Source organism: Furipterus horrens, unplaced genomic scaffold (assembly GCF_987537825.1).
Source record: "Furipterus horrens unplaced genomic scaffold, mFurHor1.1.pri manual_scaffold_1, whole genome shotgun sequence".
NCBI lineage: Eukaryota > Metazoa > Chordata > Mammalia > Chiroptera > Furipteridae > Furipterus > Furipterus horrens.
The window spans coordinates 42164441-42308619 of NW_028327171.1; the positions used below are offsets into that span (position 1 = coordinate 42164441).

Genomic DNA, 144179 nt, shown 5'->3' on the forward strand with positions numbered 1-144179 from the left:
TATTTCTTGTCAATTCCTTCTAGCCTGCAAAGTTTCTTTTGAGAAATCAGCTGACAGTCTTATGGGAACTCCCCTGTAGATAACTACCTTCTTTTCTCTGGCTGCTTTTAAGATTCCCACTTTGTCTTTATCCTTTGGCATTTTCATTATGAATTATGATATGTCTTGGAGTGGGCCTCTTTGCATCCATCTTGTTTGGGGCTCTCTGTGCTTCCTGGACTTGCATGTCTATTTCCTTCACCAAATTATGGAAGCTTTCTTTCACTATTTTTTCAAATAAGTTTTCAAATTCTTGCTCTTTCTCTTCTCTTTCTGGCACCCCTATGACATGAATGTTGGACTTCTTGAAGTTATCCCAGAGGCTACTTATACTATCCTCATTTTCTTGGATTCTTTTTACTTCTTGTTCTGATTTTGTTTTGTTTTGTTTTGTTTTTTGCTTCCTTATGTTCCAAATCATTGATTTGAATCTCGATGTGATCCACTCTACTGTTGTTTCCCTGTAAATTGTTCATTATTAGTGTATCCTTCATTTCTGACTGGATCTTTTTTTATGCCACTAAGGTCCTCACTAAGTTCCTTGAGCATCCTTATAATTAGTGTTTTAAACTCTGCACCTGACAGATTACTTACCTCCATTTTGTATAGCTCTTTTACTGCAGTTTTTATCTGTTCTTTCATTTGGGCCATGTTACTTGGGCTCCTCATTTTGGCAGCCTCCCTGTGTTTGTTTCTATGTATCAGGAGGAGTGGCTTTGACTCCTTGTCTTGGTAGTGTGGCCTAATGTACTAGGTGTCTTGTAGGGTCCAGTAGCATAGCCTCCCCTATCACCCAAGCTGGAAACTCAAGGTGTGCCCTTCATGTGGACTGAGTACAGCCTCCTCTTGTAGTTGAGCTTTATTTGCTGATGGCAGATCAATGGGAGGGATTTTCCCAGGCCAGTCAGCTGCAAGGATTGGCTGTGATCACTTACCATTAACCTCCACCCTCTGAGGAGGATCAACTGTGCAGGGGGTGCTGGTGCTCCAATGTGGTCTGTAGCTGTCCAATGGGTGCACTGGCCCTGGGGTTTCCTGGGTGGTACAGGCCAAAGTCAGCCTTAAGCTGTGTTTTTCCCAGGACCACCCCGCCTGAGCTATAAAACAGTCTGAGATGACTACTACTTATGCTGGGCTTGGAGCCAAGCTGTGAACTTAGGCTGGCTGTTGCTCCTGTTGGGTCTGGGGCTCACTGAGACCAGCTGTTGCTTGTTTTAGAGGATTTTGGAAATTGTGCAGCAAGATCCAAGACTAGCCCTTCATATGGAAAAGCAGCTTGGGCGGGTCCATTAGTTGGGTGGGGCAGAGTCTCTGGGGGTCTCCAAGGCAGGTCAAACAGTGTTAGCCAGGTTAATGGAGTCTCAGTATGGCACCAGCTTGCCAGCTCAATGGCTCTGTGGAGGGGGGGTTTAGAAAAGGTACAATGGCCTCTGCTTGCCTTGATGCCGGACACTTCAGATTCTCCCTGTATACCACTGATGCCTTTCAAGCTGCCACACCAGTGCTGGAGACCAGAAGGAGTGAGTCTCAGTAGGTGAGTCCATGTCCAGGTTCTTTAAGAGAAACTGCTTGGGGCTCCAACAGTTTCTTCCTCCAACTCAATATCCACTGGACTTTGTAGCCAGAAATTGTAGGGAGTTAGCTTCCAGGCACTGGAACCCTAGGTTGGGGGCCTGGTGTGGGACTGGGGGACTCCTCGCTCCCAAGATATCCCTCTCGAATTTCCTCCCACCACACATGGGTGAGGAACCAGCCCATGCCATGTCTACATGCCTCCTACTAGTCTGGATAGATATGGTTTCTTTAATTCTGTAGTTGTGAGACTTCTGATGTTGTCAATTTCAGATTCTGAGTGATGGTTGTTCTATATTTTAGTTGTAATTTTGATGCGGTTGTGTGAAGAGGTGAGCCATGTCTGCCTACACTGCCATCTTGACCAGAAGTAGGTCTGTTTCTATTAATGGATTTTTCACCTAACCATGGATCACATTTTTGTGCTTCTTTGCATGTCTAGTAATTTCTGAAGGATATTACACAGTAAGTTTTATTATTGAGTGAATTTTATGTGTTTCATTAAAAGGAGATAAGATTTGTTCTGGTAGGCAATTAATTTACTTGGAGAGTACCTTGATCAGTTTGAACCTTTTCAACTTCGTTAAGGTGAGCCTACAATGGACTTCACTCAAGAGCCAGTTGTAGCCTTCCTTTTTAGAACTAAAATTATAGGTAGAGACTTTTGGGGAGTATCCTTTGAATTCAATCAGTGTCAATAGGCCTTTACAACCTCGTTGGTCATAATGTAAATGTTTCCCAACCCTGTAAAAGTCTGATGGTTGTTCAGCATACAACTTCCCTATAATTGGTCTTTATCTGGCCTTGTAGAGACTCATCCTACACATGTACAGCTTAGTAGTCAGCCAAATACCCAAAGGGCCATATATGCAAATTAGAGTTTTTTTTCCTGCTTAGCCCCTATTTGGTCCTCTGCTCCATAAATTCCAGTTGCTTAATCCCCACTGAACTCTCATATGTGTCTTCTTGCCTACTGAGGCAGCCATGCTCTGGGTTCCACCTCTGTGCACCATTGCCCAGTCAAAAAACTAAGCAATTGTAAGACATATCTGGCTTAACTCCCTTCTTTCAGACACTGCAGCCCTGCATTGCCTATTGTAAAATGTCTGAATATATTTGTTTCATATATTTTGTCCAGTTTTTTGGTTGGAGCTGGGACATTATTATGGAAGGGTTAGTCTAGCACCAGTTAATCAGTCATAGCTGCAAAAGTCAAGGCTTTCGATTTTCTCCATTTCTACTATTATTGGCAACCCATAAAATAATGAGTATCCTTCTAATGTGCCCAACTGAGAAGTTCACCATTTAATCTTTTGGACCAGAAAAAAATTAATAATTCATAAATCACAGTGTCATAGCTTATCCCCAATTTCCATAGATATATAGGATAAACTGTAGAGTCACATTACTATAATATAAATATGCAATGTAGAGAGATAGGGATAAAGACTGATCCACAAAATAATACAGGAGAACTTATTGGAGATAGGAAGAAGATGGGATCTAAAAATGACTTCTTGGAGAACAAAAGAAAAGCAACTTCCTGGAGAACAAAGAAGGGATTAACTTCTCATCTTTTCTAATAAAATTTAAGAGTTTCAGACTTTAATAATATAGGAGCCCACAGTCAAAGACAAGATAAAGAGCTAGGGTTTGCAAACTGAATGGCCTTTAAAAAATTAAAACATAACGCACCACAAGAGGGCAAAAGAGAGGCTCAAGTGAGGAAGAGGTAATAGAATTTTCATAATTGCCTCCAAGACTGTAGATGGGATGTGGTGAAGCTAGCCTTAGAAAAAAAGTATGTCACATGCCCCAGGTGAACATGGATCTTTCATGGAACTTAGGAGAAACTAAAATGAGCACTTATGATGGTTTCAGGAAAACTTAAAGGGTGTACAACCTAAATGGACAAGCATGTCAAAAAGTCTCATATATGAGTTCTGAGACAAAGTAAGGCATCAATGTTTGAAAAACATATATATAGGTAAATAGTAAATACTGAGATTGCCCAGAACATTTCAGCAGCAATATGCTATCAATCCCCTTAGTATTTCTTATATAAAACATATTATTGTTTTATATTCTTAATATAATCTACCATAAGAACAGTTACAATTGAACCCTGTCCATGAACACTTGGATAAGGGATTATGTCAATTCAAAATATTCCATAAAACAAATTTCCAAGTAAATGATATAAACATTTCATTGATTCAGTTCTATGCCACTAATTCTAATAGTCCAATGGGGACTCTTTTGTTCAGAAAATGAGTTATTCTTAATTTGGCCAGAAAGAAGAGACAATGGCAGAGGCTTGAAATTTTTTAATTATACAGAGATAATCAATGAGGAGGTATTTGTTATTGTGAAATTACATTATTCTATTGTGAATTTTATTCTTCTCTGAATTTTTAAATTTTAATAAGGGTACTAGTTCTTTTATCTATGGAACTGTTAAAAGCTATAAAAACAATCCACTTTTCTTTCATATCTAAATCTATAGGTATAAAATTAAGAAACATTCATCATGATAAAAACAAAGCATCAGAGAAACAAGATGGCGGAGGAGTAAGTGGAAGCTACACTAACTTCCTCCTAGAACTAGTCTGGATTTACAATGTAATTTTGGAGAAATCATCTGGAATAACGAACCGAACACCAGCTGGAGAGAAGTCTTATAACCACGGAGAGACAGAAAAGGCCGCTACATCACAACGTGACCGGTAGGGAGTGCGGAGACGTGGAAGGGCTGGCTGGGCTCCCACGGGTGGCAGCTGAAGGGGCTGAGAAACAGCTCAGCAGCCGGGGATTCCCCCTGAGAAGGGCAGGGTCTAAACCCCCAGCTGGGCTTCCCAGCCTACAGCGACAGAGTGGAAAGTAAAATAGTATCAGCTGTGAAAAGCGAAAAGCCACAGGCTTTCTTGCTAGCCGGAGAGAAACAGCAGGAGAAAAAGAGCTCTTAAGTGGATCACATACGAAAATATTTTGGCCACCACTTACCCTGGGCTCAAGCAGAGGGAAGGCGGAGAGGACTGGGGACACTTGGGGAGAGTTTGGCGCGGTGGCTTTGGGGGGAGAACTGGGGGAGCGGCTGACTGGGTCCCAGTGCTGACTCATCCCCAGTACTGTGGGTAGACCATTCCCCTCCAAGTGGCGTCAGCCTGAGGGGAAGCAAAAGCCCTGCCTACAGGAATTAAGCTGCCACACCCACAGTCCTTAAGCCTGACAGCTAATCACAGATTGAATAGAGTAACAATCAAAGAAGACAGACAACAGCAGTAGATCCCTGGAAGTCTCCAACAGGCTGCCTAGGGCCAGACTGGTACATGATCTGACGCCACCAGAGGCAGATCCAGGAAGTGCAGATCATTCCAAGAAGCACCAACAAACAATAGGAGTCAAAAAAATGGGGAGACAGAGAAACAACCTCCCATCAAAAGGAAAGGTAGAATCCCCAGAAAGAGTGCTAAATGAAATAGAGGGGAGCGAACTATCAGATATGGAATTCAAAACATGGATTATGGAGAAGCTGAATGAGCTCAGCGGAAACTTCAAAGAACTCCAGAAAAACTACAAGGAACTCACAGAAAATTACGTGAGCATGAAAAAGGACATAGAAGCTATCAATAAGAGCCAGGAGGAAATGAAAAATACGATCTCTGAATTGAAGAACACAGTAGAAGGAATTAAAAGCAGGCTAGAGGAAGCAGAAGATCGGATCAGCGAGCTGGAGGACAACCTACACAAAAACTCCCAGACAATGCAACAAAATGAAAAAAGACTGAACAAGACTGAAGAGGTTCTAAGACAGCTGCAGGACAACATGAAACGTAATAATATCCGTATCATAGGAATTCCAGAAGGAGAAGAAGAAGAGCAAGGGATAGAAAACCTCTTTGAAAAACTAATGACAGAAAACTTTCCTAACATGATGAGAGAAAGAGTCACGCAAGTCCAGGAAGCACAGAGGGTCCCAATGAAGATGAACCCCAACAGGCCCACTTCAAGACACATCATAATTAAAATGCCAACATTCAAAGACAAAGAGAGAATCCTAAAAGCAGCAAGAGAGAAACAACTAATAACATACAAGGGAGCTCCAATAAGGCTATCATCAGATTTCTCAGCAGAAACACTACAAGCCAGAAGGGAATGGCAAAAAATATTCCAAGCAATGAAAAACAAAGGCCTACAACCAAGAATACTCTACCCAGCAAGGCTTTCATTCAAAATGGAAGGTGAAATAAGGAGTTTCCAAGACAAAAGAAGGCTAAAAGAATACATCTCCACCAAACCAGCATTGCAAGAGATGCTAAAGGGTCTGCTTTAAGAAGATGAAGAAACAGAGAGACAGAGAGGAACACGAGTACAAAGGGGGAAAATGACAATGAATAAGTACTGAAAGAAAGAAGGAACTTCTACCATTTGCAACAACATGATTGGAACTAGAGAGAATTATGCTTAGCGAAATAAGCCAGGCAACAAAAGAAAATTACCTTATGCTGTCACCTGTTACAGGAAACTAATGAACAACACAAACAAATGAGCAAAATTGAACCAGAGGTATGTAAACAAGGAATAAACTAACAGTAACAAAGGGGGAGATGGGAGGGAGAGAAGGGGTAAGAAGGGGAAGGGTCTAGTCAAAGAACATGTATGAATGACCCATGGACATGGACAACTGGGTGGGGACTGACTGTGGGGGGGGGGCAGGGTGCAGGGAAGCAAGAGGGGGAAAAAAAAGTGAGACAACTGTAGTGGAAAAACAAACAAACAGAAAATTTTTTAGTGGGGGGGGAATAAAAATATAAAGAATAGAAAAGCAAGTTCAGTGAATATTAGAAGGACAAGGATTTTCCTTCCGATAAGACAGTCCTACAGATTTAGAGACTTGTATGTGGGTTATGTTACATAAATTAACATGTGTTTTCTGTTTTCAAAGGGCATAAGCCTACAATCTCATTACCTGAGTGATTATCTGTATGCATAGGCCTCACTTAATCCTGTCTGCATTGCTGCCTCCTGAGACTCAATGGTTTGGCTGAACTAAGTGGCTGGGTTGGTGAAGAACGGGGTGGTCTGTGGGCTTCACTTTAAAACTGGTTTCTCTTTTCTATCCTAATGGCTTGGACAGAAAAAGCCCAGAGGCCTGAGATGGGGGAAACCTAAAATATTTCCCTCAGTCCAAAATAAGTATAATGGGCAAAAGGGTTTTGGACAGGTGAGATGTACCTGGCACACCTTCCTCCAAAGAAGCCCTTCTTTTCCCTAATGTGGGACATTGAAAAATTAATACCTGTCTTTTGTCATCTAGTGGTTACGGATTAAATGATGTCCTTTAACCCTGTTGCCCCCAGAATACAACAAGGATGCCAGCCTGTCAAACCAAGCATGCCGTTGTCCAGAGACAGCCAACCAACCTGGAGTCTGCACGATCCTTCCCCTTGTGGGAAGGCCACCCTCCCCTCCACATCCCCACTCTTATTAGGGACTTCTTGACCCACGGGTAGGTAGGACGACGACCATGTCCAGCTTGAAGCAGCTAGAGGAGCTCGAGACCTTCATCCATTGTCCTTTATAAGATTGTAAAGGGTCTTAAGTCTGAGAGGGAGGAATTGTTATTTTTTATTGTTAAAATATTTAACTAATTAATTAATTAATTTTAAAAAAAGAAGAAGAATATATGAAAGGGTGAGGCGGGAGAGCTTGTATGTACGACCCATGGGCATGGACTTGGAGAGGGGATTGTTGGGGAAGGGGGGTGCTGGGCGGAGGGGAGCAAAGGGGGAAAAAAATTGGAACTATTGTAACAATATAATCAATAAAATATACTTAAAAAAAAAAAAAAAAAAAAAAAAAAAAAAAAACAAAGCATCAACAATAAACATTCATGTTATCTTTTTTCAGTTAGGTTGTTCATATGGCTTGTTCATCACTGAGCTCCCAGCATCTACAGGTGCTTGGCACAAATAGATATTCAATAAACAGGTGAATGAGTTAATTATAATTCTCATATTCATGCTAGTCACCATCACGCCAATGAAAATAAACACAATAAATTCTGGATCATCAGACAATAAAAGGTCTAATGGTCACAGAAAAATAGCAACAAAAAACAAAAAAAAATCTTTGTTGATTGTGTTTAGCTTTGTTTATTATTATTGGAGAAGGAGTTGAAAGATGGCCACAGAAATGAACATGAAATGGTTAACTGGAAAGCCCTAGGCTGCTAGGGTTTTGGAGTAATGTTTTGTAGCTCAAAAAGGGACATTATCTGGAGTCAATGACTCATGCAAAATGGGAGATAATTTTTTCCTCAGCGTTCAACATGGAATTTGTTTTGCAGAAATCACAATGGTAGATAAATCTCCTTAAGCTCTACTTCTTGGAGCTAGCAATGTAAAAGTATTACAAGTTTAGAAATTCCATTGATAACTGAAATTAAAGCAATTTCAAACCAAAAGACAATGAAACATCTACAATTCACATTACAACTCTGATATAAGTAAGAAGTAATGATTCAACTCAGAAAGACACTAGGCGTGGTCAAATGTGGAACCCAGTAGATTGAATGATGTAGAATTTCTCAAAAGTCCCAGTTCCTTCAGCTGTTCTTCATATAACATTGTTTCCAGTGGCTTTTCCATCATGGGTTGTACTGCTCCAAATAAACTTCATGGTCTTAAAATGTGGCATAAAAATACAACATGATGTGATGGTTAATTTCATGTGTCAACTGGCTGGGCCATGGTGCCCAGATATGTAGTCAAACATTATTCTGGATGTTTTCTTAAGAGTGGATTATGAGTAAAGCAGAATGCCCTCCACAACTGGGTGGGCCTCATTCAATCAGCTTAAGGCCTGAATAGAACAATACACCAATGTCCCTGGAGCAAGAAGTTCTGTTCCTTTGGAGAATCCTGATTAATATAACAATATGCAGATATTTGTTCTAGATGCACAGAACACCACAGACACTGCACCAGACAAAATGAAATCAACACTTAACAAAAGATAAAAAAAGAAAAATGTAAACAAAGGAGAAAAAAAATGAGAGAAAATTAATTTGCCTTTTTAGCTGTCAAATAATTTAACTCACATTTGAGCTCAAAAGGGAAAAAATGCCTTAAAATTATAAAAAAGAAAATCATCCCATCTGCTGGAATACTCAGTTACCATGCTCCCTGCACTTTTCCAGAAAGCACTTTTATTCCAAGTTGAATCAACAACATGGACTACTTTTTTTAGAACACCACCTTCTGTCTGTTGCAGTAATTTCCAAATGACATGTTTTGTTTGCCATAACAACCTCCCAAGCCAAAACATGGTCCCAATGCCCAGAAATGAAATTTATTTCCAGGTTCCCTTCCAGGTAACCTGGTTAATTAACCCTTGCTCTCCATAAATGACATATATGACATATTATGTGTCATCCCTTACTCTTAATAAGTATGATATCTACATGTGAATATTTGTACATTGTCATTTATCCACTCAAACATATTTATGTAGTACCTGATGTGTTTCAGGTACTGAACTAGTTATTGAGTACAGAGTCATGAGCAAGATAGATATGGCCTTTACTTCATGGATCGTATATTTTAGTGGGGAACACAGGTAATCAATAAGAAGTAAATTATGATAACTGTTATAATGGAAATAAATGAAGTGCTGTGAGACAGAAGAGGTCACTGTTAACCTAGGACCTGAAGATAAAAAGGAAATAAAAAGTGAGGAAAGAGATTATCAGAAAAGAGCAAGTATAAATGCTCAGAACTGGGGAAAACTTGAAATATTTAGAAAATATAAGAAAATCTATGTAGTTGAATCCCAATGATTGATGAATAGGGTTGAAAATGAGGTAGGATACATAGAGACAAGATCATAAAAAGTTTATAGTGAATTTGTTAGGAAGGATCAAAGCATAATACAAAAGAATTACCATCTGTGGAAATGACTACAAGCAGAGGGGTGTGTGTGTGTGTGTGTGTGTGTGTGTGTCTGTGTGTGTGTGTGTGTCTGTGTGTGGCTAGCAAGTTTGAGAAATACACAATTCCAAAGTGAATACAGTATAGACATAGAGCAGAATGATTGGAAATCATTACATCAAGCTGAAACAAAATCTATGACATTGAAACCTGTCTGAGGAAGTAATCTGTTAACAAGTCTCAGATATTCCTTAAAGGTACCTCTCCAGCAATCTATTAGTATGTGCACAGGCAGGAGTGGAGGATTAATAGATTGGGTTCTCTATATCTTCCTATCACTGCTTCAACAAAAATAGTTCTGTTCTTATGTTTTATATATTGAGCTTCCATTTTGAAAGATTTTTTAAAATGTTTGAAAACTGCTTCAAAAACAGCAGTTATCTGTATACTTATAAATGTATATGACATATATGGAAAATATGAGGTCTATCCAGAAGGTATCCAGCCATGTAATATGAAAAATAGAGACATTTATCAAAGAAGATACAAGATACAAGAAACACTGTACATAGGACAATGACACCTCAGTGCCCTTCAAAGTAGACACCATGGGAACTCACACAGTCCTCCCAATTGTCATCAGCTGCCCCATAGTATTTTCCTGAATCTCACCACAGTCTGAAATCTCTTCCCTTTCTAAGGTGATTTTAGTTTGGGGAAAAGCCAGAAGTCACAGGGCACCAAATCTGGGCTACAGAGGGCACTGAGTCACCTGGGGGATTTGACATTTCACTGCAAAACTACACAAGACATGATGCATGAGTAGGCATGTTGTCGTGATGAAGCTGCCTGTCTCCAGATGCCCACAGCTGTTGCCTTCTACAGCATCAAAATAGTTTTGGCAGAGGAATATTCAAACTTCATGCAAAATTTGATGTAGATTCATTTCTCTACTCACTCAGTCATTTTGAATGCGATGACCACATGGTACACATGCTCACTCAACAACATCTACTGCCCCCACTGACTAGTACAGTGAAGTTGTCATTGTTCACACATGTGCATTCCAGTCCACTCTCCTTGGCTGCTAGGTGACATAGATGTTGTGAAAACCATTCTTGTTATATTAACAATGGTTGGAGTTTTTCCAGACTGACCTTCATGTATATATAAAATCCTAAAATGACTCTTGTTTCACTAAGAGTAAAAGTCAAGTTCCAATAGCCTACAAACCCTGTACTTTTGTGCTTACTCTGTTCCTGCCAGTCTTCCTTGCTGTTCCTCAATACATCAAGTACCTTTCTGCCTTAGGACCTTTGTACTTACCTTTCCCTCTGCATGGAACACTTTTCTCCCAAATAGGCTGAATTATTAATTTCTTCATCTCCTTCAAGATTTTGCTCAAAAGTCATCTTCTCAATGAGACCTGCTCTTGAGCATTCTATTTTAAAAGTACTATATCCAACCTTCTATACTTCCAATTCCCCATACCAGGACTTACCTTTTTCTATATGATTTATCACCTTCCAATATGCTACATCATTTACTTATTATGTTTATTGCTCATGTCTGTCTCTGTCCACCAGAATGTAAGATCCCTGAAAGCATTTTTATACTATGTATTTTTTTACTATGTTACCCCTAACATCTGAAACAGTGTGAACTGTCAACAAATATTTGCTGAGTACATTCATTCATTAAACCAACTACATCTGGAAATTAGACAAGTCTATTACTACCATTAATCAAATGTCATACCTAAAGTGAGTTAAATCTTTACCCAAGTATGCTGGATCTTCCAATGGAGAAGACCAATATACTAAACCAATAATACATTTCTAGTCTCTGAAATTCTCCTTTGGTTAATAAAAAAGTTACTGTTTAATAATTAAAAGATAACCAATCACTCTTCTTCAAAGAAATGTCCAAATTGCATTAAAAATGAGTATCAAACCAATCCAGAATACAGTGTTAAGAAATACTATTTAGCATCAGTTAAACTGTTCATTTTTCTTCATTATAATCCTGACATGTTCCCTCACAATAGTATTCTGAGACATTGCCTCAAAACGGGAATCTAAGAAGCATGTATGTTTACATCTTTCTAAGCAGTCATGGCAAAGTACTTGAAATAAGCATATTGACCTAATCCATGTCAGCAACACGCATATCTTTAAACTGTATTTTTCAAGAAACATAATGGATTTGTTCCAAAATATCCCCATTCCATTTTCAAGTCCTTTATGTAAACACAGAAAAATATGGGGAAAATGGCTGGCTGAGAACATCACTGCAGATGGCCAGAGCGTTTGCACAGTCAAGTATTACACATCTCTGGGAGTGTCAGGTACACTGTAGATCATATATGGATTATGATATAAATGCACCAACAACTCCACCTATGCTCTACCCTGAGGTTTTGCAGTGTTCACCTCTGGGTCTGTTCAGCATTAATTGGGCTCAATTGAAACTGAAATCAGTGATCTTTCCTCCTGGAAAAAAGTAATTCAAAATTACTGAACTAATCAAACCTAAACAATGAAATATGAACTGATTTACATTAAAAGAATATCCTCAAAACATTTCACAAGTAACTTTTAAAAATGGAGGTGTTAGAGACACAACTATCTTAAAATGACTTTATAGGATAGGCTATAATTCCTTATCTTGAATCCTTGTTTAATTGGCAATAGGTTTTCTGGTAAACAGTAGAAAATTTGATACCCACATGATCTTATAGCACCCTCAAGTGGATAAATATTAAATTGACAATGTTTTTCTCTTGAGGTTTTGGTCTATGATATGAAAAATAAAGAGAGACAGTGGTAGAATCCCTTAAAACAAAGACTATTGAGTGAAGATATACCAACCCTTATCAGAAGAGCTCATAGTTTAAGTTATTTCTTTAATAATGAGGATGAATTTTTGGCTGATCTAGTCATACCTTCCACTTAGTATTCTTCATTCTTCCTTGAGTCGACTCAAGGTAACTTTGAACAGAAAACTAACTACCTTATATGGTAGCAAATGTGTAATCTAAACCTCTTGCACCATGTGCTTATGAATGAAATTAAGAGTACCCATTTTAGGATAAAGATTCAAGGATATCTTTATATGTTAACATAATAATATTTTTTAAATAAGTTCCATATATATATATATATTTACAAACTACATCCTTAAAGAGCATAGTTTCAGCTGACCCTCTAAACCATATGGCATGGTAGAAAGAGTACTAGATAGATAGTAGTATTATGTGTCTTCTAGAGTTAGTTTTTGAGCAAATTATTAACCTCCCCATATCTGTTTCTTCATTTTTTAAATAGAAGGTGCACAGACAATAGTTGGTGGTTTCTTCTTCTTTTTTTAATATGCTTTATTGATTATGCTGTTATAGTTGTCCCAATTTCTTTTCCCTTTTTTCCCCTCCACCCAGTGATATCCCTCCCTCCAGTTGTCCCCCCTAGTCCATGCCCATTGGTTGTGCATATAGTTCTTCTCAACATCTTCCTGTCTACTCCACTCCCTTCTACTATGCTTCTTAACTCCTGTACCATCTCCCTCCCTTTCCCTCTTTTCCCCTCCCCGCTGACCTCCCCCCAATATGTTCCCCATACCTATAATTCTTTTCACACTCTCGTTGCCTACTTAGTTTGCCTTTGTTTTGGTTCCCTAGCTTCTGTTGTTGGTTGTTGTGATATAGTTTTCATTTTAGTGTTCATAGTATTGATCCTCTTTCTCCTAAACAAGTCCCTTTAACATCTCATATAACAGTGGTTTGGATCTGATGAACTCCTTCAGTTTTACTTTGTCCTGGAAGCACTTTCTCTGCCCTTCTATTCTGAAGGACAGTTTAGCTGGATAGAGTAATTGTGGTTGTAGGGTTTTGTTTTTCATTCCTTTGAATATTTCTTGCCAGTCCCTTCTTGCCTGCAGAGTTTCTTTTGAGAAATCAGCTGACAGTATTATTGGGATGCCTTTGTATATAATTCTCTTCTTCTCTTGCTCCTTTTAAGATTCTCTCTTTATCCTTAATTTTTTACATTTTGATTATAATGTGTCTTGGTGTGGTTCTCCCTGGGTCCAGTTGTTTTGGAACTCTCTGTGCTTCCTGGACATGTAAGTCTATTTCCTTCCCCAAGTTAGGGAAGTTCTGCTTCATTATTTTTTCACATAATTTTTCCATTTCTAGTTATTCTTCTTCACCTTCTGGCAACCCTGTGATTTGGATGTTGGCCCACTTATAGCTGTCCGATAAGTTTCTGAGCTTCTCCTCATTTTCCTCACTTCTCATTTCCTGTTTCTGCACTCGTTGACTGTTCCATTCCTACATTCCGATTTGTGGTTTGATCCCTGGTTTTCCTGCCCTCACCACTAGTTTCGTATGTGTTTTTGTTCATTTCAGCAGGACTAGCCTTCATTCCTTTCCTGTCTTGTTTCAGATCTGCTGTTAGTTCTGTAAGCGCTTTTATAAGCAAAGCTCTGAACTGTGCCTCAGAAAGATTTTCTATCTGCTGCTTCATTAGATTAGAAATTTGCTGTCTGGTCAGCTGCGTCACTGGGAATTCTATCATGATCTGTGCCTTCCTGAATAGTTTTGTGTTTATCTTTGCTTCCTGGACAGGGCTGTCACATCTCTTACGCTATGGTGGGGGAGCCCTGTGCACTCATCACAACTGGGTATTTTCTGTGGGGGTGGGGGTCCAAGATGAATTCCTGCCGTTCAATCTCCACTGAGAGACCGGGAGCCTCCTCCTCCATCCCCACCCCCACTGGGCCTCACAGTCCAAGGCAATGGAGGTCTGCCTTCACCGGCTTTGGAATTGCAAGCGGACGGGTCTGGTCTGCAGCCAGAGGTGCTCCTCAGGCACTTCTCACCTCCCCTTAAATACGGGCGTCTGTGCTTACTGCTGTCCTACTGCCGTCACTGCTGCTGTTGCGGACATCACAGCTTGACCTCTCCTTCCCGGCTTCGCCCCTCCTACCTGTCCGGATGAGCACCACTTCTTTATAACTTCATACGTTGGACTTCCATTTATTTTCTGGAACTTCTGGTTATTGCTGGTTTTGGGGTAGCTGTATTCCTTCTTAGTTGTGGAGGGAGACGGGGTGTGTCAGTGGAGGCCTCTATCTTGGCCAGAAGTCTCCTGTGTGTGTTTGCTTCCGTGTCCCAGGGAGAGCTGTCGCTCCTACTACATTGTAAGGGGCAGAGCCTTAGGGATTCGTCAGTAACAGGTGACCTGTTTCACCACGTTTTGGCGCTGTATGCGGGGGAGGGGTCTGAGAAGGAACAATGCCACTTGCCTAGCACTCACCCCTCTTTCAGGCACTTCTCCCACTTCTGCACCGGACTGGCGCCCCTCTAGCTGCTGCCCTGGCCATCGTTCCCAGAGTGGGTGGGTCTGCGGAGGTTCCAGGTCCATAGGGGCCCCTCAAACAAGCAAACTCTGCTGAGACCGGCAGTTTCTGCTTCTGTCTCAACCCCCACTGGTTTGCACTGTCAAAAGCAATGAGGCTTGATTTTCCCCAGAACTGGGACAGTGAGCTGCACGGTCTGGTGAGGGGCTGGGAACATTCCCCGGGTGTCCCTCCTGACTTTTAAAAACGTGTGACTGCACTTCCTGCCGGCCTACTGCTGTTGCCACTGCTGCCACCACCACACCATGTCCTCTCCGCCTGGGTTCTGCCCCTCCTACCTGTCTGGATGAGTATTTCTTCCTTATATCCTTGCTTGCTGGACTTCCATGCACTTTGATTTTCTGGAATTCTGGTTGTTTCTAGTTTTGAGGTAGTTGTATTCCTTCTTAGTTGTGGAGGGAGATGCAGCATGTCTGTCTATGCCTCCATCTTGGCTGGAAGTCTCAATAGTTGGTGGCTTCTTAATGTACTAGTTAGGATGTTTCTGGTTCCAAACCATAAATTTCCTGAAGCTGGCTTAAGCAACAGAAGGGGATTTTTTTTTTCAAGAAAAGAGAGGGGTTAAAAATGCTGAAAAATTAAAGGGAGGAGTATTAATATATCCCTAGGGTCTTATCAGTTCTATTTACCCTCTCCTGATACATACTTCCCACCCTTTACCCCAGATAAGGAGGATGAGGAGGTGATGCTTTGTTGAAATTGTTTACATCAGGGTCAAGAACCAGGAAGAACCTGTCTACAAGTATTTCTTATATAGCCATAGACTATTCGTGTAAGTCCTTCCCAAATGATAATGTATAAGTTTCTGAGATCCAAATAGACTTTATCTTTTGTATATGATGTCATTGGCAGCTGTACATTTTTACTTTGGGAAACTTGGGGGATCCAAGAAAAGATACTTTGAGACATTTTCTGTCCCTGATTTATGTGACTACCTTGCTTCAGCTAAGCTTTTGTGTTCTTTACTAAATAAATCAGGCATTTACTCTGTGTGTGTGTGTGTGTGTGTACTCTCACAAAGGAGACAGAAGGGTCTCTTCCCACCAATCTGAAACCTACCTGAAATGACATGCTTACATAACTGATACATCCATAACTAAAATACTCCTGTCTACCTCCCTTTCACACTTCAGAATGCCTCTCACTTTTCATATCTCTACTTCTTTAATTATATTGCTCCATTTTCCTGAAATGCCTCCTCCTCTCCTCTCTTATCCCCATCAACTTCCACTATACCTCATCTCTCTTTTAAAAAACAAACAAACAAAAAAAGGAATCTTAGCAGAAACTTAGTAGGTGACAATAGTCTTACCACTGTGCCATATGTGTTTCTTTTTATGTCTGCTTCACTATTGGACTTGTGCCATTCATCTTTATATGTCCAGGTCCTAGAAAGTATTTTTTTAAAGATGTACATGTGGACTTCCAGCCAAGATGGAGGCCAGGAGAGACACACTGCATTTCCCTCCACAACTAAGAAGGAATACAACTACCTCAAAACTAGAGACAACTAGAAGTTCCAGAAACTCAAGCTGCATGGAAATCCAACAAACAAAGATATAAAGAAGAAATACTCATCCAGACACGTAGGAGGGGCTGAGCTGAGACAGAGAGGATGCAGTGTGGTGGTGGCAACAGCAGCGGCAGTGGCAAGTCAGCAGAAAACGCAGTCACACGTTTTAAAAAGTCAGGAGGGACACCTGGGGAGCGCTCCCAGCACCAGACCAGACCACACAGCTCATGGTCCTAGTGCTGGAGAAAAAAAAACCTCATTGCTTCTGACGGTGCAAACCGGTGGGGGTTGGGGTGGAAGAAGAAACTGCTGGCCACTCGGTAGAGTCCACTTGTTTAAAGGGCCCCCACAGTCCTAGAATGTCCGCAGACCCACCCACGCTGGGAACGACAGCCAGGACAACAGCTAGAGAGGCACCAGTCCCATATGGATGTGGGAGAAGTGCCTAGAAAAGGGCGAGTGCTGAGCAAGCGGCATTGTTCCCTCTCAGACCCCTCCCCAACATACAGTGCCATGACATGGTGAAACGTGTCACCCTGTACTGATAAATACCTAAGGCTTCACCCCTTAAACATGACAGGTGCAACAGCTCTACCTAAGACACAGAGGCAAACAAACACAGGAGCCTGTCAAGATGAGGAAACAGAGAAGTATGACCCATAAGGGGGAGCAGATCAAGGTTCTAGTAGGAGAACTAAGCAACAAGGAGACAGCCAACCTAACAGATGTGGAGTTTAAAACACTGGTGATAAAGATGCTCATAGGCTTGACAGATATGCTTAAGTATGGCAAACGCATAAGGGAAGAAGTGAAGGCTATGCTAAGTGAAATGCAGAAAAATCCACATAAAATCAATGGTGAAGAGAAGGAAACCAGGGTTTAAATCAGTGATTTGGAACATAAAGAAGAAAAAAATAGTCAACCAGTACAGAATGAGAAAACAAAAATTGAAAAAAATGAGGAGAGGCTTAGGAACTTCTGGGACAACTTTAAACATACCACCATCCGAATCATAGGGGTGCCAGGAGAAGAGGAAGAGCAAGAAATTGAAAGCTTAAATGAAAAAATAACGAAGGAAAATTTTCAAATTTGGTGAAGGAATAGACATATAAGGCCAGGAAGCACAGGGGGTCTTAAACAAGGTAGACTGAAGGAGGAACACACCAAGACACATCCTAATTAAAAAGCCAAAGGTTCAAGATAAAGAGAGAATCTTAAAAACAGCAAGAGAAAAGCAGAGAGTTACCTACAAAGGGGTTCCTAGAAGACTGTCAGCTGATTTCTCAAAAGAAACCTTGCAGGCAAGAAGGGACCGGCAAGAAGTATTCAATGTGATAAAAAGCAAGGACCTACAACCAAAATTACTCTATCCAGCAAAGCTATCATTTAGAACGGAGGGGCAGGTAAAGTGCTTCCCAGATAAGGTAAAGCTAAAAGAGTTCATCATCACCAAGCCATTATTATATGAAATGTCAAATGAACTTACTTAAGAAAAAGGTCAAAACTATGGACATTAAAATGACAATAAACTCACAACTATCAACAACTGAATCTAAAAAATAAAAACAAAATCCAACTAAGCAAATCAGAATAGGAGCAGAATCATAGTTTTGGGGATGATTTGGAGAGTTACCAGCTGGGAGGGGGAAGAGGGAGAAATGGGGAAATGATGCAGGGACTAAGAAGCATAATCAGTTGGTACAAAATGGACAGGGAAGTTAAGAATAATATAGGAAAGGGTGAAGCCAAAGAACTTGTATGCACGACCCATGGACATGAACTAAGGGGGGTAGGATTGCCGGAGGGAAGGGTGGGCACTGGGCAGAGGGGAGCAAAGGGAAAAAAATTAGGATTATTGTAGCAACATAATCAATAAAATATACTTTTAAAAATGTACATGTGTTTATTTAGAAATCAAATTTAACATCACAATAAAAATAGTCTCAGGATCCAGACTCCAAGATCTGACTTCTTAAACACTCTGCTCTCTCTTTCCTGCCATAGATTCACTTATTATTAATGCTGCTTAATCTAGAAAACTTATTTAGAAGAGACTGTTTAAAGGTCAAACCAGTAAACAAAAAAATTACAGCAAGAAGGGAAAAAAAGTGTTTTCTTCCTATCTTCACTCTGAGAAGCCCCATATGTAGGACTGGTTTCTCCAAGATGAGAAGCAAAACTAATCCCCTCACTTTCTCTCCTCACTCCCTGTGGTCCTCCCACAAATATCTAGTACTCTGTCCCCTTCAAAGCCAAAGGGTATCTTTCTCAGCAGAAAATGAACTCAAATATACCTGTAAGTGTAAAGGCTTAATCCCCTCACATGGGAGTGGTATTTAGAAAGTAAAGAACAAGGTTGCCTCTGATACTTAACTACTGTGACTACTTTTATTTAAGAACAGCACTAACCACAGATTTTTTTTTTAAAGCTTGAGACTTTATTACACCCACTTGAAGTTATTTTTCCTGTCACTACTATGTCTTCTTCTTCGGCAGCCGTCCGTCTCGAGAGACGATGGTGTAGCTTCTTAAGAGTCTATCTGCACCGCCGAGAATGGTTGTGCAGTCCGACTCGGTAGTGACACGGTATCTGTCTCCTCCCGTGTTGAATCGACATCTTGCGATGACGCTGGAGTGTCTTCTCCAGTGGAGCTGAAGCTACAGAGCCTGGGCAGGGTGATATGGAGGGTCTGCTGTTGCCCATGCAGCAGACCCCCCCTCTCTTCGCAGCTGAAGGGTCCAAGGGAAAGACGGAGTCAATACAGCTTGGCTTCAGGTGCGCCGCAGGAGTTGCCGGTGTTGACTACAACGTCAAACCGCCTTAGGGACTCCGGCTCCGGATTTTCTGTCGGGGTTTACTCCCTTAGCCTTTCCCCTGAAGAGGTATGCCGCAAGGCAGCGGAGGTTTTTTGGAATCAGAGTTTTCCTTCTCTGTCACTACTATGTATACAGCAAACATTCAACAAATGTCACTCTTGATGAATGCTTACCTCTAAAAGCAGCTTCTTTCTCCTACGTTCAAGGCCATATCATAGCAATTTTAGATGGTCAAGATATGGGGCATGGTTGAATGTTACTCTGGTGTTGGAATTAGGAAAAAGTGTAGACATATCCCATAGTGGAAGGCATGTACCACTCAAGAATGGCCTCACAAGGTAGCATTCTCAGGGCAGGTAAATGCTTCTGTCTGCCATCTGGTTCTCAGACACAGCTTCTCAGTTCCTCCAGAGATAATTAGATATCCTTAGTAACAAGTCAACTCTAACCAAAATTACATATCTTGTTTACCAGAATGAGTATCCAGTTTCTTCTTAGTAATTGACTTTCCTTTTTAATGGCAGCACCTTCTTACCTAATAACAGACATTCTCTGTAGTTATAGTGTAACACAAATCAGTCTATACCATTGATTAAACTTTCCTGATGAGCTCATAGCAGCTTGATACTTATTATCTTTTAAACTTGAATTCTTCTTTGTTGCATTTTCTCAAGTCTCAGTAATGTTTACCTATCTATTTGCCTGAATTTTTCACAAAACAGTGTGGCAGCATACACTATATTCTGGGTTGGGTCTTCTATCCAGGTGCTGAAACACTGAAAGGTAAATTGATATCCCCAAAGACCTGTAGCTGGAGATGGAGCAGAATAAGTGCTACCATTTGTTTTTGTTCAAGCGGACTATACTAAACTACACATAGTTAAGTGGTACAGATTTTAATACATTGAAATAAAACACATTTATATTGAAATAAAACTTATTCTTAAAATTAAAGTTAGTCCTTCTAGATCATAAATACACTCTCCAGCAACCCTGCCTGTGAGGAGTCTGTTAAGGCCAAGTTGGAATCCGCCCTCTACCTTTTACCAGCAAGAGAACGTTGATCAATTTATGTACTGAGATTCTCTGGGCCTGTTTCCTCAGGCTCTTAAATGGGAGTATATGAGATAACAGTGGTTAAGTTTTCCAGTAAAGCCGTCAGTAACAGGGAAAAAAGCCTAAGTAACAATTACCTTTGAAAAATGACTTTACTTACCCATATGTACAGTATATTGGCTGTAGGTGTGCACTACACCATACGGTAAACCTCATGGGCACTGAATTTGGAGAACCCACTTGGACAAAAGAAAAAAGAAACAAAGAAAGCATACGTCTAGGCATTGAAACCATTCTAGTTTTGAGTTAATGGTAAAGTAACTAACAGTGAACGGGGTTATGGATGGAGAACACAATTACAATGCTTAACAAATGTTTTTGCCCTGCCTTTCTTCTGCCCTTGAGCCTACCAAACACTCGTTTTGGTGTGGTGATGCCTGAGACTTAGGCAGTGATTTATCCAGTTAGTACTTTGAGGGAAGAACCTTGGTGGCTCGTTTGGAGTTCTCACCCGTTTGGGGCACTGGTACCCAAGCTGTATCGACTCCGTCTTTCCCTTGGACCCTTCAGCTGCGAAGAGAGGGGGGGGTCTGCTGCATGGGCAACAGCAGACCTTCCATATTACCCTGCCCAGGCTCTGTAGCTTCAGCGTCATCGCACGGGAGGAGACAGATACCATGTCACTCCCGAGTCGGACTGCACAGCCATTCTCGGCGGTGCAGATGGACTCTTAAGAAGCTACACCATCGTCTCTCGAGACGGACGGCTGCCGACGACTTACATGCTTCTCCCTAAATTAAAACATGAATTATTATTTATCCTAGATTAAAGCTCGAGCCATTGCCATGGAATAATACCAAGGAAATTTTAAAAAGTAACCTTCTCACACACACCGCTCCCTCGGAGCCGTAGACAGCCACTAACTGAGGAAAGGCTTGGTTTCATCCTTCAGGCTTCCGTAGTCTCGCTCAATTTCGCGAGACCGAGGCTTGGGCGCCTCCAGAATACTTCCGGGAGGCAACTCTTAAGTTCTTGGTGATGTGTGCTTCCGGCGGCTTCCGGGCCCCTTGCTCAGCCTCCAGGACCACGGGGCTAAAGTAGTGGACACTGATCCGGGAGTCAGGGAACCGGGGGGCTTGGACCCCGCCGGTAGTTGAGCCCTGCAATTTATAACCATGGACCGGGACCTTCTGCGGCAGTCACTGAATTACCACGGGCCGTCACTGCTGTCCCTGCTCCGTAGCGAACAGCAGGACAATCTACACTTTCGGAATCTCCTGGGGTCGGCGGCTGAGTCTGCCCGGGGCCCGCTGCAGCAGCAGTTACAGGGCAGGTAATGGAACGGCGGTGTCCCTGCGAGACGGGAGAGGGGACCCAGCTCGGGGCTCCACTACCGCAGAGGGAGCGGAGCCATGGCCTGGAGCACGTGAGCACTGACGCTTGTGCTGAGGGCTGGAGGCAGGAGGGTCTGCGCGTCTTTTTGAGGGCAATGCAGGATGAACTTTTTCTCTAATAATTGCTTAGAAAAGGCGCCGATTCTTTAGCTAAAACTCCCTTGGGCATTCGTATCTGGGGCCGCAGGCGTCACTTATTAACAACTACAGGCTGGGGAGTGACGGAATCCCCGATTAAAACTTTCTCGGAGGGTGTACGGGCTGGAACTTAGGATGGACCCCGTTGGACCATGAAAACAGAAGCTTGGACGTACTAAAAGGTTTTGCAAGTAAACCAGTTTTCGTAAATTTTATTATTGTTGTTGTTTTTTTTTTTAAAGAAAAGAGAAGAGAGTCGACAACGTCGAAATACAAAAATTCATTTCCAAAAAAGCGGATCTGCTTTTTGCACTTTCCTGGAAATCAGATGCACCTGCCATATCTGAAGTTAATGAAGACAGTGAAGGTGAGTTGAGTCTTAAAATCTTTTCATTGCGGTTAGTTTAAAAGTAATTAAGATAAAGCAGAACACAAAACTAGGGTTAGTAATTTTGTTAATTATTTTTTTCAGATTCTTATGCAGTCATGCCTCCTTTAGAGCAATTTATGGAAATACCTAGTATGGATCGGAGAGAGCTGTTTTTCCGAGATATAGAGCGTGGAGATATAGTGATTGGAAGAATTAGTTCCATTCGGGAATTTGGATTTTTCATGGTGTTGATTTGTTTAGGCAGTGGTATCATGAGAGATATATCTCACTTAGAAATCACAGTAAGTTACTCACTTTTCAGTTATTTGATTGCTTGTATTTTTGCTAGTCATTTCAATGCATGAGTTAGGTCTTTGCATTGAGTTGTGCTTAAGTGTACTCTACTGACAGTTTTGAGAATTAAATATTTTAATTGAAAAAATAGGGTATCTTTTTCTTTTTAAAAAATTATTAGAAGTGATAGAGTTACTCCTCCATTTCTGGTTTGTTTTTTTTTGGTCCCCTTGGTTGGCAGGAGTGAGGTCCTTTTTCAAATTATAAGAGATATCAGTTGGTATGGTGAGATTGATTGGTATTTGGGGCTTATTTTTTCTAGCTGAATGTATTCTTAATTATTGAGTAATTGGCATTAGATACTTGCATACGGATAATTTAGAAATAAATTTCTGGCCTACTTATATATTTACAGTGATTGAATGTTATTTGTACATTATAAAATACTTTGCCAGAGTTGACTAGTCTTGAATTTGAAATGATGTGTCACTTGAAAAGGTTTGATATTTGCTGTCTATCAAGGTAGATGAAAAGGAAAAAAACAGAAGGTGTCACAGACTGGTTAATAGACATAAAATTTGGATAATTCACATTTCATTGGAATTCTCTTACTTGACATTTTTGTTTCATTTTTACAAGTGCAAAATATCTTTTTTCCTATCATCCATACTTATATTTGGTTCCTAAAACTAATTGCAAGTTTCATGAGATTTTAGTTTTTTAACTAAATCTAAAAACCTTGTTTAATTGTGTTTGGGCACAGAAATTACTTATAATTGACATCCTTACTTAAATTTAGACTTAAGGGTGCTAGTTGATTTTTTAAGTTTATGTCAACTGTTAGCTGTTTATGCTGAACAACTAGGATAAAAGAAGACTCTTATCACCAAAGAATGGAATGTCTGTTCTAAAATACTTCTCCTTGCAGGCTCTTTGTCCATTAAGAGATGTACCTTCTCACAGTAACCATGGGGATCCTTTATCATATTATCAGACTGGTGATATCATTCGAGGTGATCGATTTCATCATATTAATAAAAAAACAACAGTTGTCAGATTTCTTGTTTTAATTTTGAAAATACAGTTTAATAAGAATAGTGTTTGAAACAAGGATGGGGGGTTACATTTTCTTGTTAATCAGTTTAGTTTTCTTATTTTTTTTAAGCTGGAATCAAGGATATTGACAGATATCATGAAAAGCTTGCAGTATCTCTCTATAACTCATCTCTTCCACCGCACCTATCTGGTATTAAATTAGGTGTGATTAGTTCTGAAGAGCTTCCTTTGTATTACAGGTAATTGCAAAAACAATTTCTTGACTAAAATATAGCAAATTTGCCCTAGCTGGTGGGGTTCAATGAATTGAGTATCAGCCTGTGAACCGAAGGGTCACTTGTTCGATTCCCAGTCAGGGCACATGCCTGTGTTACAGTCCAGGTCCCCAGTTCTGGGTGTGAGAGGCAACCACACATTCGTGTCCTTTCCCCTCTTTCTAAAAATAAATAAATAAAATCTTTTTTTTTAAAAACAGCAAATTTTGTCCAACTTCTAACAGCGAAGTAAATTTTAATTTCTATTTCAAAGTATGCTTACTGTATTTTTATAGCCTTTAAATTTCTTCAAACTTGATAAAAGGAACCAAGGCATGATATTGCCACACCTTCATGTATAAAAATAATATAAGTATTTAAACCTCATGTGATAATGTTATTTTCTTTAACAGAAATAGGACATGCTAATTATGGTAATCATTTTTATATTTTTATTGTATGTGTGTTTTTTGTTTGTTTGTTTTTAAGGAGAAGTGTTGAACTAAATAGCAATTCTTTGGAATCCTACGACAATATCATGCAAAGTTCCTTGGGATTTGTTAATCCAGGAGTAGTTGAATTCCTTCTAGGAAAACTAGGAATAGATGAATCTAATCCACCATCTTTAATGAGAGGCCTACAGAGGTATAGTAAATCAGTGTTATTTATTAAGTGGTTAGGTGAATGGTGCTGAGCTCAAAAGCTGCATAACTGAGGGACATATTTGACTATACTAAGCCTAGAGGTGGCAATATGACAAAGGTTGGATGAACTAGATGATCCTGTCTTCTGAAATTAAATTATGTCTCTTATCAGTGATTAGATGTGTATTATGTGAACAGAGAAAGATACAGAAAATTTATAGGAATTTTATGTATATGCTAAAGAAAAATAATGTTTAAAAATAATAGTTATTCCTAAGAGTTCAAAAAAATTTGTGAGTGTAAATGGTATACAAATTTCTTGAGTTTCACTTTTTCCTTGTTGAGATTTTGTTATCTGTCAAGCAGAGTGGACTGTAGTTACAAAAAAAAGGATTTATAAAGTTTGACTTTTACTTTCTTTAATAGCAAAAGTTTCTCTGAAGATGATTTTGCTTCTGCATTAAGACAGAAACAGTCTGCATCTTGGGCTTTAAAATGGTATGAAGATTTTGTCTTTAACAATTGCATTATCTAACCTAAAAAGTTAAGATAAGGCAAGAATTCTTATGTCATCAGGACCAAATTTGTTTATGAATGAATTAAAGTGAGTTTTTGACATTAGCTTTCTTATAGGTATAAATGCTGTTATTTTGTAAATTTAACAGACTTCAGTTTTAGCCAACATTAAAATTTTTTTCAAAATAATTAGTATATTGATATCTGGATTTCATAAAATTTGTTGCAAAACTATCCAAAGGCAGAATACTTCTTAGGTATATGGAGAGGATAGAAGACTAAATATTAGCCAAATTTGATTTGCTTTAAGATTTTATCCATGCTAACATTCTGTTTGGATATTCTGAGAAATGTTTGTGATGTTTTACAAATATTTTTTTAGTGTGAAGATTGGAGTTGATTATTTTAAGGTTGGGCGCCACGTGGATGCTATGAATGAATACAATAAGGCTCTGGAAATAGACAAACAAAATGTGGAAGCTTTGGTAGCCCGTGGAGCATTGTAAGTAAATCATTGGTTTTAAGGAATATTTACAAGGTGAATGTGTACAAGATTTATGAATAGCCCACAGATAAGTTCCTCTTAATTGTTTCATATCTCTAGATACGCAACAAAAGGAAGTCTGAACAAAGCAATAGAAGATTTTGAGCTTGCATTGGAAAACTGTCCAACTCACAGGAATGCAAGAAAATATCTCTGCCAGACACTTGTCGAAAGAGGAGGGCAGTAAGTGTCAGATTTTGTTCGATATTAGAGATCTGATGTTCAACCAGCTACTGGTACTATAAAGTCTTGAACTTAAGAAAACAGCATCTTTAACTCACTTAATTCAGAACAATCTTAATTTCAATTTTGGTTGAAAATATTTTTTAAATTTTCTACTTATTTTTTGCTTATTACTAAGGTTTTTTCTAATTGGAGATATTTTAGTGACTTTTGAGTTTGTTGTTCTGAATATCTGTTCTCATTACATAGAAATGTAAATATAAAGGTACAATAAATTAGGTAAATATCCTTTTCCAGGACACACACCAGAAGTTTTAATAGAGAGGAATTTAATTTCTAATTCATTTCATCATTTTAGTGGAAGAATGCCAGAAATATAAATTGAGAACTCCTGTTTTTAATTATAAGATATCACTGTTACATTCAGTTTATTGCTCTACTCTGTCCAGAAGAATCCACAAACACATATTAAATGAAAGAGAAAATTATTAAGAACAAATAGAACAAACCCGATAACTTGTTATACTCCTGAGATACTGGCATAATACTTTGCATAGTAATTGTATCATAAATATTTAATGAGTTAATCGACTAGTATAATATATAAAATATTTTGAAGAAATATAATACTTACAATTTGCTAGCAGCCTGATTAAAAACCAGTTTATAACTAATAGCATCTTTTTACTATCCATTTTTTAAAATAGAATTATCTCTTTTTCATGAATTTGCCTGATCATTCCAGTTTGTATGATCATACTAGAATTCTAATTAATAAGACTTTGCAGTATTTGGCTTTAACTCATATGAACTTCTGCTTGGATTTAAGTGATTGCAGCAGCTTTTTGCTTTCTCACTAGGTAGATAGCTAGTACCTACTTAGATGTGGTTTGTTACCCATTGTTTTGTTACCCATGTATTGGTGTCTTTTTACTAAGTGGATAACCACCACTTATTCAGTTGCCCAAGCCATAAATGTTGTTGTCTTTGACAAGTCCCTTACTCCCCACCCCATCTGACTAAAAGTTATCCTATTGAAGCCATTGGGATTTTCTTAATTTGTTTTACAGTAATTACTTTTTCCTACTTTGTAAAAACTGAAAATATTTTATAAAATTCTTTCCCTGCTCTATATCGAAATTTTCTAATTCTGATTTTTCATAGCATGGACTTTTCAGCATCATCTGATAATGATCTTATCTGCAGACTAGTTGTGATATACATGCATGTGTTGGTATTTCCAACTTTAACAGTAAATATTCTGAGAAAATAGTTCTGTGCTAAAAGCTCAAGATCGTACTATATTTATTTACAGAAGATATCAGTTGGTGTGTTTTCAGATGCATTATACTAAAATGCCAATGCTAGACCTGCAGTATGGCTTTAGTTACCCGTAATGGATTCCTATTTGATTTTCTTATTTTAGAGTTTATTTTGTTTTTCAAATTGAGGTATAATTGACATATAACAGTATATTACTGTCAGGTGTACAACATAATGGTTTAATATACTATGTATGTATTGCAAAATGATCACCACAAGTCTGATTAACATCCCTCACCACACACAGTTACAAATTATTTTTTTTAATTGTGGTGAGAACTACTAAGATTACTCTTAGCAGCTTTTAAATACACAATACAGTATTATTAATTATAGTCCATGCTGTACATTACATTCCCAAAACTTATTTATTCTTAAAACTGAAAGTTTGTGCTTTTCGAACACTTACCCATTTCATTCATGCCCTACACCTGCCTCTGGCAACTACCTGTTTGTTCCCTATACCGTGAGTTTGGTTTGGCTTGGTTCTGATTTATGTGGTTTCACATGGTCTCTTTAATAAAGAAATAGTAGTAAAAAGCTTATGGTGTAGGCATTTTTCAATTTGGAAAATAATTTGCTGAACACAGTTTTTTCCTTTTAAGTTTTCTCATATAAATCTCTGACCTATATGCATGTTTGAGCACTTTTTTGTTTTTACCAAAAAAAAAAGCTAAATCTTCCTTTCAAATTTAGGTTAGAAGAAGAAGAAAAGTTTCTAAATGCTGAAAGTTATTATAAGAAAGCTTTGGATTTGGATGACACTTTTAAAGATGCAGAGGATGCTTTACAGAAGCTTCACAAATATATGCAGGTGATTCTTTATTTCCTCTTACAAATTTAGTGATACTTGAAATTAATGCCAAAACTTAACTTTCTCTTGTGGAAAACTATTCTAGAAAACTTAAGGCATTGTGAAAAGTTTCTTTTTAGATACAGCTTTTCCTAATTGGTTTTCACGTTGCTTCACAATGCCTCTTTTATTTGTTAGTACTCAAAAGTAAAAATAGCCTTAGGAGAAAATTCTGATTACATGAATTTGGTATGTGAGCTTTCCTGGTGGTTGCAAAATTCAGTGATGTTACTGTAATTGGGCTAATTCTAAAAATCTTTTTGAGAGATATTTTAAACTGTCTTTTCCTGTAATACTGATGATGATGTTTTCTCATGCATTTTCTTCTGAATTGGACCATTGCTGCTGTGTCTGTGACATCTGGTGCTGCTCATCCCCACCCTCACACTGGAAAATGATACCTTATGTAATCATGCATCCAACTGGGCTGTGCTATTTTTTAAATGGTTTGTATTTGAACATGCTGATTTCCCCCTCAATTCACCTTAATGGAATTTATTTGAATTTTATTTTATAAAATCTGTGTCCTGTTCACATTTTAATGTTTTAAAATAATTTTTATTTTTTTCCCCTTTCTTGCACTCTGGGTTATGGGTACCAATGCAATGGCTTCCCCTTTTTTTCATGGAATACCTACTGCAATATGGTCCTCAAAACTGTTCTGGTTATTCCAATGATTAATGCCAAACATCTATATGATTAATTTTTATATGTTAAAAATACTTGTTTAATGCTGAATATATGGTGATCTGGGCATACCACATTTGGTTTCTGGTGGGGGGGTGTTGAAAACTGGGTTTTCTGTATTCTGCTGTTTTTAACGTGTGGTTTTTTCCGATATCTGGGTTCTAAAAGAAATCTTTGGAATTAAGAGAAAAACAAGCTGAAAAGGAAGAAAAGCAGAAAACAAAGAAAATAGAAACAAGTGCAGAAAAGTTGCGTAAGCTTTTAAAAGAGGAGAAAAGGTAAACTATAATATTTAGTATTTTTTAACTTAAAGCAACTACTGAGTTGAACCACGGTGCCATATGGAGGTAAAGTAAGTAAAAATATAGAAGTATTTCAAATCATAACTAGTTTTTCTTGGCAATTATAAGAACCATAAACTTCTTTTTTTATGAGAGATTAAGGAAAGCAGAATTCTAAAGCTGGAAATCTGGGGCTAAAAACAATTAACCTTAAATTTAAAATACATGATGTTATTTTAATTATCTGTGTTTTAGGGAGAAAGGTTTTAGAAATAGAGCAGTGGGTCTCAACTGAGGGCAGTTTTTTCCCCCGGGGACACTTCTGGTTGTCATGCTGGTAGAGTGCTACCGGCATCTAGTGGACAGAGGTCAGGGGTGCTGCTAGACATCCTACAGTGATTTTGTAGGACCTCTGCAACCCTACACTCCCAACAAAATATCAGTAGTGCTGAGGTGGAAAAACAACCTTCACTCTGGAGTAGCCAGATAGAAAATTCTAATTCTCTCTTATGTGTGTAAGTGAATTTATTTTTAAGGTAATGCTAGAAATGTCATTGTGTCTTATAGAAATGGATTTGCTAAGAGCCTCAACTGTTTTTTCCTAAAAGTAGTGCTTGATGGTAAAATTGGATCTTACAGTAACTAAAATTATTATAATTGCTTATCTAAGCCACAACTTTTATGAAATTTTTAAGGGGAACAAAATAGAACTAAAATATATATGAATAATTAGGAAACATTCGTGTGCTTCACATCTGATGAATTAACTACTTTTTTAGGCTAAAGAAGAAAAGAAGGAAATCAACTTCTTCTTCAAGTGTTTCTTCTGGTGATGAATCAGTTTCTTCCTCATCATCTTCATCCTCTCCTGGTCACAAACGGCATAAGAAACATAAGAGGAGCCGTTCAGAGTCTTCTCGAAGTTCCAAAAGGCATTCAGCTAAGGCATCCTCAAATCAGATAGATCAGACTAGGAAAGATGAGTACTTCCCAGTTCCAGCCAATACTTCAGCATCTTTTCTTAACCAAAGACAAGAAATGGAAAAACTACTGGAAAAGCAAGATAGGGTACCATATCAAAAGAAACAGATAAAAGAGAAAGATAGTTGCCCCCTCTCTTCATCGTCAGTTGATGTTCCGGATGATTTTGGAGGTAGGTCTGAAGATCCAAGAGATTTTTATAATACCTATAAAACTCAGGCAGGTAGTAGCAAAACAGAAAAGCCATATAAGTCTGAAAGACATTTTTCCAGTAGAAGAGATTCCTCAGATTCCTTCTCTAAGAATCCAGAAGACAAGTTAAAATTTTATGGTTATAGAAAATTTGAAAAAGATACAGAGGGAAGAAAAGAGCACTATAGAAAGTTGGAGCCAGGTTCTGTGAGGTATTCCACTTCACCGGCAAGCTCAGACCACTCTTCAAAGTCAGTTGAAAAATACAAAAAATATGCTTATTCTGGATCACGTGATTTCAGTAGACATGAGCAAAGATACCAATTAAGTAAAAATAGAGAATATGAAAGAGAGGGTAATTATGAGGAGGATATTAAAACAGAGGGTTCAAAAAAAGATGAACTAAATAGCAAAGAGCATTCAGAAAGCGGAGTTAAAAAAAATTTACCTCAAAATTTACTCAATATATTTAATCAGATAGCTGCATTTGAGAAAGAAAAAGGAAATAAGCAAAAAAATTAACAGGTCAAGGGAGTCAGTACAGGCTATTAATGAAAGTTTTGGGTCTTTTAGTCATAACAGTCCAGTGCAGAACTCTGTGCTTCTGAAGACATTTTATTTGTAGAGATTGAAAGCAAATGATTTTTAGGTATTCTCTTTTATTTGTTTTAGTTGTAGGTCCTCTTTTACAGCTTGATTTGTAGGCTTTCATATATGTTTATGTACAGTATTTCTTGATGATTTCAACTTCATTTAAAGAATTCTCAAAGTTTTGTTTATTCATTGTATTATGGTATATGAGACTTCCTTAGGTCTACCTTATCCTGCTGTTTGAGAGAAAATTAAATTTGTGCACTGAACTCTTGGGTTGTTTTCATCAAAAATTATTTCATCCTCTTTTCTCTTAAAAGCCCTCAGCTTTGAAAGATACATTTAAGTGTTCTTTAAGTACCATTTTATATTATTTAAATATTAAATCTTTATATAACTTTTGTTTTAAAATGGTACGCAGATTATCTGTCTTATCTAATTGGCCTCTAAAGCCAGATTCAATTAAAACAGACTTGTGTACCAGCTTAACAAATACCTTAGGAATAAAGCCATGAAAATTGAATAGAGGTCCATTTTCCTTTCTTTCTTCCTCTCCCCCCCCTCCCCCTTCTCTTTCTTTCTGTTCCTTACTTTATTGCTTAGCAGTATTGCCCTAATTGGCAAGACTTCAGAGACTATTCCAGATAAGAATGGATCAGAATAGAAAAGAATCCTTTAGCAAAAAACAATAGTGGCAAGAGAAATACAATATAAATTGATTTTTTTCTAGCAAGAAAGAAAACTAGGATATCCTAGTATTGCACAAGTCCAGTTTGGAGCACACTGGCCATGTTTTTAAATAGAGCTGGCCTGAAATTTTGCTTTTCTTCCTGACACCTCCTCTCCCCTGATGCTCTCCTTGTGATGCATCTTTTCTCAGAGTCTGAATAAATGACTAAGCCAACAGAGCCTGGATTTACTCAGAATAAATTCACAGCAGCTAGAGCTGAGGAAGGGACTTGGGTTGAAGAAGGGACTTGGGCTGTGAGACTCCTCTCCAGATTATTGAAAACACTATAGTTATTAGTTGGGAGATAGAGGTCATAGGTGTTGTGTTTATAGTGGACTTTAGAATTTTTCCAATTTAAGGTTCTAGGCGCTGTGAATGATAATGAGCCTTTAAAGACTACAATTCATGTCCAGTTCATGATGACAATGGATGGATGGGTTGGGGGATAGGTGAGTATCTACAAAAGTCCAAGAGCATGAGTGAGGAGTACACTTTCAGTCCTTGTTCTGTCTCACCATTCTTGCCAACCGTAAAATATCAAAACTTTTAAGTATAGCTGGGTATATGTTATTTGTGACCTTCAGACTTCAGTGATGGGAGCCAGATGATTTAGTTAAAACTCTTGCAATGCAACGGAAAGAAATTGGTCAAAAACAATAGGTAGTATCAGGAGAATTAGTCACTTGGACATTAGTCTTTGTACCAAGAAGCTCATTTTTTTTAAAAAAATCATTTTTTTTCCATTACTGTTTAGTCCCCTTATACCCATACCCCCGCACACACAAACAGTCACCACACTGTTGTCCATATCCATGAGTCCTTTTCCCTTTTTGCTACATCCCTCCAGCCCATAACCTCCCCCACCCCACTTTTAGCTGTTATCCTACTCTACGAATCAGTCTGTTGTGCTTGTTAGGTCAGTTTGCTCATTAGATTCCATATATGAGTGAAATCTTATGGTGCTTGTCTTTCTCTCACTGGCTTAATTTCACTTACCATATGTCTTCCAGGTCTATCCATATGTTGCATCTGGTAAAATTTTCTTTTTTACGGCTGAGTAGTATTCCACTGTAAATGCCCCATAGTTGTTTTATCCACTTATCTACTGATGGACACTTGGGCTGCTTCCATACTTTGGTGATTGTAAATAACACCGCAGTGAACATAGGGGTGCTTATGTTCTTCTGAATTAGTGTTTTGGGTTCCTTCAGTATATTCCCAGAAGTGGGATCACTGGGTCAAAAGGCAGATCCATTTTAAATTTTTTGAGGTATCTGCATGCTGCTTTCCACAGTGGCTGCACCAGTCTACATTCCCACCAACAGTGCAAAAGGGTTCCCCTTTCTCCACATCCTCACCAGCACTTGTTTATTGATTTACTGATGATAGCCATTCTGACAGGGGTGAGGTGATATCTCAATGTGGTTTTAATTTGCACTTATCTGATGATTAGTGACATTGAGCATCTTTTCACATATCTGTTGTCCATCTATACATCCTCTTTGGAGAAGTGTCTCCTCGGGTCCTTAGCGCATTTTCTAAATATGGTTGTTTGGATTTTTGGTGTTGAGTTGTCTCAGTTCTATGTAAATTTTGGATATTAACCCCTTTTCAGATGTATCGGTGAATATGTTCTCCCATTCTGTGGGTTGTCTTTATTTTGTTGAGGATTTCCTTTGCTGTGCAAAAACTTTTTAGTTTGATGTAGTCCCACTTGTTTATTGTTTATTTTGTTTCCCTTGTCTGGGGAGATATATCAGATAAAATTGCTATGAGTAATGTCCAAGATTTTGCTGCCTATATGTTTTTCTACAATTTTTATGGTTTTGGGTTTAACATTTAAGTCTTGATCCATTTTGAATTTATTTTTGTGTGTGGTGTAAGAAGCTGGTCTAGCTTCATTTTTCTGCACATATCTGTCCAACTTTCTCAACACTATTTATTGAATGAACTATCTTTAGCCCATTGTATGTGCTTGCTTCCTCTGTTGAATATTAATTGACTATAACCAGAAAGAAACTGGTCAGAAACAATAGGTAGTATCAGGGGGAATTAGTCATTCGGACATTATTCTTTGCACTAAGAGACTCATCTTGAAAGAGTCCCCCGTTTCTATGTATTAGAGCTCCAGTGTCACTATATAGGGTTACATACTAGTGTGTTTTAAAGAGTGAAATTCTCTTGACATAACCCTTGACCTTTAGGAATTCCTAGTACAACCTCAGAATTTTACATACATCATTTTTATTTAATAAAATTTATTTGAGCATCACTGTCAACCAGCACTGTAATTTCCCAAACCATCTTTGTGGCTTAATGTTACATTCAGGTACCAACAGCATTGGGATAGTACCTTATACCACAGCCTGCGTGAATTTCCGTTTTACCCAGAGCTTCTTTCCTGGGACGTAGTTAACTTAAGCAGAGTACACATGCCACCTCAGCAAAAAAAATATTTGGGAAATACTTGTCAAGAATACCTAGTGAAAGCTTCAGTGTTTTCCTTAATATCATTATGTCTACAGTTTATATGTGCCCAGGCTATGTCCTGGTTTCCATGGCAAATGACTTTCTGGCAAAACAGGTGGATGTTAAGACAGCTCCAGATTCAGTTCTAATGGAGTTGATCCCTTGTCTCATTAGTTAGCATTATTATCCTGAAGTTAAAACTGTTACTTTATTTAACAGTTAAATGTAGACTTCTGTGTTGGCCAGAGAGCCTAATCATTCCACAAATACTGTGCTAGGCTTTGGGTGGTAACTCAGTAATTGGTAGAATTTATTGTGCAGTTCCTATGTATCAGGCCATGAACATTTTGTATATATTATCTGATTATTTCAGTGAATGTTTGATGTAGGTAACTGTTATGTCCCTATATTATAAATGAAAAAAGCATAACTTTCCCAGGGTCACAGAGCTAGTAAGATACAATTCCTGCCTCCAATAGTAGATATTATTTCAAGTTCCAAGTAATTTACAAAGAAATATAGGGCAGAGAATAAGAACTTCCAAAGTAACTAGAGATTATTTGATTTTTAAATCTCACAAAACCAAATCCTATGCATTAGAACAATATTTCAGCAAAAATCTTGTTATCTGGCTCTTTTACTTATCTTATTCATTGGACTTGGATATGCCATTGCTGGCTATTTCTAAAAGTAGTAATATTTTCAAATAATAACCAAACATTTAATACCACTACTACCTTTCAAAAGGGGCTGCAAATGACAGTTCTACACAATGACAATTATCATATTTTTTCCAAGGTTTGAAGGAGACAATACTCATTTAAGCATTTAGATTCTAATACATTTATTTGAAAATTAGTTTAATAACATGGTACTCATACTCCACAGTATTCAAAGCATTCACACTGTTGGGGACATGTTATAATGAAGTATTAACTAGAATAACTAATTCTATATCTGGTGGTCTGCCTCTTCTACATTTATAGAATTCCTATTGCAAATCAAATCATACCTAGTTTTCTTTATATTAAATCAAGAAAATTTGAAAATACATTCTTATTTATTCTTGGTGGTTTGTATCTTGAGAGCAAAATCTTTTATGTGTTTGATTCCTAAAAACTTAAGCTGTATTTTTATTGTATCTCTTTCCTATCAGTTGTTTTCTTGGTGGAGAAGTGAGGGGTAATACTATTTTTTGGTTAAAAAATTTTTTTAATTATATCAAAGAAGAAACAGACTTCTCCGCCAAAAGTCTAGGAAGTATATTTCTTTGAATAAAGGAAACTTAAAATCAGGATCTTCTAGGGTAAATAAGAATTTTAGTAGTGTTATAAACTCTTTATGAATCTTTAAAAATTTCTTTCTGAAAGATTCTAAGTGAATGGAGTTGCATGGCTGGCCTGAAATAATGAAGAAGTGAACTACTTTTCTAATATAACATGAAAATAACAATGAAAAACATCCATTTGCCCCTACACTTGTATGAAGAATACCTAGTGATAGCTTCAATGTCTTCCTTAATATCATTATGTCTACAGTTTATTTGTGCCCAGGCTACGTCCTGGTTTCCATGGCAGGCTTGTTAAAATCAGCTATTACTGCTTTCCTTCCATGTGAAGAAGATGGTAGGAAAAAGGATAAGAAAATTAAACATTTCTTTGGCTTGACTTTTTCTTTAACTACCAGTTTTTACATTTTCCACTGGATAAAACTCTGGTCATTTCATTTTCCAACATTATGTCATCAGGACTCTTATCATTATACAGCACCCAAAAGCATAGACTAGAATTTACTACTTTAAAAGTGAAATTGTTGTGTTTGTGTTTACAATTTGTTCAAAGGAAAGATTAAAATGTTTACTCGCTACTCTTGTTGCTTTTACCATTACTAGAGCTACTACTAGCCCTAGTTGGCCTCAAAGTGCTGCCAGGTGGTGAAGAGGAATCTGGGAAGGTTAGCTCTAATACTTTAATTGAAGTCTGAGAAGCAGAGGTACTTGTACTTCTAGATGACCTAGAAAAAAAAAACAATTATTATAAATTTAATTCAAAAATGTATTTTTAATAGAGACCGCCCCTCATTAATTGTGAAAGATACCATAATTCCACAAGTAATTAAAGAAAGCAAAAAGTACCTAATATTAAGAGTGCTAATAATAAATTTTTAAAGCATGACCATTAATATGAACAAATCAGTTTTTTTTTAAGGGAAAAGAGGATAATGTTTTAAACCAGTAGAAAAATAGTTCAACAAATGCGTCTATAAGGAAAATGTTTTCAACTGTAGGTAATTTAGAGATGGAATCATTAAGCATTCAAGGTTTGCAAAATTCATTAAACATAAAAGGTAACAAAAAGAGGGGCATGGGAGTCTGGGTATTGGCAAAGTAATTAAAATGATAGATTATATGAGAAGAAAGTGATTGCTGATGTTGAGAATCTTTTCATGTCTGTTAACCACCTGTGTCCTTGTAGAAGTGTCTGTTCAGGTCCTTGGCCCATTTTTTAATTGGATTTTTAAATTTTATTTTTGGTGTTGGCTTCTATAAATTTTGGATACCAACCCTTTATCAGATGTATCATTGGCAAATATGTTCTCCCATTCAGTGGGTTGTCTTTTCATTTTGTTGATAGTTTCCTTTGCTGCGCAAAAACTTTTTATAAAGTTTGATATAGTCCCATTTGTTTATTTTTCCTGTGTTCCCTTTACCCAAGAAGATACATCAGAAAAAATATTGCTATGAGAAATGTCTGAGATTTTATTGCCATTGTTTTCTTCTAGGATTTTTATGGTTTCAAGTCTAACATTTAAGTCTTTAAATCTATTTTGTGTTTATTCTTGTGTGTGGTGTAAGAAGGTGGTTTATTTTCATTTTTCTGCACGTATCTGTCCAATTTTCCCAATGCCATTTGTTGGATAAACTATCTTTAGCCCATCGTATGTTTTTGTCTCCTCTGTCAAATATTAATTGACTATAAAGGTATAGGTTTATTTCTGGGCTCTATTCTATTTCATTGATCTATATGTCTGTTTTTATGCCAGTACCATGCTGTTTTGATTACTATGGTCTTATAGTATAGTTTGATATTAGGTAGTGCGTTGGACCTGGAAAACATTATGCTAAGTGAAATAAGCCAGTCAGAAAAAGACAAGTACTATATATTTTCACTCATACATGGAATTGAGTGAACAAACTGATCTACCAAGCAAAATAGAGACAGATTCATAGGTAAGAGAGCAGACTGACAGCTCTGGGAGGGGGAAGCTGAGGGGTGGAGAGATTGAGCAAAAAAGAAGAAACAGACTTCATGAACATGGACAACAGTGTGATGATTGCACGGGGGGCGGATAGGGGGTGAGTGGAGGTGGAAGAGGGTATAGGGGGGTAAATGGTGGTGGAAAAAAACAGAAGAAGAAAGTGAGAGACCTGTTTAGAGGGAAGAATGGTGGGGTCATTTGAAAATCAATACTAGCTATACAGTTCTGAAATGCTAAGTTTCAAAAATGTATGTTTTATGACCATATAGGGTTGTTCAAGTGCCCACCCACGATGTTTATGTAGAAATGGTTCTTTTTATTTAAAACCTATCTTTCAGGACATCCTTTGATCTTTGTAAATCCATATACGGACTAATGAAAAGTAACTGGCCATTGAGTGTAGGAGATAAGGGCCTTTTATTTTGTCACCAAAGCACAGAGTGTTTATTGAACATCCCTGATGATAAAATTCTGGATTAACACTAAACTGCAAAAGTAAAGAATAATTTCCTTTTCAATTCATTAAAGTGGCATAAATAAAGTCAAATCCCAACTGTTTATCTGTCTCTACATCTAAGTTGCCCTTTTATGGTTAAAAATTTCCCCCCTGCCCTCCACGCAGGGTTGAACATGCTAGACGTAACCTCCAAAATGTCACCCTGCTTTATCCCACTGAGCATTCTGTTCCATAGTGGAAGTGGTGGCACCAGACACAGGTTGGAAAGAAAGCTGCTCTGCTGGCTGTGTCTGCATCTGTGACACTGACAACCAGGTAGGTAAGGATGTAGAGAGGACCCGCAGGTCCAGCCACTGTGGCAATGTAGAAGTGGCTGGGCTGGCTCACTGCGGGTAGAGTTGAGGGGATGGTACTTCAACCTTCTGCTTACCTTGCTGATAATAGTGAACTCTGTGAAGAAGATCTAGAACTCTGACGACTGCCTTTTGTACCAGCTGTAGGTAGTTCTAAACCATTCTGGAAGAATATTCAATAGCAATCATTAGTACCACTGCATTTTAGAAGGAGAATATTTTTAATTAGATTTCACTTTGATGAATGCCATGAATTATTTTCATGAAGTGTTTAAGAAATATTTATATTTAACTAGAAGATACAGTTACTACCTGTCGAAAGTATGTTTGAAGGATAATACGGATCTCAGCATTTTCTGTGACGTCAACCAACATTTCGTCAATGATCTTGTGAAACTGTTTCAATTCACGAAGGTTGATGTCTTCTTCTGCTAGTGTTTCGTCTTTTGTGTCTTTCATAAGACGGATTTCCTTGGTGAGTTTTGCACACTGTTGGTCAACAGTAGTTAGTTATTATATAAACCTATTTTCCAGAACTTACTATTCTTTAATGGATGAAGGAGGATTTGGGCTTACCATTTGGAACTTCAAAAAATGTAAATATGGCAGGTCAGTTTTTTTACAATATCAATACCTGTTTAGTTACTCTCTCTAATTTTGGCTTCTGATCCTCAATTTCTTTACTTAGTTGAAGTGAATAAGCCTGCTTCTCTGATAGTTTTTCTTTGACATTATTTGTTAAATGTTCTATAACGTCTAAAGTATTTTCCATGCTCTGCAGAGAATAAAGTATTAAAATATCAGAATCAAAATAAGTTTTTAATTTTTATAACACCATTTGTCAAGTATTCATTTAATGTTAACTCATTTATTTGTGCATATACTATACATTCTATTGGTATATAATATGTATGATGGTTTTGTGGATTAAGTGTTGCATATAATTCCACTGGAAAGTATTTTTATGGTACTTGGAAAAATTAACTCAAAAACTATTGAACACATGCAGTTTTCAGAAATTCACAATTCATCTGTTCAACTTTATTAGCAAAAAATCTAGTTTATGTAGAGCCTGCTTACCAAGCATCTTGTTTTCTCTTTCAGTGATATGCTTTAGTAACTGCTTTGTACTAGGTTATTTTTATCTTTCAATTTCTTTTTGTTTTATGGAGCAATCTTTAAGGTGATTTTTAAAGAATTAAATGAAAAGAACATTAAGTAAAAGAGGAATAGATTGTAATTAACTAGGAATGATTCATCAACTAATTAACAAGTGATGATCAGGAGGCCATCTTCTGCTTACCACTGGGATTTTATCCGTTTAATGCTTTAATCACTTATTTTTCCCTCATTTAAATGAGACATCTCTTACTATCTACTTTTCTAAAGAATTGTCTTTGTACAAAATAAGAAAGTAGACATAATAATAATAATGACAGTTGACTTCTACTAAGGGCTTATTATTAAAGCTTGTAAAACTTACCTTGATATCTTCCTGTAGTTCTCTGATTTGTCTTTGTTTGTATCTGTATTTTTCATCAGCAGCTCTTTTCTGTTCTTCTAGTTGAATTTTTAGTTCATACTCATCACCTAGAATTTATGGAATTTTTAGTTTAAATTTTTACTATACTGTGTAAAAATGATCAAAGTCTTACATATATTAATTAAAGTTCCTACACTTTTCTAATGAAAGGTTAAATTCCTTCTGTCTTTTTACTGAAAAACATTTTGGGAATATGTAGTAACCACTCTTGTTTAGTCAACACAAAACAACTAATGTGCTGCTCTTTTCTGCATATTGGAAATTAATCCCCTAGAGAAGTGATACGCTGTACCATTAGAATTAATAGTGGAAATAACACCTGAGCACTTACTTTAAGGGGGTGGGGAGGAAGTTTCTGACCTAGGCAAACATAACTATACAACTCCCATTGCATGTATTCATTTAAAAATGTTAACTCCTACGTACTAGAGGGAGTCACTTGTTTAAAAGATTGTTTGTAATTGTTGTTGCAACTTTTCAGCACTTGCAAGGTGTTTTCTAGAGCACAGATTTCTTTTTCAGCTTTGTTGATCTTAGCATCCAAACTGTCCCCTTCCCTTTGAAGTTCTTCTTTTTCTTGAGCAGCCTATAGAATACAGAATAAAATGATTAAATAAAAGTATTTCTCATGGAGGAGTATGTCTGTTTTCAGGGCAGGAAATTGTTAACTCACAAAAATACCCATTTGCCTTGAGATTCACATAAAGCACCATTTCTTTCTTTCACTTGATTTCCAGTAGAAGAGCAAATCCTCCAGTCCTTCAAATACAGCACATAGGATCAAAACTCTGAAGGTTAGCATGGCACTTATGCAAGAATGACATACAAATTTGTGAAGTGTTCCATATTTTTAAAAGTGAAAATACTGCATGAGTCAACTTAAATGGAGTACCTCGAGCAGTCCAATTCATGGAGACAGAATGCTGACTGCCAGGGTTTGGGGCAGGGGGACATGAGTTATTGTTAAATGGGTAAAGTTTCCATTTTAGGTGAAAACAGTCCTGGGGATGGGTGGTGATGTTACATCACAACAATATGAATATATTTAATACCATTGAACATACACTTAACATTGTTAAAAAGGCAAATTTTAGGTATATTTTATCACATTTTTGTTTCAAGGTAAAGATAATTGTGATTAATTGCTAGAAAAAAAATGAAGTTTTATAAGTGAGTTTAGTTATAAAGAAACAAAGTCTCATTTTTACACATCTGGCCCATGTGAAGTGTTAGACATAAAACGTGTAAGTGCCGCACAACGAAAAATGTAACTGGTAAGCTCTGAACCCTGGAGAAGGTGAAGTGTAGGACAGCCTTGGTTCATTTAACATACTGGCATTTATTCAGCACCTTCACTGTGAACAATTCTCTTTCCTCATAAAACTTGCCTGTTTTCCTGAGAAGTGGATTAGTATTACCAATCATAACAGCAATAATGATGATAGCATTTATTGGGGGCTCATTTTGCTCCAGGCACTGTCTTAAGAGCTTTTTTTTTTTTCTCACTCTTAGAAACCAAAGTAACTATTAACCATCCTCATTTTGCAAGGGAAAACTAAGGGTACAAGTAGTTAAATAATTTACTCAAGGTCACCTGCCTAGTCAGTGACAGAATCAAGATATGGACAAAGACTTAACACTAGGGCTTTTAGGTAACTCATAACAGCCCTTGGTAGAGAAACTTAACTGGAACTGTAACATCTGCCTTCTTCCCAATGCTCCACAAATTAGAGCCTGCCTCACCCCTTGGAAACCTTCAAACCCTAAGAAGCAAGTCCTGTTACTATTGGGCAGAACCCTGAGGTACTAAAGGCTGATGAGTTATAAAAGGGTAGGATTTTCTGAGGAAAAGTGGCAGGTTGTCACAGTTAGTGTATGTGTTAGGAGCAGCCTCAAGAACTACAGTAAGAAACTTGGAAGATTATGTAATATAAGTCAAAAGGGAGGGAGTGTCCAGAAGGGCCTGTTTCTTAACGGTGAAAACTGAGATCTGCTACTCCTATGCATGTATGAAACAAGAAGAACGAGATAAAAGTCACAATTTCCATTCCTCCTTTGTGGTGGTTTGAATAATTTCCTAAACTTCTCCATAAAGGAAATCACACCTGTTCAGGGTATTTTCACATAAAAATATGAATACATTCAGGAAGGGAATCAAGTGCAATTCCTAATCACTCCTAAATTTTCCATTAGGGATTCCTAGGTAAAGATAATCATGAGATAGCAGACAACTCTGAAACATCAGAAAGAACAGAGCAGATTCACCTGTTTAGTTTGTCTCCTACCTAATAGGAAGGCAAAGAACAGCCTCTCTTCCTCTCTCAATAGCTGCCACTCCAGGACTGCAATGGGAAATTGGAGTACAAGATTTCAGAAGTGGTGTAACTCCAGGTGATGATAAGGTCTAGCGGGTGTGGCCATGAGTGGTGGCTACAGTGAAGTAACAGCATTGAGCCTGAAGTGTTGAATGGATTGTCACATGTATGCTAAAGACACCCAGAGTAGTAGTAGGTCTCAGGGTAAAAGAGATTATGAATCTTGAATAAATGAGAGAAAATGACAGGACACAAAAAAAGGCCAAAATAAAAGTGTCAAAGAGTAGTCCAGACCTCTCTTTGACCTCACAGACTGGAGGTGTATAAAACTAATAGCACTTTAGTATTTCCATTAGCAACTAATGTTTTGTAGCCCTAATTAAGTGCAGTAGCTACCAAAGTGCTATAAAATTTGAAATTCCATGGTAAAACCGCCATTTCGGTTGTTAATGAAGAAAGGATACTTAATTCTATCACAACTGTAAATCGATTAAGATACCTTTATTACATAGTAGGCCTGTGTCTTCTCTTCTCCTTCAGGGGGCAGCATAACAACAGTAAGAATTTCATATCTATTCTTCAGCTTATCGATTTTACTTAGCCGCTCGTGAAACTCAGCACTAATATGGAAAGAAAGAAAAACACTGGAAAACAAATACTTTTTTAAAAGGAGTGTAGTGTTCTTATAGAAGACATTTGTGCTTGTATCACTACTGTACTAAGTATGTTCTCACTTTTCAGTTTTATAATTCAGTGTGAAGGGCCTCAGATTTCACCCTATTTTAAGGTAACAAGTTATCCTACCACAGTTTCATGGGTGCTGGTGGAAGACACAAGATTTCCTGGTCAGAGGAAAAGAGCTTCCTGTTTACGTTGGTTCCCCTTGCTCCCAAATCACCACGCAGGGGAGGAGGGGCTCAAAGGAATGCCGAATACACAGTAGGTGTATATCACAACTGAGCAACCTCAAGCTTAGGTAATTAAATATTTTATAATAGGAAATAAGCAAACATACCTAACCTTTGCTCCAGAGGGAGATACTCAGTACCTCTGGATTCTGAAGCTGTTCACTATGAAAACATCTTTTAAATGATAATCTAATGCAAATCAAAACCAGAATGATATATCACCTCAAACCACTATCAAACAAGAAATAAAGTATTGGCAAGGGTGTGAAGAAAATGAAACCCCTAAAGCACTGCTGGTGGGACTGTAAATTGGTGCGACCATTATGGAAAACAAAAGATTAAAAACAGAGCTACCATGTGATCCAGCAATTCCACCTCTGGGTATACACCCGAAAGAATTGAAAGAGTGTCTTGAAGAGATATCTACATAGCAGTGTTCATAGCAGGTGGAAGCCACCCAAATATCCATAGACAGATGAACGGATAAACAAAATGTGATATATACATACAATGAAATATTATTCAGCCTTAGAAAGTAAATTTTGTCACATGTAACATGAATGAACCTTGAGGACATTAGGCTAAGTAAAATAAGCCAGTCACAAAAAGACAAATACTGTATAGTTCCACTTTCATCAGGTATCTAAAATAGTCAAATTCATACAGACAGAGTGGTGATTACTAAGGGCTGCAGGGAGGAGAAAATGGGGAGTTAGTGTTTAATGGGTAGAGTTTCAGTTTTACAAGATGATAAAATTCTGGAGATCTGTTGGACAACAATGTGAATATGCTTAACATTACTGAACTGTATGCTAAAATATAGTTAAGATGGTAAATTTTATGTTATGTGTTTAAAATAAATTTTTTAAATAGTCTAGAACAGGACAGTTAATGTCTCTCCTTGCAAGGCATGCAGAAACATGAGAAACCCATGGTTTATATTCTTAAATCTGCTGATTAAATTCTTTCCTTTTCTTTAGTAAATTTATATTTTATGAACTATTTTAACTTATCCTGTAACAATATTAATAACGCCAACATACACATGGCAACAAGGAGGGCGATGCATTTGCCTGCTACAACCACATGAAAGTGAGCCATCCTACCATGGTGAAAGGAAATCTTCAACCTATCAGTTTTCCCACTACTAAGGAAAGTTGAAGATAAAACGTATCAGCATCAGAAGTTACAGTTTTGCATCCAAAAATATCCATTAAACAAGAACAGGCTGCCATGAAAAGGATTAATGAAGGAACAAATTTGCAAATAATTTTCTCTTTTCAATTTCCCTCATTTATTTTTAATTACAGTTGACATAAAATATTGTATTAGTTTTGGGTGTGCAACAGTGATTAGATATTTATATAACTACTGAAGAAAAAGATGAAATTAGAGATGGAGAAAGAGAAAGAGAGGCAGGGAACAAGGTAGAGACAGAATAGGGGGTAGGGAGAGAGGAAATGAAAATATCTTAAAAAGTTGAATAAAAAGAATAGAAAATTTAAAATGAGAGAAAAGTTAAGGAATCTAGACATGAAGGCTGATCTAAGACCAACATCCACTAAAGAGCAACAAATAGTTGAATAGAATAGGATGTGAGAAAAAAAATTAAAGAAGTAATAAAAAGTATTTCCCTGGCCCGAAGAAAGACTTCAATGAAGTAATTGTAAGAGCTCACAAAGAGTTTCAAACAAGAAAAATAGAGAAAGATAGAACACCCAGATACATAAGAAAAATTTTAAAACCCCAAAGTAAAAAGTTGTCCCATGCTTCCAGAAAGAAAACAAAAACCATGTTCCCTACAAAATAAAATAAATAAGCCTGAAATCAGATCTCTTATAAACAACACTATAGAAGAATATGAAACAATGCTTTCAAAGTTCAATTAATTCAAATAAGGAGTAGAATAAATATGTCTTAAACAGGCAAGGACACAATTTTCAGAAAAAGATCAATAATGGAAAACAAATTCAGAACATACTCCAGAGAACTTGAATGGAAGTGCAAGAAAATAGGATGACAAAGAATATACAAAAGAATACTAAAGCAAGAAACAAAGTAAAACATTAAGCTAGATTGAAATTACTGCTGGCAATTGGTGGAACAGTTCAAAGCAAGCTCTAAAAAAGCAGTTCTTTTAAAAGTAGGGACATAACATTAAGAACAATACATAACAACCTGAAATGATAATCAGTGATTTCAACAATACATGAAAGATAGAGATAGAAAAGGCAGTAGTAAAAAATGCTAAAAGTCTTAATGTGTTTTAGGAAGGGAAAATAATACAATCAAATTAATTTTCAGTATTCATAGAAAAATAGGAAAATTAAAGTTTCCTTTGAATTTAAGAATAACCAACAAAATAAGTAAAATTAGAATATGTATCCTCTAAACAATGAAAGAGGAAAAAAGAGAAAAAGAAAATTTAGTGAAATCAATGAAAATAACAGAAAGACAAAAAGAAATACAGTAGTCCCTCTCTATATCGCGGTTCACTTATTGTGGCTTCACTGTATCGCGGGATTTTAAAAAATATTATATTTAATTATTTGTCACGAATTTTTCGTTTTATCGTGGGATTTTGCAGTACTGCATATGTTGTTTAAGTTACATAGGTTTAAGAGTGTAGAATATGTTTAAGAACATAAGTAGTGTTTATAAAAGTGTGGAAAAGGTTAATAAGGAAGTGGGAAAGGTTAATAAGGGACTGGGAATGGTTTATAAGTGTGTGGGAAGGGTTTATAAAGCCTTAAAATATATATAAATACTAAAACAAATGTAAGGTTCCTACTTCACGGATTTTCACCTATCGCGGGGGGGTCTAGAATGTAATACACGTGATAAGTGAGGGAATACTGTATCTACCAATATGATCCATATATTCCACTTCTAGATATTTACCCAAGAGAAAAGAAAGCATATGTTTATACAAGAACACAAATGTTCATAGCAGCTTTATCTATAATAGCCAAGAACTGGAAACAATTCAAATGTTTAACACAGGTGAATGTACAAATAAATTGGGGTAGATGCACAGAGTGGAATATTATTACTGTACTTGACAATAAAGAGCCAGGTGTCTGCCTGCCTCTTGCTTTTGTACAGCCCATGAGCCAAGAATGGTTTTTATCTTTTTAAAAGCAAAATGGTTGAAAAAATATATATAGTTTATGAAAAATGAAAATTCTATGAAGTTCAAATTCCAGTATCCATAAAGTTTTATTGGAACACAGCCATCCATGCTCATTTATTTGCATATAATCTATGCCTGCTTTTACTCTACAATGACAGAATTAAGTTGCAACAGAGATCATACGGCCTAAACCTATAATATTTAATATCTGGCCCTTAAAGAAAATTATGTGGAATGCAGATAAAATAATAAAGGGAATTGTTTTAGCCTTCAAATCTGAAAATTAATTAGTTAAGCATCTATCTCAAGAAGTTAGAAAAAGGAGATCAAAATAATCCCATAAAAAGAGAAGAAACAACAATAAAAACGATAATTAAAAAATAGAAGGAAAAATAAATGTGAGAGCAACAATTGATAAAGTAGAAAATGAATTCAAAATAGAAAACATCGGCAAGATTTGATTTTTTTTCAAAGAGCAATAAAATTCATTATTTGCAAGACTTATTCCATCCAAAAAAGATATAACTCAAATTAGGGCTGAAATGTAGCTATGAAACAAATAAAATATCATGAACAACTTTATGGCAATAACTTTGAAAATTAAATGAAATGGAAAATTTTTCCTAGGGAAATATATAATTTACCAAAACCAGTTCAAGAAGAAGTATAAAATCTCCAAGAACAAATAAAATGAACCAAGAGTTGAAAATCCTCCTTAAAAAGCTCCAGCCCTCCACGAGTTTTATCAGTGAGGTCTCTGAAAAATTTCTACTCTTTTACAAACTTATTCAGAGTACAGAAAAATAAGAAATAAACAAAAATCATTTTATAGAAGTAGACATAACTTTAGTAACCTGATAACTTGCAAGGGCTGTAGAAAAAGGAGAATTATAAGCATAGATGAAAAATTGTATTAAAATAGTACCCTCCCCAAACTAGATGTATACACAATAAATATGTGACAAACAAGCTGCGTTTATTTCAGAAACATAAGGTTGTTTAACTTTGAAAAATCAATCAATATATTTAATTATATTAACAGATTGAAGGAGCTATATATCAATGAATGCAGAAGCAGCATATAATAAAATTCAACATCGACTTCAAATTAAACAAATTAAAACAATCTCTGGATAAAGAATAAAAATGGGTGGGAATACCCTTAATATTATAAAGAGCAGCTCAAAAAAGTTTCCCACAGTCAACTTCATATTTAATGATAAAGCAACAAAAACTTTCCCTTTGCTTTCAGGCACAAGACAAGGATACCTGGAATCACCACTACTATTCAGCAGTGAACTGGAAGAAAAGTTATAAGATTGAAAAGGAAGACAAAAAACTGTTATCTGCAAATGATTGAGTAAAATATATAGAAAATGCAATCTAGATCAATTAGTAGAATTAACAAGATTTTAAGCAAAGTTGCTGGATACTTAATATATAGAAATCAACTGGATTTTTATATACAAATAAACCAGAAATGAAATATTTTAAAAAGAGATAACGCTGAAAGTAACATTAAAAAATTAGCATGTAGCCAGGAATAATCTTAAAAGATATGCAAGATCTCTAGGGAAAATTTGCTTTAATAAACAGTTATTAGGTACCCATAAGGGAAAACATGTTAATGAACCCTTACACAATCCATACAAAAAAATCAACTACAAGGGAATTAATGATCTTCATCTAAAAGGGAGAATCTAAAGAATGAGAAGGTAGCCAAAAGAGAGAATAAAAAGCATAGATTTATGGCTAAAATACATCCCATATATTATATTAAAAGGCTTTCAAATGAATAAGAAAAAGAGGGACATCCAAGCTGGTAGAGGGAGGAGTCAGTTCTTCTGACATCATCCTTACGTTTCCAAAATTCATTAGCAGTATAGAAAATTCTAATTATTACCTGATGTTTTGCCGTTCTTGATCAACATATCTTATCTGTGATGCAAGCATTGTTTTGTGAACCTTAATTTCTTCAGTTCGTTCTTCCATAACTGTTTGTAACTGCTGTTTCCTTTTTTCTAGAGAAAGAACTTCTTCTGCTTTACTGTGAAGCATTTCACGAGTACGTTTAACTTCAAGTTTTAAAAGATTGTCTTCTATCATCAAATCCTGTCAACATAACAATATTGTCAAATATTGAAATAATTATTTTAAAAGCTAACAAAAATATTCTTATTATTGTTACAAAGGTCATACATGAAAATATACATTTTTCTAATTTGACCATTAAATATATTAACCATGGTTAAATTTAGATTGTTGAGCCATGACTCTGGATTTTCTTTTTTCCTTTTCCTTTCTTTCTTTTTCATTTATTTAAAAAACAAAAAACAATTTGTGGTTATTCCAAGTCATTTATTATAATTCAATCTTAAATTCAAGTTTTGCTTTAAGAAAAAGGGAATAAATTTTTTTAATTGAAACTTAAAATATCCTAAAAATATATAAATCCCTATAAGTGAGCATTTTTATATCCTAAACTAAATCTCACAAAATAATGTGCACATAAACTTTTATTTTAAAACAGTTCTATCATGAGCAGAGTACTGGTAAAGAGTACACAGATAATTTTCAGAATAGAAAGCCCAGAAACAAACACTCCAAAATATAAGATTTTACTTTTTCAAAGATACAGTTTTTTAGTTGGAGAAAAGATTATATCCCTACATTTCATATGCACCAAAAATAAATTCTAGATTAATGAAAAAACTTAATGCAAGAGATAAAACCAATGTAGGTACTAGTAAGAATAAACACTTGTTTGATGTTTACTGTGACAAAGAAATTTCTAAGCAGGGAAAAGCACTTAAATGTTTGATGTTTAAAAAAGTTTTTATTGTCAACTATTTCAAAAATTCAAGAGGAGAGAAGACTTCCAAGCTCATTTTATGAAGCCAGCATTATCCTAATTCCAAAACCAGGTAAAGACACTACAAAAAATGAAAATTGTAGGCCAATATCCCTGATGAACATAGATGCTAAAATCCTCAACAAAATATTAGCAAACTAAATAGAGCAATGATCAAAAAAATCATACACCATGATCAAGTGAGATTTATTCTAGGAATACAAGGTTGGTACAACATTCAAATATCAATAAATGTTATTCACCACAAAAACAAAATGAAGGATAAAATCCACAGGATCATATCAATAGTGCAGAAAAGTAGTTGATAAAATCCAGCACCCAATTATGATAAAAACTCAGCAAAGTGGGAACAGAGGGAACATACCTAAATAGAATAAGGCCATATATGACAAACCCATTGCCAGCATCATAATCAATGGGCAAAAACTACAAGTGTTCCCCTTAAGACTGGGAACAAGACAGGGATGTCCACTTTCACCTCTCTTATTCAGCATAGTACTGGAAGTCCTAGCCATAGCAATCAGACAAGAAGAAGAGATAAAAGGCATCCAGATTGGAGAGAAAGAAGTAAAACTGCAAATGAGATGATATTGTACATAAAGAACCTAAAGATTCCACCAAGAAACTACTAGAGCTGAAAAATGAATTCAGTAAAGTAGCAAGATTCAAAATTAATATCCAGAAATCAGTTGCATTTTTATATGAAAATAATTAACTAAAAGAAAAGGAAATTAACAAATCCCGTTCACAATAGCTTCAAAAAGATTAAATGCCTAGGAATAAACCTAACCAAGAATATAAAAGACCTATACTTGGAAAATTATAAGACACTGAAGAAAGAAATTGAAGAAAATACAAATAAGTGGGAGCACATACCATGTTCATGGATAGGAAGAATTAACATCATTAAAATGTCAATGCTGCCCAAAGCAATCTATAGTCAACAAAGTTCCTATCAAGATACCAATGATGTATTTCACAGAACTAGAAAAAATATTTTTAAAAATTATATGGAACCACAAAAGGGCCCACATAGCAATAGCAATCCTGAGAAAGAAGAACAAAGTTGGAGGAATCACGTTACCTAATATCAAACTATATTATAAGACCATGGTAATCAAAACATCATGGTCCTGGCAAAAAGCAAACAAATAGATCAATGGAACAGAATAGAGAGCCCAGGAATAAACACCTTTATATTCAATTAATATTTGACAGAGGAAGCAAGCACATACAATGGGCTAAGGATAGTTTATTCAATAAATAGTGTTGGGAAAGTTGGACAAATAGGTGCCGAAAAATGAAATTAGACCACTTTCTTATGCCGCACACACAAAAAAATTCAAAGTGGATCAAAGACTTAAATGTTAGGCCCAAAAACCATGAAAATCCTAGAAGAAAATATAGGCAATAAAATCTCAGACATAGTCTGTAACAATATTTTTTATGATTACCTCCTCTCAAAGGAAACAAAAATAAATAAATAAATAAATGGGACTACACCAAACTAAAAAGTTTTTGCAGAGCAAAGGAAATCATCAACAAAATAAAAAGGCAACCCACTGAATGGGAGGACATATTTATCAATACATCTTATAAGAGGTTAGTATCCAAAATTTACAAAATACTTACAAAACTCAATATCCAAAAAAAAAAAAAAAAAAAAATTCCACATAAAAAATGGGCAAAGGACCCAAATAGACACCTCCAAAGAGGACATATTGATGGCCAATAGTCATATGAAAAGATGCTCAACATCACTAATCATCAGAGAAATGCAAATTAAAACCACAATGAGATATCACTTCACATTGAAATGAAAAATGAATTTTTACATACTAAAAAACAATAAAAATTTAAAGACAAATGGAAAATATTGGCACTACTTATGATAGAGTTAGTGTTTTTATATATGAAGATCTTCTGCAAAGCAATTTAAAAATATAAACCTCCTAATGGAAATATGGGCCAAGAACATAAACAAGGAACCCAAAAAATAATTATGGAGCATGATATAATTTAAAAGTTTTAAACATTTTTATTTAAACATAAATATTTTAAATTTTATGTAATGTTTAAACATATGTTTCAAAATGTCACCAAATTTTACAGGGCAGACTAAAAACAATGAGATACTCTGTTGGACCATAAAACTGGCAACAATCTTATAAACTATAAGGTCTAGCTTTGGGGGTGGTGAGTGAAATAGAATGCTTACCCAATGCTACTACAAGTATCAATTTAACCCTCTAGAAGTCAATTTTCCTTAAAAATAGTTTTAAGACACTGTAAATATTCATTCTTTATGAATTTTAATTATATAGCTACAGATTTATCCTAAGAAATTAATTGAACAACTGTACAATGATATATGTGCATAGAAAAGGATAATACTATTAGAATAGTCAAACATTGGAAACAAAGCACAAATCAAAAAAACAGGAGATGGCTAAATAAATTACAGTAACTTCATGCAATGGACTGTAGGAAGTCTCCAAATATATACTTAAGAATATTTAATGTTTGGAAACATGTACAATATATTAATCAATTTTAAATAAATATATATATATATATATTATATATACATATATATGTATATATCCCCCTGGCTGGTTTGGCTCAGTGGATTGAGCGTCGGCCTGCGAGCTAAGTGTCGCTGGTTCGATCTTCCAGTCAGGGCACATCAGAGAAGGAAAACTGACTCCAAAAAAACCTCCGCTGCCTTGCGGCATACCTCTTCAGGGGAAAGGCTAAGGGAGTAAACCCCGACAGAAAATCTGGAGCCGGAGTCCCTAAGGCGGTTTGACATTGTAGTCAACACCGGCAACTCCTGCGGCGCACCTGAAGCCAAGCTGTATTGACTCCGTCTTTCCCTTGGACCCTTCAGCTGCGAAGAGAGGGGGGTCTGCTGCATGGGCAACAGCAGACCCTCCATATCACCCTGCCCAGGCTCTGTAGCTTCAGCTTCACTGGAGAGGACACTCCAGCGTCATCACAAGATGTCGATTCAACATGGGAGGAGACAGATACCGTGTCACTCCCGAGTTGGACTGCACAGCCATTCTCGGCGGTGCAGATAGACTCTTAAGAAGCTACACCATCGTCTCTCGAGACGGACGGCTGCCGCCGCTGACGATATGTATATATATAGCCAATTTTTTAATACTGGAAAGAAATAATATACTTTTATACTGTTTTTCTTGTGTACAGTGACTACAGTAACTTATTTTGTTCTTTATAATTTGCTGTATTTTTAAATTTTTCTATACTTAGCATGAAAACATGTGGTCTTAAATAGTATATACAATATGATTTTATTGCACCTGTTTAAAAGCTTTAACTTTATTGAGTACTTTCTCTGATCTGTCATTGAAAAGGTTTAGTTCATTTATTTTATTCGTGAGGAACTGTTTTTCATCACAATTTTTACTGTTTGACTTCTTGATAAAGTAAAGATCATTCTGTAAAAAGGAAAAAAGGTACATAAATATAATTTTAAATAACAATATTAAACACATACTATTAAACATCTTACATTAAATTACATGCTCCATTAAATGTAATAATCAGATTTTTAAAAATCTTATTCTTCATGTGCTAATATCTCTAATATAATATACATAGATATTCATATACTTTTTTTCATTTTTATCATCTATTTATGTTTTGGGTTTACTTTAAGTATGTGTGGTTACTGTTCAAAGTGAATTCTTAGTTGATCACCATTTATGGGAAGAAATGGGAGAAGGGAGCCCAAACTTTGGTTCAATACATGGTTCACCTTCTAGAGTTCATTATTTGATTCAACCCAAGTCCCAGAAGGTAAAAACATTAACTGTATGAAAAAGAATATGGTCTTGGTTAACATCACAAGCTCTGAAATCAGATGATAGCAATAGCTACTTCCTTAGGTTGTTGTGAGGATCAAAGAAGTTACTGGTAAGAAGTATGCACAACAGCATTTGATATATAGAAAACTCATGTATTATTTATGATTATTATTAAATCGCATATTGCTAGAGAAAAAAAAAAGCCAGGTAAAAATCTAACTCCATAGGATGCATAAATGGGTAATACATACATAGATACCAGTTTTCTAGCTTTATATCAGTTTGTATCACTCCTCCCACCCTGAACCCAGAACAAGGTGTATGCTCTTAGCCCCTCTGGGTACCTAAAGTAAAAACTTTCTAGTTCCAAGTTTCAGATCCCACCTCCCCTCCCTCTCCCTGTCCCATTGTCTGTATGTTTCTGAGGTTTAAACACCTAAGGCTGCAGCAACACAGTAAGAAGAGGAATTATTTTGTGTAAATATGTGATTTTATAAAACTATCTTTAAGAACAAAAATTCAATTTAAGGTGAATTTCACCTGGAATAAATTAAATTCTGTTATGCAAAATAATAGATGGAGTAGCATGGGAGAGGGAATGCAGAATGATTTTACAACCTGATGCTACTATTGGAAGCAACCTTCATTGGAAGGGTACTTTTAGAATCTTCAAAAATTCACTTGCATTTCTATTAATTTACCTCTCTATCAAAACCAGAGTTAGAATAGGTATAAGTACTAAGCAACTAAATAATGGACAGAGCCCCAGGATAAAGAGGGAACAGAAGAACACTACACAGCTCACCTTCTTAGGTTTCTTTGGCATTAGTATTCTCATACTCTATATAATTAAAAAATACCATTTACTGAGTACCTGTTAAAAGCCACTATGTTAAGATATAAACTGTCCTCTAATTTTCCCAAATTCCCTAAAATAATATTAATATTTTCCCATTTAATAGATGAATAAACTAGGGCTCAGAAAAGTTAGGAGTCGTATAACCTTGACATTCAAAAGTAATTCTTTGATTCCAAAACATGTGTTCTTTTCTACTAAACCAAGGAAACAGTTAAAATATATTTCACCAGATACTCCAAACCAAAGTTTTGTCATCATAAAATAAAATTTGTTTTAATGTAAAAATGTTAATAGCTCCCTTTCTCCTTTGTTAGCTCTAACGGAATTCAGGGCAATTCTCCTTAGAGTCACTAGAGGACACTCATCACTAGGCCTTCCCAGCTGTTTTAAAAACGAAACCATTTGGAGTCCTCACCCATTCAGGCCCAGGCTCTCACTCCTTCACTCTTCCTCTCCAATTAAACTTTAACGTAGGTATTATATTAGATAGGTTCTCCTAACATAGGTTTTATATTACCATAAATATATTAATAAACCTAAAGATTAAGAATATTTTCACCGTATTGACAAAATTGAGTTATTTGAAATATGTAAATAAGTAAATATTTGAATAACAATTGATGACCCATAAAAAGAGCACCTTCTTTTAGAGGTTATTTCATGCATAAAAGGTAATCAAGTTATCATGGCAGATACATAATAGAAAACTGGAATTTATCAATGTTTTAAATCACTAAGAGTATTTTGAAGTCACTGGAACCAGGGATCAAATCCTAGCTCCCCATGTGTTGTACTAACTATGTAACTGTGAACAAGTTACTTAATCTGTAAAACAAGTAATATCTTCCTCACAAAATATTTATGAGGATTGAATTAAATTAAATACAAAAGGCATGTGATATATAGAGCATATAGTAAATGCAGAATCAATGTATAGTTACATTTTCATAGTCAGGATAGACATATGCATATCAGTTCATATATTTGTTATATATGTGAGTAACTTGGCAACCATCTATCCAAAGTAAAGTCTTAGGAACATGTTCTCCTACAATAGAATGACTAATAACTACCATATCTTAAGCATAAGAAGTATTTTGGATAAGTTACATTAAGCTTCTTGATCTGTGTTTCCAAAAGGCCAAATGTAGATTTTTTCTCTTCCAACATCTTTTTAAGTTCAACAATTTTTGTTTCGAGAGCTTGTTTTTCTTCTGAATTAATTTCTCCCTTTAACCGTGACATTCGGCGTTCCACTTGTTGAATGTGAAAATCCTGTTAGTTTTTAAAAATAAGTTAGTAAAGAGAAACAAATAGTGCAAACCATTTCTATATATATAAAGACACAGTAAAGACTTTCTTATGAGTTGACCTCAGTGTCACAATTTACTAAAGTCACTTTAAACCAGTGGTTCTCAACCTTTCTAATGCCGCGACCCTTTAATACAGTTCATCATGTTGTGATCCCCAACCATAAAATTATTTTCATTGCTACTTCATAACTGCAGTTTTCCTACTGATATGAATCATAATGTAAATATCTGATATGCAGGATGTATTTTCATTGTTACAAACTGAACATAATTAAAGCATAGTGATTAATCATAAAAACAATATGTAATTATCTATGTGTTTTCTGATGGTCTTAGGTGACCCCTGTGAAAGGGTCATTCAACCCCCAAAGGGGTCACGACCCACAGGTTGAGAACCGCTGCTTTAAACCTTCAATAATTTAGGATAAAAATCCTTCTTACACTAGAAGGAGAAACAGCAACTTATTCTTCAAACAACCAGCGTACATAACAGTGACATACAAGTAATTTCAAAATATAACAGTCATATAGGGAACTATTTATCATACTACCATGATGGAGCCTGAGTAAATTCATTGGATATACATAGACATGAAGTTTTGAAGGTACATTTTAGAGGAATGCAAAAAATTATATAGTCATAAATTGTTAGCCAAAAAAGGCTCAAAACTTCTAATGAATTATTTTTAAAATTATGTTTTAGCATCTGCAATTTTGAGAAACTAAAATTATATTAGATGGGAAGATTAAGATGTAGAGAGGGAGGACATTAAGAAATTAATTAGATAGATCATATAAATAGAAGAATAAGAAAAAATTTTAAAAATACTTTCAACTTATTAGTCTAGGGATGGGGGTGGGAAAGCCTAAGTCTGCATGACTAAAAATCAACACACAGTTTTTCTAGGCTTCAGACATCGAACTTGTTTTGTTTTATTCTGCGTTCTGCATTCAGTTGGCCCAGGTTCCTTTAAGACATGATTCTTCCTCGCTAGAGTTGTCTATCCTCTTACCTATTTATTTCAAATCAAGAAAAAAATAGCATTTAAGGCTTCGTCACCCTACTATTGACCTAACATGGTATCCCATCTTCAATATCTGTCTATCCCTCCAAAAGTGCTTAGAAATCTTTGTTTTCTCAGAACACTGCAGTATCTTGCATCACAACTGTAACAAATCAATATGGAAGATAGTCATAAGAGTAACATCTACCTGACTGTACATAATTTCTTGCTGCTTCAAGGTTTCAAAATCCAGTTTATGTAACTGATGGTTGAGGTGCTTTAGAGAGGAACGGGTTCCTTCAATTTCTGATACAACAGCTCTTTCTTTCATTGTCTCAGTCTGTAATTCCTGAACTTTCTTAAATAGCACATCTTTCACTATGTTCAATTGAACTTCCACTTCCTGATGATAGGAATAATAGTGATTAATGAAATTATAATACCTTAAAATATTTTATTTTATAAACAATATAATTTAGGGGCTCATAATGAACCTTCAGCATTTTAGCCCTAAAGATATAAAGGCCTTCCCACAATTTCAGTAAATCCCCAATTTTTCTTATAGTCATTCTAGTAAACCAGAATAGTAGTTCTCTATTAGATCTGCCATCTAATTTCTGTCCCACCCTGGATATAGAACTTTGCCAGTCCACTGGTTTCCTTAGAAAGTAAAATATCTGGAGACACACAGCATGTAAGTTCACAAAGTTTACCAAGTCTTGAGGGTCTTAGAGAATAGAAATCACATCATCCAATCTCTGCCTTCTTTGGGTCACTATCCAGTGGTGAGCAGGTAAATGTTTAACCACCAGCTTTCCAGTGGATGAGAGATAAGTGGGAAGAGGCTGATTTTCATGGTGTAAATGTAACGGAACCCCTGGGCTTCTCCGATTGAAACAGAACCCACGAGCTGTTTAGTTAGGGGCTCGATTGCCCGCTGCCAGAATTATAACTCTCAATACCAGAGTTTGGTGAAAAGAAAAAGAATTGTTTATTTGCACATAGTTCTGGCTCCCCCTCCCAGACCTGGCCAGTCAGGAAAGTCAGAAACACCGTTTCCCTACTTTCTAGGCACAGTTCAGCTTTACCAGTAGCTGCCAGTCATTCAGTTCTGATGGGGGAGGTTCTTTCTGTGCTGTGGTGCCCTTCAGATCTCAATGCAGAACCGCCTGGATTCTCAGCCTCCTTGTAAACTGCCTTCTTCCTGCAAACCGCGTGGATTTCCTCTCCTTCTCAAAACCGCATGGCCCAAGCCTCTTCTTAAAGCAGCCTGAGGCCTCCCTTAAAGCAGCCTGGAGACCTCCTCCTCCAAGCCACCTGGAGGGAGCACTTCTTAAAGCAGCCTAGAGGCCTCCCTCAAAGCAGCCTGGAGAGACCCGCTCCTCCTCCTGCATGGAGGGAGCACGCCAGCTAAAATGTCCGCAGTTGCTTATATATCCCTGACTGCGTCCTCTGACGCAGTGGGTGTTGCAAACAGTTCTGACCATTCACAGAATCCTATGCAGGCTCTGTAGGCTCCTTTCGTACCATCCCACAGTCCAAGACCCCTCCCATCTTCCAGAGCCTTGGAAGTTTCAAAACAGATCTTTGTGCAACGAAGTTTCCAGCAACTAGCCCCAGGCATGCAAGGCATCCTGAAAGCTGCTTCCTTTTCCCTATCTCCCAGCCATAAACTCTGGGGTTTGTTTTTGGACTCCCCTGTTTCTGTAACATAAATACTCCCACTATAGCCAACTTCAAGCTACTAAAAATGATTCCACTAAATGCAGAGTTAGGAAGAGAAACACAGTAGTAGACCATTTATGAGTATTTTCATTTTACAACATAATCTTAAATAACAGTGAAAGAATAAATAATAGTAAAATAATTTGGAAGTAGTGAGTGCTAAGTATTTATTGCTTTTGTTTTTAATATAATTTATTTAATTGCAAGACTATATAGTAATTTAATTTTTAATAGTAGCTATGCTTAGCAGCTAATTCGCAAAATTCTGGAAAATTTAACTATCATTTCTTGTGAGCTGGTAGGGCTGGCCCTGAAACACTACTGGCACTACCTCTTGCCCACACATGCTTCCAGCTGGCCTCCCTCCACATGCAATCCACATTCCTACTGCTCCTTTATAGGAGGCAGATCTGTCTTGTCCTCAAGGCTTCACAACAAATGTATTCTAGACTTCAAATAGAACTATGACAAGATCTATTGAAAGTTGTCATTTTAAATAATTTCCCTCTGTGCTCTTATACCCAGATTAGCATATTTTCCTTTGGCAACCAATGAACCTCAATATAAAACAATAGATGTCTGTGATTAACACAGTTAAAATGTTCACAACTCAAGAAATGTAATCTGATATAATCATATAAAATGCTTCATTATTTATATAATAGACTGTAGGGGATGGTGAAAGCTGGAGTTACAAAAGGAAGACCAACTTGGTTTGCAGGGATCAGGTATTTGTAAGGTCTTGCATGATTGTCTACATTTGCTGATGGGTCAGGTATTTGCAAGGTCTTGCTTGACTGAATACGTCTGCAACATGTAGCATTTTGATAATGAAAGCTGGAGCCATGGGGGCTGGAAACAAAGCAGGAGCAGGAAACAGCCTGGCTAGTAGATTAGAGCAGGAGCTGCTTGCAAGATATCTGAGAACACTCCGCCTACAGCTTGCTCAGCAGTTTCTCATCGGTTTCGTTTCTTAGAAGTTTCTCTTGTTAGTTTTACTTCCTGACTGCTGAAGTCAGTAGCTGATGTATTATAAATAAACTTGGTGGACTCAGGCCGGTGTTATTGTCTCTCCATCCAAGGGCAATGGACCACCTGACCCCAGCTTTGCGTTAATCTTCTGTCTGTGTTTTTCTTTTTTTCTTTTTAAAGTATATTATATTACGTTGTTACAATGTCGCGATTTTTTCCCCCTTTGCTCCCCTCTCCTCAGTAACCCCTTCCTTCCAGCAATCCCACCCCCCTTAGTTCATGTCCATGGGTTGTGCATATAAGTTCTTTGGCTTCCTATATTATTCATAACTTCTCCTTGTCTATTTTGAACCAACTAATTATGCTTCTTAATCCCTGCACTGTTTTCCCATTTCTCCTCTTCCCACTCCCAGCTGATAACCCTCCAAATGATCCCCATACCTATGATTCTGTTCCTATTCTGGTTTGCCTAGTTGGATTTTGTTCTTATTTTTTAGATTCAGTTGTTGATAGTTGTGAGTTTGTTGTCATTTTAGTGTTCATAATTTTGATCTTCTGTTATTTAAGGAAGTCCCTTTGACAATTCATATAATAATAGTTTGGTGATGATGAGTTCCTTAAGCTTTACCTTGTCTGGGAAGCACTTTATCTGCCCTTCCATTCTAAATGACAGCTTTGCTGGATAGAGTAATCTTGATTGTAAGTCCTTGCTTTTCATCACCTTGAATACTTCTTGCTAGTATCTTCTTGTCTGCAAAGTTTCTTTTGAGAAATCAGCTGAAAGTCTTATAGGCACCCCTTTGTTGGTAGCTCTCTGCTTTTCTCTTGCTGCTTTTAAGATTCTCTCTTTATCTTTCGCCTTTCACATTTTAATTATGATGTATCTTGGTGTGGTCCTGTTTGGGTCTAGCTTGTTTGAGACTCTCTGTGCTTCCTGGACTTGTATGTCTATTTCCTTCACCAAATTTGGGGAGTTTTCCTTCATTATTTTTTCACATAAGTTTTCAATTTCTTGCTCTTCCTCTTCTCCTTCTGGCTCCCCTATGGTTTGGATGTTGGCACATTTAAAGTTGTCCCAGAGGTTCCTAAGCCTCTCCTCATTTTTTTTCAATTCTTGTTTCCTCATTCTGTACTGGTTGATTGTTCTTTTCTTCCTTATATTCCAAATCATTGATTTTAACCCCAGTTTCCTTCCCTTTGCCACTGGTTTTGTGTGGATTTCCCTTCGTTTCATTTAGCATAGCTTTCACTTCTTTTCTTATGCATTTGCCATATTTAAGTCTGTGAGAATCTTTATCACCAGAGTTTTGAATTCTGCATCTGTTAGGTTGGCTATCTCCTCACAGCTTAGTTCTTCCACTGGAACCTTGATCCGTTCCCCCTTTTGAGCTGTACTTCTCTGTCTCCTCATCTTGACAGGCTTCTGTGTTTGTTTGCCTCTGTGTCTTAGGTAGAGCTGTCACTGCTGTTATGTTGTAAGGGGCAGAGCCTTAGGTATTCGTCAGTACAGGGCGACCTGTTTCACCACACTGTGGGGCTGCATGTGGGGGAGGGGTCTGAGAAGGAACAATGCCACTTGCTCAGCAGTTGCCCCTTTTCCAGGCAACTTCTCCCACTGTCAAATGGGACTGGCGCCTCTCTAACTGTTGCCCTGGCTGTTCCCAGAGTGGGTGGGTCTGCAGATGTTCTCAGACCGTGGGGTCCCTTTAAACAAGCAGACTCTGCTGAGAGACCAGCAGTTTCTTCCTCCGCCCCAACCCCCTCTGGTTTGCACAGTGAAAAGCAATGAGGCTTGATATTCCCCAGCGCTGGGATCATGAGCTGTGTGGACTGGTCAGGAGCTGAGAGCGCTCCCCAGGTGTCTCTATTGACTTTTTAAAACATGTGACTGCACTTTCCGCCAGCCTGCTGCTGCTGCTGCTGCTGCCACCGCTACCACATTGCATCCTCTCTGCCCAGGCTCTGCCCCTCCTACCTGTCTGGATGGGTATTTCTTCTTTATATCTTTGATTGCTGGACTTCTATGCAGCTCGATTTTCTGGAACTTCTGGTTGTCTCTAGTTTTGGGGTAGTTGTATTCCTTCTTAGATGTGGAGAGAGACGCAGGATGTCTGTCTACACCTCCATCTTGGCCGGAAGTCATCTGTGTTTTTCTTTTAATTTCCATATCGCTCCCATCTCAGGTACCTTAGGTTTCAATATTGAGCTACGCAGGTCATGGCCATAGACAATTTTCATTGGGTTTAATATCTCCTCAAAGATTGCCTAGCAGAGTTTTCAAGTCAGTTCTTAGTGCTAAATAACACAGTACATCTGAAAAACATATAGGGTTGGGATTTTTCCAAACAAACAAAATCCAACAGTTACAAAAATCAAGTTTATGAACACAACCCTGCTAGAGCACATTTAATACACAAGCTGCAATCTTATTGTTCAAGTTCAGTTATTTCTTCAAAAATTTTATTAGTTTTTATTCTGTCCCCAAAGTCTATTCCATATGAACTTCACAGTTTTTACAGATTTCTCGTAAGTTCTAAAACTGTCCCATCTCATGTGCTACAGAAAATTGTGCTCCTAGGGGAAAAAGTTATTTTTTAAAAAAGTTGGACTCAGACACCACCCAAATCAAGACTGCAGCATGACTTCATTAGCCAGGAATTTTAAACATACAGCAACAGGCTGAGGAAGCCAATTTTATCCATATAGAAGTGAAACCATCCTTGAAATAACCCTCAGCAAGTGGGGGGTTTTGCCGCCATCTTCAGCTGCCCCTCCACTCCCCCCACATACCCCCGCCCCCCAAAAACAAGTTAAAAGCAAGAAGTAGTGCCTACAGTGTCAGGTCACACAAGTCACTTTGAAATTTTCAAAGAAGAAATGATGACCTAATCTTTTCCAGTTTCTCAACATTGGCTTTAATGCTACCAACATGCCAAAGAGACTAAGGTAGAAGAGGGGATGCCAGTAGAATTAGGAAAGTGACCCTGATTACTGATAAATAATGCCAGACTATAAGAGATTAAAAAATAGTGGTAACAGATGATGAAGAAATACAGGTAATGAATAGACCACTGGGGGGGATTTGATCACAAATAAAAAAAGATGATAATTATACAGAAAATCAGTTGTAAAACAAGGGCACCTTTTCAAGGTATATTTGCAATATAAGAACATGAATATATGGATAACAAGCAGGTACATGGACACATAGGCATTAGGAAGGCGTGGAATCTAAGGTGCAGGGGCTACCTTCAAAAGAAGACATCAAAATTAAATGCCAAAAGTGGAGTAAATGGGGAATTAGGAGCTTAAGAGAGCGGATCACCGAAAGGACCAGCAATGCCAATTACAAATGTGACCACACCAAGAAGCAGAGCCTCTTAAAAGACCTTCTACTCCTCTGATTTTGAGTCTAAGTCACTATTGCTAAATTTGCTGTGATTTTTTTTAATTGAAACTAAATTTTACCTTTACACTCTTGTCCTCCTCCTTGAGCATATCTTCCAAATTGGTAGCTTTCTCTTCTGCTGACATAGATTTCTCAGTAATTGCCTTTAATTTTTTTTTGGCAATCTCATTATAATTTTTAATTTTGTGTAACCTAGAGCGGGTTTATAAGGAAAAAACAGAAAACATGTCTAAAATTATTTAATGAAAACAAATAAGAAATAGTTTATCTAATGATTTTGTCATATAACTTGAAGGTTTCTTTTGCCATTAACCTTTTTATTACCAATACATATTTAATAAGCCATAAAAGTACTGCTTCTGAGACTCTGTGATGAAAAACCTGGGAAATGTTTTAATTTAGTAATTTAGTAACTATAATTTTAAAGTTATTTAACAAAAAGTTTTATTTTCCTAGAAGTAGTTAAAAACTATAAACATATTTAAATATCTTTTTCTTACCTTGTTGTTTCTTCATGAATATCCTTCTTTATTTTGGAAATATTTTTCCTCAGAGCTTCTAAGTCACTGGAACTTCTACTCACAGTGGCTTTTAAAGAATCCAGCTATTTATTAGTAATTAGACAGAAATTATATATTTACTCTCTATAAATTAATTTAATTTCCAAAAATTTTATTTGGAACACTTTATTTTCTAACTTTCATTATTCCCATAAACACAATAACCATACTGCTATAATACATATTAACAGTTTTTCTTTTTGATGTACTTTAAAGTTTTAGATGAGTTGTTAAATACTGGAAAATTATAGAAACCCACATTATGTATTTAAAAGACATATAGCAAAACTTCACAACATTGGATTTGACAATGATTGCTTGGAGGTGACACCAAAGGCACAGGGAACTATAAAAAAAGAGACAAACTAGACTTCATTAAAATTGAACTCTTTTGTGAATCAAAAGATAATATCAACACAGTAAAAAGACAACACAGAGACTGGGAGAAAAAATTAAAAATTACAATGTGATAAAGAATTAATATCCAGAATGTATGGACATCTCCTAAAATTCAATAACAACAACAACAACAAAAAGATTCAAGACTGGGCAAAGGGCCTGATTAGGCATTTCTCCAAAGAAGATGTACAAATAACCAATAAGCACATGAAAAGATGCCAGTATCATTAACCATTAGGAAAATGCAAATTAAAACTACAATAAAATTCCACTTCACACCCATTAGGATGGCTACTATAAAAAAAGAAAGAAAGAAAGAAAGAAAGAAAGAAAGAAAGAAAGAAAGGGAAGAGAAGGAGAGAGAGAAAGGAAGACAAAAAAAGAGAATCAAATAAAAGAAAAAAGTGCCAGACAAGAAAAATAACAAGTATTGGCGAGGATGTGGAGAAATTAACTCTGTTGGTACAGCCACTGTGGAAAACAGTATGGCAGTTCTTCAGAAAATTAAAAATAGAATTTACCACATGATCCATCAATTCTGAGGTAACTGTACATCCATGTTCACAGCAGCATTATTCACAATAGCTAAAACATGGAAGCAACTCAAATGTCCACAGATAAATAGATAAGCAAAATGTGGTGTATACATACAATGGAATAGTATCCAGCCTTAAAAAGGAAGGACATTTTGACATATTGTACAATGTGGATGAATCTTGAGGATATTATACTAAGTGAAATAAGTGAAACAAGCCAGTCACAAAATACTGTATGACTCCTACTTAGAGTAGTCAAACCATCGAGACAAAGTGGAATGGGACTTTTTTAGCAGGGGCTGGTAGGAGGGAGGAATGTGGAGTTACTTGTTCAATGGGTACAGAGTTTCAGTTTTATAAGAAAAAAGAGTTATGGAGATGGATAGTGGTGATGGTAGCACCTTAATAATGTATTTAATACCAGTGAACTTAAAATGATTAAGATGGTAATTTGTATGTTATGTATATGTTACGACAATTAAAAAATTGGAGAAAAGAAATGAATGTGTTACAACATGAATAAAACTTGAAAAAAAAATCTGTAAGAAATGAATCCAAACACAAAAGGCCCTATATTAAATAATTTTATTTATATGAAATATCCAAAATAGGCAAATCCACAGAGACAAAAGGTAGAGTAGTAGTTGTCAGGGGCTGGATGGAGGGGGGAAAAGAGAGTGATTGCTAATAGGTGTGGGGTTCACTTTAGAGAGACAAAAATATTTTAAAGTTAGATAGTGGTGATGTTTTCACAATTCTGTGAATACACTAAAACCCATTGAATTGTACACTTTAAAGAGGTGAATTATGATATGTGGATTATATCTCAATAAACAAATTATGAACTAATGAACGATTGAAGAAATCCCTGCATTCTTTTCTGCAATTGGTTTAAACTTTAAAATGTTTGAAAATGAGTTATTAGCATTGACATTTAACTTAGTCAAGAAATTCGTTTATTTTACTTTTTGAAGGATCTTCTGTAATTGTTCCCTTTGGGCTGAAGAAAAATCTTTCCTTCTTTATCAGAAATAAAAAGCAGAACAACTTATATAATAAAATGCTCTACAATATTCCAGTTTCCCATCTAAACAATGTTAACTTCAGGTAATATGGCCTTAAGACATAAATTTCACACAGATCTCTTTATTGCTAACTAAGGGCATTGCAACTTCTCCCTATGAAATAATCCAATTACCACATATGCCACAAAAGAAAAGAACAAAACAAAAGTTTTCTTCTCTCTTAATCTGTTTCAAGGTATTTATTTGACCACTACATTGTCCTACCACCGGACTGAAACTTATTCCTTAACAAGATGAGAAACTGAACTTAAATAGGTAGTTCCACTTAGAATTTTATACTTAAAACCACAATACACTCTCAATGGAGAGACATTTCAAGTTATAACTAATGTCAATATTCACCTTCACATTTTCCCATTTGTCAGTTATCTTATAAATGGGAAAATTTCCAATCTAGTCCCTTCAGGAGCCTTTTGCCTTGGATCACTAACAAAACTTGTGACAGGCAAGATGGGTGCTGTACAACTCCAGGGGGGGGCCTTCACACCACCTGTGCTGTGGATGGCACCCCTCTGATGCCTTCACCGGTCAGGCCCAATCAGAGTACCTTAAAATTTCCACAACATGACGGGATGAAATAAAAAGAACTAAAAGGCAGTTCCTTAATCAAAGGAAAGGCTTTGTACTTATTTTTAGTTGACATATCAGTCTTTTTAGTTGACATACCTCATCCTTCAGTTGATTTCTATTAGCTTCATGATGCTGATATTCCATTTTACATTTTAAAACTTTACGATCAGCAACAGAAATTTTTTTCTCATACTCTGTGTTATTTCCAATCTCACTTTCCAAAAATTTGACCTTTTCCTTAACCAAATTTTCTTTTTCTCTTATTTCCTGCTTTATCCTTGCTAATGCCTAGGATTTAAAACAAAATGTTAAATATATGTTTAATATGATGAACAAAACAAAAACTAAAATGATTTTAGTTTTATTTTTCTATTATCATATTTAATATTTATTTTATCCAAACTTCTTAAGAGAATGTTTTTTAAGAGAGACTATATTTATATGAATTAAAACAAAATAGAAATATACTACACATCAAGAACAGTAAGCTCGCATTTTTAAAGGTCCCTATATTTTATTTTATCTACTAGGTACTTTACTAAAGAGTTGAGGAAAATATCAACCTTTTATAAGTGAAATATAACAGTTGAATAAATGAGTATCTTCTCCATTTGGCTCCAACTTCTATCTTTCCAGCCTCACCCCTTTCATTTGTACACCCACCCTTTCTAAATAGGGCCCCATTCTATCTCGGCTCTCCCACCCCAGCACTTGAACCACATTGGAGTTTTTGTGCATCTCCATTTACCTTTTAGACCTGACCTAAATTAAGCCTCTTACAGGATGGCTTTTAATGATTCCTCTTAGGTAGACTTTATTGTTTGTTTCCACTGTCATGTTAAAGAGGGTCAACTTTTGAGCAATGTGGAACAAAGATGATTTTATATGTGGGGAATAAGAAGATCATATGAAATATGTTGGATGAATTGGAAGGAGAAGAAAAATTTATCTTAAAATGCATTTCTTCTAAGTTTCCCAGAATGCGGTCCAACCAAACAACTAATCCCAGGAGATGGGGTTGGGGGAAGTATGTGATCTGAAATCAGTAAGTTTTAGAAATGCTGCATATAATATTGTACATATTAAATGGATATACATCTGAGATGCACTGCATTTAAAAATTTTTTAATTGTTTTATCTAATCTCCCTGTATGCTCTCTATAACAACTAACATTCTATAACTGTAGCATTCTATATGTCTGCTGTGTTCATTCAACCAAACAACAGGTCAAAAGTTCTTAGGTTTATATATGTATATGTCAAATGATCATTCTAGAATTTCCTGCCTTATATTGATTTTTCTACTAATTAATCAGATACTTTAATACTTGCATCAGTGTTCACATTATTTAACAATGCTAACTATTCACAGTTAAGCTTTCATATAGGTAATGCTTATAAGTAATATCCCAAAATTTTTACCTGGGATAAAAGCATAATAGAAAAATATTTCTAAATAATGTAAAAGTTCCGTTTAAGAAGCCAATTTCAGGATCCTAAGGTCAGACTCCTGCCAAGAAGACACTGAGAAGGCAGGGACTGTTCGGGAGGAAAAGGAACAAATGATCCAATCTCAGATTTAATCCTCCAGTGCTGTGAACTGGTCTCACTGGCTCACAACCGACTTGCCCATCTCTTCTCTATGCTGTGTTCAGTGGAATCATGTTGGTATGGAAGCAGTTTCACCACTGAAATCGGAAATGCTACAGAATGGGAGCCAGTTGTTAAACACTTAGAAGCATACATCCACCTATGGAGCCACTTCCTGGCACCCTCCCTATTCTCCTATCATAGAGACAGCCAGGAGATATCAACCTGTAAGTGAGGAGCCACTGTGATTATGACAAGTTGTGTATTCTGCCAAATCAGCAGGCGGCGTCAATTCAGCTGTGGAGTTATAGGAGAATTCAACGGTGGATCTGCAATCTTACATTGGACACATTTTATATACACAGAGGAAGAAGTCAGGACTCGATGTTTGAAAGCAGTAAGAAGTCAAAGAAGAGAAACCAACATCAGCATTAAGAATTAAAAGGAACTCTTAGTCGAGATTGGTTCTCCCTTGTCTCTCTTAGGGAGGCATATGCCATTTTGTTGATAAAATGTTGGTCACTTAAAGAAATTTTAAATAAAAGAATAACATACTTGCAGATAACAATTAAACTGCACCCAGATATCAAAATTCCTAACTCAGTGATCTAAGCTGCTTGCCAAATGCCTTTCCATGGACTAGAGTCAGAACGTTAATATGTCTTCTCATCTGTCCATCATTCTCAATCCCTTCTCCTTCCCAACTTTCCCTAATTTCCCCATTTTTACTCACCACTATGTTACCTCTTAACAAATTCCAAAAAAAAAAAGTTCTAAATTACCTTGGAAAGTAGCAAAAGATAAATCTAGCTTGGTATTTAATCTGAGCTTCTACCCCATTATTGGTGCCCTCAGCTTCGAAAATGAAACTTGGTTGTGGTCCCAGTTTCTTTCCTGACTCTCCCTCCTATGGCATGGCCCTCCATCAATCTCATTTCCCTGCACCTAACTGTGTGCACCAGTAGCACACACGTTAAATTCAAGGTACCTTAAACAACTGTGTAAGTAGGGCATTTGTTTTACTGCAATAACATAATCCACTAGCTTTCTCTTGTTCTACATTTTAGAGATGGCACAATTTAGTCTTTGTCATTATAATATCATAAATAATATATAAAATTATATTTCTAACTGGTTATAGAGTCAGTTTTGAGAAACAGTTAACAACACTACTAAATGTCCTACAAAAGTGACTCTCAAATAACAATGTGATTTACATTTGATATGAGTTAGTTAAATACAAAAGAGATAAATACAGCTAAACATTGCAAGGACAAAGTAATTACTTTACCAAGGCACAGTTATCAATGTCTTGATCTCTCTTCTGCATCTGTTCTATTGTGTATTCCCACTGTTTAATGAGTTCTTGTCTTTCATTATGAATCTTACGAAAATCTTGCGCTGCTTTATCCAATTCTAACTGTCAAATAGAGAGCAAATAACATTTCTGCGAATATAAGTTCTTTTGCAAACATCGTTCTGAAAATTAAGAAATAAAAATCTTCACTAAACCAACCTGTGCACTTCGAGTTTCTGTAAGTTCATTGTCAAGTACCTTTTTCCTCTGATTACCTTCCAAAGTCAGTCTTTCTAATTGCAGAGTCAGTGCCTATGAGTTACATGCAAAAATAGTCATTATTATCATTTGATTAATGTAAAAGCTGTTAGCATATCTCACACTGAGTATTATAAATATATATTTATTTGATATCTAAAACACCCACAAAATATATATACTTTATCTTTTAACCTCACGGTGCTGTAATAAAAAATGAACTGTTTTTTAAAAGACTTATAACGCATTTTAAAGTAAGTTAGAAAAAAGGTTAAACAATTTTCTATTTAAAATAATGCATTTGGTATTAAGTCTATTAGAAAATAGCATGTTTCCAGACTTCTGGCCAAGATGGAAGCCTACACAGGCAAGCTGCATCTCCCTTCACAATGAAGAAGGAATACAACTACCTCAAAACTAGAGACAACCAGAAGTTCCAGAAAACTGAGCTGCATGGAAGTCCAACAAACAAAGGTATAAAGAAGAAATACTCATCCAGAGGTAGGAGAAGCGGAGCAGAGGTGGAGAGGATGTGGTGTGGTGGTGGCAGTAGCAGCGGCAGTGGCCACCTGGCAGAAAGCACAGTCACACGTTTTAAAAAGTAGGGAGGGACACCTGGGGAGTGCTCCCAGCACCAGACCAGACCACACAGGCACGGACCCAGCACCAGGGAAAATAAAGTCTCATTGCTTCTGACTGTGCAGACCAGTGGGGGGTGGGGCAGAGGAAGAAACTGCCAATGTCTCAGTAGAGTCTGCTTGTTTAAAGGGCCCCCACTGTCCTAGAATGTCCGCAGACCCACCAACTCTGGGAATGACAGCCAGGGCAACAGCTAGAGAAGCGCCACTTCCATACGGGAAGTGGGAGAAGTGCCTAGAAAAGGGGCGAGTGCTGAGCAAGCAGCATTGTTCCTTCTCAGACTCCTCCCCAACATACAGCACCACAACGTGGTGAAACAAGTTGTCCATTACTGACAAATACCTAAGGCTCTGCCCCTTACAACGTAACAGGAGCAACAGCTCTACCTAAGACACAGAGGCAAAAAAACACAGAAGCCTGACAAGATGAGGAGAAGTATGGCCCAAAAGAGGGAACACATCAAGGTTCCAGTGGGAGAACTACGCAATGATGAGATTGGCAACCTAACAGACGCAAAGTTCAAAATGCTGGTTATAAAGATGCTCACAGGATTGACAGATATGATTAAGTATGGCAAATGCATAAGGGAAGAAGTGAAGGCTATGCTAAATGAAATGAAGAAAAATCCACACAAAACCAATGGTGAGGAGAAGGAAACCGGAATTTGAATCTACGATTTGGAACATAAGGAAGAAAAAAACAGTCAACCACTACAGAATGAAGAAATAAGAATTGAAAAAAACGGGAGAGGCTCATGAACCTCTGGGACAACCTTAAACGTGCCAACATTCAAATCATAGGGGTGCCAGAAGGGGAAGAGGAAGAGCAAGAAATTGAAAGCTTATGTGAAGGAATAATGAAGGAAAACTTCCATTTGGTGAAGGAAATAGACATACAAGTCCAGGAAGCAAAGAGAGTACCAAACAATCTAGGCCCCAAAAGGACCACACAAAGACACATCATCATTAAAATGTCAAAGGTTCAAGTTAAAAGGAGAATCTTAAAAGCAGCAAGAGAAAAGCAGAGAGTTACCTACAAAGGGTTTCCTCTAAGACTATCAGTGGATTTCTCAAAAGAAACTTTGCAGGCAAAAAGGACTATTAAATGTGATGGAAAGCAAGAACCTACAATGAAAATTACTCTATCCAGCAAAGCTGTCACTTAGAATGGAAGGGCAGATAAAATGCTTCCCAGAAAAGGCAAAGCTAAAGAAGTTCATCATCACCAAGTCATTATTATATGAAATGTTAATGGGATTTATTTAAGAAAAAGAATATCAAATCTATGAACACTAAAATGACAACAAACTCACAACTATCAACAACTGAATCTAAAAAATAAAAACATAATCCAATTAAGCAAACCAGAATAAGAACAGAATCATAGGTATGGGGACCATTTGGAGGGTTATTAACTAGGAGGGGAAATGGGAAGAAATGGGGAAATGGTGCAGGGACTGAGAAGCATAATTGGTAGGTACAAAATAGACAGGGGGGAGTTAAGAGTAATATAGGAAAGGGTGAAGCCAAAGAACTTATATGCATGACCCATAGACATGAACTAAGGGGGGTGGGATTGCTGGAGGAAAAGGGGGTACTGGGAGGAGGGGTTATAGGGAAAATAATTGGAACTACTGTAACAACATAATCAATAAAATATACTTTTAAAAAAAGAAAGAAAATAGCATGTTTCAAAATACTAAAGTGTTACCAGATTTCATTACAAGTAGATTTTCTATAATGATTATAAGAACATATTAAATAATTAATAGCACTAAAGTCTCTCAAATTAGCAAAAACTATATGTAATAGTCAAATTATGAATTAGACAAACAAGTTAAAATACTTATACATAGTTCAAGTGTAAAACTTTCTGAAATGTTTTAGAGAACCCTTCTCAGTCAGGATTCTTAACCTGGAGTCTAAGCATCCCTAAATGGTCAAAGGGCTTCAGAGAATCTAAAAAACTTTCAGCAAAATTTTGTAAGTATTTGAATATAATCATTTTTCTAGATCGAGAGAGGATACTTGGCTTTATTCGATTCTAAAAGGGAACTATGACCTAAAAAAAAGTTTAAGAACTTCTGCTTTAAAATTCTAAGTCCAACTTAGATAAAAAGATTGACACAATACAGATTCAGAGAAAACTTGACATTACAATTTCTAATTTCTCACCCTAATTTTATTATCATCTTGTTGTGCATACTTCTGAAGAGTAAGGGCATCGCTGTCTTTGTGAGCTGATTCTTCTAACCAGGCCTCCAATGCTTGCTGGTCCCAGTTCATTTGACATTTCAAACCATCCAATTTTTGAGTAAATTTAAATATGCCATTCTAGTATCCAAAGAGAGGGCATGGGGAAGATTATAAAACATTATTTACTATAAGAACTAAAATAAAACATAATACTACATATTATACAGAACATATAAAAAAGAACAAAAGAAGTCCTGTCCCTGTACCTGATCTCCGGATGAATATAGCATATTTAATCACATAACTATCATACTTGTATTTTAATTCTTTAGTTGTAAAATAGAGAAATTATTATACAAGTTGAGAACAGTAGTTGAGCTAAAGTTTGTTTGAAAAGGTTTTAGGATAGTTCCCCCAAAGCAATCACATTTTCATTCCACCATAGCCACCCCAAGTGAATGTGCAGTCTTAGTAAAAATAATGCACTTGATATGCTAACTAAAGCCTAACACAAATCCCCTTCTGCTCCATTTCCAATTGCTGCCTCTAAGAGCCCTCTTATACAGAAATTATGGAAGCACTTTTAATGGAAATAAATACAGCATTTCAGAAAATAAAAATATTTCTGTACATGTATTCATTTTACAAATCTAGATTCATAAAAGAAAATTGATGAATATACAAACAAACACAAATTAATCAAATATGTATGTGTGCTCTCTCTCTCTCTCCCTTCCTCTCTCCCTAAAGTCAATAAGCATATCCTCAGCTAAGGATTTTAAAAATTATGTGTATGTATTTATACTTATACATATATGCGTGTGCATTTCCATATTCATATGCATATGTAAAGAGATTAATCAAATTTGGAAAGTGCCCAAATCAAGTAACTAAAAACTAAGGAAAAGAAAAAAATAGGTACAGTAGTTTAATATTAGTCACAAGCTGATACGTTAATACGAAAGGTAAAAATTTTTAATAAAGAATGAAATTCAAAATTAAGTGATTTTTTAAATGTTGCTTTAAAAAATGTATCACTTTTAAATAAATTATGCCTAGTATTGTATAACAGGCAACCAACATGGTAGTTTGCACATAGTAAGGCTCAGTGAGTACTTGGTGAACGAATACTGGAAAAACAAATGTAACGTTCTATCATTATTTCATTCAAATCACAGCTCCATGGGCCTTTTATTGCCCAAGAAAACAATATAAGTAAATGTCAGAAAACTAATGGATGCCTTTATCATACAGAAAAATAAAAATCAATGTTTCGTGAAGGAAGAAGAAACAATGGTACGAATTTTTAAGTAAAATTACAACACATACTTCCTTATCACTTTTCTTTTCCTGGATTGAAGCCATCTCATTTTCCAGTCGTTGGATTTCATTCTTCACTCGACTCAGTTCTCTTTCAGCAATGATCTTAAAATGTTCTTCACTTTCAATCTCATGTTCCCTTGCTTTGCAAAGAGACTGCAGAAAAATATACAAGATAGAAAGATTGTTTAAATTTTAATATTAAAAATATGTATTTATGATAATCCATTAAACAAAAACATAACAAAGTTACCACAAAATGCTTAAATTAAGTATTATTAATTCCACTTCTTGAAAACATATACCATATTAGACTCTGTGATTCAGTGTAGTCACTGTTGCTAATTAGTTTTAAGAAAGTTAGTTCCTAGAATGTGCAAAGAGAAAATATTGTTGTCAGCAGTTTCCAGATATCATGCTAGTCTAGGGAAATTGCAGAAAATCAAGGTTTATATTGTCTCTATCCTCATAAATTGAGATTTGGCTATAATAGAATATACCTACAAAAAGTCTCTCTCAAATCCCCAACCCAATGGTTTAATAACTTGAGGAAAAGATGTCGTTCCTAATAATTTATTAATTAATTATATCAGGATTCAAAAATCTTGAGTATTGTTTTTAAAGTACATTAAATTTTTAACTCCTAATAATATATGTTAAAGCATGAAATAGCTACTCATCTATAGTAATTACAAATTGGTATTAAAGTGACTTTGTTCATTTTTAAGAATTATATAATTTTTCAAAAAAGATGCACATAATAGTTTGAAATGGAAGTTAGTAAACTCTCCAATGTTGATGTGCTGAGCTGACTAATTTTCTGAGCATCTTTAGGGAATGAGGTTTTACACATGAGTAGATTGTCCATAAAAGAGATACTTTAATTAATCACCCTAAGTTTTAAGTTATTTGTATTAATTTTTCTAAAATGCATTATACTTTTCCCAGATATCCTAAATAGTCTCCTAAATATAATTTAACTTCTCTTTTATCTCAGGATTGTCATTATAAATTTCAATTCTTAAACTATGCTAAAAGACTGTTATCCAAAGGGTTACGGAAGTATGTGAACTATTTGCTTCCACTCAAAATGGTCCCAGTGGATTGATTGTACTGCATAATTAAAAGTAGATAGAAACTCTTTTATATGTTATATTAGGTCTGCTTCTGCTGAAAGTCATCATTTCTCACTGCATTACTATACCCGTCCTCATATAATCTTCTGCTTAACATTATATTAAGCTGGTTGAATGATGATTTCTCCTTTCAAATGAATTAATTATTCCTTGAATTTGGTGGCAGTAGTGAGTTCCTCAGACTTTTTTCTTCCTGTTTTCAAAATCAAAATTATGTTTACAATAGCTTAGTTATGCTAAGTTTTTCTATTATACCTGTAAAATGCCATGGGAGATATCCCATGACTACACATAAGATAATTAACATGAATTTCAACATTATATACCTGTGTAAATGAGAACTCTTGCTTAACATTTTTGAAGTGAGAAGACATAGCATTAATTCGCTCTTCATAATCATGTAGCTGGTCTTGCAACCTTGACTTTTCATCTTGCAGCTTTGACAACTGTAAATAACAAATATAATGATTAGCCAAAGTATATTAAATTTTTACCATATTAAAGGATGTAAAATCAAAAGAAAATTAAATTTTCATTTACTTTGCTTTTTAAAATATCCATTTGAATTTCAAAAATCTATTGCCCTCTCAGTTATAAAATAGTTGTGATTTAGAGATTACTGTGGGAAAATTAACACCATGTTAAAACAGAATAGAAATCTCAAGATTTACAACATTAGCAGAATCCATAGCTAAAAAGCATTTTAAAGAGAAAAAAATGAGATTCTGTTCCATAATTAAATGACAAGATCTCTAAATCAAACAAGAGCATAGTACAATGCCTAACAAGAAAAATAGATCATAAGCCATAAATTTGAAAAGCAGTTGGACAGTAGGCATAATAGCTCCTCCCTAAACAGCTATTCAAAACCAGCAGATTTAAAGCTAAGCTCAACAGAACAGAATTAACTCCTATGTGCTTAGAAACTGTTTCTTAAAGTATTTTGTGTCTTTGAATTATAATCCTGAGTAGAAACAAAACAATATAAATGCAAAGCAAATAAATATACAAAAAATCTTTTAAAAAATACAAGATAAATTCTCAGGACTATTAGAATATGTCATCCCTCAAAGCCATATAAAAGCTCAACAAAACAAAAATATGCTTCCTTATAGTCTTGAGCTGTGTTTCCCAAAGTTGGGACTACAAACCAGGAAATGCACAACACAACTCACTGAAGTGCATTAAAAAAATATTTGAATTTTAAAAAAAGAAAGAAAAAATACTAACATACTCATTTGTTATGCCCTATGTTTTATTAAACTTACTAAGTAATACTAAATATGTATTTCTATTTTGTATTTCATTTAAATTTTTAACTCCCACTTTTGTTTACTTTGTTGTCCTTTTCTTTTTAATCTATTAAAAGGAGTTCTTAGTTTCTCATTTTTCATCTTACTGATTGTTATGGGCTGAATGTGTCACCCCCAAATTCCTATGTTGAAGCCCAAATCGTCAATGTGATGGTATCAGGAGGGCGGTGGCTTTTGGGAGGTAAGTAAATTTAAATTAGGTCATGAGGGTAGGTCATTCATGATGAGATTAGTGTTCTTGTAATAAGAGAAACCAGAGCGGCTTTCTCTGCCATGTGAAAACACAGCAAGAAGGCAGCCATCTACAAACCAGGAAGCCTGCTCTCACCAGGACCCAATCCTGCTGACACCCTGACCTTGACTTCTACACTTCAGAACTGTGAGAAATAAATGTCTGTTTTTTAAATCACGCAGTCTACAAAATTTTGTTAAGCAACCCAGTCCAACTACAACACTGATTCAAAATGAAGTCATTTAAGGCTATGTTTTCTCTGAGTTTTGCTGTTTCCCACGGATGTGGGTATGAAGCAGTCTCCTTTTATAGTTTCTAACTGGTGACTTTCCCTTTTCAATTTTTCTTTGACATAAGAGTGATCCGGGAATATATTTCTGAGAAACTTGCCTAAGTATTTCAAGATGGATTTCTAGCTCAGACTGCCAAACAAAATACCATAGACTCATGGCTTAAACAAAAAGAAATTTATTTCTCACAGTTCTGGAAGCTGGAAAGTCTAGGATCAAGATGCCTGTCAATTTGGCTCTGATGAAATCTCTTTCTGATTTGCAGCCTGCCACATTCTCTCTCTATCCTCACACCCAGGAGAGAGTTCCAGTCTCTCTTTCTCTTTGTATAAGGACACTACTCCTATCATGGGGACCCCACCCTCATGATCTTATCTAAATCTAATTAACTTCCCAAAGGCCCCACCTGCAAATACCATCACACTGAGGTTTAGGACTTCAACATATGAATGGTTGGTTGGGGTGAGGGGTGTCAGAAACACAATGTTTCTAACAGCAGAGGATAATTTTTGAAATTAACACAAATCCTATTGGTTTATAATCAGAGGATGTGACCTATACAATTTCTATCACTAATTTTTAAACCATTTTTTAAATGGTTTAACCACTTTGTAAAATACATTAAGTAGGGCATTAAGTGCATTCACATTATTATACAACCAACACCACCATCCATCTCCAGAAATTTTCATCTTCCCAAAGTGAAACTCTGTACCATTAAACACTAACTCTCCATTCCCCATTCCCCCTGGAAATCACCATTCTATTTTGTGTCTCTATGAATTTGACTACTCTGTGTCTCATATAAGTGGAATGATACACTAGCTGTCCTTTTGTGTCCAGTTTATTTTACTTAGCATAGTGTCTTTAAGGTTTATCATTTATTTTTTTAAATATTTATTTATGGGTTTTTTTTCTATTACAGTTGTCCCACTTTTTCCCCTATTGCTCTACCCCACCCCACCCACCCCTTCTCCCACAGTCCCTCTCCACTCCATTACCCCACTGTCCATGGGTCATTTATACTAATTCCTTGACTAAACCCTTCCCCTTCTCTCCACCCTTCTCCCTACCCCTTTCCCCCATGGTCACTTTCAGTCTGATCCTTGTTTATTTGCTTCTGGTTCTGTTTTGCTCATTTGTTTGTGCTGTTCATTAGTGTCCTGTGTGAGGTAATATCATATGGTATTTGTCTTTCACTGCCTGGCTTATTTCACTAAGCATAATACTCTCCAGTTCCATCCATGTTTTCACAAATGATAGGAGTTTCTTCTTTCTTTCTGCTACATAGTATTCCATTGTGTAAATGTACCAGTATTTTAATCCACTCATCTACAGATGGGCACTGAGGCTGTTTCCAGCACTTGGCTATTGTGAATAGTGCTGCTATGAACATAGGGGTGCATAGGTTCTTTTGAAATGGTGTTTCAGGATTCTTCGGGTATAATCCTAGCAATGAAATTGCTGGATAAAAAGGCAGCTCCATTTTTAGTTCTTCGAGTATATCATTCATTTCTAATGCATTAAAGTTTTCATTTTGGTCTAGCACATGATCTACTTTTATATATGTTTTATGGACACATTTTCCAATGTGTATATTCTCTTTTTAAAGGATATATACTTTCTCTGTTTTTATTATCAATCATTTCTAATGCATTAAAGTTTTCATTTTGGTCTAGCACATGATCTACCTTTGTAATTGTTTTATGGACACATTTTTTAATGTGTATATTCTCTTTTTAAAGGATATATACTTTCTCTGTTTTTACTTTTATTGAAATTTTTATATCTTTTATATCCTATTTTTGTCAATTAGAATTATCCAATTATGAGGCAGTCAATATTGAAGTATCTTACTATAACTGTATTTTTGTCAAGTCTACTTGTGTTTATATATTTACCTGTTGTGTTGTTTGGTGCATACAGTTTTATGGCTTTTATTTTCTTCATCAATGACAACTTCTATCATTGTATAATGAACCCCCCAAAAGCATCTTTTTTTAGTGAAAGCATAATGTTAACTCCCCACAACTGATCATTCTTTCCCCATAGATTTCTATTGCCTCTTTCTTACATATAAAGATACATGTAAAGACCATCAGATATTGGTTGAAAACTTAAATTATCTGAGGGACATCAAGATAACCAAAAAGATCCCAGAGGAAATAGATAACTCAAGACACAAAAGAAAAGAACTAAACGCACACAAACACACATAACCACAGAGACTGGAAATGACATTGTACTCCTAAAACAAGATCATGTGCTACAATAAAGCAACAAGAAAATAATCTGGAAATTAAAGATATGCTTGATATAGTTGCCAAAATAAAAATTGCATTGTAAAGATGAAACAAAACTTTAAACACTTAGAGGTTAAAAAAGTAACCTTCAAAAAAAAATCATTCTAATATTAGATTACGTACTGCTGGAAAATAATAGGGCAATACTTTCCAAATTCTTGAAAAAATATTTTTAATCTACAATCTTCTACCCAGTCAAATAACCATTAAATGTTAGAGGAAATAAAAAAAAATTTAAATTAGATTGTTTACTTCCCTTACACCCTTCTTAGGGAGACCAAGAAAGTGTTCCATCAAAAAAAGAGAATAATCCAAGAAAGAAGAAGATATGTGATCCAGGAAATAAAGTGACAGCTCAGCAAGGGGGAAATAAAGAGAATTCAAAAATTGACAGTTGGGAAATAGGCCTGTGGGAAAATTGTCCATATTGGAAAATATAGGACTCCAAAAGGAAGGAGCAGGGGAGAAAGCATCTTGAAGATCTGATATAAACTTAAAGCAGGCCATGCAAGGAATCAAGCTGGGAACTGAGGGTGCAAGGAATTAAAAGCACTGTACAATGGCTAGAACACGACCATTCAAAAGATGAGTCAAAATGAAATAGTCAAGAAAAGATAAACTGAGTAAAATTGATTAACATGAAGGACAAAATTAAGTCTATAAAACTAAGACTAAGTACTTGCAGTAAATTAAGAGCATTCAAAGAATGAAAATAAAATAGCCCTTGATAATAAAAATTAATAAAACCACTATTTTAATGGGATGAAATAATGTGGAAAAAAATATAAGAGATAAGTGAGCTAATGTCTTCAATTATAAGATGAAAGAGCTAGGACTTCTGGCCAAGATGGAGGCCTAGACTGACATGCTCCATCTCCCTCCACAACTAAGAAGGAATACAACTACTGCAAAACCAGAAATAATCAGAAGTTCCAGAAAACAAAACTACATGGAAGTCCAACATATGAAGTTATAAACAAGTGGTACTTGTCTGGACGGGTAGGAGGGGCGAAGTCAGGGCGGAGAGATCAAGCTGCGTTGCCAGCAGCAGCTGCAGTGACGAGTAGCGAGACTGCAATAAGCACAGGCACCCGTATTTAAGGGGAGGCGAGAAGTGCCAGGGGAACACCCATGGCTGCAGTCCAGACCCGTCAGCTCGTGATTCCAACGCCAGGGAAGGCAGACCCCCATTGCCTCAGATCCCCAATGCCTGGGGACGGAGGAGGAGGCTCCCAGTCTCAGGGGAGAGTGAACAGTAGGAGTTCATCTTGGACTCCCGCCCCCACAAAAAGCACCACAGTGTGGTGAGAAGGGTCGCCCAGTAGTGACAAGTGCATGGGGCTCCACCCCGTATAGCATAGGAGGTGTGACAGCCCTGCCCAAGAAGGAAAGGTAAACAAAACTGTCAGGATGGCAGGGATAATAATAGAGATACCAATCACACAGCTAACTAGAAAGCATATACACGAATTAATGGACAAACAGATCGATAATCTTTCTAAGGCTCAGTTCAGAGCTATAGGTATAAGACAGCTTACAGAAATAACAGCAGGACTTAAGACAGGGAAGGAATAAAGGCTGGTCCTGCTGAAATGAATGAAAACAAATACAAAACAAGTGGTGAGGGAAGGAAAACCAGGGATCAAATCAACAAATCGGAACAGAGGGAAGGAACAAACAGTCAACCAGTGCAGAAAGAGGAAACAAAAAGTGAGGAAAATGAGGAGAAGCTCAGAAACCTCTGGGAAAACTATGAGAGAGTGAATATCCAAATTATAGGGTTGCCAGAAGGTGAAGAAGAACTAGAAATGGAAAAATTATGTGAAAAAATAAAGAAGCAGAACTTCCCTAACTTGGGGAAGGAAATACTCACAGGTCCAGGAAGCACAGAGAGTTCCAAAATACTGGACCAAGGGAGAACCACACCAAGACACATTATAATCAAAATGTCACAAATTAAGGATAAAAAGAGAACCTTAAAAGCAGCAAGAGAGAAGAAGAGAATTATATATAAAGGAGTCCCAATAAGACTATCAGCTGATTTCTCAAAGGTGACTCTCCAGTCAAGAAGGGACTGGCAAGAAATATTCAAAGTAATGAAAAGCAAAAACCTACAGCCACGATTACTCTAACCAGCGAAGCTGTCATTCAGAATAGAAGGGCAGAGACAACTGAGTGGGGATTAAATGTTGGAGAAGGAGGGGACAGGATGCAGGGAAGCAAGAGGGGGAAAAAAAGTGAGACAACTGTAATGGAAAAACAAACAAAAAAATTCTTAGTGGGGGAAAAATGAAAATATGAAGAATGGAAATGCCAGTTCAGTGAATATTAGAAGGACAAGGATTTTCCTTCACACTGTATATTTTTCTCCCTATCTGATCCGTCCAGAGTTTGGCATTCTAAGGAAGTAATGACATAAGTTTATTTGCATAAAACTAATAAGACATCCCTAATAAGAGTAGGGGTGTGGAGGGGAGGATGGCCCGGGGACAGCCAACTGACCTGGAGTCTGCACAATCCTTCCCCCTGTGGGAAGGCCATCCTCCCCTCCACACCCCTACTCTTATTAGGGATGTCTGGACCCAAGGGTAGGTAGGACGATGACCATGTCCAGCTTGAAGCAGCTAGAGGAGCTTGAGACCTTTGCCCATTGTCCTTTATAAGATTATAAAGGGTCTTAATATCTGAGAGGGAGGGATTGTTATTTTTTATTGTTAAAATAATTAATTAATCATTTATTTATTTTAAAAAGAAGAAGAAGAATATATGAAAGGGTGAAGCGGGAGAGCTTGTATGTATGAACCATGGGCACGGACTTGGGGGGGATTTCTGGGCGAGGGGGGTACTGGGTGGAAGGGAGTAAAGGGGAAAAAAATGGAACTATTGTAACAATATAATCAATAAAATATACTTTAAAAAAAAAAAGAATAGAAGGGAAGAGGAAGTGCTTCCAGGACAAAGTAAAACTGAAGGAGTTCATTAGATCCAAACCACTGTAATATGAGATGTTAAAGGGACCTGTTTAGAAGAAGGAGGATCAAAACCATGAACATTAAAATGAAAACTGTATCACAACAACCAACAACAGAAGCTAGGGAATCGAAACAAAGGCAAACTAAGTAGGCAAGGAGAGTGGAAAAAGAATTATAGGTATGGGGAACATATTGGGGGAAGGTCAGCGGAGAGGGGGAAGTGGGGAAAGGGAGGGAGATGATGCAGGAATTAAAAAGCATAGTAGGAAGGAGTGGAGTAAACAGAAAGATGTTGAAAAGAATTATATGCACAACCAATGGGCATGGACTAAGGGGGGTGGGGGCAACTGTAAGGAGGGGGGTCACTGGGTGAAGGGGAGAAGAGGGAAAAGAAACTGGGACAACTGTAACAGCATAATCGATAAAACATTAAAAAAAGATGAAAGGGCAAGGAGTCAACTCATACTGTCTACAATTGGGACAAAAAAAATTTAAACAATAATTTAACCATTTTGTTTTTTTCTTGTGTAGGTTTTCTTAATGTTAAAGGAATATTTTAGCAATCACGATCTCTTGTAACTAATACCTGAAATTCAACAATTCCTTTTTTTCTTCTCTTCAATGTAAATAAAATTAAATTTAAATTTTTATATTAAAAATAGCATATACAGTCCTGGCAGGCATCGCTTAGTTTGTTGGAGCATCATCTCGTAAACCAGATGGTCATGGTTTTGATTCTGAGTCAGGGCACATGCCTAGGTTGTGGGTTTGGTCCCAGACTGGCGGCACACAAGAGACAACCCATCAATGTTTCTCTCCCTCTTTTTCCCTCCCTTCCCCTCTCTCTAAAAATCGATAAGCATATCCTTGGGTGAAGATAAGAGAAATAATGCATATATAGTAGGATTCCATTATCTTAATATTCCTGTTTGTCTTTCAATTTATGTATTGTAGACCATAATGTCTGGAATATTTGTTTATGCCATGATAGTCACTTCTATGGTCAACAGTAGATACTTTGGGGAGGCAGTATTTTATACTTTTTATTTTATACTCTTCTCTCTGAATATCTTAACTTTATACAGGGGTTGCTTTTTCAATATCAGAGTATTCAGGTAAAGCAATTATGGCCCCCTCATGCTTCTTCTTTCTTATAGCTCTATAATATTTTTTAAATAGCTAATACAAGTAATATGTATATAATATCCTGAGACAAATATTATATTACTAACACCAAAACTAACATTTGAATGGAACTTAAACCTGTTAATACATAACAAACCTATAAGATATTTATTTTACTTATCTTCAGTTTACAGAAAAAGAAAATGGTTCAGTGCTGGTAAGTACGATATAACCCAGGGCTGGATACTTCTTAAAATGCTTCAGTACTTAGTGCTAGATGTCTTACATTCCCTAATGTTGCCCTTTATTGAAAACAAAAACTGCAGCCATCTAAATTAAGCGTGAATACATAGGTGGTCAGAATATTTTGAAAAAACAATGAATGATTTTTATTTTCAGTTTTTATTCTATATTTTCCATTACCATTTATCCCCTCTAAACCCTCTTTCACCTTCACCCACCAGTCTCCTCCCTCATCCCTGCAATCACCACATCATTTTCATTTTTCAGAGAGAAAACCTTCTCTTCCATTCTCTAAGTAGTGTAAACATCATCTGTTCTTCTTTGATCCTCTTCCACACAGCACGTTGTCGTGGGATGGAACTTGAGACTGGCTGCTAAAGGCTTTTTCAAGTCTCCTGAGCTGGGTGCAATTTTATTTTGAACAATCACTACGCACTGGTTACAAGATGATGTAAAATATTCCCTGCAACTAAAATATTTTACATCATTTTGTTACAATTTAATCCTCCATTTGAAAAGGTGCACAGTTCACATTCTTACTGGAACGTCCCTCTTAAAAACAATTTTTTCGAGTCACTTTCAACTTGAAACATCATAGGCAGAACTCAAAGAAAAATGTGAAGCAGAAGAGTTTTGTTTATACACACCCGCAAAATAAATTTTGCTATGCAAACCATAGAAGCCCCATAGCAAAACGCGCTTATTTCTGAGGAAGGAGAAAGTGGGCGCGAGAACCAGACTTTCCTCTTCTGCCCAAGAGTCTGGAAATGAGTACAAGAAGGGGGAAAGGACGAAGGAGTAGAAAGATTCGGATTTTATAGTCCTGAATATCAATTACAATCACTTTAATATATTTTTAATACTTAGCAAGTACCAAAAAGGGCGGGCAGATGAGAGAAAAAAGAGATGGTGCGGAGGAGCGTTAGACAGAGAAGAGATGGCATTAGGGAAGGAAAGGAGAGAGATAAAAGGGTTGGGGTGTTTTTGCCAACCAGAAAACACTCCCTAACTACCCCCACCCCAAAAAAAGACCCCTTTCTTCCCTTAACCTTCACCTGATCCTCACCTGATCTTCCAGTATCTTGTTCTCCTTGTTCGCCACTGGGATGGCGAATCCATCCTCCCACTGCAGCTCTGCCAGAAATTCTCTACTCATGACAGCAAACGGTACAGGTGCAGAGAAAAAAGATCCGCCTTTTCTTAAGGCCCATGAACAGCACCTGAAACAACCCGCGACGACCACAAAGCTTCGTTGAGGTTGCCTTCGTATCCCTAGCAACTGCTCCGCGCCCTTAGTTACCAAACAGGAAGCGCTCAGACCCGGAAGCAAAATTTCCGGTTGAGTATTCACTCGCAGGTACCCAGAAACCCTTTTCTTCTTAAGCACCAGGGAAGCGCAGCAACTTAGTCCTCCAGGGGTTCGCTAGGGTTGCCAGGCGCCAGCATAACTTTCCTTCAAAGTGCGGCTACGGGTAGTCCCCCCGGTGCAGTCGCCCAGAGGCCACATGGTACGAGAATGGCGTTGAGCAATGCGACTGCCGGATCGCCGGTGGAAAATGGGGGGCTACCGAAAATAATAACCTGGGCTTTCCTTGCAAGTGGTGTTTGTTGAGTTTCATCCATACACGAAATCTCATAGGCTGAAGTAGACTTGTATTTTGAAGCAGAATTCTATTCTTCTGTTTTAATCTCATGGTCTGACCCACAATGCTCACCTGCTCCACTGAACTGTCCTAGCTGAATGCAGAGATGGCAAACTTGTAGCGCAGAATTTGGTGGTCCCTCCTGAGCCACTCTACACTTTAGTTTTTCTTTAGATTTTCGTTTATTAGCATTTACTAATCTTTAATTTAACATAAATATCTGTATTTCTTCCAAATCTTGAAAAAGGCTAGGAAACACTGAACCCACATTATCGGTTGAAGAGGCGCCCCCTTTAGATTGCAAGCGGGATTTAAATTAACCGGCTGGGTTGGCACTCAGGCATTTGAGTTTATAGCTTCTATTTGTGTAACACCTCAGAATTGGAAGGACAAAACAGTCAATTAATCTAATCCTTTCATTTTTCTAAAAAAATAAACTGAGCCTTCCTGAGGGGAAACCATTAAAGTAGATGTTCTTGGCTGGAATACCCTTTACCACCGAATCCTAAGCATAAATTAATTTTGCTTGTTCAATAACTATCTGTAGGGTTTTATGTTCCCTTTTGAATTTTATGTTACTTGTACCAGCTTCATCTATATCTTTCGGTGAAGTGTTTAATGTAAATCACAAATACGACATTTCACCCCTAATAACTTGAGCATGCATCACTATTGTTTAATGTTTTCTAACATAAGTATAATATTATTATCACATCTAGCAAAATTACTAACAATATCAAAATTCTTCAATATCATCTAATAACCATTGTATATTCATATTTCCTCAATAATCCTTAGAATATCTTTTTACCATTAATTTGTTCCTGTACTTTTGAACTCCTCTTGTAGTAGCTTTGTCTCTGTGCTTACATGTTTTCCATATTTTAATCTTATGGACTTAGAAATGTCTTTAAAGACTAGAATTAGCAAGGCATTTTATTCCCCACTTCTACAATACCTGCATTCCCGAAGTGGTGGGAGAGAAAGACTCAGCTTTTAGAGGGAATTTTGACCTGTGTGGAATAATGGAATTTTAGAGCCTCAATAACCTAATAGAAAATTATCTTTTATTTTATAACAGTTTAGTCATTTCTCCTAATGAAATGTTAGTATCCAGTTCCTAATGTGAGTACCGAGGAAGCTGGCTTGGCCTGTGCTGATCTCAGTGTCAGCTGTAGCTGCCAAATGCATGACTGCAGCTGTCTCTGCTGGATACTCCCCCTTAGGCCCCAAGGACATAAAAAGTCAGGCAGTCAAAGTGCCACAGAGAGCCCTATCTCCCATATCGCAAAGATTTTATTTCCTGAATTCCAGGATGGCAGTTATCCAATGTTGAATTTTAGACATTCTTCCAAATTCTATATTTCTTTCTTAAAACAATATTCCTTCTTCTCCACTTTATCACCACAGAATTCACCAATCCCCCACTTATAATTGTACAACTTCTAGCTCAGAATTCTATTTGAGTGCATTAATATCTAGATTTGGAACCAAAACCCAAAGTTTTACAACTTTGTCGCTGACCATGAAATATTTAGTTTAATCTCAAAATGCTCAGGTAGATGTTAGCCTTCTACTAGCTTAGTCTCAAGTAAATAACTTTATCCAAATCAGGTTTTTCAGACTAAAACATAATTTTTTTTGTTCTGAAAAAAAATGTAATTTTTAATTGAAAAATACATATATGTATAAAGAAAAAAGAAAAGGTAGCCTTCACTTCCATGCCAATCTCATTCCCATGAGGCTGCCACTGTTTTGTGTTTATCGTGCCAGAATTTTTCAAACGAAGCTATAACTACATACATATATTAATTTTTTCCTACAGACTGGAATCATATTACAAATATTCTTTTGCCAATTTATTTTTGACTTATCAATAGTGACCATGTTTCCATGTCAGTGTATTAGATCTTTGGTCTTTGAATAGCAGCTTAAAATCCAGTATTATTAACTTTTTAAATAATGCTGCAAAGAACATCTTTTTCGTACTTTATTTCATCATTTCTAGTGTATACTTATCTTCACATTTTAATATCTCTAAAATTGGGACTCATCTTTCAACCTGTGATGTCCTTATTTGATGAATAAGATATAATCTTGCACAGTTATGTATCCATTTCTGCTGAACATATTCTTAATGGAAAACAGGTCTAAGCAATTTTATACGTACCACTAAATTATCTTTCAAGACATCTTTACCAATAGGGTATTACAGTGTCTTTGCATATTCTGGAAATTATGAAGTATTAAATATTTTACAATACAAAAAGAAAATATGCTATCTCATTATTATTTATTAACAATTTTATAATTATGGGTCAGGCATAGCATCATATTTATTCTGCTAAGAATTCCTTTATTATATCCTTTGTCCATTTTTTTCCCATTAGGTTGTCATTTGACAATTGCAGTGCTTTATATGTTATAGATAGTATTCCCTCTGTGTATATATATATGAATATTTTTCTCTCAATCTTTTTTTGGTTTAACTTGGTTTTCAGTACATCATGCCATTCATACCTGGGAAACTGCTCTTGTCATTAGGATGCTTCATATTTCAATGGATACGTTCATCATCAATCAATTCACCCAATCTATGGGCTACTTTCAGTTCAGCTATTCCTTCCTTATTAAAACATGGTCTTCTCTTAGCGTTTATAACTCTTTCTCTGTCAGTTTCCCATTAACCTTCTCCATCTCCTTTGCCACTTTATCTTGTTCTGGTTGGTGTCCTAATACTGCTGTTCCTCAAGACCCAAAGCTGGTCCCTCTACTTTTCTTTTTACACTCGCTTCCTAGGTTATTGTATCCATTTTCATTGCTTTAAATCCCATAACTGTTATTTTTTAAATGACTTCTATTAATATTTCTCTAATCTAGATGCCTTTTCTGCACACCAACCTTGTATCCAACTTCCTACCTCACATTTTTGACAATTCCATTGAGATATCTTCCAGGTCTCTCTTCCATGGGCACTCTATCTCAGCTTTAAGGATAGTGACTGCTCCTTATATCTGCTATTTATACATTCTTTAGTTTTCTTTACTTCTTAACAGGCAACCCCTTGCCCAGTCCTCAGTTACAGTTAACAATTATTTTTATTACACTTTCCCTTTTAAATTACTATGTGGTTTCTTTATCCTGATTTGACCCAGTCTGATACAAGTGTATACTTTTAGATGTCACACTGTTTTTCACTCAGCTTAATGCTTTTGATATTCATTCATACTGTGGTATGTATCAATGGTTTATTTATTTTTTATTGCTGACTAGTATTCCCTTACAAAGATATAACACACTTTGTTTACCTCTTCCCTTAATGCTGAACACCTGGGGTGTTTTAGGTTTGCGGAAATATGAATAAAGCTCACAGAGAGGACAATGCCACTGCCTGGCTTCTGGAGGTTTGCCTGGCACTCGCCCCTTTTCCAGTCACTTCACTGGCTGTATGTGACTGAGGCCCTTCCAGCTGTTGCCCTGGTGGTGAATGCCAGAGTGGGTGGGTTTGCCTATCTTTTAAGTCCATGTGGGCCCATTAAACAGACTCTCCTGAGAAATTGGCAGTTTCTTCCACCACCCCAACCCCTACTGGTTTCTACAGCCAAAAGTTATGGGGTTTTGTCTTCCCAATGCTGGCACCCTGGGCTGTGTAGCCTGGCCTGGGGCTGGGATTGCTCACTCCCAAGGTATCCCTCACTCCCAAGGTATCCCTCCCAATTTTTAACCCCACATGTGAATGTGGGACCACTCATTCTGCCTCCACTGCTGCCTCTCTATGCCACACCTTATCTCCTTGCCTCTCCACCCAACTCCGTGTCTCTGCCTGTCCTACTTTTCTGAATGACTGTGGTTTCTTTAAATCCTTGGTTGTCAGATGTCCATACAGTTCAATTTTTTGGAAGTTCTGGCTGTTATCTGCTTTAAGGTTAGTTGTAATTCTTGTAGTTGTGCAAGGAGGTGAAGCGTGTCTATCTACGCCTCCATCTTGACCAGGAGTCCCAGTACCATAGATTTTGTTTTAGTCTTCCCTTCTGACATTGAGAAATTTTGATTCCACCATGAATCATTCATTTATTTATTTGTTCAACCTCAATATACATTTAAAGTAGCTTCAAAATTTTAACATGTACTCTTGGTACAAGCCCTGTAAAAGGACTTATGTTTTTATTTCTTTTAGATAAATACCAAGGAGTACAACTGCTTATAATAAAGTGTGTGTGTGTTTAGTTATATAAAAACATATCAGACCTTCCTCAAAAACGTTATACAATTCTAAGGCTATCTTTTAAAAAAATGTTCTTAAAATTAGATTTCATTCAGGTTAAAACTCTTCGGTTGATTCTCAATTTAGTTAGAATTAAATCCAAACTCCTTAACCTGGTCCACAAAGTCCTATGTGGTCTGATTCCTGTCCATTTTTCCAAACTTATCTCTTTCCATCTTTCTCCTCATTCACTGCTTCAGCCACCTTGTCTTAAAAACTGTTTTGTCAGGGCCTCAGGAAACCAAGGAGTCTTTCAGCCTTGGGGTCTTCATATATGCTGATCTCTCTACCTGGACCATTTTCCTTTCATATAGCTAGTTCTAGGTTATTCATCAGAGCTCCATATTCTTTAGTTTATATAGAACATCCCTGGAAAGCTTTTTCTTGCCCATTTAATCTAAAATAAAATTTCCCTATTATTCTCTTTTTAAAAATTTTTAAGTGTATTTTATTAATTGTGTTATTACAGTAGTCCCAATATTTTTTCCCTTTGCTCTCCCCTGCCCAGTACCCCCATTCCCTCCAGCAATCCCACCCCTTTAGTTCATGTCCATGGGTCATGCATATAAGTGCTCTGGCTTCACTCTTTCCTATATTACTCTTAACTTCCCCCTGTCTATTTTGTAACAACCAATTATGCTTCCTAATCCCTGCACTATTTCCACATTTCTCCCCTTTTTCCCTCACAGCTGATAACCCTCCAAATGATCCCCATACCTATGATTCTGTTCCTATTCTCATTTGCTTAGTTGGATTTTGTTTTCATTTTTTAGATTTAGTTGTTGATAGTTGTGAGTTTGTTGTCATTTTAATGTTAATAATTTTGATCTTCTTTTTCTTAAGTAAGTCCCTTTGACATTTTATATAATAATGGCTTGGTGATGATGAACTCCTTTAGCTTTGCCTTGTCTGGGAAGCACTTTATCTTGCTGGGCCTAGTAGACACGCCCCCTGGGGTGAAGGTAGAAGACAGGTAACAAAGAACATGTGAGGAGCTTGCTCGGCATGGTAGACATGAACCACGGGTGAAAGGAGAAGACAGGTAACAAAGAACATGTGAGAAGCTTGCTTGGCCTGGTAGACACACCCCCCAGTGTGAAGGCAGAAGACAGGTAACAAAGAACAGGTGAGCAGCTTGCTTGGCCTGGCAGTCGGGCCGCTGGAGTGAAGGGAAAGGACAGTTAACAAAGAGTATTCTGTTAGAACACAGGGTGAGGGAGTATTTTTTAAATAGAGACTGAGTCCATATTGTGTTAGAACACAGGCTTAGTGAGTATTCTGTTAGAACACATACTGAGTGAGTTTTCTTGAAACCTACACTGAGTACATATTCTGTTAGAACACTGGCTGAGAGAGTATTCTGTTAGAACACAGGCTGAGTGAGTATTCTGTTAGAACACAGGCTGAGTGAGTATTCTGTTAGAACACAGGCTGAGTAAGTATTCTGTTAGAACACATACTGAGTGAGTTTTCTTTAAACCTACACTGAGTACATATTCTGTTAGAACACCGGCTGAGAGAGTATTCTGTTAGAACACAGGCTGAGTGAGTATTCTGTTAGAACACAGGCTGAGTGAGTATTGTGTTAGAACACAGGCTGAGTGAATATTCTTGAAACCTAGACTGAGTCCATATTCTGTTAGAACACAGGCTGAGTGAGTATCCTTTAAAATAATCTGAGTCCATATTCTGTTAGAACACTGGCTGAGTGAGTATTCTGTTAGAACACAGGGTGAGTGAGAGTATTTTTAAAATATAGACTAAGTCCATATTCTGTAAGAAGACAGACTGAGTGGGTATCCTTTAAACATAGACTGAGTCCATATTCTTTTAGAACACAGGCTGAGTGAGTGATAGCTTGTCTGGATAGAGTAATCTTGATTTAAGTCCTTGCTTTTCATCACCTTGAATACTTCTTGCCAGCCCCTTCTCACCTGCAAAGTTTCTTTTGAAAAATCAGCTGATAGTCTTATAGGCACCCCTTTGTAGGTAACTCTCTGCCTTTCTCTTGCTGTTTTTAAGATTCTCTCTTTATATTGAACCTTTGGCATTTTAATTATGATGTGTCTTGGTGTGGTCCTTTTTGGGTCTAGTTTGTTTGAGACATGTATGTATGTCTATTTCCTTCACCAAATTTGGGGAGTTTTCCTTTATTATTTTTTTACATAAGCTTTCAATTTCTTGCTCTTCCTCTTCTCATTCTGGCTCCGTTATGGTTTGGATGTTGGCATATTTAAAGTTGTCCCAGAGGTTCCTAAGCCTCTCCTCATTTTTTTCAATTCTTGTTTCCTCATTCTGTACTGGCTGACTGTTTTTTTCTTCCTTATGTTCCAAATCATTGATTTGAATCTCAATTTCCTTCCCTTCATCATTGGTTTTGTGTGGGTTTTCCTTTGTTTCATTTAGCATAGCCTTCACTTCTTCCCTTATGCGTTTGCCATACTTAAGCATATCTGTCAAGCCTGTGAACATCTTTATCACCAGTGTTTTGAATTCTGCATTTGTTAGGTTGGCTATCTCCTCACTTGTTAGGTTGGCTATCTCCTCGTCGCTTAGTTCTCCCACTAGAACCTTGATCTGTTTCCCCTTTTGGCCATAATTTTCTTTGTCCTCAACTTGACAGGTGCCTGTGTTTGTTTGCTTCTGTGTCTTAGGTAGAGCTGTCGCACCTGTTATGTTGTAAGGGGAGGAGCCTTAGGTATTTGTCAGTAGAGGGCAACCCGTTTCTCCACATTGTGGCACTGTATATGGCAGAGGGGTCTGAGAGGGAACAATGCTGCCTGCTCATTGCTTGACCCTTTTCCAGGCACTTCTCCCACTTCCATTTGGAAGTGGCGCTTCTCTAGCTGTTGCTCTGGCTGTCTTTTCCAGAGTGGGTGTGTCTGTGGACATTCTAGGTCTGTGTGAGCCCTTTAAACAAGTGGGCTCTGCTGAGAGACTGGCAGTTTTTGCCTTCGCTCCAACCCCCACTAGTTTGCACAGTCAAAAGCAATGAGGCTTTATTGTCCCTGGCTGGGACCATGAGCTGTGTGGTCTGATCTGTGGCTGGGAACGCTCCCCTGGTGTCCCTCCCAACTTTTTAAAACATGTGACTGCACTTCCCACCAGCCTGCTGCTGCTGCCACTGCCACCATCACCACACCCGGTCCGCTCCGCCCTGAATCCGCCCCTCCTACCTGTCTGGATGAATATTCTTCTTTATATCTTTGTTTGTTGGACTTTCATGCAGCTTGATTTTCTGGAACTTCTGGTTGTCTCTAGTTTTGAGGTAGTTGTATTCCTTCTTAGCTGTGGAGGGAGACACAGCATTTCTGTCCATGTCTCCATCTTGGTCGGAAGTCCTATGCCTCCATCTTGACTGCAACTCCCTGTTATTCTCTTTCGTAGCAAATTCTTCACATTTAGTAGTCACATTCAGAGAATTTGTCACAATTAGTACTTACATCTTTATTTGCTTGTTCACTTATTTATTTCCTATCTTTCCCACTAGCCTACAATATGCATGAGAGTAGAAATCATATGCATTTTGTTCACCCTACATTCAGAAACTCGAACAATAGCTTTACATGATGATGTTCAATAAAAATCTCCTGAGGTAATAAATATATAAATAAAAAGGAGGATTTTAAGGTTTTAGGTAGTTAACTCTGCAAGTCTTTTCCTTGATAAGTTTTGGCTTGAAATGATTCTCCATATTTTTCTAGTACAGTATTCCCTCACTTATCGCAGGTATTATATGCTAGACACCCCCCTCCCCGCGATAGGTGAAAATCCACAAAGTAGAAACCTTACATTTATTTTAGTATTTATATATATTTTAAGGCTTTATAAACCCTTCCCACATACTTATACACTGTTTCCAGTCCCTTATTAACCTTTCCCACTCCCTTATTAACCTTTTCTACACTTTTATAAACACTACTTATGTTCTTAAACATATTTCTCCACTCTTAAACCTACGTAACTTTAACAACATATGTATACAGTACCTCAAAATCCCTCAATATAGCAAAAACATCCGCGGTAAATAATTAAATATAATATTTTTTAAAAATCTTGCGGTACAGTGAGACCATGATATAGAGAGGGACTACTGTACTTTTATAACTATATATTCTACATTAAAATTTTAATTCACATGAGTTTTACATTTGTGTATGAAAGTAGGTCATAGTTCTTTTTTCAAAACAAATAGTAATTTCCAAGCACCATTTATTAAGTAGTATATCTTGTTACTTTGATTTGAAATGTGTCCTTTTTGTATCCTAAATTTTTATATATACAACATATATTTCTGAATATCTGGTATTTCATTTAGTACCATACTATTTTGAGCAGCATAGCTTCTTAGTATGGTAGGGCCAAACATACCATGTGTCATGACCATCGTAACTATTCTTTTCTGTTCTGAAACATTTCCTTGGAATCAAGTTGTCCAGTTCAAAAAAATCCCCAAAACTCTAAGGATTTTTATTGAATTTTCTTGAATATGCATAATAACTTAAGAAGAACTAGAATTTTCATTGTATTGTCTTCCTATCCAGAAATATAGTAAATGTCTTGATTCTCAGATTTTATTTTATGCAATTTATTCTTAAAACAGTTACATATGACTAGATTCAGAGCATCTATATAGCCTCAGAATTAGAAGAAACTTCCAAGATTTCCCCTGGCTATAACAGGCACTTCAGCAGCATGCAATGTTTTTACATTCCTACTGCTTAAGTGCTTACTTCTTTCTAAGAAAATACATTTTAATATGAAATAGATGATGATTTGGATAATGTTATAAGAATTTCATTGAAAGATGGTCAAAGGAGGCTCACAGCTGTCTTGTTCCACAATGCCCCTACCTATATACAAAATATGTTTTTAGTGGTGAATATCTTGATGAGTATCTATAACATTTTGCAAACTCGGACATTTCATAAAGCTGTATCAGATAGTTTGGCTGCTCTGTTGGGGTCTGCTATTGAAGAAATGGATATGCCTTTAAAAAAGAACATTTTCCTCACAACCAATATTGTGCAATATTTCTGAAATCACTGTTTCTTTTCTTCAGTGTTTTTATCTTTGGTGCTGAAACATAGTAACCCCTTGATTAGTACTTGCTGGATTAGTAAATGGATAATGCATACGGATTTATTTCTCCTGATAACAGGGGGACATTACAAATTTAAATAAAACATTTTTATTGCAGAAAAACAGTAGAAAACAGACCTCTCTAATCATCGACTCTCTAATATCACTTTCTGGGAAATACACATTCAAAAAATTTATTTGCTCATGTTAACAACTACCTTGTAAAAAAACTGAGTTTGGTGCAATAAAATGTGTGTGTGTGTGTGTGTGTGTGTGTGTGTGTGTGTGTGTGTAAAATCAGTTGCTGTAGATGGCTACATTTAAATAACAGCTAACAATTTTCTGTGACTTTCCCAGATGCAAGGACAAAGGGGAGAAGAAGACCCCTTTTATCAAAGTATTCTTATCTATCAGTAGAACAATCCTCAAAATAAAAAGAAGTGGTTAAACCAATACTATAAGAAGTTTTGACTCATAGTTTTGTGCTTTTGCAAATGGAATGCAGTTTACAGATTTTATTCAGTGACTCTAATCCAGTAGGTGGTGCTACATGTCTGTATATGTAAAATACCACAAATGCCTTTTTTTCCTTTAAAAAAATCTTTTCTTTCTTTTTTAGCAAGAACTCTCATCAAGGTCTACTATTGTAATGAGGCTCATTCTTCCTGCCATCTGAGCCAAATCTCTGGGTGCAGCATTAAAAACGTGCGTAAGGAGAAAACCCCCCAGAAATAACTGTGGACCAAATACCAACCTAACAATCTATTCACAGTTTTTTCTTTCCTCAGCTCATGCTCATCTAAAATGATAAAATCTATGGTGTCACACAGAACTCTGTATCAGTCCATTAAAAACATCCAGATGCAAAAATCATAGTCCCTCTTGTTCTTCTAAACACTGCAGGTTGTTATTATTGGGAAGCAACCTTTAACAATAACGATAACTAACAATAGAAGTTTAAATTAATTTGTAATAGATAGGTCAACCTGTAAATCAACCAGTTAAGAAGATAACATAGGCTAAAAATCTTAGGCATGTGAAGTTTCATAAACAAAGTTAGCTGTTGAGTCATTGACTAAGATTCCCATGCAAATTAATATTTCTTTGTGAATCTGAAAGCTTTAGAAAAGTAGGGACTCTAGCTATCAGTACAAATAATCCATATCACCCAGATACCTATGAACAGTTAATTTATGTTACTTACTTATTATAAACACAAATAAATTTGACATATAATGAGAATCAGAAGTTATCAACTTTTTGTCTCCTTTACCTTGCAGATTTGTAATGTTATTAACTCACAGATTCAAAATGCTTTGAAAGTGCCATTGAATTATAAATCAAAGATAAGAAGACATCAACTACTAATAAATAATCAGAACATTTTTATTATTGTTCTAGTTCATTGTATTAAATTTTGATTTAGTTAACTGATGCAATTTCATAAAGTCCATTCACATTCTTTGAAAATTCTTTCACTCTTTTATTGTATCAGAAGAAAAGTGAGAGCTGTAGTCACTAATTTTAGATGAGTTCTATACATAATATAGGTGTTAATAATCTTCTGACCAAAGGCTTAATGAAATCGTTTTATTCAGTGAATAATATCACTTTAAGGACTAGATTCTAATACAAATGCAGCAAAGTAGGAAGTAAGAAATAACCTTCAGATGACTATTTTGTCATTTATGTTTTTCTTCATTCATATCTTCATTAACTCTTTCACCAGTTCTTAAACAAATTCAAAAAGGCAGAATTGAATTGGTTATTCCTAAACAGGTTACGCATCATGGAAAAGCCATGATCTTAATCCAGGAATGATATCTTTATGAAAAAGACAAAAAAAATACAATTCAAAGGTCAGTTATAATATAGGCAAGGTAAGAAAGTATAAATCAATTTATTTATCTGTTGTGAGCAAAGTCAGGGTGGGGTGTCAGTAAGCCTCCTTCATGTAACTAGCTCACCTGGAGGTGATGAGCCACAAGGAATACAACTTCTTAAGGAAGCAATTTTTAAATTTTTTTCTGAGATATAATAATTGATATATGTAGAGTTCTTCATTCATAAAAGAAACATTGCATTTGACCTAAGCCCTTAAGTTACAAAATTTGAGAAATGATTATTTTTTTCCCTCAACGAGTTTACTGTCAAGTGGAGAAACTGCCCAATGAACCTGTCCCTTAACTGGTAACTTCCTCCAAAATCGATCTCTAATATCATCTCCATGTGTCAGCCAAAATGGTTTTTCTAACCCTCAAATCTCAACACATCATCCCTCCCCATAAAAACCTCTCTTTGGCTCTTGGGGGAATCTCTGACATGGCTTATAAAGTCCTCATGAATCAGAACTGCTTCCTCCCTGGTCTCAACTCTCACTGTTCTTCACCTTGAATGGATTTCTTTTTTAAAGTTCTCTCTCACTTCAAGCCTTAGTACATCTCTGTTCCCTCTTCCTGGGCACTTCTTCCGTATTCACGCACCCTTCCTTGACCTATATGTGCTACCCTTAACATCGTATTTTCACTATTATAGCACTTACACTTTTTACTTCCTCAAGTTCCCTATTACACTGTAAGCAACATAAGTCTGCGAGTGTCTAGCTTATTTAACACATGCTCCCAGCACTGAGCACACAGTAAACACTTATTCATTCATTCATTCATTCCTTTTTTGTCATTGAGCACCTGATATGTGACATGCTCACAGTAGTAAGTGATAGGAACGTGCATCAGAGAATAAAATAGACTACGATGCTGCCTTAGAGAACTTTTGTTAAATTAACTAAAGTGGGCAGTGCACAGAACTCATCAGGAAAAGCCTGCCTGTCCCCAGGTGGGAGGGAATGAGGACCTGAGGAGTCATCCCATTAAAATAGGGTCTCAACTGAAACTTCAAAGATGAGGGTACAAAAAATCCTGGTAAAAAGTGCACTACAGGAAGAGAAAATAACAATATAAAGTAATAATGTGGAAAATCTTAAGCTTGGGAGGTGAAAGGAAGTAAGGAATTACAAGTAGTTCAATACTGATGAATGGGGAATGGGGTGACTTTGTAGGGTAGCATTTGCTTGGGAGAGTAACAGGAGATAAAGGAAGGAAAGTTGAAAGGTACCAGGTCACAAAGATATTTTCTTCTACATGATAAGGATACATTGAATAATTTTAAATGGGGAAGATGAGTAGAAAAGAGATTAACAATTAGGATCTGAAATAGGGGAAGAGAAAAGAGGCAGAAGCTAAGACTTTGCGATTGTTTAGAAGTGGGACCAACAAAGACTATAGTCTTCTCCTTCTGTGGGAAATACTGGGGACCAGAGTGAGCTTGGGATGAGAAAAGCTAGCTCAAAATAAAGTTTTCAAGACCTCTTTAAGATTATCTTGTCAAAGTTTGTGTTTTTGCCTAACTTTTGAAACTACCTATTTCCCCATGTGCTTGACAATCCCACTCTTTTAAGTCATCAGAGTATGCAGTAACACCCACGAGTACCCAGATGTTTAGGTCTGTCATCAGAGCATCCTTATTCTCTAAGGTCCTTGGTAAACACAGAAAGACAGAGAAAGCAAACAGGCAAAAAGTATATATTTTGTCTTACTTTGCCCTAACAGTTAGAAATATTGGTAATGGCTCTTCAGTATTGTTTTTAAAATAATACAAAAATTCTTTCATTTCTTTTTTTGCTCTTTTCTAAGCTTTTCTTGTATTCTTCATGAATTACTTTTATACTCAGAAGAAAAATATTTTAGCAACAATAATACTCCCCAAAATTTGGGGTGAGTAATGAAAAGAACAAGCAAAAACATACCCGCATATAACTATGGCATGGAAAAATGCAAGGTAAAGATACAAGAAAATGTGTGTTTGTCATGGTAATGTACACACCATCCATGCAAACCTAGCATAGGTTAGTATGCAGCTGCAGCTTGAACCTTCCATGCTGCTATATAGAAAAAACACCACTCCTCCGTGCTAAGAAACTTGGCACTCTTTTTATATATATATAATTAAGGCTTTAAGAAACACTGCAGAGAGGTGGCCTGCTTTTATTCAGGGAGCTATAGCTCTCCACATAATATATGGATAAGTTTACTCAAATACACTTTTATCAACTGTCAGTCTGTTTCTTAACGTGCATTTGGTTACATTTCAGGTAGCGAAGGAGAAAGCAAAGATTATTCCATGTTTTTTGCCCTAGCAGGACTAATTGTTACCTATTACTTTAGTGAATTGTGTCTGGAACTAATTGTTCTTCTGCTATGTTCTGTAGTGTTAATTCACATAACTCCTATGTAAAACCGGATCTATATACAGTCTACTCAGTTTAGTCAAAAGTAGATGATGTGTGTATACACGTACCTAGATAGTTTGAAGTGGGTATTTGAAAAACTGTCAAATGTCATCCTGTGTTAAGACATCCATGAAGGTATATTGAGTTTTTCCTTCTAATACCTGTTCAATGTGTCTGCCATATTCTACGTGGACTAAGAATTTCATGCTATCCACTGTTTTTCTTCTCTATATATTGAATGCTGATTTCTTGTTATTCCTGTGTCATTATCTTACTTCAAACTCCTTTGTGAATGAGTTTAAGTTTCAGTGATGATTTCTGAAAATACAAACTAAAACTATTCTACCCTCTTTCTTACCTTCTTTCCTTCTTTTAACTCTGTCACTTAGGTTCATGTAAGTGTGCCCAATACTGGAGAGACAGAGAGAGAGAGAGAGAGAGAGACAGAGAGAGAGAGAGAGAGAGACAGAGAGAGAGACAGAGAGAGAGAGAGAGAGATTAACCATTTTCTTTTATGAACAAGAAAATTGGCCATTTTCCTATTAGCATATGAGGAACCTAAGAATGTCCCTTGTTGTCAAGGCAACAGCTGTTCCTTGGGTAGCTGCAATAGAAAAGAAGCCAGAGAAATCTTTATAGGATCAAGTCTTTTTAATCATCAAATCATAGAAAGGAAACTTGAGAGTCTACCCAGCCTATTCTCCTGCTTTTAGTTAAAACCTACTAAAATAATTTGAAACCAACACAAAAATGTCCTATTTTAAATAATGCTAAAGAAATTACATAGCTTTTCTTAGTATTCATTTGCAATGTTTTACAGCTCATGCTAATAACACATTTTTTTTTCAATCACTCTAACTTACATCTTTCCTGCTGCAGTATGAAATTCACTGTAGTTCTATTTTCATTGGAAATAAACGACTGCATACTTTCCTTTCCACAAGAGTCTTTCCTGTAGTTGAAAAAATAACAAAATTGTCTGACTTAAATTTCTCAGAGTGAATAATGCTAGGTCTTTCTATCCTTCCAGCCACTGGTATTGTAAGTCTCCTCTGATGACGTCCTACATTCTGCAAGACCATCTCTAATTAGAGAACTCAGTCCTGACTTGTTACTTACATAGAAGGCTGGCCAATGGTACTCAAAAAGGGCAGGACACCACCTACTTCTCAGTCTATCTACTCAAGTCTCCTAAATTAATTTAATCCGTAGAGTTACATTCACCATGCTTTTTGGCACAGACTGGCTAACATACTTTTGCTGCCTGGTTTGAGCATAATCATTCATTCCCTGACTGGTACTTGGGCAACTAATTTTTCTCTGCAAATAGACAACTCTCTCTTTTCATTGTAGAATTTTAAATCCTTGTTTTTTTCTTTTAAGATCTTCACTAACTCCCTAATTCACACTGGTGGGTTTAATGAGCATGCTTCTGTCCCACTGTTCATGACATTAACTAATGTATGCTGAGCACTAGCCACACAAGAAGGCATCTTGAAAATATTTTTAAAACTATAATCATACGGATCCGCTAGGCACAAAAATGTATCACCTAAATCAGATAGCCCCATTTTCTCACTAGGTTTTCTGTGCTTCAACTATGGATGCCATACCTCTTGGTCCTAAATTTTTTATCTTTAAAATGGAGGGACTGCAAACATTGACTAATAGTTGGCATTTTATTTATTTGTTTCTATGCACTGGACACTGTGCTAAGCATTTCATTTCAGCTTCACAATAGTTTTATAAAGTAGATATTTATTGTCATTTCCATTTTACAGAAAAGGAAAGTGAGCTTGGCATGGCCAAGTAACTTTCCCAAGGTGACATGGCTACTGGAAAATGAAGCCAGATAAGATGACCTGTTCTTCCACACCCTTAACCACTACACCATGGGGGCAGAAAAATGGGTGCTCCACCTCCATGTGGCTCTATGGGATATAAACAGGTAAAACCTTTCTGGTAGGTAATTTGGTAATACATATCAGAATCCTTAAAAAGATGCAAATCCTTTGCTCAAGTATTTATTTATGAACATATATGTAGTATTTACTATGTTCCAGGCACTATTCTAAGCATTTTTCAAATATTGAAAATGTACCTTTACAAAACCATCATAAGGTACTAATATCTCTATTTTTCAGAAAAGCAAACTGATGCACTTAGAAACTAAGCAATTTTCCCAAAGTTTCATAATCCATAAGATGTGAAGCTTGGTTGTGGCTGCACAGTCATGCATATTGGTACGCTTACAAGAAAAAAGAGTGATGAAACAATAGTATATATATATATATATATAATTTTATTTTACAAATAAAAATTTAAATATGAGCACAAAAAACAGACTAGAAGAATATAAGAACAATGTAAACAATGGTCTTTGAGTGATGATTATGGGTGATTTTTTTTCTTGGATATATCTCTACTTTCCTTTCTTTTTAAATGAAGGTATATTTGTTTTCTAAATAGTAATTTTTAATTTAAAAGAAACCTAAAGAGATGTGGACCCTCATATATTATAATCTTCATCATACACTAATGCTATATTGTTTAACTACTGCCAGTTTCCATGGGAAAGGGATATGGGGTTGAATTCTATGTCGTATGGATAAGAAAAATATCAGTGAGATCACTTTCTCCCATTATGCTCTATAGTTATTTTCAAGAGAGGTATCTTCCATGTTTCCATGCTAGCATAGGGAGTAATGTAATAGAATATCTTTGGGGTCTTTTTCCAAGTGGGATGGTGTTTACATTATATAAATTTCTATGAACAACTATGATTGGTACAAACTTCAACTGGAAATCTGGTCTCCGTGGTTCATTCTTTATTTATATCAGGCTCACATGTGAGGATTTGTTTAATGAAGATTTTTTGTGACCTAGTGAACAACTCTTAATTTATTTGCAAAACTTCACCCTAGATTCATCAATATGACAAGCCATTTAACTCCTCTTGCTACATCTCTGGGTTATGTTGAAGGCGTTTGATTCTAGGTTAGAGTAATGTAAAGAAACAAGTTCCAGGAATCAGAACTCTATAGGTTCTATTTCTAAATACACCATTTATTTTAGCTGTGTGACCTTGAACTCTCTAGGCTTTATTTTCCTCATCAGTAAAATGGGGATACTACTAACACTAAATATATAGGGTTTTTGAGAGAATTTGTTGAGATAATGTGTGTAAAACACCACTATGTCAGATAGCTAGTAGTTACTCAGTAAGTGGTAGCTGATTTTATTATTCCTATTTATTGTTGTTTAATGTTCATTTAAAACATATATTTGGGGTTCACCAGTAAAAATTACTGTTCACTTTCTAAGTGGCATTCTCACCTGAAGAATTTAAAACTTTTTATTAGGGACATAAGATAAAGCAGGTCATCATCTAGATCAGATCTATTTAAACTTGTTAAACTGTCAATATTTTAAAAGAACCCTGTGGTTTTCTAAGGCCAGTTGTCAAAATCAATATGATTACTATACCTATATTAATTAATAATAATTTTTAAACTATATTTCATAACTGGAATCCATAGTTAATCTATATACTGTTTGTTTTGACTATGCCATAGACTGTTTGCTTTTACATATAGATACAATCTCAAGTCAAGATGTGGACATGATACAACCTAATCCTCATCAGACACCCATGCTATGTTGTTTGACTACTGCCAATTTCTGTGGAAAGAGATATCAGATTACATTCTGTGTCTTGTGGACAAGAACAATATTAATGAGATCACTTTATCCCAAAGCACTCTATGGCTATTTCCAAGAGAGATATCTTCCATGTTTCCATGCCAGTGTAGGAAGTAATGAATGAGTGAACATACGTGTGCATACACATACTCACACAAAACTTTTTCAAGAAAGAAACTTAAGAGAATGGTATTTACATCCTTTAACACTGTTCCCTCTGAATTCAAAATAAACTGCTTTGAGAAAACTCTTGCTGTCTTTTCCAATAGAGCTGTTACACCAAAATCAGAGCTGGCTTTTCATCTAGATTTGGTCACATGAGTCAAAGCAGAGCTTGTGTTACTATATGTATCCCTGCCTCCCCACACTCCCCACATTAGTTGAGCCTCACTGCTCTTCACCATAATCCTCCTGGGCCCACTCTGCACGTTGATTGAGCCTCACTGCTCCAACAAATAATGCACTTCTGACACAATGCAGGACAGCAGGAGCAGTGTGGGGAAAATCAGATAATGTAGACACAAGCTTGACAGACTGGCTGCCTTTCAAGTGCCACATTATGAACTGGCCGAGTGAAACATGAAGGCATTATCCTGTCTTATCTGGTGGTTGAAAAGGGTGCAGCCTCCTTAATGGTAAGGTTTTTGGCTTGTTGCCAAAAGATTCTCACTTTAGTTGTTTTACATACTTATCCAGAGTGCTGTCTTTTCACTTCTGTTAGCTCTTCTGACTTGAACATGCCTCCAAGATGGGAGATCAAAACCTGTCAGGACCAGGTGATATCTCTGCCATTTGGGTTACATGAATAGCAGGTCAATTCTGAAGTTAATTTATAAATGTCTGCTCCTGGGGAGTGAGTTTAGGGACACCACATTATCTTAAAGAGAACCTAGATTTCATGGAGGGACACACTCATGCACCTGTCCAGGACTGGCTTTAGTCTTCTCCCAGGGAAACTCATCATTCTTAGATCATTGTCTTCCTATCTCAGAGAGAAGAGTGTAAATACACACACACACACACATTATTCAGATACAGAGCCTACATGAAATGGGTCCAGGGTTGTTGCTTTCAACAAGCTTCGTAAGTAAATTTGATGCCTATTCTGTAGTTTGAGAATGACTTCCCACAGATGTCCTATAGTCTCATCTAGAAACAAACTCAAGGGCTAACTTTTTAGATTTATGAGTCACTCTGATAAGCAGAAACACTGGAAGTTTAAAGTTCCCTTTATTGCTGATAATAATTAATAATAAAACATATAACACTACCTTTGAAAAGATACTCAAAATGCGTGCCTAGTTTTTATTAAATGTTATAAGTAAATGGCTTAGTATGCCAGAACCAAAAGCATAGCCCTTTTACGTCATAATTAATTCTACAGACATTAGCACACAGACCATTATCCAATTATTGTTTGTGTGACCCTGAAGACAATTACTGAAGGTATGTGAGCTTAAGTTTCATCATAAATAAAATGCATTCTGTCTATATCATAAAATTTTTCTAAAGATTAAAGATAGGTAAAGAGCCTGGCCCAACATCCACTTGGTGTAGAATACACACCCAATTCAGGACAGCTTTCTTCCCTTCCCTATTTTTGTGCCTCCTTTACAAACAACTAGGCTTTGCTTTGTCCTGGACAAGAGATCTTAATTTACCTTTTTGTTCATGATGCTAAATAGCCACTATATTTAAGGGCTCAGGAAAGTAATGCTTACCATCCTAGGAATTCAAAGGTGTTTATAGTTAATATATAATTAAACCATATAAAAGTATCATGTTGAGGAAAGCTAAGATTCTCATCTTCATTTCACTTGAAATTTTGAGGTTGCATGCTTCGAAGAAAACAACCAATCTGTGACCAAGATGTAATTAAGACCCATGATTTCTAATTCTCAGGCTTTGACTCCAACCTCTGAAAATGTTTCAATTCAATGAAACTAATGGCACTTTGGTCTCTGGAATTAGATCCTGTTATCAATGACTTCCACATGGAAAGATCATTCCAAAACGTGTAATTAACCAAGAAAATGCAAATAAACCAATTTGTACCTGCTATTTAGAGGTAAGACATAGAAATGACTTCAGTTAATTATTTGCAAATGTAACCTTTTTCTGCCTCAAATGTAGCTCATGTTCTTCTATTGTTCACATGTTTTTTCAAAAATTACTTTTTCAGTGAATTATGTTAGATTATTTGTGATTCTATTTCCAGTGCAGAGCTTGGAATGGAGAGAGAAATACATGTCATAGGCACAATGGCTGGAAAACCCTTCTTTCAATGACCTTTGGCAATTCAATTTAATAAACATTTTTTGAAATTCTACTGTGTACAAGACCCTGTGCTGAATGGGGTAGGGGTCAAGCTCACAGTCTAACATAATTGGAAACACAATAAGACTTGGCCACTGCTACTAAATAAATGAACCTAATGAAGTAGGTAAATACTTAACTATACCTTCTAAAAAGCAGACAATATTTGTATAATAATACAGGTTTATAAAGATACAAGCTAGAAAAGCTGCCTAAAGGAATAAACATTTAAGGTGGAGCTTAATTCAAAGTAGTTTAAGGAAAAAGAGATTATGGCATGGCACTATTAGAACAAGGACTAGTAACACCCTAACTCTCTCAGTCTCTCCACCTCTCTTATATGATTCTTTCTGTATGTTGACCTGATACGGGCTTTCTCCTTGTATTAGGGAACATGGTCATTGGCAGTTTTGGGCTCAACATCATTCCAAATTAATGAGTCAGAAGAGTATCTCTTGTCTACCTTTAACTGGGAGGACTCCAATTGGTCTAGTTTCGGTTACTTGCTCATTCTTGAATCAACCATTGTGGCCATAAGCATGAAGGTTGGTCTGGCCTGGGTCACATAGCCAGAATTGGGGCACTACTGTTATTAGCAAGGCTTTTAGAAACACATTATTGCAATGGGAAAAAAGCAGGTTCATCTAAAAAAAGAAGTTCTGGGTAGACTAAAAGAGTGAATTCTACTGCAGTCTAGAAAGACAGATTGGCCACCCTGAAACTAATATGGAAAAAAGTTATCATTCCAAACAGTAGAGTTTGAGCAAAGGCAAGAAAAAAGAAAAGTCAATGTGTGTTGAGGGAATAGATTGTATTGGTGGTACACAGTGATAAAAAATGGAAGATTGGTTGAGGTCAGACAGTATGCATATTTAAAGCCCTACAAAGAAGTTTGTGCTGTATTCTCTAGGCAAGAAATAGATTTTTAAGGTTTTGAGAATTACATAATACATTCAACATTTTATAAAAATAATTATCTTATATCCTGGAAGATATACAGGATAGAAATGCTGGAGACATGAAGACTGGGTAGGAAAGGCATGGTGAGCATGTTGTTTTTGCCTGAAAGCATTCATTTCCTAATGAAAACTTCTTCTCCATTCTGTGAGGTTCTTACAGAACCATCAGGTTGGATCAATGTTAATGCTGCATTTTCAGGTACACATGATTGGCTCATTCCTAAACAGTGCTAAAGCAGAGCCAATCTGAGTTCTTTCCTGAGGTTTAACCCCTGCATCCTTTTTGACAACATGCTCTAAGGATATAGGCTGAGAGTTCCCAGCAGTCATCCTGCTATTACACAGAATCTGTGTAAAACAGAAGCCAACATATGAGAAAAATAGAGGTAAAAAGAAAAAGCTCAATGGATGTTGTGTCAGCCCTGAATTGACAGTGTCAATATCATTTTTCTTTTGCTTGTCTTTTAATTGAATTTATTTTACTCTACAACTGAATACAAAAGGTATCTGACATTTATTGAATGTCTATTTATTAAATATGAGGCATGGTGCTAGGTACTTGTAGTACATTATTATATTAAATCTTTACAATAACCCTGAAAAGTAAATATCATGGTTTTCCATTTTACAGAGGGAAAATCATAACTCAAATAATTTGAATACCTTCCAACAGTTTATTTAGCTATTGAGTTGTAAATGATATTCTAAAAGTTTGACCACTTCTAAAAGTGTATATTCTTTTCCCTTGACCATATCTATGCTGTAATGCTTGTGTCCCACTAGAAAGCAATAATCTCAGTGAAAATTAATAAAAGCCTGAACTAAGGCAGTAGCAGTAAGGATAAAAGAAAAAGACAGACTTGAGAGATATTTAAGAAAGAGAAACAATCATTCCCAATGATTTTTTTTTTTAATTTTAAATGTTGAGCAACAGTGAGAAATCTAAGATGATTCTGAAATCAAGTTAACTTAAGTATATGTAAGAAGAAAACTTGGCTGAAAGAGAACAAATCATGTTTTATTAAAAGTACTGTTGACCTGCAACTAATATAATATTTTATGTCAACTGTAATTGAAAAATAAAATGAAAATAAATAAAGGGCTTGTCAAATATTCAAGAGGAGCTAACCAGTGAGTTAAGATTATACTTCTGGTGATCCATAGGAAGGTCACAACAGCTATATCGGCTTGAGACTACTACAGGTATATCAGTGTTTACAGCCTCTGGAGTGAAAGAAATTGACCACAGACAGCCCATAAAAATGAGAATTTTTTTTAAAATGGTAGAAAATTAACCTTCTAGATTTGAAAACATTGTCATTTAAAAAATAGGCCTTTCTTCATGCTCCCTCCCTCCAGAGTGTTCTTTGCCCTTTGTCTACCTTATTAATGAATATTCATCTGTACTAACACGACACAATCGTGATAACCCTTCAAGGTTTTGTTGGATCTTCCATTCTTCAACCTCTAATAGAACTGAATGCTTCAACCTTTGGACCAGGCCCCTGAAACTTTGTACAATATTTTTATTATAGTTCTTATAAGACTGATATTCTATAGCATTGGAGACAAAAGCACAGGATTCAGATTTAGGCAGACCGGGGTTGAATTTCCACTCTATGATTCATTATTGGTGTGGCCTTTGGCAAATCATCTAACCTCTTTTGAGTCATGATTTTCTCCTATGCAAAAAAGAAAAAAAAAATGGATGCAAAAAAAAAAAAGGAAGAAAAATATCTCCCTCACAAGGTTATTTTGAGAATAAAGAAGAGATTTGTAAAGCTCTGGTACAGTGACTAGCACATAGAAAACACCAAACTAATAGTAGATATTATTTGTTTGTTGATCTATTTCTACTTTCCAGACTTCTTTCTTACTAATTTTTGTATCTCTGTTCTCTGATAAAGTATCTGGCACCTAATAGCCACTCAGGAAATGCATGCTGAATTCACACATGAGTAGCTAAGACATCAGAGAAGAATGGAGATAATCGGGAGAGAATATGGATGTGGAAAGAAGGGAGAAGAGCATTTCAGGAAACGTGGAGTGGTGAATAGTGCCAAATGCACTAGAAAGATCTAGTAAAACAAGGTTTGAAAATATGGCGTGAGATTGGGCAGATAAGGTTTTGCTTACTTTTGTAATAGCAATTCTAGTGAAGTGAGTACTCAGAGAAGATTATAGTGATGGTTGCATAAATGAGATGGGGGACTATGAAGGCAGAAAGTCTAGACAACGTTTGCAAGAAGTTGACTGATAAAGGGAAAGAAAAAGAGGTGGAGGTAACTTGAAAATGAAACAAGGAAAAGGACAATTTTTTACAACAGGGAAAAATGAAAAACTTATATAACCAAAAGGAGGACATGGCTGTGTCAGGAAAAATATCTGAGACCTGGTAATGAACAAAACCATTCCTGAATGTCTTATTGGGACCCTCTAGGATGTGTCTCATTTTTTAGTGATGTGTACCTCTGATTGACTTTCTGTTGACCAAGCTATTTTACAGCTCTGTAGAGGTGGGAGTTTACTTGTGAAAAAATAAAAACAAAAAACAGGATAATAATGCAAGTTTTTCTTGGCAATAGCAATACAAAGAATTTTTTTTCCAGTAGAGATATAACTAGCTTTTGTGCCATAGAAAAGATAACCTGAAGCATACCATTTTATTACCCTAAAGGAAATTAACCATCTAACACAATGTTTATTTCAGCATTCTTGACTATTTGTACATATCTCTTATTTTCAAATTCTCCTTTGATATAGTTATAATTCCTTCAATAACAGTTCTTCGTTGATTAATAAGCTGGATATACTTTTGCTATGCATTTATTTTTATATTTGTATAAAACTCATTTTATGAGATTAACATTTTTAACATTTTGAAAATTATAATTTAGCCATGGAAGGGCGTTTTTGAAAGAAGAGCAGAGCAGCGCTAGCTACCTGTCTGCTCAAGACCCTGGAAAAAGAATTCAGTTAAGGAGTAGATCTGTATGAAGCATTGCTTCTCTCAGAAGAAGGGAGGTAGACAAAAAAAGCTTTCTTTTTTTCTTGATAGAAGTAAAAAAGTGTAACATTTGGTTATGTATTGTCATGTTCTTCACTGATTATATAAAGAAACAATGAGCTCATTTCATATTAGATCTCTTTCACTGTCCCCACCTTTTCTTTTTCTTCTTTCTTTTTTTAAAATATATATTATTGATTATGCTGTTACAGTTGTCCCAATTTCTTTTCCCTTTGCTTCTCTCTGCCCAGTACCTCCCTTCCCTCCAGCAATCCCACCCCACTTAGTTCATGTCCATAGATCATGCATGTAAGTTCTTTGGCTTCACCTTTCCTATATTATTCTTAACATCCCTCTGTCTATTTTGTACCAACCAATTATGCTTCTTAGTCCCTGCACCATTTCTCCCTCTTCCCCTTCCCAGCTGCTAACCCTCCAAATGATCCCCATACCTATGATTCTGTTCCTATTCTGGTTATTTTCTTGGTTTGTTTTGTTTTTATTTTTATTTTTTTAGGCTCAGTTGTTGATAGTTGTGACTTTGTTGTCACTTTAATGTGCATAGTTTTGATCTTCTTTTTCTTAAATAAGTATCTTTAACATTTCATATAATAATGGCTTGGTGAAGATGAACTGTTTTAGCTTTACCTTGTCTGAGAAGCACTTTATCTGCCCCTCCATTCTAAATGATAGTTTTGCTGGATAGAGTAATCTTGGTTGTAGGTCTTTGCTTTTCATCACTTTGAATACTTCTTGCCAGTTCCTTCTTGCCTGCAAACTTACTTTTGAGAAATTAGCTTATAATCTTATAGGCACCCCTTTGTAGGGAACTCTCTTCTTTTCTCTTGCTGCTTTTAAGAATTTCTCTTTATTTTTAACCTTTGGCATTTTAATTATGATGTATCTTGGTGTGGTCCTCTTTGGATCTAGCTTGTTTAGGACTCTCTGTGCTTCCTGGCCTTGCATGTCTGTTTCCTTCACCAAATTAGGGAAGTTTTCCTTCATTATTTTTTCACATAAGTTTTCAATTTCTTGCTCTTGCTCTTCTCCTTCTTCTCCCCTGTGATTCAGATATTGGTATGTTCAAAGTTGTCCTAGAGGTTCCTGAGCCTCTCCTCATTTTTTTCAATTCTTGTTCCTCATTCTGTAGTGGTTGACTGTTTATTTCTTCCTTATATTTCAAATCACTGATTTGAACCCTGGTTTCCTTTCCTTCACCATTGGTTTTGTGTGGATATTCCTTTGTTTCACTTAGCTTAGCCTTCACTTCTTCCCTTATGCGTTTGCCAAACTCAAGCATATCTGTCAAGTCTGTGAGCATCTTTATCACTGCGTTTTAAAGTCTTAATCTGTTAGGTTGGCAATCTCTTCATCTGTATGGTTGGCTATCTCCTTGTCACTTAGTTCTCCCACTGGAACCTTGATCTGCTCCCTCTTTTGTACCATACTTCTCTGTCTCCTCAATTTGTCAGGCTCCTCTGTTTGACTCTGTGTCCTAGGTAGAGCTCTCATGCCTGTTACATTTTAAATGTCAGAGCCTTAGGTATTCATCAGCACGGGGTAACCTGTTTCACCATGCTGTGGTGCTGTATGTCGGGGGGGGGGGGTCTGAGAGGGAACAGAGCTGCTTGCTCAGCACTTGCCCCTTTTCCAGGCACTTCTTCCACTTCCCATATGGGACTGGTGCCCTTCTAGCTCTTGCCCTGGCTGTCATTCCCAGAGTAGGTGGGTCTGAAGACATTCTAGGACCATGGGGGCCCTTTAAACAAGCGGACTCTGCTGAGAGTCCAGCATTTTCTTCCTTCACCCCAACCGCCACTGGTTTTCACAGTCAGAATCAATGAGGCTTTATTTTTCCCTGGCGCTGGGACCATGAGCTGTGCAGTCTGGTCTGGTGCTGGGGGCACTCCCTAGGTGTCTCTCCCTACTTTTTAAAATCTGTGACTGTTCTTTCTGCCAGCCTGCCACTGCCACTGAGGCCACCATCACTGCTGCCACCTCCACACTGCATCCTCTCTGCCCCAGCTCCGCCCCTCCTTCCTGTCTGGATGAGTATTTCTTCTTTATATCTTTGTTTGTTGGACTTCCATGCAGCTCCATTTTCTGGAACTTCTGGTTGTCTCCAGTTTTGAGATAGTTGTATTCCTTCTTAGCTTTGGAAGGGAATGCAGCGTGTCTATCTATGCCTCCACCTTGGCCGGAAGTTCTCACTATTCCCACCTCTGTTAGGCCATGATAAAGGCTGTATGTGCAGTTAGTGTGAAGAATCACTAAGCACTTATTTATTATGGCAGCTATATCTACTACCCCTTTTCAAATGAATAACCATGCAAATGGTCACATTTATTCTTTACTTGAATATTAGTTATGTATTTCTGATTTAAAGACATTATCTGAAATATTTCTTATTTCTGGGAATACTTAAACAGTTTTCTGGGAACACAGGAAACACTCAAAGTATTGATATAAAATATGAAGTCAATTTGGCATTATTTATTAAGAAACTTCAAGATGTGAGTAACTTGATTTAGCAATTTCACTTCTAGGAATTTATCCTAAGAAAACAATCAGAAGTTAATATCATATTTTAAATGTTTGTTCCACAGTGTTTATTATGGTGAAAAAAAGAAAAATAATCTTAATCTTCCTAAATAAGGAAATAATTTAATAAATTACAGTAAAGTGGATTTTGTCCTTTCAGTACAATCATGTTTTTAAAGAGTATATGATGACACAGGGCAATGTATACAACATAATGTTAAATTAAAAATTAGGACACAGTTGCACATACAATATGAAGACAATTTCATGGAATGCATACATTAAAAAACTGGAATAAAATACAAATATTCCATGCTATCAAAATTCAGTTACTGAATTCAGATAATAAGCATTAAGACAGAAATAGCTGCATGTTAAAATAGTAAGTCTCTCTAAGTGAGAGATGATATTATTTTCTTCTATTTTGCAAGTTACAGACATTTGCTAAATTAAAATGCTCCTTTTATAGTTAAAAAGTTAGTAAGGTACACACTAATTTTATTATAAAAGTAATTCCATTTTTATAATGAAATAAATTTTCCTTTTAATCTCAGCTTTATATCATTTCAAATCTCTGTTAAGAAACTTTTCCTCCTTTGCTGTCATATGGGTAGAGAAGTAACCTAAACCAAATATAACCAAAAGTAACCTACCAATGCACAACTGTGGGAGTCATCTAGAGTCGTCTTCTTCTCAGTTTATACAAGTCATCCAGCACTAAGAACTGTACATGTTGCCTCCTTGATAGTCTTCAAATACAAGTGTCTCTTGGGTTACCCACTAGACCCTGGGTTAGCACAGGTGCAGAACAACCATTATTCTACTATCAGCATAGAGAGATGAACACACTATTTTATATAATACAGTTTAAGGAAAATAAATAAATAAATGTTAATTAACTAATAAAATCATGTCTAGCTATCTTTAAAAATATCACTCATTGTCTTTAATTAAACTGAATACCTTTATTTTATCTTTACCAAATTTGAATTTATCCATGTGGTTTTTCCCTGCAATTTCTTTAAATTTCTTCAGTCTCTTCATGGTATAGTAGTTCATTGATGCAACCCCCCAAAGGCATCCTATACAACCAGTGACGGTTGGTATAAACTGTAGACAAAGAAGGTCTGGGCCAAGTAACTTTAGGAAATGTGGCTCATTATTCCCTGCCCTTAGAAAGGTATGACACAGACAGCACATCCTAAAGGCTGAAAAAAATTCTTAGAATAACTTTTTTTGAGCTTTGATTATCAAATGTGTTAGAGCTTGTAGCCCAAGTAAACCATTGATATATGGATGGATGATTGGATTCAAGGTTAGGAAACCTGACTTCTGTCTGTACCACTCCCTATAAATCACTTCAGTTCCAGAGCCTTGGGTTTCTGATTTGTAAAATGAGGAATTGGGGCTAGAGAGCATTGAAGAGTCATTTCAGACCTAAAATTCTATTTTACGCATGCCAAATAATTTGTCAATCTATTTTTCATGAGAGATACTTTAAAAATATATGTCAAAGATTAGCTAATGTAATCACAGACAGCTGAATTTTATTACACTTACATTTTGCTTTTTAATTTTTCTTCATCATCTAGACCTCTTGATGGACATTCAGATAACTAAAACCTATTTGATCCTTATTCATGAAAATAAAAAATAGTTAATTTGCTCCTCTATGAAATGGTCCTCTTAAATACATAGTGCCATTTTCTCCTTTTCCTTCCTGATAAGTAACTGAAATAAAACTAATGGATATACAAGTACAAAGATATCATAAGGTTGGGACCTCTGAGTCTGACAAACAAAAAGCCGATTCTGCATCTGCAGCTTGCTGTAGACACATCTGGCTTACTTTAGCTCACAATGGAGTAATATGAATTGTGCTAAAAAGCACTATTTGTGCAAATGCAAATAATATTCCATCTGCTCAGGATTTTTTTTTCTTATATAGCTTTTGTTCCAGTGTGGTAAAAGCCTACTTCTTTACCCTGAAGTGCTCCTGCTGATGAAGAGTGAAGTACATGACAATGAACTAAAATCCATTATCAAACAAATACAGTGAGCTTTTCAGCGAGTCATCATAGGGAATGTTGTCTTTTTCTCTGGCAATAAGTTGAAAGCGATTTGTGGTCATGCAAATAAGACAAAATAGTGGGGTTTTAAAAATCATATATATATGACACACACATATAATATACATATATATATAATACATGGTAGTTTGCTTTGTGAATCTTCCATTTTTATCTCTCTTGATGGGGAAGGGCAGCAGAGAAGCATTTTGGCAGCCTTCGTTAGATTTCCTTACGGATTGAGTAGTGATAAGGTCTCAAGAGAAAAATTTGAGCTCTGCCTTATGCTCTCTTGAATAACTTACTTGGGAATTGGGAGAACTGCCTCCACAGCTCTTAAGAAGAGGGCCAGTTGGAAGGAAACTTAACCCCTGTGCTGCTGAAACCAAACATAGTAAGTTTCAAGGGATCCAACTTCAGGATTTGCTGGTGATGACAATCAAAGGTAAATCATCAAAGTTCAATCTTAAACATTTCTTAATGTTTATCCATTCCTTTCAGTGCCTTGGGTCTTAATCTGAGGGCTTTGTAAAAGTTACACTCTTCCTAAAATTAATAGGCCATTTCTTCATTTTCAGGAAGAATATAGATAGGAGTGACAATTATACTACTACTACTAAACATTGATAAACCAATCCAGAGAACAATTGGATTTGAGAAAATGTATTCAACCTTCTTTATAGTCACTTCGCCCTTAGCTTTGCCTTTTGTTTCACCTCCTTGTCCCCTTCTAAGATCTATTATTTCTAGTTCAACAAAACGAAGAAAAAAGTGAAAGAACTTGATCCTTTCTTCCTAAGATCAGAGAAGTGAGGCATAAGCGGGTATAAGCATGAAAACACTTTTATTTCACAAAACAATTGAACACTTATTTTATAACATTTTTGGCTGTTTTATTTATGCCTGATGATTTTATGCAATATTTTTTGGGTTTTAAATAATCCAACTAACATTTTTGTCCTTGTGAAATTTAAAGAATATTTTTTTATGGAAAGAGCATTTTTGGAAGTGTATCTTTTTTATAATTTTAATACTTAAAATTTTATATTATGCAATTTTTCAGAGTTAAGTTTTATAATGCTTTTCTCAATTAACATTTATTTATGAGTTTAAAATATAATGGAACATATATGAATCTAAGATGCAATGAAATAAGATATAAAAGCACTTGAATTATTAGAGAAAAAGTGCTATAGATATCTGAAACATTAATGCTGCTAATGAACATAATTTATAATTCTGAGGGAAAAAATGATTCCCAGGAAATAAACAGTATTTTCTTTTTGGAGTACATTGTAAACATCAACAGATGATTATTTTCTTATAGCTTACTTTCTAGGATATATACTACAAGGTTCATTTCTATAGTTGCTTACTAAACTACTTTTTACAGGCCAACTAAAACCTGAGATTAAGTACTTGGAAATTCAATTGTGTTATAACATCAGTTTTATAATTAAAATACCTGCAAATATTAACATTATTCCCCAAAGAGTTCAATTTAACAGCTAAAAATGGTATCTAAAGTAAATTAGTATTTTAGAATGAAAATCTACTAAACTATAGCAGTTATCATGGTATAGTGTCTATAATTATATTTACAATCTTGTGGTGTGTATTAGAACTACTGAGAATTGTAAAGAGATAAAAATAACATCTGCCCTAATAAGGCCACTTTTATCAAAGGTGATTTCCTTTTATGTTAAGGGAAGATAACTTTTCACTGTTACTGACTTCAAAGGACAACGCATTATTCCAAATATGTTTCAAACTTTTAACATAAAATCCTTACACATTAAACTATTAATATATGGTCGGTCAGGAAAATGTCTCATTCCACTCACAATAATCTTAGTTTAATTAGATCCTGAAAAGTAAAGGATTTAAATTCAAATCCTGGCCAACATTAATTATAGAATTCTTAATATTGTAGCATGCCCTTTACTAAGTTCCTAGGGTATGTCCTGTGCTATATAGAAAAGGAAATTAGCTTCTGGGGATAAAGGACCGGTATTGTAAAATATTGTATGTATTGATAAGTGGTACATCACCCTAAAGTCCTCTCCCAAGACCTAAAGAAACAACAGAATCTTTAAGTCCTGAAACTTTGAACTTTGAAGAACTGGAACTTTGTTTCAGTTTTTTTTTCTCCACATGGGTAGGGAGCCAAAGACCTGCTGTTTCTAACAGCCATGGATCTTGAACATTTTTAGCCTGTTTAGCAGGGAGATGACTCCCTTTGTCACTCTCCTATGGTCCCTTCTTAATCTTTGTTAAATGGAGAGCTACAGCCACAAGAAGGGAAGGAGTATTCCTGAGCCATTTCATGGACAGTAGCAACAAGACCTAGCAGTGACGAAGAAGAAAAATGCATAAGCACCACACCAGGTCCTCTCCAAGCCTATCCTGAGATCCTTGGCAACCTCTTCTCACTTCAGCTAGAGATGACTTGCTTCCTTATCAATCAATCAAGCAACAGGGTTTTATGAAGCATTTTTTTTTTCATATCAGAAGATCCGTGAACTGCATGCACCCTCACCCAGCACACTGAAGGGCAAAATGTAATGACTAGATTCAGCATTCACATCCCAGTTCTTCCAATTGGAAGCAGACTGTGTGACCTTGGATGGCCCCTTAGTTGCAGTCTTAATGTGGTTCAGTTTTCTCATCTGTAAAATAGTTATCACACCTGCACCATTTAACTCTTGGCACAGAAAACTAAAAGAAAATTAGGTTATGGAGAGAATGTGATGGAAATTGTAAAATGCAAAGCATACAGAAAGTAGCAGAATTATTAGACTTCATTCCATATGATTGATAAATTTCTGTAACTTCTCAAAGTAAAAGTCTTAAATAACTTCAAAATTATTTTTAAAATCTATTATAAAATGCACTTCAAATATCAAGGGAACATTGTCAACTCCAATTTGTGTAAATGCTCAAATAATTTAAAAGTTATTTTAGGACAAACAATAAATACATTTTATTTTATTTACTTAATACTTCATTCACTTATTTCTTTATTTCAGCCAAAAATTTAGGCAATGACTCTGAGTTTCCAGAAGTCAAAAGAAACAGTTCATAGTGAATTAATACATTGTTATTTGGTCTTAAAGGAATTACAGAATTTCAGTAGGGTGTCACTAGTGTTCAGTGTAGGATTCTTTCCTGGCATTTCTTAGATGTTTTTCCAAATTTCATGCTTCCTAATGCCAACAAGTCAAAGCAGGAAGTGCCATGTGTCTGGGTGGTAGTTTATCCGTTCTGCATTGTGGGTCTGTAGTCTGCTCACTAATCCCAATGCCAAAATAAATGACTATTATATAATCAAAATGTATATTATAACACCCAGGCAGAAAAATATACACACACCACTCATAAGAGAAAACTTCTGACAGTAATCAAAGCCAATGTAATCACTAATGGACATTTCTAACTGATTTCAAAGCAGAAATTGAAGCAGCAAATTAGGAACAGAGAGAAGGGCTGTAAAATATTTCCTACAAGCAGTCCTTAGTACCTTAACAAGAGGACATAAAGAAGAAAAAAGAAAAGTGGAAACATCATATAAAGCAAAGCAAGAATTCAAAAGGGCAGCAGTGTGGAGCTATTTAAGGATGTGGCAAATGGTCCTGTACACTTCAGAGGAGCCCCCTGTAACAATCTATAAAAGACTTTCAGGAACGTTTCTTAGTACATAAATTATTGAAATTCATACTAGCAAAATTTTTTTTCTGTAATTTGCATCTTTTTTTTAAATTTTATTTTTTGGTTTCTCAATTACAGTTGTCCCATTTTTCCCCCATTGCTCCCCCCTCCCAGCCCATCCCTTCTCCCACAATCATAAAAAAGACTGAGTGTTGAGGGTTTAATCCTTAGGAAGCAGTACAGTTGTGCTTTATAGTACAACTCACTTGCAAGAGTCCAAAATACCCAGATGTAACTATATTTTTACCTTATATGAAAGCCAGCTGAAGTTTACTACAAATAAATGATAATATTATTGACTCACTATTGATATGAAAAGCATTTAAGATAATATAATGCTTCATATGGTTTTGTTACACCATGATGAATTCCTAGTTCTCTGCCTCTTTAACTAGCAAAAAATGATCTCATTGATTTAACATTGCTTTTCCTCAATTTCCATGTTAGTACCTACTACTCTTGTTTTGTGCTTATAACTATGATTACAAAGTTTGTAATCAATACAGTGGCCAGAATAACAAGAGCCACTGCATTCATAACAGTTTATCAACTAGAAAAGGCTGTTGCTTAGGATTTGTCTTAAAGTTGTTTTAACATGTTTCTTCATGATGATTGTTTTAGAAAAAATAATTTGTAGATAGGCTTTGTTAATTTTTTTTAGCAGCTCACAATGGTATCTAACCAGTAAATTCCAAAGTAGGGCAGTCATAAACCAAGAAGAGATAAGACAATTCATTGACATATGGGAAGAAATAATGAATTTATATTTATCTGTATCTTTAAAAGAAATAAAATAAACCCTATTAGTATTTAATATAAAGTTGACACTGACACCATAAATTGGTCAACCTGTAATAAAAGATTTGTCAGTGTGGCTGAAGGAAGTGTGTGATTTTAGCAATGCAGTGTGGTAAGAGGAAAACCCTAACCCATCAACAAACTTTCATTATATTATGGCCTATGGCAGTCTGTGTGTGAGGCTAACTATACATACAGATACTACTATAACGAATAGAATCTTTACAGTATCAGAAGTTAGATTAAGAGCAAGCATGAGAAGCTTGTTATGTTAAAGATGTTTGCTGGTACTTTCTTCAAAAAGTACTTAAAAGAGTCATTGGACTTAAAGGAGAATTGTGACATTTTTTTGAAGACAACTTTTCAAGGTTTGTTGACCTATTCTGAGATAATAAATGTTTAGCAATGGGTGTTATCCTGCAGATATTTTTCTAAAATAAATTTAATAATGATTATACTATTAATGGAGAAAAGAGGTTTTCTATAATATAAGTGGAAAAAATAATTATTTTTAAATTAGTTATTTTATCTTTATATTTTCCAAGTTCCTTTCTAAGTTTGTAAATTTTTATAATGTATATAATACACAATGTTACATATAGTATATTTAATATACATTTTATCTATATATCTAATTTATATGTACAATATATTGTAACTAATAAATAAATATGTTGAAGCTGCATGCTTGAACACCTCTTGCTAATAGAGATGTGTGAGCAACTAACTCATGCATAATGACAACAACAATTTCATGCCTAATGATATCTTAATGATGACAGGTACATTTTGCCACACTTCTGGTGATATTTTAAAGCAGTGACTTTCAACCAGTGTGCCACAAGAATTTTTAAAACATGCAATACCTGACTATTTATTCAGGGGCACTGACCTCCTTCCCATTAGATTTAAAAAATATCCAGTGTGAAGGAATCAAAATTCTACATATTTTTTTGTCAGATCAGTAAAAATACATATATTTTGGTGGGCCCTGGAGTTTCAGTTATTAGTTCATGTGTGCCATGAGATGGAAAATTATTGTTCTAAAGCACTATGGAACGACACTTTTATTTGCTTATCACAGTCAACTTGGAAGAGGCAAGTAACAGTAACATGCTAGAAGTAGAGTGGGTTTCAAAGAGAAATAAGGGCTCCAGGCCCCCCTTCATGTTATTGTCTCAGCATTTCCCGTCTCTTTGCATCAGCTTTAGTCCTCAAGCTGGTTTACTTCATAATCTCAAAATGATTGCTGGTAGTTGACAGAGAAACAGAATTCCCTGTTCATGTTTAGGGGAAGTGTGTGTGTGTGAGAGAGAGAGAGAGAGAGAGAGAGAGAGAGAGAGAGAGAGAGAGAGAGAAAGAGAGAGAGAGTTTGTGTCAAACAAAGAGACATAGAAAATACACCTGCCTGTAAGATGCAGAAAGCTTCTTTCATAGACACCCTGAGTAAGACTTTTCTAAAGTTTTATTATTGGCTCAACTTGGCTTAGAGAAATCCTTATCTAAACCAATCTTTGTTAAGCATGGTAGAACCATCATAATTAGCCACCAGAGTCAACCACAATAATCACTAGTTACTATTCTCCCCTTGCTACAGATCCTTTCCACTTGACTGCCACAAATGGGGTCAGTAGCTAACCCAAGGTTACCTAGTTAATAAGTCATTGACTTGACTGAAGTGATAATTCTTACCTTCATATTTACCATTTAATTATTATTTCATTATTATAAAAATAGTGATAACATAACTAATATTTGTATTGCATAAAAAAGTACAATATAAGGGGGAAAGTACCTACAGATAAGTAGATCTGATAAATAACTAAGAAGTCAGAAAGTGTCATAAATCTATGAAACTTATCCAATATAAGAGGCTGGAAAAAGTGGCCTACTGTATGGAAAAAGTAAAATTAATAAGTAATAAATATAAATTAAATATAAAAATAAATTTCAAATGATTTGTGCAAAATGAAAACAAAAAACTATAAAAATAAAACTAATTTTAAACTAGTTTTCCTACTCTCTAGGAATGAAATATTTAGAAGTAATATTTATAAAAGTATTGAAACTTATGGCATTATAAACAAAGAAAATAATTTATTTTTCAGTGTAAAAATGTAAAACTATATAAATTTTAAGACATCATAATATTAAAAGGTCAAAAATAAATGTAACAATTCTTATAAGTCAATAAGAAAAAGATAAACACACCAATAAATAAATGATAAAAGGGTGATTGACCCACCAAAAAAGACAACTACAATTCCAATAAACACAGGAAAAATGTTTAAACCCACTAGCAATGAGAAAGTTCTAGTAAAAACAACATACCTTTCATTTTTTAAAAATTTAGTCAAAACAAATAAAATGACTCATTTTGTTGTCAGTGCTGATGAGGTCTAGGGGAAACTGGTACTTATAAATTTTTGGTAGAAATTAAAATTTTCAATTATTAGATTCACAAAAGTTTTTAAATAATACGCTCAGATTATACAAAAGGGATTTGAGAAGGATATTCTTGCATTTTACTTGTTGGAGTATAAAGTCCTACAATGCTTCTGGAGTTTTGCATTAAAACCCAAAGACCTCAACAGTGTTTATATTTGTTGACAACTGTCTAACCTAAAAAAAATAACAAGAAATGCTGGCAAGAATTTGTTAATTTAAAAATTTATTGGTAGCCCTAAATTAGAAACAACTGAAGCACCCAAAAATAGTAAATCATTAGGTAAATTATTATAAAGTCATTTAATTAAATATTTTGATGTCATTAAAAATTATGCTTATAAAAAGTTAAGTCATGAGGAAGCACTCATATCAAATCTTAGCAAATATAATATCTTAATTTTAAAAACTTGATATATGTGTAGAAATAAGCTGAAATGACAACATATTCAAATGCCTTTGGAATATGGAAATAAAGGAGACTTTCATTTTTCCATTTACATTGTTTTATAATTTTCAAATATTCTACAATGAGCATCCCAAGTATTTTCTTGTTTAAGAATGTATTATAACCCTTTGTATTTTCAAAGTCCCTGTCCTTTTTTCTTTTTGGGGGCAAGGAGAAATTTTACCCTTAAAAATATCCACAGTTATGGAGGTAAAATTTACATATGATAAAAGGCATCCATTTTAAATATACAGTCCAATGAGTTTTCACAAATGCATAAATCAAGCTACAAAATGTTTTCTTTTTTAAATTTAATTTATTTTTTCCATTACCATTTGTCCCCCCATACACTCTTCCACCTCCATACACCCACTTCAAGAAACAACTCCTTCTCTGCTTCACTCATAGTTGTACATATTGAGGAGTTATAGTTATATATGGAAATCATACCAATATAGTACAAAAACATATATCAGATCTAAAGTAGAACAAAGTATTTTTGCATATCTACAATTGACTAAAGGGAAATAAAGAACATATATGCATAACTCATAAACACAGACAACTATGTGGTGACGGCTGGAAGGAAGGGGCACAGGGAGGGGTTGGGTGGAGGCTGGCAAAGGGTGGGGAGAAATGGGGACATCTGTAATATGTCAACAATAAAAACAAAGAAAAAAAGATATATGTAAGTAATACCTATAATACTACAAAAAATGTGTAAGATCTGAAGCACATTTTTAAGTCTTGAATACAAATAGTTGATTAAATGCACTAAAGAAAGCCTAATGTTTATTGAACACCCACACACCCATAAGTCAATCTTTTCAAACATGATCTTATTCAATCCTCCCAACAAGCTATGAGTAAAGTTTTATCCCATTTTTATAAATTAAGAAAGTAAATTTAAACTAGCCGGAGTAATATAGAGAGGTAATGCCGTAGCCACATTTCAATTCTAAATCTGTTAGATTCAAAAGTTCCCAGCTTTCCACAATCCCATTTGTGCTCCTTTTCAAACAATTTACAGAGAAAAAAAAAAAAGATCAATTAAATGACATATTAATTTAAAGCAGAGTCTGTCAGGAAAAACAAACTACTATTTTAAGGGATAGCATATAATTGACTTGCAAAACTTTATTTTGGCTTTGGCCTGAATTATCCTGATAATTTAATTTATTTTCTATTTTCTTTTTAAATTTCTTAGGAGTCTACAACCCGTAGAGCTGACAGGAAGCTGTGTTTACACAATGCCAGTCATGCTGATACCTTAAACTATCTGAAGGAATAAATGTTTCTCTTTTCATGCAGGTTGCTAGTCTTTATGCAGATGCCTAGGGAGTGATGACACTGATTATTTGTCTTTCCTGGGATTTCTTGGCTGACCCACCATTGTCAAGGTAAAAACAAGACACCTGAGAAGCTTCAGCTCATTAAGTATTTTATAAACAGAGAATTAACATCTCATGGCTCAAGTAGTTGACTGATCTCAAACTCTGTATGCTGTCTTTTTGAGACATTTGATGAAACTCTATTGCTAGTGAATTTCACCTTGCAAATTTCAGAATAGATTTATTTTGAAGTCATCATATGACCATAAAATTGCACACTGAATCTTAGAATGAATAATGCTTAATACATAAATAGTATTTTTCATCCAGTTTTCTCAAGCAACAAACGCTGTCATTAAACTTTGCCTGAAGGAGAGATGACCAACACTATTTGAAAATTGCTGTGGACAGACCTGAAAATGGTATTTTCCTCTGGTATCTGACAGCAGCAGATTCCCAAAGTCATTTGTACGCTTTTTAGTTGTGTTGCTAGGTTTTGTTTGTTTAGTATTCTGTTTGAAGATCAGTGTAAGTATTTTTGTTATATTGGCCTGAAAGATTTCTCCCAAAGAGGAAAAAAAATGGCTGGTTTGGGTTCAGGAAAGAGATGAGGAAAACAAAACAAAACAAAAACAAACAAAAAACAAAGTATGCATCTCTCGTCCCCCCCATTCCACCAAACTTTCCTAAGATTGCTTCACTCTCAGCCCTCACGCACACTACAAATTCTCATCTGTAATTCTTTTGTATTAATGATTTATACCATCAATGTTTTTTTAAAACTTCATTTAGTTATGTACAAAGCTTATACCAGAACATTATGAAAACCTTAAAAACAGAAATTGGTGAGCATATTTTATTTTCTAGAATTAGGTTAAAATGCTGTTTGAGTAATATAACCATCCTCCCACACACAGAATGCAATTGTCTTAAAATTTGACCTGTATGTACTGTAATTTTATGAAATGACTTGCAAGTGTTCTTTATGATATCCTTTTCAATATGAACTGGAGTTGAAGTTGCTTTTCAAAATAGTGCTTTGATAACTCTTTTAACGTCATGGCATTGAAAGAGTAGAGCCTCATCAATGTTTATTCAGCTTTCAAAGACCTGATCCCCTGATACTTTCTAAGAAACTTGTGATCATAATTGAACAAAACAAAATAATTAACAAAAATTAGTCTTAAGTGATTTTAGACTTCAAAATCCTGTAGCCATATAAACTTTTCACCTGTCCTTAAAACCAAAAGGTCAAGTATTCATTGACCAATAAAGACCATCCCCCCATCATCAGCCAGAAAACTCTCTTTGAAATCCAATTAACTCTTTCAGAAGCCCTCATTTTCTATTTTATCATGAAGTTAAATTTGCCGTTCTATGCTCCAGTAAAAGTTACGTTGTTTTGATCTGATAATTGTAAGATGTACTGTATGTATCTTAATTTGTAAGTTTTTAATGCTAAAGCTCAAAGCTGTTCAGATATAACAGGAGTGCTGGAAATGAGGTACAAAATGCTGGAATTCAAATTAACCAATAAATATATTTTAATATATATCAGCAGGACTCTAGAGGATTCCATTAATGTTGAAAAATAGAAAGGATTTAGGTTAATTTGGTAAGAAGGCAGGTCAGAACGTTTACAACAGTGGTATAGAATTGTATAGAGATGCAAAATTTTTCAAGAGAGCAGAATTTTTTCAAAAACGCTGACTCTAGCTGTCACAGCCCTGCCTTGGCTAAATCCAGCAGAGAGATAGGAGGACTTTCTAATTTGCTTTCCCTCTATTTTAATAATAGCTGTGCATAAGTAATTTATGAAAGGCCAACCAGGCAGTGGGCAACAGAAAATTAAACTCATTTTATCTGAAAGCAGGTGGATTTCTATATATCATTAGCATGCATAGAATTCTCACAATGTTATTTCTCATACTGATGGAATGTAACCAAATAATATATGAGTTTTTTGCTTATGCACGAGTGAAATTTTTAGATAAAAGTGCCAGCCCCAATGGCAATTTTCTACAAAACGAAAACTAATTCTGCGAAGCTTCTTATTACTGGAAAGACTCATTTGGCTTGCATTAGAGACTGACATAAGTGACTTTAGGATTTTACTAACAGATTAGATGAGATGTGCCACATACTGTAATATCATTAGAGAATGTAACAGCACTGGAACACTTTGGGGCACTTAAGGGTACCAGCACAAGTAAATTGTTTTCCTTTATGACACAAGCTTTTGAATTTTTTTCTCTGATTACACTGCTTTATTTTTATGGATTTTTTATGACATTTAAAATAACTTTTATTTTACACTCCCCAAAATGGCACACAAATTATGTTTTGCATGATTCAGTCCAGTGTTACTAAATGCATTATCTATGCCTTATTTCATGAATATCACCTAGGCAGAGGGTAGATATGTATTAAGAAAACAGCTTACACAATACTAAAATCAGAACTCTTCTAACAGAATATTATCCTAACTTAAAGCAAAGACTAATCTTCATGGTTCTGAGGAATTTTTGCTATTAGTACCTTTCACTCGCTCAGTGTTTGTATGGGTTCCACTCTCAGCTTCTAACAAAATCTTAAAATTGGATCATTAAAAATGGTTATTATAATATGAATACTCCTATTGTTCTGTTTAACTTCCATCCTAAAATTCATCCAAGTATATGAAGTGTTATAGTTATTCATTCTGATGAATCTTGCCTTATCAAAAATTATGTATCTAGCAAATATTTTCTGCTAAGGTAGGCAAAAATATAGGGTGAAAATGGAAACACTTGTCACTTTGTAACAGAAGCTACAGCAAAAGCAGTGAGGGTACTTGGAAATAATTTTATGCTCAGTATCTTTTTCCTTTCTGAGTTATCTTTTCCTGCTATAGATCTTTACCTTTTTCTGGGTATAGAGAGGTTGTTTGTTTGTTTGTTTGTTTTAACCTTAGAAGTCCTTTTATACTTCATCATCAGAGAAGAAAATTAATGAGAAAATGTACACGCAAAGTTGCCTAGAGAATGGCAGCCACAGGAGTGCACTTGGTAATGAGCTATTCAGTGTCCCAGTCTATAGAGGAGTGAGGTTAAGGGCTGTGGAGTAAGGCAGAAAGGAGACTGGAACCCAGCTCTGCCATTTTATTACCCTCCTGACCAGAGATGGGTTAAGGTCGGTTGAGGCCCTGGACGCAGAAGGAAATATTGGGCCCTTTAAAAAAAGATAGAGACAGGGAAAATAAAAATATTTATTTATACAGAGAGAAAGCTATTTTTAAAACTGTAAATGAAGCAAGTACATATTCACAAACTAATTTACATCCCTGCATATTTGCATACAGTATATCGTAAGTCTGCACTGCAGGAGAACCTTTGGAAGTATAAAGGGGCAGATATGATTCTATTGCTCCGATGAGCGGTAGCGCAATGCTGGGCCTATGCAGCGTAGTATGTGTATAGTATGCAGGGTAGTAATGAAATAATGAAAATAAGCAAATATAAACATACTATCAGGTTTTACAGCTGATTGTAAACTCGTATGTAATTAAAATTGCACATATGAAACCAAATTTGGTGTCATTAGAAAAAAGTGTAAAGTTGGGGTTAGCGGGCCCTTCAGAAGTCGGGGCCCACGGTGCACGCCCAGTGCGCCTGCCGTTAAATCCTCCTCTGTGTGACCTAACTTTAAGCAAATAACTTCCCTTCTCTGAGTTTTTATTTCCTCACCTGGATTATGGGATCATGACAGAACTGACCTCAAAGGCTAACTGTGAATACCACCTGAACTGGATCACCTTGCTGTTCATGTTCCATCTTCACTGTGGAAGGGGAGGGAGGAGCCTGGAAATAGAACGTGGCCTCATGGGTTGAAAATTATGTCAGACCAATTCTGGTAGATGCTCCAGATTTCTATAAGAATAATTCAAGATTGTGTTAGTTAAGAAATGAAATATGAAAATAAGTAATGAGACAATTCCGCATGACGTATCCTGAGCCAGGGACTCTTCAATCTAGAAATTATTGATCAGTCGTCACTATGCTCCACAGTCACCTCTTCTAAGAACTGGGCTGGGCAGAGTCAGTCACAGTCATCTGTATCCTCCTAATGGTATTTTTACTTATCACACGGCATGGGTATGATTTACTTAAATATCTTCCACACATCTTGAATTCTTTGAGGGACTTTATGTTTTCAACTTTGTTTAAGTCCAGCTGCCAGCACTTTGCCTGATACATAGAAGTCACCAAAAGGAGTTTCCATGAGCTTTCGGTAAACCTGTAAAAATGTTTGAGACCTGAGAAGATTTTTGTAAAAGATACAAAAAACTTTAAAAATAAATCAATAATACTTAATTGTACATCCACAAACTGTCATGTTAATGCCTTCTTTATTGCCTATGAAGTTTAATATTCATAAAAACTTCATTACATTTAAAAAGTAAGGTATATTTTCTCATTACAAAAATTTCTGAGAGTGCACAATGGGTACAAGAAATCATAATCAGTCTTAAACCAAGTTATACATAGATAAGTAATTTTGCATGTAAAATAATTACATTCCTTTCAACTTATTTTCACAGAAAAAAAAAATGTAACTGATGTGGATGTCAGTGCATTTTGATGTGATATGATGTAAGATAGGGCCTGTTAAAGTGGGAGGGCCTAGGTCCTGGGAAGTCTTCAAAAGCCTTGTAACAGTGGAGAAGTGGGCTGGAATTTAAACAGACTGGCAGAAGCATGGTGATACTAATCAACAAAAGCTTCTTAGTGGAAGTTTCCCTGACCTTCAGTATAAAGGTGGGGAGAGAGAGAGATGGTTTGGAGAAGGGTTATACCTCACCAGAACTAATCTTGTAAAGTAAGCAATGTAAGAGACTGGGCGTATTTTCTGATGTGCTAGACAAGACCCCTTGACTCACCTGCACCCCCCCTTCCTAAATCTTTTCCAATATCTTTTGAGACCTAAAATTCTACTATGAAGAATAATTTTATTATTTAAAACTTATGGAGGCTAGTAAATGTAGATGTCCTTCAGACATAAAACCCTTTAAACAACATAATTAATTTAGACCATATTGAATTTTAAAAGTTTTTGGGATTAGATTTGTTAGGGAAAAAAAGGGCATGAGAGTACTAAATGACCAGGAGAGGAGTGGTAAGTCTAGACATCAGGGACTGCATATGAGAGAGCTTGCACTTCTGGGCAGAACCTGAGATAAACACAAATTGTACTGAACCATCTATTGGAGAAGTTATGAATGGCCTTTGATTCTAGAAGCACTGAAGGCTCATGGGTTGTGGAGCAAGCTGGTCAAACAAGAATGGAGAATTACCTGCAGCAGAGAAAGAAACAGGGAACACATATAACCAGCAGTAACAGCCACATTCTTGTGGAGCCACTGTAAGAAAGAAACATAGATTCATCTCAAAAGGATGCTAAAGACCAAACAGTCAGTCTTAACATCTCTAAAGCTAGTTGTTTTATTTTTATTTATTTTCTCTGAGTCTAAGGTATTTATTTATTGTATTGCCTACCTCAAGGGTACATGTTACATTTCAATATATCTTTTTAAACAAATAGGGGTGATGTAATAAAGAGTGATAACAGTGGATGTGGAAATAAAATATTTGGAAACAGGAGAAATAGTTTGGTTGGCATAAAAATTAAATATAATTAACTTTTAGCAGTCACACAATATATGTTTGTTAATGAAATAATGCATAAAAACAAAAATATTTTCAATTAAGTATGCAATAGTATAAAATAACAGAAAAATGCTTTGAAAAATCTAAATTATATTGCTTACCATCATTGTTAATTATTCTTTTTAATTAAAAATTGTTTACAATATTATGTTAGTTTCAGTTGTACAGCCTAGTGTATAGACATTATATAACTTACTAAGTGAATCTCCCCATAAATCTTGTACCCATATGACATCATACATAGTTATTAGATTATTGACTATATCCCCATGACTAATCTGTAACAACCAGTTTATACTTATTAATCTTTTCACCTTTTTCACTTAACCCCCTAACCCCTTCCCATCTGACAACTATCAAAATGTTCTCTGTATCTATGAGTATGCTTCTGTTCTGCTTGTTCATTTTTGTTTTTTTAGATTTAATTGTTGATTGATATGTATTTATTGCCATTTTATTGTTCACATTTTTTGTCTTTTTTCTTCTTCTTAGAGAAGACCCTTTATCATTTCATGTAATACTGATTTAGTGTTAATGAACTCCTTTAGGTTTTTTTTTTTTTTTGGTCTGGGAGCTCTTTATATGTCCTTTGATTTTAAATAATAACTGATGGATAGAGTAATCTTGGTTGTAGGTCCTTGATTTTCATCAGTTTGAATAGTTATTGCCACTTCCTTCCCGGCATACAAAGTTTCTGTCGAGAAATCAGCTGACAGTCTTATGTAGGTAACTAACTGCTTTTCCCTTGCTACTTTTAAGATTCTCTCTTTGTTTTTAACTTTTGGTGTTTTAATTATGATGTATCATAGTGTGGGCTTTTTGGGGTTCATCTTGTTTGGGACTCTCTGAACATCCTGGACTTGTATGTCTATTGCCTTCAACAGGATAGGAAAGTTTTCTGTCATTATTTTTTCAAATAGGTTCTCAATTTCTTACTCTCTGTCTTCTCCTTATAAGGTGAAACACAGATTCATTTTATAAGGATGATAAAAATAAGATAGTCAATCTTAACATCTCTAGAGCTAGTTGTTTTATATATTTAATTCTCAGGCTTTACCCACACATCCCAATTAATGGGTGGACTAAAATGGTCTCTTGGAAAAACCAAGCAATTTTAATGGCCACTCTGAAGTTGAATGCATGTCTAATTTTTAAAGCTAGTAACATCTGGGAAAACATCATACTAAGACATGGGATTTTAAGAAGAAATTTAATTCAAGTTAACAAATAGAACAGACAGTGTAATGCCAGGAGACTGGCAGACAAAAGGTAGTAATAAGAGCATTTGTGACTCTTCATGCATCTCAGAAAATTCCAGGTGGAATGGAAATACACATTATTGTTGGGGTTGAGTAGACCAGGAATTCATGGCAAGTCTTGGAGCTTATAACCATATTTCTTATTAATACCTAAATTTATTTTATTCTTACTCTTAAAATGCAAATATGTGTGAGTAGTGAAAGAAGAGTAGTTATCTTAACATCATTGTTATATATTATATTTTACCCTGTATTTTCTATGGGTAGAACAATTGGTACAAGCTAGTATTCACCTAAGAACATTTTATTTCTTAATCTCCTTTCTCTGTTCTCAACATAAAGTGCTAAATATTATACCCTATCATATTTAGACAATTTCAGCTTAATCATACTGAGAGAACCATAGAATTATGCTACAGCTTGTCTCTAATCTATCTTCTAATTTTGGGGGGGGTCTCTAATTATTGATCTTCAAAGAATCTTTAGGAATATTATGAATGGGTTAGCATTTATTTTAGAAGCACTCAGCAATTATATTATTTAAAATAGACAACTTTATCTTTTCAAAAACCAGGGAATAAAAAATAAACAGGATATTTTTCTCCAAGTATACAAAAAGATTTCTCACGTTGATTTATTGCTTATAGATAAAAACAACTGAAGCTGAATTTTGCTGTTTATAGAGAAAGTGTAAAATGTTTCACCAAAATAGATAATGACAGTTTTGTGTAATAAATGTGCATGTAAGTCCAATTATGTATTTGTTGTCATTTAAACATCACTACCATTATTGAAACAGAAGAGCAACTACTAATTCTCACAGTCACATTTTTCAAAAGTGAAAATAAGATTTTTAAGTAAAATGCTAAGTTTTTCAATGTGAATTACTCATTCTTTGCATGGCCTTATCAGAACACCCTTAGCAAAATATCTAAACAAAAGGCTACCAGGGTTCTGGTTTCTAATCTAGTTAAGAAATACATTATAGGATTTTTTCTTAACTTCACAGTTAATGGAAAAGTTTTCCTTTCCTGAAACTCAGCAAAGAGTTCAAGAAAGCTTCTCTAACTGTCATAGCCTCCATCTAATTGAAGCACCATGAGGAGACCTTGAAAACAGTGACATTAGTCACACAGCTAAACAAACTACCTTTTATGGTACCAGTCGACCAATCAAAACGATTCCCCAGATGATCTTTGTGGGAATAGCAATCCATTAATAATAACTGAAGCAATGATCTTTCATGCACCTTTTTTTCATGCAAGACCACTCCAGTGGTAATTTCTTAGGAAACTATTAGCTACTTCAGTGTCCTTTATGAAGGGTACTCTGTTATTCCAACATTTATTTCTACTGTAACATTTTTTCTCTCACATACACACACATAGAAGTGCCTTTTAGAAATTTAAATAATTCTCACTATGGCTCTAGCAGGTAGATAAATGGTAAAGAAAAGAAGAAATGGGCAAGAGAATAAGTTAGTTGAAAAGAAAAATATCTCTCCCCTCACACATAGCTCTGACTTCCAAAATTATCAAAGAAAATTAATGCACTAAATTATAATATCCAATAGCAGTTCATCTTCCTACCCTTTGCCATTAAGGAGAATAAATCTATGTATATCTAAATGACTCAAACAAAGTATAAAGTTTTCCAGGATGTTCTTATTCCTGATCTTAATATACATATGCTAGGAAAGTGAGAGAACAAGAGGGTAATCAGAAGTAGTACCCTCAGCTGCCCACCATACCTGTGCTCTACATTGGTATCTGCATATTAAGTGTTGCCTCATGTCCAGTACCTTGCAGAGCATAGGTACACAACAATTTTTTTATAAATAAATTCTCTGCCATAAGGAGACAAATTAGGGATGAAATCGGCCACTATTGCTAAATATTCTATATATTTTACAGTAACTGCCTTGGTCATTTTTGATATTTGCATGAACATTACCACTACTTTTAATACTTACTATGTTTTACATTTACCAACTTCTATCTCTTAAGGAGCTTGTTACGTTTTCAAGAGTGTTATTAGATCAATTTCCACAAACTCTCTGCATTGGAGGCCATAATTTAGTACACATTTCCCATTAGCTAAACTGTGTAGAATAACTCATATTGTGAAATCTCTACCCCCACCATTACCCCCAAATCTACTGGCAAACTGATTAAAAAAAAAAAAAAAAGACTTCAAAAGCCTCCAAAATATTTTAACAGTTCCAAACTTTCTGCATCAACTTTGCGCACCTAACATAGTGAATAAATAACCAAAGGATATAAGGGAAGTATCAGTGATTCATATTTTAGGTATATTAACAAGATCTCCCTCTTCCAAGAAAATTATTTTATTCTGAGACTGTTCTCACTTGGTCAGAACTATTCAAGAAAGGAGGAATGACCTAAAAGAATAGAGTACAGAACCATTCAGCTATTTTTTCTAACTGCTATGACAAGCTCTTAGAACTCATGGCTTAAAAAAAAAAAAATTCACTGTGGAAATTCTTAAACAAATACAAAAGCAGAGAGACTAATGTAATGAACTCTTACGTATGTACCACCTAGTTTTAACCATTATCAACACAAGCCAATATTGATTTATTTACACCCTAAACCACTCCACTCTGCCCTGAATTTTTTGAAGAATATTCCAGACATTGTATAATTTTACCCGCAATAATCATTGTATATCTCCCAAAGATAAAGACTTGTTTATGATTTCCTTTTTCATACCAGTCTGTTTGTTGTACAAGATGTATTAGCTCAAGAAACTCATTTTTAAAGATTATATAACCATAATACTGTTATCACACTTTAAATTTAAACATTGTCTTTAATACCATTAAATATCTAGTCAGTCACATTTTTCTGATGGCCTCCTAAAAGAAATACCAAACTTAAAGCATTTCAAAAATCTAATCTATGAAGGATTCAGGACATAAAGTTTATCCATTTAAAACATTGGAAGGAGACGAGTGAAAACACATACCATCTCACCCCAAAGGTTAAATAGAGGTTTTCCAGACTGGCAGAAAGTAAAAGAGGGAACAGGTAGAAAAAGAAAGCAATAGTGTTAGATGTTTAAACTGGATTGGAGAATGGGTCCTGCATCCAACTCTTTGAGTCAAGCCCTGGAAACTCTTGGTGATTAAGTGCCAGGTAAACCTAAATTAAATGGAAATTGAATTTCTGCCTCTCAGTAGAATAAGAGATAGAGACAGATTTTAACTGAACTGATAGACAAATACATAAGGTGCTTTTTGACACATCTTGGTGTATAGCCTATAAATTTATTCTCAATTCACTCTATTTTTTTTTTTAATCTAGGCTGAGAACTGGTAGTGTAAGTTTAACCTGCTCTGCAGGGCTAGCCACCTCTTGGAGCATACAAAAAATAATATTCAATTACAGAGCTCTCCTGGAAATGTTGCATCTTACCTGAGCCCCCAAATAAAAGTACTATTACCCTGAAAATGGTTCTTTGGAGCCCTATTAAAAAAGAAAGTTTCTAAATTCTAATTCCTGGGATTAGTTGATTTCCTGGTTTTAAATTCCATGTAATGTCAAAGTAAGTGGCAAATATAGGTGTTACAGAATGGGAGTGTCCAAAAATCCCCAGAGCCTGTGGGCTGGGGGATGGGGAAAGGAAACAGCTTTTAAGATGCCTTCACATGGCTGTGGCTATTGCCTAGTGTCTTTGTTATGCAAATGGTTAGATACTTCCAAGGCCCCAAGAAGATGGGAGGGGTTTTTGGATCATGGAATGGTACAGAAAGAGCACACAGAGCCTGCGTAAGGTTCTGTGAATGGTCAGAACTGGTTACCACACCCACTGCATCAGAGGATGCAGTCAGGGGTTTAAAAAATAGGTGGCAGGCATTTTTAGGGAAGGTGAGAGTTCTCCATGTGGTTTTGAAAAGGGAGAACATCATGCAGCTTTGAAAGGGCAAAAGGAGAACCATGAGTGATCCGGTGCAACAAGGCACATGTTTTCCTGGACTGTTATACAGAGGCCGATGACATCGTACCCCAGGTCCTGAAGGAGACAGCTGACAGATAAGGGGATGGAGAACTTCTGGGCATGTTTTTGGCTTCTAGCTTTTTGGGGAGCAAGGGAAGTGCCGGGTCCTGTGGGAGAACAGGGCTCTGAGCTGAAGTGCTCATTGCCCTCCCCAGGTTGGAATATTGTAAATAAAGACCTGTTTTCCTCAACACTAGTTGTTGGGTTTTACACCAAGGCACCACATCAAAGAACCCAGGTTTGCTCTGTAACAGTTTTGGCGATCCCAGATGGGACTAATGGAACCTGTAGCCTCATTTGCTCTGTAACATAGGCAACAATAATAAAAATAATAAAATAATAATAGCTACCTTGATAGGCTTAGGGCACTGTTAAGCACTTTATGTAGGTTACCTCATTGAATTTTTTAAAAATCTCTTTGAGGTGGCTATTATCCCCAAATTATAGATGAGAACACCAAAATTATACAGCTAATGGGGAGGAGAGTCAAGAGATGAACTCAGTCAGGTGTGTCACTCACGGATCCTACAGATCTGAGCACTATGTTACCCTGCATTTTTCTCTTGGTAATTAAACATTTTTTAAAAAATCTTAAGAATATGGCCTCCAGAAGTGACAGTTTTGTTGAACTCTTAACTATTGATATTTTTATTCTGAATCCTCATTTTAAAGCTCGAAGTATAGAATGAGAACAAAACTTAAAAACCAAATTCTTTAGAATCCTAACCCATACTGATGCTTTACTATTGTTTTTTTTTTTTAACTACAGTAAGCTTTGTATCTGTTATCAACCTACTTTTTCAAGCTACAAGTAATAGAATTTGACCTGGTATTCATGACCAGGGTTTCTGTAATTTCAAGTCAGAGTTATGAAAGAAAATTACGAGACAATGGTTGATAATATTGAAAAAAATCCATATTTACAGGAGATTTTTTTTCAAGTGACTTACTATGATGTCTATTCATGAGAAAGAAAGCATTTGAAAAGACAAGTATATAAAGAAGTTATCCTCCAGGGAAGAGAATAAAGCCCATTAATGACAATGATGTGAACATTCAAGGAATTATTAAAAGAACCTTTCACTTTGAAAGAAAATTAATGTACCCAGAATTTAGTGCAATTGTTGAAATAAGAAAATCAGGGAAGCAAGGCAGCAACAGACCTTGTGGCCAAAGTTTTGCCCAAAGCTATTGATTGCAGTTGTAAAGGAGACAGCTTCTGCTTTTCTTTCACATTTTGTCAAAAAGCGCTGGAGGAAGATCTCTATAGATTTTAAAACTATTTCCTACACTTTAGGGGAAAACAGCTTTATTTCTTAGAATTCCAGGTTTTCTTTTAAAAAATATTTAAGTACATAGAGCCTTGTGGAACAGAAATAGATGGTTATCAGGTTCATCTGCTTTGAGGCAGAGAGATGTCTTCTCTCTCTTGTCGCCTTCCCATTTAGTAGCCATTTTTATCCAGAAAAGTAGCTTTATAGTTCGGTATAGGTGCTTCTTTCTCTTAACTAACCACCAGCAATGAAATAATAATGATGATGATAATAATAATAATAGTAATAATACTGAAACCAAGAAGGATAAAAGGAAATATTATACATGTTCTTTGACTTCAAATTTTATATTGTCTCCCTCACTTAGGGAAAAATTCCCATTTTGTCTGTCGGTCAATCATTAAATAGAAATCGTGGGCTCCACTGTTCCAGGAAAGAGAGGACACAGTCAAAAAATTAGCAAAGAAAAAAACACTACCTAATTTTTGTTATTTTGAAGTTTAGAGTGCTCAGACCCTATCCATTTAAGTGTCAATTTAAAGAAAATTTAAAGGATAATTTTCACATAAGAGTCAACTCTAGTGAATGACTTCAGTTGTATGCTTAATGTTTGCTTTAGACCATAAACACTTCATAAGTTCAGAAAAAAATGGCACTATGGAATATAGTAGTCAGAGAAAGTTTTACACTGGGTATACATGAAACTTGAACTTCTCCTTAGAGGATGACTTAATTTCAGATGAAAATAGAGAGACAACCTGATTGAAAAACCAGTCTAAGCAGAGAGCATAGGTTATGTACTCAAGACCCAACAGTGACCATGTGGGTTCCAAGGAAACCCACCTGGACAGAATCCATCAGAGTGAGCACAAATGCCATTAGATTTTCCCATCTATAGTGTATTAAATACTGACATCTTTCATAAATGTCGCTGTATCTTAGATGGAAAACAGCTCTTCATTATAGGGTGACTTTAGCATGTTTTAAGAACTTACCTCCTGTTCTTTACACCATAAAAGGGCCACATGCTCCCATCTGATCTGTATGCTCTCTGTTTACAGTTAAAATCTGTCCTCCAGAACTCTTATCCTTCATACTTCTAAACATTTGCATTTCAGGCAATCCTTATGTCTTCAAGAATTAGTCAACTATAACTTTACACTTGAAATTTCCCTGACACCTCTAGTTCCTGAAACACTGCCTCTAATTCACTATAAGTGGTATGTGTAACCTAATTAGCATTATAACACACAAATGTAATAATCTATTTACCTATATTTCCCATTTACTAGTCCAGTAGTTCTTCAAGGACATAAAGAGTATATTGTTCAATTCTTAGCTTCAAGTCTAGTATCTGACATATGTTGAATATCCAATTAAAGTTTCTATTTTTTTTGGTGCAGGGATAGAGGAATGAACTTTCATTATGAATACCTCACTGACCTCAATTAGGCAGATTGAAAGCTATAACGGAAAAATAAGAAGGACCTATAAAAGTTGTTCCCCTGGCCAAATAGTACTAGATTAAATTGTGACTAAAGCATTTCAACTTTCAAGCCGTCTTACTTAGGGCTTCAGCCTTGACAGCCTTTGGTACCATCGTGATATCCTCGGTTGCTCTGAGCTTCTCACTTGGACTTGTCCTACCCAGGATGAATCCCATGTCCTGTGTCTTTTCCTATTCCCTCTCTTCCAAATCCACCATTCTAGTATCTCTCTTAGTTTACTGCTATTTGCTAACAATTATAAAACTTTAGTGTGCGAAAATAAGTCATTTTCTTTCCAGTGTTCTGTGGACCCAAATCGCCTAAGATTATCCATTAAAAGAGATTTTCCTCTTAAGTTTGGAAGGTATTTATACAAACCCTTCCCCCTTTTGTAGACTCAAATGTGCCTTAAAGTATTAAAGGCCCAGAGAAGTCTTGCACTAAAGAAACTTCATTTGTTTAATCTAGTATTTCCCAAAATTATTTGACCATGAAACCTTTTTTTAAAATACTGCCACTTAATGTACCATAGGGCCCCTATTCCACAGAACACACCCCAGGAAGCACCAGGTAAGGATTAGCAGTTTCAAATGACTTATTTGGATCACAACAGGTGTTTTCTAAAGACAATGTCTTAACCCAAAGTCCTGATTTTCGGTAGGAATTTCAGATTCTTACTTGTGATGAAGCTTGTAGGAATAGTCTTTGTGGAACACTTTATATGATGCCATGATGGAAGAACTTTTTTATATCCTTATTAAATGCTAAGCAATTTACTATATGTTTTCACATATCTTTTTCCAGTTTATATTTTAAAAATCCCATGAGATAGTTATGTGTTTACCCATTTTAAAAATGAGAAAATGAGCTCAGAGGTTAATTCACTTGCCCAAGATCACAGTTAGTAAACAGTGACCATGAGTCAAATCCAGTTCTTCTAGTATTAAATCTGATAGTCTATCAATGTCTTCATGCTTCCTGAATTGCTAGGTCAGTATTTCTCAAAGCTTAGTCCTAAGATCCTTGTCAAAGTTCAAAACTTTGGGATCTATCACAGATGTATAAAGCAAAATTTTGGAGATGGACCAGAAACAGGTATTTTTAAGAAGCTCCTCGATTAATTATTATGCACACTAAAAGTTAAGGACCACGGTCCTGGGTTTGCATTGCACTACAATCATCCAACTGATTAATCAACTAACATATTATGATGCTGGTCTTGACTCACATTGCTTAGTTCTCAAAGGCAGCACAGTCTAGTCTCCATACTATGTTGTCTTTGAATGTCACCAGATAACTTCCCCTGTATAAGGCAACTCACAACCTGAAAATGAAATAAACAACATATAAAACTTCTTACATTGAATGCATTGTTTCTGTTGATGTTATAGATGAAACATGATGACTGGAGTTAGAACTGCCATTTTTGGACATGCGGTAAATTCAGAATGGCAAAGCAGCAAGAATGATGGTCCCTGATGACCCTGAAGTCTCCACATCAGCCCTGAACTCAGTGCCTCTGAATTAACTTTACATGAAAGAGAAATAAACATTTAAATTTATTTGAGGCTCTATAACTTGGGGCTTGCCATCAATCACATTCAGCCAAACCTATCTAACTGACACAACCTCTATTTTATTCAAGGACTGCATATAGCATGACCCTAACCCTGAATTTGTTTGGAGAGATATAAATGAAATAAAAGAGATCCTATCTCTGATGTTTGTGTTTAAAAATTTAAAATCCTAGTTATCTTAACAGGATATCTCACCACTACAAAGCTATGTGGTACCGTGATTCCTCAACGGAAGGACCGTGAGGGCCACAAGTTATATAGGAGATTGCAAAAAAGGTAGTGCCCATTTATATGTGATCTAGACAACTTTTTTTGCATAGAGTGTAATATCTAGATTGACTCAATTTTAAGTTAAAACCATGCTATTCCTAAAGGTCCTGTATCTTGACTTTTTCTCTTACATTTTAAATAGTATTTGACAGCTCGTGGTGGGGAGGTTTGGGAGCTGGAGGGATCACACAAAATAGAAAAAGAACTTATGAATATGTACAACAGTGTGGTCATTGCAGTGGGGAGGGCATGGGCAAAGGTAGAATAGGGTATGGGGGGATAACTGGTAATAGAACAAATATAATAAAAAATGAACTATTAAAAAATATGTTCTTAACAGCAATTGTGATACCTGATTAACACTGAAAACTTGGAAAACACAAGTGTGCTTCTTCTTCTTTGGTTCTCCCTGCCGTGTGTTTCTCCCAGGAGTATACAGCAAAGGCAAGGGAAATGCCAAGATCTAGAGGAAGTTCTAGGGAACCCAAGGGAAAGAAAAGGGTGAGGCCTCCAAAATCTGTAAGGTGCACCTCACTTTTCATAAACTGGATAGTGGTTTGAAGCCGAGCAGTTTACAGGTCTGCTTTTTCAGGGCTAGTCTCACAGTAGCACCTTCCTCTGTTGTTGTTTTTCCTAAACTTTTTCAGCTCTTTCTTCTTATGTAAATATATAAGTCCTGCACCCTGTTTCATGCTTTATTATTCCTAAATAGCAAATGCATTAGGCCCTTTGATTCATCTGTGGAGAATGCATTTTGAAGCAAAGCTTAATACCCTAAAGTGGTTAGTTCATGGGGTTTTAATTTTAGGAATAGCAGAAAAGCATTAATTCATAGTCTTCATCTGGCACGAAAACTCAACAGATCTCTCCATGGAAAATCCCCCCTTCCCAGTCCTTCGCTCAGAAGTGTGTGGGAGACTTAATGCAAATCAAAACCCTCATAAAACTTGTATGCTACATGCTGGCTTCCTGGAGAGTCTGGCTGGACTACAGTCTTGAAGAAAACTGTCTCCATAAGGGAAATAAGTCCTTGAAGTCTATGGTGGTCAACCAAAACAAACAAACAAACAAAACAAACAAACAAAAAAATCATGATACTATCTCTAGGCTTGAAAATGACTTTTTTAGACACCCTATTTTACTCGTATGACCAAGAGCAAGGCCTGAAGATCTCAACCTTATTTTTATTTTCTGCACTGATCTGACTACCCTAATTAGTTGGCTTTTTTTGTGAAAATGGTATTGTCAGGTTCATATCACAGGAACATTAACTTAAAATAGATGATGGCTCATTAAAAAGCGTAATGCTAATGGTAATTTTCAAACTGTTGTTAACCAACTGGTTATTTTTTTTCTCTATCACAACTAAAACTTTTAAATAAATAACCCTACCATGAGAATAAGTAGTTTCATAGTAAAAGAACAGTTGGAAAATAAATACTGTAATAATAATAATAATAATGAAAACAGAAAGAATGTCACTGCTTCTCTGAATTTTCTCAATGTAAAATAAAATTTCACTTGCAAAAATCCTCTTAAATGAGCTTAAGGAGGAAAACAGGCAAAGTATTTCTATTTCTTAAAGCATTTTTAATAAAATCAAATATTATTTCAATTTCTTTTCTTAAACAACCTCTATATTAGTGTATTTTATTACTCAATAAAATGCCTCACTGGCAATCAACTATAGAAATGGAGTTCCTTACATGCTGCCTGGTCAAAGCCAGGACTGGGCTCAGCCTGTTTTAGAATTCATCCTAAGGTTGGTCTAGGTGAGGGCAATGTAAAAATCTTAGTCCATTGTCTGGTGTTTTGTGCTCTGACCTTGGGCCCCATTTCTAGTAATTAGTCTTCTATCTTGACCAGGCCTCTATTGTGTACTGTTGAACTGAGTCCTGACTTCACACCCTGTGCTGTGTACTTACCTTGATACCTGCTTGGTTCTCTCCAGTTTCCAAGGCTCTGAATGCCAGTCGGAGACAGGGACCCAGCCTCATGCTTCCACCTTTGCTTCAGGTTTCTTCCTGAATCTGCACATTATTCCTACTCTGGGATTCTCTATGGACCTTTGAAAATTCTCTTGATATATTACTTAATGTTGCTATCTATCCAGACTACCACCTATTGATGTCTCTACTCTCTCTGGATATTGTGGTGCATCCTCCAAATGCCTGCACAGTGCAAAAGGCATGTAGATTTTTCAGGTCTTTTGCCCGGCCTTTTCAGGTGCTAAGCTTCCCACCAACCTCCAGTCCTAACACTGATTCCTTCAGATTATGTTTTTCCCATGTCTGTCAGCTTGTTAATTTTAGATGTTTAGTTCTTCAGAGGAAAAAACAAAAGCTATTATATCTATGTAACCACAGGATTCAAATATCTGGTACAAAAGCAAAGCAAAGCAAAACAACCAAACAAAATAAGCAGATACTCAACACTTATTTTAAAATCTCAGAATCCCAGGAACAAGAAGAGATATTATATGTGATCTTATCTAGCTTCATACTTGCTGCAAGCATCCTTAATAGACAGGTTCCAGAAAATCTGTCCACTGTTAGGTATTTCTTCTTTATATTGAACTGAAATCTGTAGCACTACACAGTTTTTCTGTTAGTGAAAGATGGAAACAAAGAGCATGTGAAACTCCATACTCAATCAATCATTCATCCATTCAATGAATATTAGTTGAGTGCCTATGCATAGCAGATACTGCATTACAGTTGTTGAGGAGGGAACCAACCAATGGTTGGACTTTTTCCAGGTAGCCTCGTACATATATAGACAGAGATTTTACATAAATAGGGTTGGCTACACATTCTGAGATTAGCCTCTTTCTATCTATAGATACATCTCATTAATGGCTGCATAATATTCCACTTGTGGATGTTCCATATTTATTGTCTAAAAGTTAATGAACTCTTAGTATGTTTCCAATTTTCTGTTACTACAAGAAAGGTTATCATGACAACCTTTATACATATATCTTTTGTATATGTATATAACATACACAAAATATGTCATAAGATTGTTTTTAAAAGTGGATTGCTGGGTTAGTAGTTTGCATATTTTAAATTTGTATAACTATTACATCAATTTACAATCTACCACAGTATATGAATGTGCTCTTTACTTGTAAAATAATATTATATAATAGATATATTAAATAATTAGAGCCAGAGTAGTCCAGTGATTTATATTACAGGCTTTAGAATCAGACACTTGGATTCAAATCCTAGATCATGGTAAGTTACTTATCTCCTTTGGAGACTTGGTTTCCTATCTGTAAAATAAAGATTAAGAAGCCTACATTGTCTTCTGTTTGTAAGGATTAGAAATAATATATGTAAAACATTTAAAGTTTGCAGCACTTAGTAGTTACCCAATAAATTGCTATTGTTATCATTGTTATTCTATTGTATCTCTTGTATGTATATAGCTGTTTTGGCTTTTCAAAGTGCTTCTGTGGATCTTTTCTCTTTATGTTTTTTTTTATGGATGACATATGGGCACCGGGACATGAAGAGGGGGGGTTGCTGGCAATCATTTGTTGCTGTTGAAGGAAATAAGGGTGAGCTTGAAAAAGCTCTATACACTGTGGAATCACAAGGACTCAGATTCCCCCTGCATTCCCAGGCAAGACCTGAGAGGCAGAGCTCCTTTAAGAGCATTTGAGTGTTAAAAATTTATGAGGTTTTTATAAGATGATCCATTTAAAATAGATCGTATTTAATCCCATTTAGGATCTGGTTCAGATGAGCTTTTCTATACAACCACTGTGAATAAAAAACACTGTCAAAATTCTAACCTCCTTATATTTGCACAAAAATCAGTGGGAAAATAAAGTTATATTTCCATTTTGCATCATTTGTTTGATCCTCTTATTAGTTCAACAAATTACATATTAAAAATCCTCAGTGTGTTCAACTTGCTGACTTGCTAAATAAACCAATTGACTGTGCTATAACCTTTATGATAGATGCTGTTTAGAGGTAAGCTTAAATGGCTTGGTGGTGTTGTCAGTTCAAGCAATGAACAATTGTATTTTTCAACATTGTAAAAAAAATTCACTTTCTATCTATTTGCTAAGAATGACTTGCCTAAATATTTTCTTCTCACTTTTAGAGCATTGAACAATATGCTTTGATATATGTGCAACTTAGCATAGAAAAACAAGGGCAGTAAAGAAATAAACCTCAATTTGCTCATAAATAGGTCAGTCTGGGACCAAGCAAGACAGAGAATGTATGTATTGGGGGTGGAGAGGTATATAAAAAAAAAAAAATGTTACAGACATTAATTATTGTTTATTTCAAAGTAGAGTGTTACTTTCTAGGACTTGATGCCCAACATGGATCCTTTAGAGGCATAAGATTATATGAAAAGTGACATCTGACATAAAAAGCAGAATGAATAATACATATTTTAGAAGTCTGCAATATAGTACCTAAAATGTATTTGAATCTATAGATCATTGTCCTTGGGAATGGTATTGTGACAAAAATATAATTTTAAGCCAATTCTTAATAAATGGACAAAGCAATAACCACATTTAAATGAAAAACAAATGAACACTTTTAAAAATTAACAAAATGGCCACTTGGTGCATACAGAACCATATATATTTACACTTTGCATTTGCAAATAATGAAGCCTCACATGGATTGTAATAATTGTTCCTGGTTTTTAATATTGGGCAAAGCACAAATACAAAATGTACTTGAAGCTCAGCTTTAAGTAGATTATGAACATTTAATATAGAATGTTATCATAATATTCAGAACACCGAATTGCAGACTTCTGTCACCCACTTTCAAGCATGCTTCTGAAGATCATAGTTAATTCTGCTGATTTATGGTAATGCTGCGGCATTATCGGCCACAGCATCAGAACCACTAACAAGCTTAGTATAAGCTTGGGCTGAAATGGTTTGAGGTTTAAATTTCTGTAACGATTATAAAGTAGAAGGAGTAAAATCCCACTTCAGCAAAAAAAAAGAAAAAAACCCACATTTCCACTCAATATTACAACCATCCCCCATCTGCCAGTACCCTTCCTCAACTGCATCAAGAAAACTGACTTCTAGTGGACTGGCATTTAAAATTTTCCACATAGTCTTTTCTAAATGGTAATATTCCTAATTCAAATATATAATGCTCAGTTTTTCCTTGTTGAGGAAGAATGTTCTAAAAGACATTACTCTACCCTGTCCTTCTAAAATGTTGCTCTTTTTAAAACAAATTTCATCCTGGAAGCCTCTTTTGTGAACATTAATTTACAGTACATTCATCCTTCCAGAAAATGGTTAGAAATCAGAACATTTTAATGGCCATTATCCGCTTCTGGCCAAGTGATTGTATTGTGTTAATGTGTGGCCCTTAAGCAGATGAGACACATTTGTTGTCTTCTCGCTCGCTGTCAAGTCAAAAGAAGCCCAGGCTTGAATCAGCACAGTAAAATAGGGGCCCATCTGCCCAGACTGCTCCCCTAAAAGTGAGTGCACCTTTGTCATTGAACACAATGAACAGATGCTGATCGAGGCAAGAGATTTTTATCTACAAAATAAAAAATACAGTAATATCAACACCATCCCTGCCACAAGACAAAAGAGCGGTTCTCTTGGTCACAAACCAATTTCCAAGAAAGTAAGCTAAAAGAAGTGCGTGGCACACACTTGTGGCTATTTCCTCCTGCTTGAATAAAGATAGAAACACATAAAACAAGAACTGGCTTGGTGTTTTCTAAAGATAAAGTCATGCTACCATTCAGATCCTTAGCAAGTGTCTATGAAAAAAACAATTCTTACCTTTTGTTTCCTGGGAACAAAGTTGAACACAGTTGGAAAATTGGGATGTGAAAGGTTTGGGCATAGATCTACCGTGAATTCTTCTTGAAAGAATAAGAAGCAGTCTAGCAGCACATAGCTCCCTGAACTCTTATTTTAAAATCAACAACAATAAAAAAAACAGGCTGGCACCTAGGACACAAGGAAAAGACACGGGTAAGGAAAACAGAATAATAATGTGTGTTAGTTTATACTGTTCATCTCTGCACCAAACACCAAATAAGAACATTATCTCATAACACCTGTTTTCATTTGATAGTGAAATTTTAGCACCCCTGGCCAAATTTTAGCACCCTTAGAAGCAAAAATCTTGTTCAGGATAAAAAGAAAAAGAAAAGGAAAGGAAAGAAAAAAGACAGAGACCCTGAGATTCCTAAAAACTTTCTGTCCTCTAAGAGGATGCACGTTTTCTACTGGGTAGAGTAAGTGTCTCCACAGTCTCAAAAAAAGCACGGAAATCTGGCCCTGCAGAACAGCAGTTGATGGGAATGAAGGAGTGAAGGAGTGAAGGGGCGAAGTACAGTTAGGTTGTTCGGGAACCTAAGCAAATAAGAAAGGAGATGGAAAGGTCCGTTGGGATTTGGTACAATGATGGCAAGGGTAACCAGGGAGCAGAACCTCTGGAATTCCTAATGGGCTTACCAAGACAGAGCCGAGGTTCAGTATAAAGTGGGTGATGGGTCAAAACAAACAAACAAACAAGCAAGCGAAAAACAAACCCACAAAGGAAAGTAACTGGTAATTTCACGCCTTCTAACGCCCAGAGCAAAACGAAGAAACCACAGGTCTCCCTAAGATTCGGACGGTTTATCTTCTGAAGTTCAAACACTGACTCCTCACTACCGCTTTCTTTTCAAGATGTCATTCTCCCGCCTCCACACTCACTACCAAACAAACATAGAAATCTACTACTGTTCTCCCCACGCACTCCATTTTCTTCCAATCTGAGAGCCATTTGTGTGTATAATTGAAAATTAGCAGTGCAGCTGTTTGAAGAGAGTAATTTATCACAGCGCATTGTTCGTGCCTGACACTTTAGACCTGGCTCTAACAAGCCAGTGGTTGCTGGGGGTTGAGCTACAGAAAGTGATTCGGCTGTAATGCTGCGTTTCCCCTGCTTTGTTGCTAATTGTAGCCTCTTTTTCTCCACTGAATTGGGAGTTGAGTAAAAGAGCTTGTTTGCTCTGTGCGGTGAGGCTGCCAGGGCCGCTTGGGCTATTATCACAAGATACTCTTGATCTTTTGAAAAGCAGGAAATAGAATTTTTCTCCAACAGGGAAAGTAATTTGCGATGCGTCCATTAGTTCTTCATTAAAGCAAGATTAAATTGCACGGCAAATCACATCTGTGTTTGGATGATTAAAGGGTGGCATTTTAGAGGCCAAAACTAATTACTAGTCAAAATGAATGGGAGTGAAAAAACAGTCATGTTTTTACATTAGATAGTGTGGCTTGTAATTAGATTCAAGCTAATTCCACTATTTCTTCTCTTTTAATGAGATGAGCCTCTCCTCATCTTTTTCTAGGCCATGCTAACAGCCCCAAATGTATAATTTTGATAATACTAAGAGTTTACTTTATTGAAATTTCTTTGCTACCTGCCACAAGTGACTGTTCCCTCTGGTGGTACTTCATTATGTTAGAAACACAGGCTACTCAGCAAGAGAGTTTACACCAAAAGTTATTTCTACAGGAAAAAGAGTAATTTTAAATGAACATGTATATATGTAAAGAAAAAAGTATACTTTTTAATGTTACTGAACTTAGCCATCTCCAGAAACTTGTGCGAAGCACATTCTTATCTTTTGGGCAACTAAAACAATCATTTTCGGCAATGAAGAGTAAGGAGTAAGGTTTGCCTGAGATAAAGTCTTGAAGGGCTCCAAATCCAGTGTGCATCTGGGTGTTGTTTCTTTTCCTGCCTTGCAATCTAGTTTTTCTCATGTCTCCTGTATGTTTCACTTTCTCAATGATTAAGGCATGTTATGATGAATCTCCTGAGTTAATTTTTTATTTTCATTAAAAACAAACATTAGAAATTAAAAGCATTGCACCAAGAAAAAGAAACATATACAGTCTATGACTCTAGGAAACCATGATATTTCTCAAAGGTAGAAATATCATTCCATTCCATTTTTAAATTTGCTTCCAAAATTTGTCTCAGTTTTTGATGGTGGGCAAATAGCAAATTCTGAAATAATCACAGATAACATTTAAATGAGTCAAGCAGTTATGGAAGAAGAAGAGAAGTAAATGGGCATTCATTCTGATTTAGGTGTTCTCG

At 35.9% G+C, this 144179-nt stretch overlaps 2 protein-coding genes and 1 pseudogene across 3 annotated transcripts; 2 read left to right on the plus strand and 1 right to left on the minus strand.

The window, feature by feature from the left end:
• The first annotated feature begins 21368 nt into the window (after positions 1-21368).
• Positions 21369-30917, plus strand: TTC14 (tetratricopeptide repeat domain 14). 2 transcript variants are annotated; one of them, XM_090274268.1, is made up of 12 exons: positions 21369-21679; positions 22121-22245; positions 22351-22550; positions 23471-23555; positions 23708-23837; positions 24342-24497; positions 24923-24994; positions 25395-25514; positions 25617-25739; positions 27759-27876; positions 28771-28880; positions 29663-30917. In XM_090274268.1, exons 1-12 carry the CDS (start codon positions 21522-21524, stop codon positions 30576-30578), a joined length of 2313 nt encoding a protein of 770 aa, XP_090130394.1. In that variant the 5' UTR covers positions 21369-21521; the 3' UTR covers positions 30579-30917. The 2 variants fall into 2 exon arrangements, 1 of the variants encoding a protein (XP_090130394.1); XR_016510558.1 differs by lacking the exon at positions 29663-30917 and having other exon boundaries at positions 27759-28361; positions 28771-28832.
• Positions 30918-34722: 3805 nt separating this feature from the next.
• CCDC39 (coiled-coil domain 39 molecular ruler complex subunit) lies at positions 34723-83097 on the minus strand. Its single transcript, XM_090274286.1, has 20 exons — positions 82930-83097; positions 73712-73831; positions 72259-72405; positions 70909-71067; positions 68057-68149; positions 67832-67960; positions 65047-65238; positions 62301-62404; positions 61860-61992; positions 55903-56097; positions 54488-54652; positions 52012-52149; positions 47717-47925; positions 42272-42392; positions 39884-40043; positions 39398-39504; positions 38549-38689; positions 38227-38403; positions 37992-38077; positions 34723-35859 (listed from the first exon to the last, which is right to left on the minus strand). The coding sequence occupies exons 1-20, from the start codon at positions 83017-83019 to the stop codon at positions 35703-35705; spliced, it is 2823 nt and encodes a 940-aa protein (XP_090130412.1). The 5' UTR covers positions 83020-83097; the 3' UTR covers positions 34723-35702.
• LOC150020938 (U6 spliceosomal RNA) lies at positions 40214-40309 on the plus strand (annotated as a pseudogene).
• Positions 83098-144179: the final 61082 nt, after the last annotated feature.

Excerpts from the sequence above, each read along its gene's own strand:
- CCDC39 (XM_090274286.1), bottom strand. The coding sequence starts at position 83,019 with ATGAGTAGAGAATTTCTGGCAGAGCTGCAGTGGGAGGATGGATTCGCC. Across the intron at positions 67,961-68,056 it reads CAGAAACTCGAAGTGCACAG|TTAGAATTGGATAAAGCAGC; the intron begins GTTGGTTTAGTG and ends TCTATTTGACAG. Across the intron at positions 56,098-61,859 it reads AGGAGGACAAGAGTGTAAAG|GAAGTGGAAGTTCAATTGAA; the intron begins GTAAAATTTAGT and ends TCCTATCATCAG.
- TTC14 (XM_090274268.1), top strand. The coding sequence starts at position 21,522 with ATGGACCGGGACCTTCTGCGGCAGTCACTGAATTACCACGGGCCGTCA. Across the intron at positions 24,995-25,394 it reads GCATCTTGGGCTTTAAAATG|TGTGAAGATTGGAGTTGATT; the intron begins GTATGAAGATTT and ends ATATTTTTTTAG. Across the intron at positions 27,877-28,770 it reads AGCTTCACAAATATATGCAG|AAATCTTTGGAATTAAGAGA; the intron begins GTGATTCTTTAT and ends GGGTTCTAAAAG.